Consider the following 144,179-nt stretch of genomic DNA (forward strand, 5'->3'; position numbering starts at 1 on the left):
ATCTAATGAATTTGCATTCTTCTTTTGTTTTGCATTGACTTTTTATTGTCATGTGGACATCAGCCAGCAATTTAACAATTTGATCTGTATTCATATCTATTTCTATAACTAGAGCCAAATTTTAATTAAAATAATCTTTATGGCTCATATTTTGAAATATGTCCAATTTAAAAGTAAATAAGAAACCGTTCAACTTGAGGACATATCCATTTTTGCTATTACTCTAGTTGACATGTATCTGAGATATATAAACACTTTCCATAAATATATGCCAATATTAATTTCATTCTACTTTCATAAACTGGTGTAAGTACAATATATATAGTAAAATAAAGAGAAGCAAATAATTATAAAATATATTTTTGGCTTCCATCTTCAAGAGCATTCAGATTTCATAAAAACAGGAAAACGCTGTGAAATAAATGTCTAAGTTGGATGCTTTTTATTATGTCTTTCAAAATTAAATGGTAATGGCTAGTGAATGGACTGCTTTTTATTATCTTTTGATAATTCTGCATTAAAAATGGAGTTCATTAACCTCTGAATAACAGTGTATTTGAGGAGGCATCTGTCACCACAAGAAATGTTGACATCTATGCCAAATCACACTAAGGCCCCTTCTACATTGCCATATTACGTATTTACATTATCTGCTTTGAACTGGATTATATAAGTTCACATTGCCATAAAATCCAGTTGAAAGCAGATAATCTGAATATTATATGGAAGGAGCCTAAGAGTAGCATGAGCATTAGAAATGACCTGGGATTATTCAGTTCCTTTATGTTCCTCCTTTGGGAGACCACAAGCAGATTAACAGATTTCACTTTCTACTAATACTGAATACGGTTATGTCAAAGAAAGGCTAACTGTGATGAGGTTAAAATTGTAATTGATTAACAAGCCAGGATTTGATAAACCAAGGTTTAATTTAGGGTGAACAACAAAAAGCCCACGGGCTCCATGCAGGATGTTCCTCAAGTATTGTGGCAGTTTATTGACAAAATGTGCTGTTGCCCAGATGAAACTACAATGGGAATGAATAATATTTCATCTGACTATGAAGTACACAGGAAGTGTGCACCTTGCTTTCAAGCTAAATTACTTGTCTACATACATTGTTGCTGCTGTACTTCCATTTCCAACCTTTGATAATATGTTGGCTTTTATCATGATATCAAGAGGAGCTCATGGTTTAAGAAATATTTTTTTTCATATCAGGAGCGACTTGAGACACTGCACGTCACTTCTAGTGTGAGAGAATTGGCCGTCTGTAAGGACATTGCCCAGGGGATGCCTGGATGTTTTGATGTTATACCATCCTTGTGGGAGGATTTTCTCATGTCCCCACATGGGGAGGTGGAGCTAACAGAGGGAGCTCATCTGCACTCTCCCTGGATTCGAACCTCCATTCCTGCTAGCACAAGGGTTTAACCCATTGAGCCACCAGGGGCTCCTATAAGAAAGATAATGGGAGTGAATATGGGCTATCTGCCTTTGAAAATACACACACCATACTTAGTTGCTTTTCAGGATAACATTATAAACTGTAGCTATTGTGAAAACTGCAATTAATGTTAATCTCAAATGTGTAACTTGTGGCAACACCAGAGGGAGAAAGAAAAAATAATGATGTATGCCAGAAACTGCTGTGGTTTCATGCTAGTGCTTTTTGGTTCACTTGGAATGCCCTGCAAAGGGATTTTCTAGTATCTGAGAGTTTAAGTAAGAAAACAAAGTTGTTAGCATAAGCTTTTGCTAGGTCTACTTCCTCTTGCATGATGGTGCAAGGTACTACAAGATCCCTTTACATACCAATACTTCAGAGTAACACAGCTTTGCCTTTGAATTCTAAACCCATTAGAGCCCCATCAAATGTGCATGTTGTGTTAGCTTATAAGAAGTTGCAGAAATAGTCCATTTGCAAAAAAGAAAAGAAATCCCACCTCCAATCACTTTGTTATGCAAAAAGTAGTGGATTTATCTTGCTCCTGAAAGTTCGAGCAATAGTTGATGTGATTGGCAACATCTAATTATTCCAATATCAAAAAGAAAGACTAAGTCTGAGGATGTGTAAAAAAAAACCCTTTATTTACCAAATAGCCAATTTTAAGAAATATTTTTAATAGCCCTTATATCTTGAAACTCAGAGGTGTAGTTATCTGAAAGAACTTCACCTCCAAGTAAGCCGGTTTAGATTTCAGGACAGTTCACATCTGCTCACCTATGCCTAGCGCTAAATCTGACTGAGTCCAGAGATCATGAAGAAGGAAGATCTTCTAAAGGTATGGCAGCTTGGAAATAAACTCCACTTTATTCCAGAGGCTATGGCATTCATTTTATTTGTGTGGCTTATTCCTATGAAAGAGTGTATACAACCTAAGGGTATTGTTGTGTTGTTTATTCGTTCAGTTGCTTCCAACTCTTCGTGACCTCATGGACCAGCCCACACCAGAGCTCCCTGTCTGCCGTCACCACCCCCAGCTCTTTCAGAGTCAAGCCAGTCACTTCAAGGATGATGTCGAGCAAGAATTTAGGGGTCTTTGCCAGGACTCAACAAGGAGAGTCCGGAGCCCTGGCGAGACAGGTGAAGCACCCCAGATTTTTCCCTAATTTTTCCCAAATAAAGTCTCACCAAGTTGAAGAAAAGCCACTGAATTGTCTTTATTTCATCCCAGCTGGTATGGATGTCAAACCGCAATCCCTTGCCAAAGTCGACATGTTTGGCAAGGGAGAAAAGGGTACATTTTATAGAAAGTACAGAGTTGTCAGATTCAAACTTCCTGCCTCCTGCCCCTCTGCCAGCTTTGCGCTGATTGGCTGGAGTCATCAGCTGGAGGGAGGTGCAGCTGGCTTAGGCGCGCCTCAGCCAGTGGGGAAGCCAGCGCTGCTTCGGCTCCTAAGCCAATGGGAGTCGAGGAGGTGGTACAAGCGGGAAAACAATGAACCGAGAGGAAAATGAGTGGATTAAATGGAACTCAATGGTTTGTCCGATGGCCGGTGATAATCCAGAGATTCCTCAAGATGGCCTGGTATTGTCCAGTAGTGATGAAATATACAAAAGTGGCTGGCAGGGCTGCCCAACCTTGATAATCTTCAGTTCAGGATACGGGATCAATTGATGCCATCTCTGTGTGCGTTTCAGCTGAAAGTGCAAGACAAAGAGTGAGGCGGATGGGACATCCTGATCTTCCCTGAAGGCAGGATGTCCCATTGTTGACAAGTGACCAGGTTCACCATGCGGTGCCTTCCTGGGCGGTCATGCTCCAAGACCCAGGATGCACCATTGTTATTATCATGCAATAAGTCTTTGTTGAAGTTCTTAAGTCAATGGGGAATTTATCTCAGGAAATAGGAAAGAATTTCCCAAGGGTTTGTCATGCTGGGGTCACGAAAAGGTGGCTTTCCATATTTTTATACATAGACTCATATATGGGTTTCATAAAGCATGCACAGGGGAAAAGGGGGAAAAGGAAATTCATATAAACCCATCCCACCCACCAAAGTTCATAGAGAGTCCAATATCGTGAAATCATATAGTCCCTAAGTCATGAAAGGGAGTCCATGGGGCTTGGGGAAAGAGTTCCAGAAAGTTCCCAAAAGTTCTTAAAAGTTGGCAAAGGTTTATAAAAGTTGCAAAATCCACAGGAGGCAAGTTGGAAAATGTGTCCCAGAGTCCATAGAGTTCTTATGAGGCGACTGCCAGCGTTGGAGATCAAGATCCATGGAGAGAACTACAGATTCCTGCTCACCAAGGACCCACCGACATCTTGGGGATCCTATGGGGTGACCGTGACAGTTTCCCAGGATCGGCAGACTCCCTGGGCACCCACAAAATGGTGGCAATGAGGCAGTATCTTCAGATAAACAGCTGGGCTCCAGTTTGAGGTTTTGGAGGCAAAAATGGTTATTCCCGGGGCAAAGGACAGCCATTAGTCTTAGAATTCTCTGCGGAGAAGAATGGCACCAACTTTGGAGCGATCCATTGACTTGCGGATATGGGGGCACAATGGGTTTCCCTATCCGTGGTTCAGAGGAGTGCAGTTTTGGCCTCCCTGGGACATGAAAATCGCATCCCGGGCAGGCCGGCAGCCATCTGCAGCCTGGGAGAGGAAAGGTTCATGCAGAGAAGAGTTTGGAGGCAGTAAAAGACACAAAGTAGCACTATTGAGAGGAAAAAAGTTACAAATGATTGATACTTTATTGGGGGGATTAGTTACAATGTTAGGAAGGGGAAGAAAGTGAAGTAATAAGAAGACTTCTGGGTTGCAGTTGCTGCTGTGGCCACCTTCATGGAGGTTGGCCCAAGTGGGACAATAGAGAACTGAGGAACTTGTTCCTGCAGGTCAGATCAGCTTGAAAGCAGGGAGTTCTGGGTTCGAACTCATTGATACCATCCATCCATCTTGTCCTTGGTCGGCCCCTCTTCCATTTTCCCCAGCATCATTGTCTTCTCCAAGCTTTCCTGTCTTCTCATTATGTGGCCAAAGTACTTCATCTTTGCCTCTAATATCTTTCCCTCCAGTGAGCAGCCAAGCATTATTTTCTGGACCTAAAGGTGAAGGCCTGGAAATACACAGTATCTTGATCTATATCTCCCAGCATCATCCAGTCACTATACTTACTGGCAATGCTTGCTGGGTAATTCTGGGTGTTGTCCATTGTTTCAAATCAGGTGGTGAAACAGGTTTAAAACTAGCTTTCACAAGTGTCTGAATTGCATTTAACTGCAGAAGCAGCATTTTCCTCCTTCCCAGCCAACCATGGTTTGGTGTCTCTGTGTTTTCTTTAAACTTTTCAATTTGGGAAAGATGGAGAACCTATTTGTTAACAGTGGAGAAAAAGAAATTAGTCACCATAGGGCCCTTCCAGACAGACTATATCCCTGGATCTGATCCCAGGTTTTCTGTTTATCCCAGATTATTTGGCAGTGCAGATTCATATAATCCTGTTTAAAGCAGAAAACCTGGGATCATATCCTAGGATACAGGGCCTGTCTGGAAGGGCCCATAGTGCTATTGGGTTGGTATATGGAAAGGGAATGTTACAAAAATATGAATGAGATTGAACAATCTGCAGGACTTCAAGGACTACTGACGTACACTCCTTAGGGGTGTAAAAAATAACCAACCCCAGGTGACAAATCCACTACGCACACAACTGCTGCACTTATGTGGAACCGTCCTTTCAATATTTAAAGACGGTTCTCCTTTCAGGTTCTCCATAACCATCTTCCCTGCATCCTTCATAGTACTTTACATATATGTAATATATATGCAATAATATCACTCTACTGCTCTTGGTCTTGTTCTATAAAGCAAATTTATTGGTCCTAGAGGAGTTTTAGAATCACCAGGAATGCACTGCAGAAATTTGAACTGAACTGTCCTACTTCTTTCTCCTTGGATTGTTTATTTCCAAATACCGTATTTATTCGGATCTAATGCTCAACATTTTTGGCTAAATTATCTTGACAAAATTCAGGTGTGCACCATACAGTAATCTTAGAGCTGAACCAAATCAAAAGAGGAAGGTGCTTCAGGAGCTGCATCTGGAGTTCCTCTTTGAGGGATGCCATCTCTAATTAAATGGCATGGGCTCAATGCTATGCAATTCTGGGATTTGTAGTTTGTTGAGGCATCCACATTCTTTGGCAGAGAAGGCTCAAGACCTTATAAAACAACAACCTCCATGACTCGATAGTTTTAAAACAAGGGAAATAAAATAAATGTGTGCATAGATGCACCCAAAGGTTTCCTTTCCATTGCTGGAAGCTTTGGTGTTCTAACACAATTGTTCATAATGAAGGAAGTCTAAGCAGGCAGAAACTGTAATGCGCACATTTTTTGGCCAAATTACAGAGTACACTTTTTACCGCTACACATTCCATTCAGCAGCAAAGCCTTTTTTTGTTTCAGGGTTTTGAAAATTGAGGTTTCATGGTGCATTAGGCTTGAGTAAATATGTGTATACAGGCAGTCCCCAAGTTACAAATAAGATAGGTTCTGTATGTTTGTTCTTAAGCTGAAATTATATATAAGTCAGAATAGGTACATTTTAAGTGTAACTTCAGCCAAACACACACACACACACAAGCTTTGGACAGCATAGGGAAGGGTTACCCCTGTGGTGCTTGTTTCGCTGTCTGTACCCCTGTTCAGAAGATTTCACCTCACTTTCTGTGCATGTGAGAATTGGAATTTGGCTTGTTGTGGAAACAAGGATTGGAGATACAGCTTCAGTGGAGACACCTTTCCCCATGAGAACACTTTCAGGCGTGGATTTCCCTTTTGAGGGGCAGATTTCTCTCACTTCTTGTTGTCTCATCCCCGTTCTTGGAAGCCCTGGTGGTGCAATGGACTGCTGTTGGCGGTTCGAATCCAGGGAGCGGGATGAGTTCCCACCTGTCAGCTCCAGCTTCTCATTCAGGGACATGAGAGACACCTCCTACAGGATGGTAAAACATCTGGGCATCTCCTGGGCAATGTCCTGCAGATGGCCAATTCTTTCACATCAGAAGCAACTTGCAGTTTCTCAAGTCACTCCTGATGTGGGAAAAATAACCCTGTTCTTAATTATGAGTTATTTGTAACTCAGATGTTTGTAAATTGGGGACTGGTGTTTTATGGAAATTGTTTGATTATTGCTGCTTTGTATTTCAGCATGGAAAAATAAAGTAATATGCAGTGTATCTAATGGAGTTGTTCCTCACTTTCTTAAAAGCAGAACAGATACTTCTACTCCCCCCTCCCTTCATCACTGTAGCCTTTTTTAAAAAAAAGACTTCATAGATGACATGCAGTTCTCCCAGAACACATCTTAAAGGAGATTATAAAATGCACACATGCATGCACAGACACAAACACAAGTTGCTATGGTTTCTTTCACTCACTTGTGAACCACAGGATATACATATGTGTGACAGCTCCCTCGAGGGGTTAGTCTTTCGTTCAGGAATTAGAAAAGCATACAAAGGATTTATATTGCAAATCCAATGCATAGATCCTCAGGAGAAAGTTCCATTGTATTCAAAAGTGATTCCTCTCGTTTGAAATATGCATAGGATATGACCAAATTTTAGTAACAGAAATGAATGAAACTGGCTGGGTGGGAAAGCAAAGAGAGGTGCAGTTAAGAAGAAGTAAGCTGCAATAATTTTAAAGATAAATGCTAATAGGTTTTGATGCACTGAAAACTATGCAGCAAAGCAAGAAACTCAGCAGTGTTGTTGCCTTCCATGTCAATGGGACTGTACATTTGCAGACTTCAGGACCAGGTTTTTCTCTGAAAAGAGTAATAGGTTCAGCAGCTAGGATACTTCTTTCAAAGTCTGGGCTAACGTTCAAAAAATCCAACTGAAACCAGAACTTTGTGATTATAGAACAAATGGAGAAATATGCACTATATATGAGAGAAATATGCACTATATAGGATGGCTGCCAGACTGCTGTATATGCAGAAATGGAAGGATGATCCTATTACATGAAGATTGGTTAATGACATCGTATGATCCTGCAGAGATGGATAAATTGTTCAGTAGTTTTAAAATGAGATGCCTTTTGAGGGATCATTGGGTGAAATGATCACCATTTTTTGGAAAATTGATATTCATAACCATTGGAAAATGGCATTCATAGCCATTTGGGAAGACCAGGAACCCAACAACCCAAGACCAAGAATCTTTTGGAAAGGTGTGACCTTGTTAGAGATCTTAACCTTTTGTAAACTTTGATCTTCCTGAGAAGAGTTAAAAACTCACTTGAGTCAACCTTCTCCTTAGTGGTAAATATCCACCAGTATTCATGCAAGGCAATTAGGTTTCTCAGTTGCTAGACTGATATACCCAGATGTCTCTTTGAACTGTTAGGAACAAAGATATGTCAATGTACAAAAAGAGTTATTTCAGAAGAGTTATTTCAGTTGCCCAAAAAACATCTACTCTCCCTTAAAACATCTTGGTTTAAATCATGCTCTCAAGGGACCAAAAATAAAGTAGCCTTTGTTAAAAGTAACATAGGAGGTTTACTCAACATACAGGTATATTGCATATCAATCCAGTTACAGATAGGTTTTGAAATAGTTTCTCTGTGCAGATAACACAGGGCATCATTCTTATAATCAACAGTCCAAAGTCTAAAGCATCTCTCCAGTCTGAGAGTCTAAGACCCGTCGCAAACTAGGCTCCTGCGGGAGCAAACTGTGCCAGCACGTCCCTGACGTCATGAGACTCCGCCTCTCTCCCCGCCCCTTTCGCTGCCTCTTTCTCCGTGCCAGAGTGGTTTTTCCTTTGCTAGGGCAGCATTGCCAGCGTACTCTTGTTGTTGAATTCTGTCAACAACGAGAGTACGCTGACAATGCTGCCCTAGCAAAGGAAAAACCACTGTGGCATGGAGAAAGAGGCGGAGAAAGGGGCGGAGAGAGAGGCGCAGTCTCATGACGTCAGGGACGTGCTGGCACAGTTTGCTCCCGCAGGAGCCTAGTTTGCAGCGGCTCTAATGCAGGCATGGGCAAACTAAGGCCCGGGGGGGCGGATGCTGCCTCCCGGGCACTTACCTCAGGCCCCCCTCATCTTTCCTATCCTCTTGGCATAAGGATGAGGTAGCCCACCACATCCTTATGCAGAAAGAATGGGGAAGGAAGGCATGCAGCAATTGAGAGCCCGCTGGAACTCTCTCAGATATCACCTGTCTCGTCCTACTCCTGGCATAATGCCAAGAGGACAGTCCAAAGAGCGAGGGGGAAGTACTGCAGAACAGGACTGAGGCAGTTGCTGCAAGTCTCGTTTTCCTCCTGGTATAAGGATGGGGTGAGCAGCCCCATCCTTATGCCAGGAGGACAACCTGAGGATGGCCTAGCCTTGGCCTCACCCCCTGCCCCAACCTCTTGTCTGCTTGAGGCAAGTGTGAATGTTGCAATTGGCCACCTTGATTAGCACTGAATGGCTTTGCAGCTTCAAAGCCTTGCTGCCACCAGCCTGGGGGAATCCTTTGTTAGGAGGTGTTAGCTGGCCCTGATTGTTTTACGTCTGGAATTCCCCAGTTTTCTGAGCATTGTTCATTATTTACTGTTCTGATTCTAGAGTTTTTTAAAATGCTAGTAGCCAGATTTTGTTCTTTTTCATGGTTTCTTCCTTTCTGTTGAAATTGTCTGTATGCCTGTGGATTTCAATCCTTCTCTGTGTAGTCTGACATGGTAGTTGTCGGAGTGGTCCAGCATTTCTATGTTCTCAAATGATAGTCTGTGTCCAGGTTGCTTAATCAAGTGTTCTTTCTCCCACCCTGGACATTCCACAGATATATAAATTTCACTTGCCTAGTTTACAACAGACCTCACAACCTCTGAGGATGCCTGCCATAGATATGGTCGAAATGTCAGGAGAGAATGCTTCTGGAACATGGCCATACAGTCTGGAAAACTCACAGCAACCTTGCCAAAACTTTGTTTTTGCGGGACTTCCTGCGGCACATTTTGCTATAATTTTGCAAGGAATATCTCATAGAGTTTCAACCAATTCAACATAGTCTGTGGCAGCCACAAAAATGAAGTTTCTGGAGTAGAACAACTACTTTCAAAGTAAGCACTGCACTGAAGGGGTCGGAAGGAAACTGAAATAACACAACCCAGGAACAAAAAATGTTTCAAATTTTGTTACATAGTGTCATTTATTTATTTATTTACAGCATTTATATTCCATCCTTCTCATCCCGAAAGGGACTCAGGGTGGATTATGATGTACATATACATAGCAAATATTCAATGCCATAGACCAGGGGTCCTCAAACTATGGCCTGAGGGCTGGATACGGCCCTCCAAGGTCATTTACCCGGCCCTCACTCAGGGTCAACCTAAGTCTAAAACGACTTGAAAGCACAGAGCAACAACAACAATCCTATCTCATCAGCCAAAGCAGGTCCACACTTCCCATTGAAATACTAATTATTTTATATTTGTTAAAATTGATCTTCATTTTAATTATTGTATTGGTTTTTTTAGTGTTTTTTGCACTAGAAATATGATATGTGCATAGGAATTTCATTACTTTTTTTCAAATTATAATCCGGCCCGCCAACAGTTTGAGAGACTGTGACCTGGCCCTTTGTTTAAAAAGTTTGAGGATGCCTGCCATAGGCACACAACATATATAGATAGACACACAGAGACTATCTAACTTTCCAGCTTTCATGAGGGTGTTCTGGCCACCAGGGGAGCTGTCGCTTCGCCGTCCATTGGAGACACTGATAGAATACTTCCTTATTCTTTGCTCGCTTGCTTGCTTGCTGGAGATTTTATGGTATCGTAAAATAGTTAAGTTAGCCTCCCCGCATAAGTGGTACCTAAATTTCCTACTTGACAGATGCAGCTATCTTTCGAGCTGCAAAGGTCGACAGCAAGCTACACAATAGTCGGAAGCTCACTCCGACCCGGGCTGGCTTTGAACTCATGACCTTTCAGTCAGTAGTGATCTTAATGGAGCTGAGTCCCAACCAGCTCTTCAACTGAGATGGCCCCGTGCGACAGAATGGTGGGAGTTGTAGTTTCCTGAGGCAACAGCACTCTTTACCATAGAAGACAAAAGACCTTGTGAAACTACAACGCCTCAGGATTCCATGTGCGGTTGATGTCAAGCTGCCTTAATTCTGCAGTGGAGATGCACACAACCCGATTTTAAACTATGAGTTTACACTGGCCTTTTACTTCTATGAATGAGTTTCATGTGTTTTGATGTTATGGGACTCCTGATCTTATGCGCTTTAATGGTTTGATATGGGTACCCCGCCTCGAGGCTTGAGGAAACGCGGGCAAGGAAGGCTACAACGTGCTCCTATGGATGACATCCCTGCCTTTGGGTTGTTATTCCCTTTGTTGTGATCCCCATCTCCCTCCCTGCCTGCCTGCCTGCCTCCCACCCACACACTCCTTGGCTCGCCTTGCCTTGCCTTGCCTTGGCCAGCCTCCTCCTCCTCCTCCTCTTTCTCTTTCTCCGCCTCTCTGGCTTCTCCTGCCGCCGCCTTCTGCGGCACTAGCCGGGTCCTTAGCCCGCGCTTCCCTTCCCCTCAAGAGGGGTCTCCCAAAAGCGGGACGAACGCGCTTTAACTCGCCAGCCCGCCCGGCAGCCCTTGGGGCTCTCTCTGCCTTTAGTCAACTCTGCCTGGGAGCTGGGCGCATTGAGGTAAGCGGGAGGGTTTGCTTCCCCAACTCCTTCTCTCTCTTTTTCTCCTCTCCTTTCTTTCTTGGGGTCGAGGCAAAGAGAAGGGGAAGACCTCTCTCTTTTCTTTCATCCACTGCCCTGGCTCCTTGCAGTGGGGATTCCCAGGAGTTGTAGTCTGACAACCCTTCTCTGCCAAACTACAGGATCCAGCCTTCCTCTTTCCTAAACTTAGGGTGCATATTCTACACTATGGGACTGATGCAGTTTTGAGGTCAATTCCACTGCTGTGGGGGTCCTGGGAGTTGTAGCTTGGCAAAGGTCTCCAGCCTCCTCTGCCCAAAAGTGTTGCTGCCTCCCCAAACTACAGCTCCCATGATTTGTATAGCAATTCAAAGAGGTATCCAAATGCATGCCTTTCCATTCCTAAACGTAGGGTGCATCTACACCAGGCATGGGCAAACTTGCGCTCTTCAATTATTTTGGACTTCAGTTCTCATCATTCCTAATGGCCTCAGGTCCCTTCCTTTTCCCCTCTCCTTTCTTCCTTGGGGTTGAGGCAAAGAGGGGGGAAAGACCTCTCTTTTCTTTGATCCACTTCCCTGGCTCCATGCAATGGGAATTCCCAGGACTTGTAGTTTGACAACCCTTCTTTGCCAAACTACAGCTCCTAGGATCTCTTAGCATAGATCCATCCTTCCCCTTCCTTTCCTAAACTTAGGGTGCATATTCTACACTGTGGTATTGATGCAGTTTTGAGATCAATTCCACTGCTGTGGGGGTCCTGGGAGTTGTAGCTTGGCAAAGGTCTCCAGCCTCCTCTGCCCAAAAGTGCTGCTGCCTCCCCAAACTACAGCTCCCATGATTTGTATTGCAATTCAATGAAGTATCTGAATGTATCCCTTTCGATTCCTAAACTTAGGGTGCATCTACACCAGGCATGGGCAAACCTAGGCCCTCCAGGTGCTTGGAGTTTCAACTCCCATCATTCCTAACAGCCTCAGGCCCTTTTCTCTCTCAGCTGCTTAAGTATCAATGCCATACTGTAGATCAGGCATGGGCAAGCTGGGTGTTTGGAACTTCAACTCCCAGCTTAAGCAGCTGAGGGAGAAAAGGACAGGGATGAAGGCTGTTAGGAATTATGGGAGTTGAAGTTCAAAACACCTGGAGGGCCCAGGTTTGCCCATGCCTGATGTACACTATGGGATTGATTGAGTTTTGACACCACTTTAACGCCCATGGGCCAAGGCTATGCAATTCCAGGAGTTGTAGTTTTACAAGGTGTTCCGCCTCCTCTGCCAAAGAGTGCTGGTGCCTCCCCAAACTACAGTGCTATTGATCCATCTTTTCTCTTTCCTTTTTAAAACATAAGGTGTGTCTACACTGTAGGGTTTATGCAGTTTTAACACTGCTTTGACATCAATGGCTCCATACTATGGGATCCTGGGAGCTTAAGTTTTACAAGATCCAGAGCCTTTTCTGCCATAGTGCCTCCCCAAACTACAGCTTCCATTCTTCTGTAGCACAAACCCATGAACCCATGACAGTTCAAATGGTGTCAGACTGCATTGCTTCCACAGTGTAGATGCACCTATGTTCTCTAGGCTGCAATAAAGAGAAGATGAATGGGACTGTGAAAGCTTCCCCTCAAAGGATTGCTGTGCATTTTCCGGGCTGTATGGCCATGTTCCAGAAGCATCCTCTCCTGACATTTTGCCAACATCTATGGCAGGCATCCTCAGAAGTTGAGAGGTTTGTTGGAAACTAGGAAAATTGGGTTTATATTATCTGTGGAATAATGTCCAGGGTGGGAGAAAGAACTCCTGTCTCTGGAGGCAAGTGTGAATGTTGCAATTGATCACCATGATTAGCATTTCCAACAAACCTCGCAACCTCTGGGGATGGCCGACATAGATGTGGGTGAAACGTCAGGAGAGAATGCTTCTGGAACGTGACTATATGCCAGAAAGCTCACAGCAACCCAGTGATTCTGGCCATGAAAGCCTTCAACAACACATCTTCTCTTCAGAGTTTGGCCTTACAATAGTTTCAGGTGCTGGATAAAAAGGGAATGGAGAGAAATACGAGGAGGGCAGAATTGCACCAGTAGGCTTCCTTGGGAAGCTTCTTTCTCTTCCCAGTTTTTAAGGCTCAGATCTGGAAATCCTTGTTCAGTTTTTCCATCAGTCTGATGATGGAATTAAAGGCAGAAAAAAAGAAATGGGAGCCTAGCCAGGAATCAGAAGCTACCAGTCGACACTTTAAACATCCAAACAAAACTCAACACTCTAAGCTAAATCTGCAAAGAGATCTGCTTTCGTTGTAGCTCTTTTGAAACTGACAAACCAAAGTTGGTGGCGTAGGTTTGCATAGATGCATCTGTGGAATGAGATGTGGATAAATAAAGCATAATATTTACACAAAATAATTCAATACAAACATATGGAAATAATAATATTAGGTAATAAAGGGAATAGATTGGGCTTGAAATAACTCAGGGTGCATCTGCACTGTAGAATTAATGTAGTTTAATTGGCACCACTACTCAATTCTGTAAAATCATGGGATTTGTAGTTTTGGGGAAGCACCAGCACTCAAATCAAGAAAAAGCTTCATGAGCACCATCACTCCTGTTTATGTCCCCCCAGCAACAGCAAGAGTATCCCGCTGGGCAGCTAAACCAGGGGATCCCAATTGAGTGGCCCCCCATGAGGGTCTTCCTCCAGGGGCAAACCAAGAATGGGCCACTTGGAAGTCCCCAAACAGACTCAAAGCAGAGTGGGCAGATCAAAAGACAACTTAGCAAAATGGCACTATCTGAAAGAATCCCCCACCTTGCGTGACTGTGGAGCAGAACAGACAACTCTGCATCTGTATGCTTGTCTGCTTTGCCCTGCCTCATGTACAGAGGAAGAATTGTTGGAGGCTACAGACAATGCCATTGCTGTTGCCCATTTTTGGTCAAAAGATAGTTAGCCACTTGTGCTCCTTCTATTTTTATCAGTTTTATGCTAATTTATGCAATGCTTTTGATACAAAATAAATAAATAATACCAGTACTCTTGGGCAGAGAGGCTAAATACCCTGTAAAACTAAAACTCTCATGGTTTCATAGCATTGCTTTATGATAATTAAAGTAGTGTTGTACAGCATTAATCCTACAGTGTATATCAGGCACGGGCAAACTTTAGCCCTCCAGGTGTCTTGGACTCCAACTCCCACCATTTCTAACAGGGTGTTAGGAATTGTGGGAGTTGAAGTCCAAAACACCTGAAGGGCCGAAGTTTCCCCATGCCTGATGTAGATCCACTCGTAATTTCAGGTGCTTCCCTTTGTATACTGGTGTTCCAGACTGTTAACAGGCTTATGAGGTTGAATTGTCCCACCAAAATAAATCAAGGAAAGGCAGCTCTGTCATGTAAATCTGATTAACAGGTGTAATGATTGTTTTCAGCCTACTAAAAAAAACCATTTGAGTAAGACATATCAGGAAATGGGATGCATGGTGCCCATTAGAAAGAATACTGTTGCCATCTTTGTAATTCCAATTTAATTTAATGCCTCACCTCTCTTTGCTCTTCAGAGATAATTGAACGTTTGTTTGGTGATTGTTGAAAGTATGGACTTTCCACTCTTCCGGAAATAAAGCCCAGAGGATTAGTGGATCTAATCTGTGTTACTGACTTTGATAGCATGCCAGATGAAATAAAAGGCGAATAAACAGAGTAACATTGATTTCTGCTTTCACATTACCACTTAACATCATGCCTCAAGAAGTCTAGAGATGATATATGCCTTCTTAGCAGTGTTTGCTAAACCTGGGTAAATACGTTCTGTGGTCTGGTGTAACCATTTGAAATAACTGGAAGTATTTTTTCACTGTGGATTCTAATAGGTCAGCTTGCACTCATTAAACATATTATATACATGGGCAACAATAGATGCTATAAATTTCAATGGGACACAATTAAACATATAAATATTGCAGTCCTAACCCCCTTTCTAGAAATTTAGTCTCCTAGAATTAATAAGCAGATCACTCTTCTACATCAGTGTGGACATACAGTACAAGTGCTTATTTTTGACAAGATTGAACCCTAATTTTTTAAAAAAATGCAGACAAACAAAACAAGAATACTTTCATGTTGATTTCAGTTAAGAGGGTGAGCTGTCATCTCCAATTGAAATGCATGAGACATACCATCTATTCTGTGCACCTTCGTGCAAGAATTAGTCCAGTATAATTTAGTAGATGTGTTTCCAGATATGGGTGCATAGCCAGGATGGGAATCAAGTAGCCTTCCAGATTTTGGATTGCAACTTCCATACTTTTCCACAATTAGTTATGCTGGCTTGGGCTACTGAGAGTATGAAACATCAGTTGGGCCCCACGATTACCACTCTACTTCTCTAAATATTAGGACAAGAATGTATAACACAGTGATACAGCAATGGTATTTTATCTTGAAACTTCCTAAGTACAGGTTGAGTATCCCTTATCCAAAATGCTTCAGACAAGACATTTTTTCAAATTTCAGATTGGTTCCAGATTTTGGAATACCAGTATTTGCATATACAGTAGAGTCTCACTTATCCAACCTTTGCTCATCCAATGTTCTGTATTATCCAACGCAGTCTGCCTCCCGCCCAGATCCACAGCTGTTTCAATACATTGCATTGTTTTGATGCTAAATTCGTAAATACAGTAATTACTACATAACATTACCATGCATTGAACTGCTTTTTCTGTTGATTTGTTGTAAAACATGATGTTTTGGTGCTTAATTTGTAAAATCATGATGTAATTTGACATTTATAAGGATTTTCCTTAATCCCTCCTTATTATCCAACATTTTCACTTATCTAACGTTCTGCTGGCCTGTTTATATTAGATACATGCATAATGAGTTCTCTTGAAAATTGTACCCAAGTCTAAACATGAAATTCATGGATATTTCATATACAAGTTATACACATAGCCTGAAGGAAATTTTATACAATATTTTAATATTTTTGTCCATGAAAAAAGTTTGTGTTCATTGAGCCACCCATCAGAAAGAGTTCCCTATGTCAGCAGCCCATATAGAAATTTTCAGATTTTGGAGTATTTCACATTTCGGAAGGGATGTTCAAACAGTATTGGCAAATGTGAGGTAGATAATGTTGAGCAAATCCATTGAATGAAATCCTGGTATTGAACATGTGATGTGGAAAGGTTTCTTTAACACCCTATGTTTCTGTAAGATAGAGGTCTTAAGAATACTTACATCATGGAGATCTATAATATTGAATTCTCAATGAGAAAGAGTGTTTATTATTATGTCTTGTATTTATAGGATATTTTCTCTCTCTTCTAAATAGGGCTGTGTCACGACATAGCAAGAATACTGGAATTGTCTATGATGGTTAAATCACAGACAATTCAAGTACTCAAATATAATGATATGACAACAAACTTAGCTTACAAGAAATTACATTTGGTGGCCATGGAGTGATGCCTGGTCCCAAGTTCTCTAAGGTATATATGGTGTATCTACTCTGTAGAATTAATTCCATTTGCCACCCCTTTAATTGCTCTGTCTCAATGCTATGGGGTCCTGAAATTCGTACCCTGGAAAGGTACCAGCAGAGAAGACTAAAGACCTTGTAAATATGCAACTGTCACAATACCATAACATTGAGTCCTGTCAGTTAAAGTGCTGTCAAACTGCATTAATTCTGTAGTGTAGATGCACCCTATGTAATGACCAGTGCTTTGAACTGAAACTGAAAATTGGTAACCACAGAAGAAGGTGTCATAACAGAGAAGTTGTTCTATCTTACTTCCTTTTAAGAAAATACTAGAAGTCTACTTACTTTCTACTGTTTATTCAGAAATAAGAAATCTCTGAATGGCTTATGTGCGCTTACCACAGGATGTCCGTGAAACCATGGCAGAAGGACTCATAATGTTAGTCTTTTAAAATTTTGAAGAAGTCACATTGCCAATTCTCAGTACACAAGTAGATAATAGGTAGAACTAGTAGTAAATAATATAGATAGCATGGGTGGAAAAACAGGTTTTTCAGTTTGTTTAAGGATAAGTTTCTCATTTTCATAAAATGTAACACAACTTCACTTCTTATGAAAGAAAAAGAAATGATATAATAGTAGAAAGAATGTAGGTACAACCCACATAGGTCGCACCTTAAAAGTAAAGTATTTTAAGCCTTTTAGCTTCATTGGGGCAGAAATAAATGCTTGACTCTATCATCAAAATACAGTACACCTTCCATATTTGCTAGGGATCTCTAGCTCTCCCAGCATGATTCTTTGGTGAACCTCCGGCAGAAGTTGACTATAGAGTCACAGTGGAGGATCTATAGATTCCTAGAAATAATAATAATAATAATAATAATAATAATAATAATAATAGCAGCAGCAGCAGCAGCAGAGGGAAATAGGGTTTTGGAAAGGATCTGGGAAGGGATCTGGGCTGCGAGGAAAGTGAAGAAAAGGGCTTTTCACTGCAAGAGGGGGAGGAGGAGGAGCAGGAAAGAGGAGGGAAAGCTTGGGGGTCAAGAGGGGGGAGGAAGGAACCATGGAGCCTCTTGGAGTGCTTTGGAGAGCCCCAAGGGCTCTACGGAGCACACTTTGAGAACTGCTGCTCTATCCAAGAAAATGTGGAAAGTGATAAATTTTGACTAAATGTGCCATATATGCTTAGAAAGTATATAGTACATGAAGTGCATGTATACAAAGCTGGAAAGAGATTAGCCATGCACATATAGAAATGTATTTATGATTTATTTTTACTATACAACATACCACACAGAAATACTGATACACAAGGTGGGAAAAAGCAAACAGAATGGCATAACTTGTTTTGGCATATTAAAATAAACACGGTCTATCAAGCTTAGCCCTATGGAAAAATGGAAGTAAATCCCGTATAGTTGGTAGAAAATGCTCTTTATTGGAGAAGGTAATACCATATTTACTTGAGTCTAAAGTGCCATTGAATCTAATGCGCACCTCAATTTTCAAAACCCTGGTACCCAAAAAAGTATTTGCCATATTATGCAAATCTAATGCACACATTAATTTTGGGAAGGAAATTAAGTAAAAAAAGGTGATCATTAGAATCAAGTAAATACAGTACTTGTATTTGAGCATGGTTGCTCCAAAACAAGTGTTGATCAAATCAGCGGGATTTTCATTAGTGTGGCTATGTACCACATATACTCATATATAAGTTAACCACATGTATAAATTGAGGAAAGGTTTGAGGGCCATTATGGATTTTTATATGACACATGGATAATAAGTCAAGGCTCATTTTGCAGAGAGGTAAAAGTGCCACTGCCATTTTTTTTGCTCAGGCATTCCAAGTCCTACTCAGAGAAGGGGTGGTTTCTTTTTCAGTTAGAGTTAAAATGCAGTATTGCCATTCCCTTCTCTAGTCAAAAGTAAAGAGCTTAATGTGTCCTGGAAGAACCTTTAAAAAGCATCAACCCTCTCTAGTCTCATCAGTGGCCTGATGCTGCTTTGAATGCTGGTGTGGGAAAATGGTGGCAGTGGCAGCTCTTTGGCACTTCCCCTCAAAGCAGTGCTGAGAGAGTAGAGGGGATTAGTAGTTCTCCAAGAATGGACTAAGCTCTCGTCTTTCATTACTCTGCACAGAGAAGGGGATGGTCCACTTATAAAATATGTATATAAGTGCTAACTTACAATATTTGCATTGGCCTCTGGATAAGTTCACTCAGGTTTTAGGGGTATATTTTTGACAAAAATTTCTAGAGTTACACATGAGTATTATACAGTAGTACCAAGAAAGAGACAGCAGGCTGAAATACACTATCAGAGCTCTACTGTAATATTTGTCATAGCAAGAAATACAATTCCTTCCACATCTGTTCTCTCCTAGCATCTTCTGTGCTAGAGTTTAATGGATCATGTGGACAAACAGATGCATTGTAAATAAGACAGAAGCTTATGTCTTTCAGCATGTTATGTTCATAGAAACATAGAGTTGGGACAGACCTCATGGACCATCCAGTCCAACCCCATGCCAAGAAGCAGGAAAATTGCATTTGAAGCAATCCCTCCAGATGGCCATCCAGCCTCTGTTTTAAAGCTTCCAAAGAAGGAGCCTCCACCATACTCCGGGGCAGAGAGTTCCACTGCTGAACAGCTCTCATAGTTAGAAAGTTTTCTAAGAAGGACTGAACATGGTTGAGCAAAGGCAGATCTGTTGATCTCAATGGGGGACTTAGGGTCAGCTTATTGCATATCTCTATTTAAGTTCTCAGCTTTAGCAGAATTATGTCCTGATTTGCCAGCTTATATTTGAGCCCTTCATGTCACGTCAAGCATTGAGTTGTCTTGTATGTGGTTTGGAATTGAATTTGACACAATGTGTCATCCGATCATTCCTTTTCATTTCTCTTAATATCTTGTATGTGGCTTGGGATTGAATTTGACACAGTGTGTCATCTGATCATTCCTTTTCATTTCTATTAATACTTACTGGAAATATGTATTTCCTTGGTCCAGCTTTATTGTATTTTTTTTTGTTTCTGCTGTATTACATCGCCAGCTGAAGCTGGAGTCATTGAGAGGCAGGTAGAAGACTTCTCTGTTGGACATGTCCATCGTTTTGGATCTGTGCAATGTTTGTCCAATTTATAAGTTTGGACTGTAGGAAAGAATTTCCTTCCAATGGTCTGGGACAGTGTTTCTCAGGTGCTGGTAAACAGGGAGGGATTTCTGGGAGTTGGAGTTCAAAGCACCTGAAGGAGCAACGTTTCAGAAACACTGGTCTGAGGTAATAGAGACTATTGCCCAACAAGATATGGAGGTCCAAAGGTTCCCCATCCCTGTGTTAGGCATGTCTGAAGTTTTTAAACAAAAGGTTGCTTTATGACATTTTAAAGGGGAGTTGAAGGGGGAAAGGGAGAGGTGGCATTATTCAAATTTCTAAGAGGTAGGTCAGCAAGGGAGAAAGATTGGACTTCTTTAAGGAAGGAGGAAATCTTATTGTGACTAAGGTGATCAACTTGGAGCTTGGGGTTATGGGGCAAAGTTCCTGGGCAGGGAAATATTATGCCGTAGAAGGCAATAAAGGTTACATGAGGTTAAGGTAAGGATAAAGAATTTTGTTGCACTCAGGATCATATAGAAAGTCAGTGTGGGGATTTAAGGAGTACCTAATTATATGGGGATGAGACAAATTTTAAATACACCTCTGCACATTTATAACATATGTGCAAACTGTGTCCATTCCCAGAGATGTCTGATCTGGCCACTGTGGTACATTCCTTAATTGCATCCCATCTGGATTACTGTAACACACTGTATGTGGGACTGCCTCTGAAGAGTGTTTGGAAACTTTGGCTGATCCAAAGAGCTGCAGATAGACTGCTAACTGGGACTAGCTAAGGGGAGGAGATAGCTTTGCAACAGCTCCACTGATTGGTAGTATGTTTCCAGGCACAATTCAAAGTGCTGGATGATGGTCCTCCAAGTGTAGTGTCTTGGTGGTGGGTCTGTAGGTGGCTGTGGAGCCCTATTCTTGATCTGCATGTTTTCCCATGGTGAAGCCATCAGTTTCCAGGTGGAAGACGGTCAGGGTTGGCTTAATGGGTTTTCCTCTTGGTATGTCTCTTTGAATTTTGCAGCACTGTTGGTCACAATCTGACCTCCAGTTAGAGCACTCAAGGGCCAGGGCTCTCCAGTTCTCAGGTCTCTATGCTATAGTTTTTAAGGTTGGCTGTAAGCCCATCTTTATATCACTTTTCCTGTCCATCAACATTAAGTTTCCTGTTCTTGAGTTGGGAGTATAGTAATTGCTTTGGGAGACTGTGATTGGGCATTTGGACAATGTGGCCAGTCCAGCGGAGTTGATAGCATAGAAGCATCACTTCAATGCTTGTGGTCTTTGTTTCTTCCAGCACGCAGACATTGAAGGAGCTTCTTTCCCACAGATTCTGCGGACTGAACTAAGCCTGTACCAGGGAGTGAAGCTTATGGTATTAAACAGGCTTTTTACTGAAAGTAATATTTTCTCAGTGATGTGACAGAAAAGAAATACACTTTTATCCTTATAGCACTATAGATTTCAAAATTAGCTGGCTTTGAGGTTATTGATTTATAAATTCTAGGAATTTCAATTATTTGTTTCAGGCTGGTTTTAGATGGCTTGCAATTGATTTCTGTGTTTTAATTTGTTATGATATTTTAAAAGGGTTTGCAAGTTTATGTGGTTAAACTATTTTGATGTTTATCCTTGTTGTCTTAAATTGTATCTCAAATTGAATTGAATTGTGGTTTTATGCTTGAATGTGTCTACAACTCATCGGGCAGTATCCAGCAACTTTGATAAGGGACTGAATATATTTCAAGAAAATAAATAATGTTTCAAATAGGTGAAGTATGAAATGCAGAGGAAACAAAGATAAAGCCATTGTAGCGTGTGTGAGGGAGAGAACTTGGGAGGAAACATGAAACATTTCTCTTCTTAATATACTCTTAATATATTGAGTATGAAATGATGATGAATTATTTAATGGGAAATATCAAAGAGAAAGCTGATGAAGTGGGATTCTATACAAAAAATTCAAATACAGTAGTAGGATGGATGTTATCAGTGCTTATGTGTCTGGATACTAAAAGCCAGAAGAATTTAGTGTATAATGGGCAAAACAACAAGAGGTCAGGAACAAAATTCAGTTGGATTTCACCAATGAATCACAGATCAAAATGGAAATGCAATAGACTGAACATAGAGACTGGAAACAGCTTGGCTTATCCAGTCTTCGCTATAACAAAGTCTGGCTTTGGTTGCTAGATAAGATCCCTTCTTAGCAATGTTTGGTGTCGAAACACTGAAGGATTTTCTAGCACTTTCATACTGGGAATCAGGGCTCCTAAGGCAAAGTGCCAGGACATTTTTGATTATTTAGGATGATGATATCACTTGCTTTGAGAGAAGTTCCTGGTTCAGGAGAAAAAGGGAAAGGTCAGGTGGAGGAGTCAAAATCAAGAGGGCTTGGAAGCTGCTTCATAAAAAGAGTTAATGAACAATTCTTTGCCTTGTTGCCAATCCGTCTGAACTATTAAAGGAATACACCCACAGCTTTGGGTAACTAAACTCACACCTGGCCTGCCATAATGGCATCCTGTTACCTTTAAGCAGAATTCCCAGTATACATATACATAAAAGGTAAAGGTTTCCCCTTGACATTAGGTCTAGTCACGTCCAACTCTGGGGGGTGGTGGGGGGTGGTGCTCATCTTCATTTCTAAGCCAAAGAGCTGGTGTTGTCCATAGATGCCTCCAAGGTCATGTGGCTGGCATGACTGCATGGAGCGCCGTTACCTTCCCACCAAAGCAGTACCTATTCATCTACTCACATTTACATGCTTTCTAACTGCTAGGTTGGCAGAAGCTGGGGCTAAAAGCGGGAGCTCACCCTGCTTTCTCAGCAATCACATATTTTGCAAGCTATGCCTCTTTGTGATATCTTGTAGAGACACAGTTTATGTTGTGTGTGTATCTGTGCACATAGCTATTCTGATTTGGCAAGGGCCATCCGAAGCCTTTGTTGTCCCAAATCACCCTTGATTTGCTTCAATTAATGCAGTTTGAGTTCAAATACAACAAGAAATGTATGCAGTTAACTTATGTGGGGAAGAGTAGAGTAAGGGAAGAGACCTGTCCTTCGTTGGTTCAGGCAAAATCAGCCTCTCTAACTTGTCTGCTCTTTCTCATGAGTAACTTTTGACATGTGCCCTACACCATGATGCTGTGCACATGTCATATTTTCTATGTCTGAAATGTTGAAGTGTGTGTGTGTGTGTGTGCGTGCGCGTGTGCATGCGGACTAGAGCATCATACAGATTCGGATTTGTAACAGCAGCTTGAATTTTATTTTTTTCCACGTCATAGTGAGTAATTCTGCTTTAGTATTTACCATTGTACTACAGGTTAGCAGAATGTGTGAGAGAAATTTGTGCATGTTTACCCAGTTGTAAATACCATTGTATTTATTTATTTATTTAGTACCCTGCCTTTTCCTATTATTGGACTCATATGATTGCATAAGACTGAAATCTTTTCTAATGTGTACCTGAGCTTCTAGGAACAAAAAATGCCTTTTTATAAGCAGTGGTTCAATCTGTTTCCCTTGACATTGCTTATTTAATAGCAGCCTCACTCACACATCTGATAGTACCTAGTAGACGGTTCTGGCCAACAAGCTTCAGAGAGTGAAAAATCCTGTTTCTAAAAGTAGGCAGCCGGTACAGCATTAAAACAAAATAATTCCCACGCAGGTGTTCAAAAATTGCTGAATAATTAATAAAAAAGGCTAAAAGCACATTAAGTTATAAAATTATATAAACAGAGTGGCCAAAATCCAATTGGAAGTTGGGACATGATATTAATCCCATGGGACTAGTTTAGCTGCAACTAATGAATGTTAGATGAAGAGCAAGTACCGTATATATACTTGAGTATAAGATCCGAATATAAGCTGAGGCACCAAATTTTACCACAAAAAACTGGGAAAACGTATTAACTGGGAAAACGTATAAGTCGAGGGTGAGAAATACAAAATAAAAATAGATACCTATAAAATTACATTAATTGAGGCATCAGGAGGTGAAATGTTTTTGAATATTTGCATAAAACTGTAATTTAAGATAAGACTGTCCAACTCTGAATAAATAATTATTCTAACCTTCAGTGTAAATGTACTTACGTATCCTTCTAATAATGATAGATAAAATAATAAATGTAATAAAAATAATAATAGAGTAAAATAATGGAAATGCAATAACGGTAATAATAGAGTAAAATAATAAATGTAATAAAATAATAATAGAATAAAAACTGTAAATGTAATAATAATAATAAGAATAATAGAGTAAAATAATAAATGTAATAAAATAATACTAATAACAGAGAAAAATAATAAATAACCTTGACTCGAGTATAAGCTGAGGAGGGCTTTTTCAACCTAAAAGAGGGCTGAAAAACTAGGCTTATACTCGAGTATATACAGTAAGTTTAAAAAAAGCAATAAAAAATAGCCAGGACCAAATAATAATAATTATTTATTATTATTAACTTTATTTGTACCCCGCTAGCATCTCCCGAAGGACTCGATGCGGCTTACAAAGGCCAAGGCCTCAAACACAACATAACAATACAAACCTAAAGCAAATTAAAACAATTAAAGCAATATTAAACAACAAAACAACAAGCAATAAACAATACACCAAAACACAAATAAGTTAGATTTCCCCTTCAATTGCAGACTAATGTTCTTGACAAAAGCCTGCTTGAATAAAAAAAGTGCTAGCCTGCTGGTGGAAAAAGAAGAGCTAGAGAGAATCCAGTTTTCCTTAGTCTTAAGGATGCTCATTAAGAGTCTATAATTTATTATAATAACCATCCACTTTTACTTACATTCCTTTCTTGGACAAGGTCCTAGAGTTGGCAGTGGTTATTCACAGTCTTGGAGAAAACTGATCTGAGACCATTTCACACTGGTTTTGGCACAGAATTGTTTTTTGTTTTTTTTAGCTTGATGATGGCTTGTGCCAGATTCTAATGAGAGCATGACTGCAATAGGTCATGTTTGTGTGTGTGTGTGTGTGTGGGGGGGGGGGGGTTGTTAGCATTACAGGACTCAGTGAAAACTAGAAAAAAGACACACATAAAAAGGAACACTATTGTATAAACTTCGCTGGAGAACCAAGGGATTCCTAGAGATAAAATATTAGTAAAAATCAGTAAATAATCAAATCTGAAAAAAGTTAAACTAGGAAACGTGGATGGCTCCTTGTATTCTAATAACAATTCAATTTCTTTTATAGTTTTTGTTTTCTCTGTTTTTAAGACCGTTATTTCCAATTCCATTCACTACCATGGATGTGCATTATAGAACAGAATTTTATGACTCATGTGTCAGAGACATCAACATTTTTGTTTGGAGCTTTGAAGTTTCAAAAGAAGCACCTTGTTTTGTCTTCCTGTTTGCTATAAATCTGCACAGCGTACTGCCAACAGCACGATAAGGCTATCATTTCCTTATTAAATGGGAGTAGAAGCAGTGCTCTTGACTTCAGTGGCATGAGGATTGCTTTCTTAGTGCCTCCTGGAAAAATCTACAAAAATTAGGACAACCTTTTATAAATAAGTTGTTTCTTCTTTTGCTGTTAAGTCAGTGCCAATTTTTCACAGTGACATAACACTTTCCAGTGTTTGTACCTTCTCCGTTCCATCCACTTTCTTGGGCCAAACTTTAAAAAAAAAAGTTTTATTATTTTTGTGTGCCAGGCTGGAAACATATAAGCAGATTCACTTTCTAATAAATATAGAAAGTAATGAGAAGAACAGACAGGCACTCTTACAGTTTAATATCAATTGTTGGATCAGTTCTTAGAATTTTTGTTTGTGCCTTGACTTAGATCTGAATAAGAAATGGCAGCTAGAACCCATTATTCTGCTATTTCTAGTGTCTTTCTCATGGAAGTAAATTGCAGTTGACAACATTGCGTATCCAAGCATATTTTGGACATCTCTTGTTTAATAACCCAATGAGTGTTTGAGGAAATTTATAGTAAAAACAAAGACAGTTTAAAAAGGATAATTCAGAATGACAGCAATCCTAAAATAAAAACTGGTAAAATATTTATAAAAGAAAATATGGTTTTTAACCAGTTAGATAGAATCATAGAGTTTGAAGAGACCACAGTCTCCTGTTCTTTGATGCCCAAAGATGAGTGTCAACATTGGACCTCAGTGAAAGCAGTTCTACAGTTACATGGAAACATACCTCCATTCACCATTAATCATACCTATCCAAGAGATGGAAGATGTAATGGAAGGTGAAGGTCTCTGTCTCCCTTTATGAATGCATTATAGCTGTAAGATCATCTGGAGAGGTGCTCTTATCTGTCCCATCACCTTCTCTGGTTTGCTTGGTGGGACCTTCTTGTTCCTTGCTCCAGGATTGGAATTCTTTCTTTGAGAAGACCAGAAAACCCCAATTGTTGCTGTCTTTCTGTCAGCAAATGAAGACATTTTTATGCCACCATTTTTTAAAAAACTAACTGAAGTGGATCCATACAGGAGAACATTGCTTCCCAAACACAAAGGATCCCAGTTCCTCTTTATCTCAAAGGAATGTCAAGATGAAGATCATGACAATTTTTATGTCTGGAAGCCTATCTTCTTCCAGGGAGCCCTATGGCATGACAGAAAAAACCAACCAATCTGGAGGTTGGTTGGTTGCTAGCTGGAGGTGGGACATCCCAGTGCAGATGTTAGAAGTCTTCATTCAGATCTCCCAGGGAACATAAATAAAATTGAGAGCCTTGTGCCTATTTCCCTGCTTCCATGCTTTGGGATTTTTGTTTGTGGATTTAGGGAGGCAGGTGAGGCAGTTGGGACAGGCTACATCGGAGGCATGTAATTATTGCGTAATCATCAAGTGGCTGTGGGAGTAGGTTCCACTTATAGATGTTTCCATGAAACCAAAGCTGGGTGTGTGCCATTTGATACTTGGATTCATATTCAATGACCCTTGTGATCTCTTCCAATTCTGTGATCCTATGCTGTAGGTAAAGGTAAAGGTAGTCCCCTGACATTAAGTCCAGTCATGTCTGACTCTGGGGTGTGGTGCTCATCTCCATTTCTAAGCCGAAGAGCCAGCGTTGTCCGTAGACACTTCCAAGATCATGTGGCCGGCATGACTGCATGGAGCGCCGTTATGCTGTACCTATTATGCTGTATCCTATGCTGTACCAAGACTCAAATAACTGTACCAATAAAAAGTACGGCCATTTCCATTTCAGCATTATATTTTATACGTGAGATATTTTTGTCTAAGTCTTCCTCTTCATTTTAGCTTGACAATGCAATATATTGTCAGACTATCCTGGGATAAATTTTAAGCAAACAGTATCCTTAGATTCTCCTTTTTAAAAAGCCATATTACTGGTATTCTAATTATGATAAATTTTCTCTTTCAATTCACAATAAAATTACAGAAAACAAACCATCCTACTCATCTTGTCTAGAAAATGTATGTGTCTCTGAATAGCACATGCTTGATACAAATCACACAAGAATGTTAATTACTCATGCTTCATGTCTTGTTCAAGAGCTTCCAAGAGATAGGTGATTGGCTACTGTTGAGACAGTGTGCTGGTTTGAACAGAACATGACTTGAGCTAGTGGGGGAAAGGTGTTTTTTGTTTTAGTTTTTAAACGTAAATGAAATCTTACAGAACAAAAGAGCTAAGTAAATAATTGAACCATGACTTCATTTTGCACATTAACCTTCTCTGTTAAACAAGTCAACCAATGTGCAATTCAGGCTTGGTAAAAATTGCCAAGTCTCATCCTGAGGGCTTGTTCTTTCCTTGCAGCAGTGAGGAAGGAAAGTGTTCCTGGAAACTATTTATCCAGCATTCTTGATGTAGTGATCTTTTCTTCCTGTCTTCCATTCATGATATCGGCTCTATTTTTCAGCAGGTGGGAAAGCAGACCGGTGTGTGTCTTTGTGTGCATGTGTATGGGGGGGTGGGGGGAGGTGTTTCTGCAGTATTTGTCTGTGCCAAAGTTGTTCAGTTGTGCAACTGTGAAGCAGGAGGAAAGGACCCAACACTTGTTTGTCCCCTGCTCACCTTCCTAAGATAACTGATGTTTCTGCAAAAGGATTTACATTGTCGGCCACATGGTACTTCTGAGCAAGATAGAAAAAAACATGGACTCTTTGGGGATTTTTTGTCCAAGACTTCTGTGTTGACATGTATTTGGGTTATTATCAGTATAGGTTTGATTTTAATTGGGTTATTTTCAGTTAAAAATGGAAAGAAGACAATTTAGAAATTAAGATCTACAGATGATTTGATGTGTATTTTCATGATGCTTCACTTAAGTTTCTTCGCATGATTTCTTCAGAGCACGGTTGCATTTACCTTCCTTTCTATATTATTATCTGAAATTAGGATAGAGTCTGAATGTCCACTAATGTAACTTAAGGAAGGAAGTGCAAAAAGTGGGAGTTGTAGCTGAAAATTATGAATTCAGAAACAATGACACAAGATTATTTGCATGACTGTAAAGTGGATTCTGAAGTCATCAAAACTATAAAATATGTTTATATCTTGGTTACATCATGAATCAAAATAGAAACTAGTTATGAAATCAGAAGTCTGAAGGCTCTTGAAGGTGGATCAGTAGCCCAGTAAATATTGGGCTATTATGTTTTTGGATTGCACAGTTTGTAGTGATTGTTTCCTCCCCTGAATCCAGTCAGGGGTCATTCTTGCTCAAAAATACCGTTTTTAAAATTTTTATTTACCTGAATTATGGTGTGGGTGGAGTTTCTTCCCTTCCTTGGAAATGAACCAAGGGAAGGAAGATCAACACGTCATCAGTCAGACGTTCCACAAGTAAAAGAGAAGCAAGAGTATGGAGCCAGATATGTTAATTAACTGTGTGTGTTACTGGTAATCTCTAAGGAATAATCTCCTCCCTCTTCTTCATTGAGTTTCAAAAAACATGACTCATTCTAGAAATTTACCAGAGATCAACAGGGGCAGGTAGTGCATTGTACAAATATTGCATAAAATTCAAAAATGTTCAGGAAGTACTAATTTCAAATATCTTGACTTCTTGACAATCAGTATGAGATGCAAGATCTGAAAGGACAGCAATGTATAAACAAGATTAGATCCTCAAATCCCCTTTGCTATGTGTGGATGTGCAAGCTGTACAGTGAAAAATGTTGGGGTGGGGAAAGACCTGGTTTGAAATGTGAAGATGGAGAAGAGTTTTATGAATACCATGAGATGCCAAAAAGACAAAGAATGGGTTCGAGAACTGGTACCTTGTCTATATCATAATATCACACAACACATTGGAAAACATCAGAACTCTTGGTAAAGTTGAAGGTAGTAAGAAGACCTTCATGTGTATCAAAATCTCGCCATATTTATAAGTCAACATGTATTGCTAGATAAAGATACACATACACTGTTCCTTTCTCTAGCAATATATGTTGATTTATAAATTCGGTAAGATTTGATACACAAGAAGGTAAATATTGGCTCCAAATATCATGACATAACTGCAAATAATTACATTCAGAGAACATTATAACTCTCCCCCCTTCCCGCCAATTGAATCACAGTTGTCCTCTCCCAGTCAGTGCCACAAACATCTTTTAAAGGTACCCTCAGTTTCAAAAGCAGATTTGCAACATGCTATAGTATGTGTGATGTGGAGGCCGTGACAGATTTTGTATTTCTAGGTGCAAAGATTACGGCAGATGCAGACTGTGGCCAGGAAATCAGAAGACGCTTACTTCTTGGGAGGAGAGCAATGTCCAGTTTCGATAAAATAGTAAAGAGTAGAGACATCACACTGGCAACAAAGATCCGCCTAGTCAAAGCCATGGTATTCCCTGTAGTAACCTACGGATGTGAGAGCTGGACCTTAGGGAAGGCCGAGCGAAGGAAGATCGATGCTTTTGAGCTGTGGTGTTGGAGGAAAGTGCTGAGAGTGCCTTGGACTGCGAGAAGATCCAACCAGTCCATCCTCCAGGAAATAAAGCCCGGCTGCTCATTGGAGGGAAGGATACTAGAGACAAAGTTGAAGTACTTTGGCCACATCATGAGACAGCAAAGCCTAGAGAAGACAATTATGCTGGGGAAAGTGGAAGGCAAAAGGAAGAGGGGCCGACCAATGGCAAGATGGATGGATGGCATCCTTGAAGTGACTGGACTGACCTTGAAGGAGCTGGGGGTGGTGACGGCCGACAGGGAGCTCTGGCGTGGGCTGGTCCATGAGGTCACGAAGAGTCGGAGACGACTGAACGAATGAACAACAACATAGTATGTGTGTATGTTTGGGAAAAATAATATCAAATGTCTTTTAGGTGTCTGATCCCTAATGCACAAACTGAATTGCTAGAGAATGATGCTGAATTCCAGCAAATAGGCATACGAAAGACTGAGATTATAAACAAATAATGACACGATTTAAAATTTCCCATGCAGCAAATAAAAAAGAATGGCAGTGGAGTACACAATTTATTTATTTATTTCGAGCATATGTACCCTGTCCTTCTCACCCCCAAAGGGGGACTCAGGGCAGCTTACAACAGGCAAACAATACATCCAAATACACAGTTACAATTAAAACAGCAACTAAAAACAATTTTCAACATTAAATTTAAAACAGTCAACCGGTCCAGAATCATAGTCCAGGACAGTCCATTGTTGGTCACTGAAAACATTCTCTTCCTAGTTGCTGCATCTACTGCTCAAATGCTTGACCCCACAGCCAGGTTTTAATTTTTTTATGAAAGTTCAGGAGGGAGGAGACTGACCTAATTTAATTGGGGAGGGAGTTCCACAGCTGAGGAGCCACCACGGAGAAGGCCCTGTCTCTTGTCCCCACCAGGCGCACCTGTGAAGGTGGTGGGACTGAGAACAGAGCCTCCCCAGATGGTCTTAACATCCTTGGTGGTTCGTAGAGGAAGATACCTTCAGGTAAACTGAGCCAAAACTGTTTTGAGCTTTATAGGCTAAAGCCAGCACTTTGAATTCTGCTCAGTAGCAGACAGGCAGCCACTGGAGCCGGCGTAACAGGGAGATTGTATGCTTCCTGTACCCAGCTCCAGTGAGCAATGTGACGGCGCGAGTGGCGCCACCTATGTATAGAACTGTTAGTTGTAAGATTTAAACTGTTGTATCATGCTTAATCCTGCCCCCTTTACCCTGTTTATGTATAGTTGTATGGATTGGTTGCTTGTAGCTGTCAATCAGTACTGTTTGGCTCCACCTCTTCCTGCAAGAGGGGAGAACTTCTTTTTTCTTTTCATTCTGCCATCAGAGTTCATACCAGATGGATGTGAGTAAGAGACCTGACTCTAAAGGACCCTGATTTAAGTTACCTCTTAGCATCAATTCTGAGGTTTTTTTACCCCTGGGACTCATGCTTTATGTCCAGATTGTCCTGGACAATTATTGAGGAGACCCAGGTGCCTTCAAGCCGGTTCTTTTGGCACCAAAGGAAGATCCTGAATCTTCAAAACATAGGCCATCTGAACTGGGGTTGTGGTTTGCTCCGGCATTCACAGCCATTGAGGAAGGAGGAAACTTGGTGAGGCTTCTCAGCTTCAAACTAATTGAGACTGTAACGCATGTTTTCCTTCACCCCTCTAAAGTTTTCCAGCTCATTGCTTTGAAGAAATGACTTTGTGATAAATAAATCTTATTTTGAGCTATTTACAGCATTTTGGGTTTTTGGGAGTTCCAGTTTCCTATAGGAGGGCAAGAAGCAATCCCCTGGGGGAAAGATGCCATGTCCATCCCTCCTTTATTGAGAATAATAGCCCCCAGGCGCGACGGCACAAGCAACCTGGCTGCCATTTATTGGAGTAACTGAAGCTTCCAAGCAGTCTTCAAAGGCAACCCCACATAGAGTGAATTACAGTAATCTATGTGGGATGTAACAAGAGTGTGGCCCACCGTGGCCAAGTCAGACTTCCCAAGATTTTATGCATTTCATGTTTAGTTTATTTAAAAGCACAGTAAAAGGGGCAGGCAGTTTTGATACGCTTCACTTGTTCTGGAACGGCTGTTCCAGGGGCTCCAATTTTGTGCTTTGCACTGCGTGTTTGTCCATAGTCCTAAGTTGCAGGGACTTTGCAGATAGGTGGTTTCCTTTGGCCGCATTCATAGGGCAAGCCACCTGTCTATTATAGTTAGGATCCCTGGTCCCGCCCCTCTCTGGGTTTTTTGGAGGGAAGGGGGCCATTTTTCAGTTAGTCTCAGCAAAGGAAGTCAATGCAGAGGATGTATACAGACGTCCTCCTGTACAAAGACTTCGTCCCTTAAGACATTCTGGGGGAGAATAGTCTTGAGAGCCTCTAAAGATTCCCAAAGGTTTCGGGAAAACAGCCTTACAGCCCTGAGAAATTCCAGAGGGAATAACAGCTCTAACCATCAAAGGAGCTAAGTGATTACAGGCCTGCTGGTTCATCTGCTCAGTTCTGAGATGCAGTTCAGCCGGTAGTGGATTCAAATCAGTCAGGTTTAGGTTCACAACAGCCTGGGAGGAGCTAGAAAGGGGAATTTTCCTTTAAACAAGGTTTTTTGAAGATAGTGCCTGTTCCCTGTGAACAAGATTGCAAGAGCCAAGAGACTGTTAAGAAAGTTTTACAATTCCTGTTTGTTCATCAATAAAAAAACTGTTATATTTAAGCTCAAGCCGCATAAAGACTGTTTAATAAGGGAAATTTCTCTAAAGGCTTCTTTTTGCCCCCCCATGGCTTCCCGCTGGCTCCAAACCATACATCCTCTCTTAAAGGCACTTCATTTCAGGTCCAGCGGCAACAGAACGAGAACATCACTTCTTCACTTTATTTCTTAATTAGTCGCTCTCCACCAAGGTGCTCTGAGCGACTTACAATTTAAAATAGCATTTCACAATATAAAAACATTCAACATAAAAACATATACGGTAAATTGGACGTTATTTGATAAGAGAAAATTATTTAACATTATTCAGATTAACACATACTAATGAATTAATGAAGCTTCATAATAAAATTTCATGCTAATTACTTTCCAAATGCAATTTAGAGATCAAGAGCTCAGGATTTTACTGCCTGTGCAAAAGTGGTTCTATCTTCTAGTAAATGGTGTACTCTATTAGGAAGTGATTGTTTTGTTGGTACTTCCTGGTGAATGAAACTATGTTTTTCCCTCTGCATCAAATGTTCAATGGTGTATACATCCAAACTGATGCAAGTTCTTGGTTATTGGGGTGTAGTGTGGTTTCAGGTATGGCCGTGTTCTAGCAGCATTTTTTCCTGACGGATCACCTGCATTTGTAGATGGCATCTTCAGTGGATCTTGATTACTTTTTATGCATATTTTAAAGCCATAAAAGGTTGAATCAGTGGATGCTGAAACTGTGGATATGGATGGCTGAATATAATATTTATGGTGTTTTGTGTTAATAGGATTAATTGTGTTTTTTTTTCTTGTAGCTGCTTTGGACTTCCTTTTGGAGGTATCAGCAGAATACAGAAATATGTTCAAAATTACAACAATAACTATACAAGTGAAATACGAAAAATCTGTCCAATTTATAAGGATTACTATTGACATTATTTAGTTTATTTAGATGTTTTCTTTTGTGTTCTAGGATGATTGCCAAGAGACTACATTCCACCTGTGCCAACAATATATGGAAAATCCTGCTAAAACATAAAGTTTCTGTCTCTCTCCTTTTGCTTCATTTGTGTCTGGGTCCTTCAAGTAGAGGTAGGATTTTATTTTCAATATGAAGTCAAATATTTTCACTCTCTATTACTTTTAGTTACATTTAAAATATATTTGCATTGAAATCAGTAGTTGTAACCATTGTACAGAATTGTTCAGATGTTTTATTTTGTCAGAAGAATAAATAAAATTGCAGAATGAATGCAGTTTCCCTCTAATTTAACTGCCATGGTTCAATGCTGTTGAATTATGGTATTTGAAGTTTGGTGAGGCACCAATCATAATACTGTGCAAATCTTGTAGTTTTAAGAATATTTGTTGTTTCTTTACAGCTGATGATGAATTCTTAGGGGACTACAGAGCTGTGTTTAATACTTCATGTGAAGATGCCTGGACTTTGTCACCTGAAACATATGTGCCAGCACTTACTAACTTCACAGTCTGTGTTTATCTCAAACTTTACAATCCCAAACAACATTGGACAGCCTTTGTCTACAATAAGATACCTGACGACAATGCATCAACATCAAACCGCTATGAACTTGGACTTGTAGGGGTGCGTGACAAATTGACAGTATGGATATTTGGTAAAGAAATAACCTGGACAGAAAAACTGGATAAGAATAAATGGTACCAAGTATGCATAAGATGGAAGAGCAAAGAGCAAGAAGTGAATGTATACATAAATGATGAACAAAAGAAATCTGAAAGAGTATCTAAAACTGGGCAACTCCTTGCACATGGGCAACTTTTACTTGGTTGTTCACAAATTCCTGGCAAGTCATCATCTCCTGAAAATGGGATGGTTGGTGAACTGTACATGTTCAGAATGTGGGCAAATGAAACTGTAAATTATACACAACATTGCCAAGATGGCACCATTATACGCTGGAGGAGAGATTTCTGGGTTTTTAATAGGACAGAAGAATACAACATATCTTTGCCTTGTGGTAAGTAATGCTGCACCCTTATTTATGATCCTGGGATTCTTTTGGATTGATACTGATAGAAAACAAATTCCTCTAAACAACCTATTAAATGTTTTGTTGTTTTCTGGAAGGCTTCTCTTGTAACTCAACATACACAAGCCAGGTGGAGCCCCTTCCACATATGAATAAAATCCCATATTTTCTGCTTTGAACTGGAATATAGATTCCGATAGATTCAGTATAGATTCAGATAACCCAGTTCAAAGCAGATATTGTGGGATTTTCTGCCTTGATATTCTTGGTTGTGCCACTGTGTGGAAGGAATTTACAGTCCTGCTATCAAATATATGATATTTCTGCATTTCTTAGTTGTGCTTGCACTTGTAGTATCAATAGGGGCTGAGGTTTAGCACAGCAGATTAATCACCAAGCTGCAATAAATCTTGCCAACCAGAAGGTTGACAGTTTGAAGCCCAGGTCAGGGTGAGCTCCTAAGCTTTAGCCCAGCTTTTGCCTACCTAGGAGTTAAAATACAAATGTGAGTAGATAAATAGGAACTGCATTAAAGTGTGGAGGTATTTAGGCACTGCATCAATCAGAAAAAGGAGGAAGTTTATGAACAAAGATAGCTCTTTGGCAAGGAGATGGAGCGACAGCATCCCCACCCCCGTGGCCAGAACCGAGCACAGCCCCCAAAGATGCCGAAAGATGGGAAAGCTTATATATACCTCTATCTGTTGTCTGTCTTGTCATTGTATAATCGGCATTGAATGTTTGCCGTATATGTGTCCTGTGATCTGCCCTGAGTCCCCATCGGGGTGAGAAGGGCGGAATATAAATAAGGGAAATAAATAAATAAATAAATATTTTAAACTAAGATCAATCAGGTGTCAAGAGAGAGTTATAGGAAATTGTAAATATAACCATTCCCACACATTTGCATGTTTCACTTTTGTGGATTTCATTATTCACAGATTTAATTAATAGGCTCTATTTAGATATCTCAAGGTCCCCCAGTGTGATTCTATGATCAGCTTCCACCACAGAATTGGAGTGGAGATTCCTAGAGAAGTATTCTCTCAGGTTAAAAAAAAAATCTTTTTATTTGTGGTGTTCCCACTTTTGTAGGAGTCCTTTGCCCCTGACCCCAGCAAAAGTAGTAATGTTTGGTGCTTAGGCAGATGGACAAGAAATAAATAAGAAATTGGATATAGTAATGGCAGATGTGGAAGCTGCCCACTCTCTGGACCCATTAGTTGACCATTGTGGAACATATGTGATTGGTTTTCAAATACATTTTTGCAAGCATGAAAGCTAAAATAATTCCTTCAGAAAAGAAATAATGAGATTATCAGAATGCTGTAACGTTCCTCAGAATTCCATGCTCCCAGGCATTTATTATTATTATTATTTTACTGACAGTACAGTATGTCACAGCAAATGAGATCTATATGCTGGATTTCATATCACAAAATCACAAGTCAAACACTTCCCAAGCGTCTAGGATTGTGTGATGTATTTTTGAATGATGCGCACAGATCCAAGTAAGGTGGCCTTTTGCAGTTGACAGATCTTGATTTTGTCAATGTTTATTGTTTCCAAATGCCGGCAGAGATCTTTTGGCATGGCACCCAGTTCACCAATGACCACTGGGACCACCTGTACTGGTTTATGCCAGAGTCGTCGTCGTCGTCGTCTTCGTCTTCTTCTTCTTCTTCTTCTTCTTCTTCTTCTTCTTCTTCTTCTTCTTCATACCCCACTTGTTCTCTTCAAAAAGTGGCTTGCAGTAAAACTGATACAATTATTAATTAAATTATTAATGGTATTAAAAACGAATAGTTAAAACCCTTAAAACTGATTAAAAACATATTCATAGTGACAGCCACAGCACTCCTTGACTTGATCTTAAAAATCTCCTTTTTTAAAAGCCTGGATGAATAAAAAGGTTTTAGCCTGCTGCTGGAATGGCAATGATTTGCTATATACAGCTGCAGAAAAGTTTAGAATGGATAGGGTAGTAGGAAATTTGAACTTATTTTGGTGACATTACTATTTTTTTTCTTAAAGAATTCTCTTTAAGCTTCTATGAAAAGGCATGACATGCATTATATGTACAACCAGAAGAGTATGTAAAAGCTAGTACCTCTATTTAAAGGGAGTTGGCAAGCATTGTATTGCTTCCTATGACATCCCATTCAGCTGTGTAAATGGGTGTGTCACCAGCACAGTTTAAAATCCTCCACCCATGGAAACAGTTTTAGAGAAGTTGGAAACTCTTCCATTCTTTGAAAATTTGCTACAGGAGATTAGTGTGATGGGTCACACATTGCAACCTCTTTATTTATGTCTAGGAAGGGTGCCTGGAATTACACCTAAAAATAAAGCTTTCCAAGTGCTTCTAGGATATTTTGATCCAGTTGAAAAAATGTCCATGTTGCTGATGGGAATAAAAATTCCTTCAAACCACAGAGAAACAAATGCCACGAACACTCTAGTGCCAAAGACGAAGTCATATAGGTTGAGAGTCAAGTTGCAGGTCCCATCTACACTAACCATTTAATGCAGTGGCCAGATAACAAAGTCCACAAAAGTGTATGTAAGAAAGCCCTTAATGTGCATCAATGCTCTGTGGTTTGTATAATCTGCCTGGAACCCACATTGCATATGAGGGCGGGGTTGGATTCACTTATCTCCCATACTGAAATCATGATCCAGGTTGTATCTTTCATGCTTGATTTCAAAAAGAAGAAAGTTAACAGGAGTGTGAAGTGTGAGCAAATGAATGTGTACCATATGCAGATCTCTAAATATTAGGTACAAAGCTTGGTTGGTGTGTTCAGTATTGCAGTTATGCATTCATATCCAGAGGTAAAAATCTATAACTGATCTTTATTCCGCTAGACTATGGATACATCTGCACTGACCACTTAGGTCAGTTTTAAACCAGCATAGAAAAAGCAGGTTTGGTGTGAGGATGATTCCATTGGAAATCCTGAAACTGGTTTGATGGTGATTACACAAACAGAAGCCTTGAATCAGTTCCAACATCCAAAGTATCTGTGGCTTGACAGCTGCAGAGAATGCATTTTTAAACTCCTCCTGCTAGAAAGTGCATGTGCGAATTGTGCAGGTGTCCATGGTTTGCATTGCAATGGAGTGCACTGGTGCACATTAAGGGCTCTGTTTTGGACTATTTCCTGATTTTACTTGTCTTAGTTTAAAGCCCTTAAAGTGCTCTGCAGCATGCTTTCACAGCATACATTATATAGCCTCCACACTTTTGAACTGATTTCAAGCAGCTTTAAATGGGCAGTATATATGTGTCTTACTGGAAGCTCTTAAGGTGGGAGAGTTGGGCCTGGATATATCACTTAGCTACATTTCTGTAGCCAATCGTGGATATAAGGACTCAATTATAGGAGCAGACATTGAAAGTGGCAGAGACTAGAACTTGGGTAGTTGTATATATGTGTGTGATTTCATTTCTTTGTGATCTGTTTATTCTGTGGGTAGTTCTGAAGCTTAAGCAGAATCTCCTTGGCATATGGCAAGTAGAGAGTAATGGCAGTAGGCATATTTGGCATCATTACGATCTATATGTGGCAAGTGATTTCTGGTATTGATTCATGGTAGAAGCAGCTATATGGTTTGCAAACAATAAATCAGATGTACTCTACACCATCCCCACCAGTGCTCCTGAATATTAAAATTCAGAACTTTGTATGATTTCAAAGGATGACTAACATGGGAAAAATGCTGCAGCACTAGAAACCATTCTCGCCAATTCACATACCTACTTCTTTGTCAACTCTAAAAAGAAAAAGCACAAATGATTAGACCTTTCTCTTTTTCCTTTTCTTTGTCTGGTTATGTTTGTGTGAGGGATTTGCTGCCTAAAAGCTTTTCTGCCAGAGAGTGAGCTGTAGGGTGAAGAACTTCACCCTCTTGTATCTGTGGTTCATGCAAATGGGCCTCCTTCACATAATTACCCCGTCCAAGCCCAGTAAAGACTTTTTTGTCATGAAAGGTACATGGAGCTCTTGCTTGTTTATCATTTTACTGTTTGCAAGATATTTCTGTCTGAAAAAAAAAACCATTTGTACGTTTTGTACGTACAAATACCTTTTGTACGTTTCTTCATCTCAACAGTTCTATGATAAAGCCAAGAGCAACAAAGAAATAGAGAGAGTAGGCATGGGGAAATCTTTGAATATCTCCTATTCTATTTTTCATTCCAGACTGTTTATCTGAAATGCTAAACTTGTGGCTAATGCAATTGTGTTCTCTTCCATTATACGTTGTGGTTCAATGTTATGAAGATGACCCCATGCAGCAAACAAACATACACACTATTTTCATCTCTTCTGCTGTATTTTGAGGAGGAAGCTCAGAAGTCTAGTCTTCTTGAAACTGGTAGCACCCAGGCATTTACAATTCAGGCATATGGGGACAACAGATCTGAGCTGGAGAACTCTGCACTACAGCATGATTTCTCATTAGGTCCAAAGTGGCTTGCGAATTATGTAACTGTCCATATAGTAGATTTTAACTGAAAATTTAGGATTGTTGAAGTTTTTTTATTATTTGGTCTTTCACTAGCAAATCAGGTCTGTTTCAAATATAGTATATTCTCCATATAGTCAGAACTGTTGTATCTATGACAACTCTTTACTGTTCTGCACACTAAAGAAACTGAAACTTTCAATGGAGAGCATGTAGAACAGCAGAGCCTTTTTTGATTTGTCCAACGGTTATGAGAACATGTGTGCTCCCACAATAACTATGAAGTTTTCCAACATATGTAATCTTAATCAGCAGATTGTCAACATAGCCCTTCCTTCATAATTTTGCGGAGGTCTAGACAAGTTTGAATGATTTATGCTTCCCTGGGTTAAGTTTTAAGGCCTAGAGTATTCAAGGCTTAGAAACAAAGATATACTATGTTCATGTATTGTTGAAGGCTTTTACGGTCAGAATCACTGGAGTTTTGTGTGGTTTCCGGGCTTTATGGCCATGTTCCAGCAGCATTTTCTCCTGACATTTTGCCTGCATCTGTGGCTGGCATGTTCAGAGGATCTTCTGAAGATGCTAGCCACAGATGCAGGCAAAACGTCAGGAGAAAATGCTGCTGGAATATGGTCATACAACTTGGAAACCACACAACAATCCATACTATTTTAGCTAATAAATTAATAAAACAATACATCAATAAAATACAAAACCTGTCAGTTGTCCCAAAACCTGAGATCTTGGGATGACCTACAGGTGACACATCCTGTTGATACCTCAATGATGACCTTAAGTTGTCTTTGGGGATGTCACTATCACACCAGAAGTAACTTGCAGTTTCTCAAGTTGCTCCTGACATGAAGAAAAAATATATATGCATGATATCTGTAACATCAGCCACAGTTGCACAGAGTATGCCATTCAAATAAAAATAGTTGGCATAAACATGCACAGTTTCCACACACACACACATGGGGGGGGGGGGGGAGAGAGTCAGCCCTCTGTGTCGATGGATTCTTGATGCATGGATTTAATTATCCATGGCTTGAATGTATGTGTGTGTGTGTGTGTATACATACAACTTGCACAGAGTTGCACAACTTGCACACCCCCCCCCCAAAAGTCATGCAAGGGACACCAGTTCACTACACACTTGAATATAATGAAACTATGGACTTTGGTATCCATGAGGGGTGCTATAACTAAACTCCAGTGGACACTAAAAGCTGACTCGAAAACATGCTGATATCCCTGTCTCTTGTTCTGGGGGCTGGAGAAGAAAGGTCAGGATGTGAGATCTATGGAGAGGTGTTAGACTTAGAGTAGCTTTTCTAAATTCCCTCCGCTTTCTGAAATGAGGCAGGAGGTAACTGGAGACAAGACCTTGCATGCTGCATTTTTTCCTGTGTGAAATGCTGCCCTGAGAGTCATTAATTTTAAACATGTCTTGATGATGAAATTGTTGTTGTTTTATGGAGATTGTGTTATTTTTTAAATTATTCATGAATCTTTTCTGTTTTTGCAATATAAATGGCTCTAAAAGTCCTTGGATTCAAGACTGTCAATGCAGAGCCTAGGTCAGGGGTCCTCAAATGTTTAAACAGAGGGCCACGTTACAGTCCCTCAAACTGCTGGTGGGCCGGATTATAATTTGAAAAAAAAAAAAAGAATTCCACTGCACATATCTTATCTGTAGTGCAAAAAACACTTAAAACAATAAAATAATTAAAATGAAGAACAATTTTAACAAATATAAACTTATTAGTATTTCAGTGGGAAGTGTGGGCCTGCTTTTGGCTGATGAGATAGGATTGTTATTGTTGTTGTGTGCTTTCAAGTTATTTCAGACTTAGTTGACCCTCAGCGAGGGCCAGATAAATGACCTTGGAGGGCTGTATCCGGCCCTCGGGCCTTAGTTTGAGGACCCCTGGCCTAGGTGATAGAAGAGAGGATGGGATAGGACCAGAGTCCCCTTGCAGATAGTTCACTCCATCACCACCCTTGCAACTTTGTCATCAATGAATGGAAACACCCATTTCACATTTACTCAGCCCTAAAAATGCCCTTTCGTCTTTCTCTGTCTTCATCAATATTGTTTTCTGGTACTACCGCTGTTTTAAAAAACTATCTGGAATATATCAAAATAATATTCAGTGATACAAGAGAGTGTCAGGAGTTGTAACCCAGAAAGTATTTTAAAGCACAAGGTCCCAGGATCAACCATTGTTATCTTTGAATATGACTGGGAAGGACCTTTGGCCAAATCCTTGGAAAATGCTATTCAGTATAGAAAATGCCAAACTAGAAGATTGGTGGTCTGACATGCTAACAAAGCTTCTTGTGAACATTGCATATCATCCACATGCTTGTCACCTGTCGTTCCCAAGAGAAGACTGGCACCTGCTACATTTCTATACATTAATCAGCTGTTAAAGTGAGAAATGCCTTGCCATGAAATAATATGTAATTTTGAAAATTATGTGTGGTGGCTGCACACTTAGTTTTATGTCCAGTGATGCAGAATTATGGTTTTAATCCATATTATCCACACTGCTGATATCAATGTTGCACTTATGTATTATTTAAATTCCATTAATTAAGTCTCATGGAGTAAAATGAAACAAATACAAATACTTTGTCCTGGATCATGGCAACAATAATTACTGTATTGATTTTTAAAGGCCTCGTCCCCATGGTTTTGTAATAATTTTAGGCATTGGAATTAACTGGAAAATATAATTATATTACTAATCTTTATTTCTAAAACTATAATTATATCCTTACTATTTAGTGTGCATTTGAACTTGAGTTTGACTTTGGTTTTGGTTTTTGGTTGCCCTTTATACATCAACAGATTCTGTCTAGAACTGGAAAGACATTCCTCTTCCTGCATTTGCTGCGCTCAAGGGTGGGATCCTGCAAGGTGCTGAGTTGTCTTGGATGAAATACACAAGTCCTTTGGAATGTGTAGGATTTGGGCTTTCATCGGTAACCACAGGAAACAGTGTCTCCTCTTGGAGCTTCTGCGATGTTATATGCAAAAACATCAGTTAAAGCAGACCCCCTCCCCACATAACATTGCACTGTGTGTTGTGTTTAAATGCCTTGGTGATGAGCACGACAAGAAAATGGATTTTATCCACAGAGTATTCAGTTTTACAGCAAGTACAAAAGTAATCCCCTTTTATTAAAAAGATTATCTCTGTATCCATAACTTGACGTACAATACAGTCTTCTTTCCACTAATGGCAGTAGATAAACTGAACTATATTTGTGAGATACCCTGGTGGGAAAATTCAATATTTAAATTGGTGAGACTTATTTTTTTTAAAAAAATTACAGCCCTCTGCAACTTACAGTACACTAAATTGGACATATATTTTGTAGCCTAATCATGCTTGGCAGCACTCCTCCCTGTCCATAAAACAGTTTTACATGCCAGGTGAACAGAACAGGTTTAATGAGTTACTGGTAGGATGGCATTAGTTAGGTGACTGTTGATCAGTGTGTGACTGTCGATCACTGCTTAGCCGGTATTGCACCACCTGACATCCGCCGGGAAGTTGCAGCCAGTAGTGAAAGGACCAAGGCACAGACATCTCCAGCTCATCCCGTTTGGGTATCAGCCAGCACGTCAACGACTTAAATCAAGAAATAGTTTTCTTAGATCTACAGAGACACTCGCTGGAACACCTCAGCAAGCGAGAGTTCAAAAGTGGCAGGCTCAAATCCAGCACCTCAATCCATGGGTGATACCAGATGAGAGACTCCCTCCTGGGCACACGGAAGACTGGGCGACTTGGAAAGCGCTGAACAGACTGCGCTCTGGCACCATGAGATGCAGAGACAACCTTCAGAAATGGGACTACAAAGTTGAATCCACGACATGTGAGTGTGGAGAAGAGCAAACCACTGACCACCTGCTGCAATGCAATCTGGGCCCTGCCACATGCACGATGGAGGACCTTCTTGCGGCAACACCAGAGGCACTCCAAGTGGCCAGATACTGGTCAAAGGACATTTAATCAGCTACCAAGTTTGCAAAATTTGTGTTGTTGTTTTTTTATCTGTTTGTTTGTTTTGTTCTGTTAGAAATGTAATACAATGTTCTGGTTGCGGATGACACGATCAATAGTGTGTGAGGTGTAAAAATCTGAAATTCTTCATCATTGCTGGCTATGTGTTTTCTTGGAGTAGTACAATTGGCATGTTTATGTAGGCTGGATTTTTTGACATGCAAATGATGAGTGTTGGGTCAGATGCTTAGTTTTCTCCTGAATTTACCATTAATATATTTCTGTGTACATGAGTTAGCAATAATTTCCCTTCATAAATAAGAAGTAAACATTTTCCTAGCAAAGTATTTCAAATCTCAAGTGTGTGTGTGTGTGTGTGTGTGTGAGAGAGAGAGAGAGAGAGTTGTGTTGCTGTGGGATGTGTGCATGGGCAGTCTCAACAATGGAAATGGGAAGAGGAAGAGTCAGATGGATGATTACTAGTCATGGAACCAAAATTTGTCTCATCCATTTCATTCAAGTTTCCGATTTGTTCCGTCCATTCAAATGGTACAAAACGGGAAGGCCCCTCCTGGAACGAAAATAAAATCGGTACGAAAGGCAGGCAGGAGCGGGTACCAGCCCGAACCAAAGTGCCAGGACCTGGCGCTCCTTACTCAGTGCTCGGCTGCAGGCCCTGCCAGGGCCGGACATGTAGGTCCAAACCCTGCACCCGTAGGTCCAGGCACTTTGGGCCAATGTGTCAAGTCTCTTTCCTCCCTCCTCCAAAATTGGCTGAAAGAAAACAAATCTGTCAGCACTGAAAACAGAAAACAAATATCTGACCTCCCGATTTCGGGAGGCTTAGTCGAAATGTATCGCAGCCCTGACCAAAAGCTGGGACATGAAACGGATCAAAATTTACCCTGAATACACATGACTAATGATTACCTTGTGCTGAATCATGAGAGATTGCTTTGTAATGAATTTTGCATTTTTCTCAGAATTTCTGTGACACAGTATTTGAACTGGCCTTTTGTGAGAACCAATATATTACTATTATGCCTTTGAGGTTTTTTTTTTTACAGAGGCATAATAGTAATAGACTATTATAAAACTAGCTGATAACTAGGAACTTGGCTAGTAAACTTTCTGGACTGCAGTAACAATTTATTACATGTTGGAAGGTCAGATCAAAGAGTCAAGTGGTTATCTTTTTAAAAAAGTAAGCTGTGTTTCCATTTCTGCAATGTCACATTTGTTTCTTCCACTGTCGTCACTAAAATCAAGCCATAGTTGCAGAAATGCCATGTGTCATGTAGAACAATGAATCTTTGGAAGAAGAAAAAAGTAACAATGAAAGACTGATAAGAATTCCTTAATTGCTCCAAGAGCCTTAAAAAAGTGCCCTGCTGAGTAGTTTATGTTATCATGCTCTTTAACAATGAGGGAAAACTTGAACTGGCCTTTTCAGCTTGTTCAAACAGAGCAAGATAAAACCTTCTTTGAGTATTTCCTCCTCTAGAATTTCCGCTCAAGTATTTATTTGCCAACTTATCTGACTTTGGTCCTGACATTTTGGATTTGCATATTTTTATCATGTGAAAGGAGCCATTTGGAAAATAAATTAAATCAATTTGTCAATTAAAAATAAAATAGGCGGGTAGATTTGATTAAAGTAATAGGATGAAATAAATGCTGTTAGATAAGGTAGTAATGATTTTCCAAGGGTTTTGTTTTTTGTTTTTTGTTGTTTTTTTCTTTTTGCATGCTTCTGCTACATGGAACATTTGGAGCTCACAAAGGAACGATCACTGTCTGGTTCAAATTGGACAGTTGTGTATAATAAAGGACTAGAGCTCTGAACTCCCCCACCAATCATTTCTCTGTTCCATAAAGTGGAAGACTAAAAGGTGATGACCTGTTAATACAATACCCTGAAAAAAAGCATAGAGATCATGGGTGGGTGATTAATTTTTATTGTGAAAGATTTTTTACCATGTGTTTCTTCATTGCATGATGGTTTAATGATAGTGAATGTACTTAATGTCTCACAGTCAGTCGGGGCATGCAGGTAAAAACAGATGAAAACATTATTTTAAAACATTTTAAATACAATTTAAAAATCAGTTTCAGCAACAATACACAACTAAAATGGTCCTAAAAGTCAATCCTGCTTGAAGGCAAAAGACTCCGCAGTCTTGTTTGCTAATAGGAAACCCAGTAGAGGACTGTTTTGATGTTTCTTGGGGAAGGAGTTTCATAAGTAAGTTGAAGCTACTGAGAAAGATATCTCTATGAAACAGGGGTATCCGTCTGTCCATCTATCATCTATTGATCGATCTATTGTATTTGTATCCCACTCTCTCTCACACAAAGAGACTCAAAGTGGCTGTCTTATCAATTTATTTAATTTTTTATTCCACCTTTCTCCAGATACAGGGACTCAAAATGGCCAACAATCAACACAACAAATTCCAGATTAAAAATAGAGCCAATACATAAAAAATATGAATATAACTTTAAAAAAATTGTGTCATAAAGTCCAAAAATTAAAATACATTAGAGTCTCGCTTATCCAAACTTCGCTCATCCAATGTTCTGTAATATCAAATGCAGTCTTCCTCCAGCCTGGATCCACAGTTGTTTCAATACATTGTGATGTTTTGGTGCTAAATTCATAAATACAGTAATTACTACATAGCACTACCATGTATTGAACTGCTTTTTCTGATGATTTGTTGTAAAACATGATATTTTGGTGCTTAATGTGTAAAATCATAATGTAATTTGAAGTTTAATAGGCTTTTCTTTAAACCCTCCTTATTATTCAACATTTTGCTTATCCAACATTCTGCTGGCCCGTTTATCTTGGAGAAGCGAGACTCTACTGTACAGTTAAAATTACACACACACCCCTCACCCTGAATTACACCTACAGCATTCTCATTGTTGAATTTTGCCGGAGTTGTAAGCCGCCTTGAGTCCCCTGCGGGGTGAGAAAGGCGGGGTAGAAATGAATGAATGAATGAATACATAAATAAATAAATCAGCCTTCCTCTCATCATTCCATAGGTGCCTGATGCAGATTTTGCCTGTGGCGGAAGGCCACCAGGAAAGAGGCCACTCTGGTCTCTTTTGGGAGAGAGTTCCAGCGTCTTGGAGCAGGCCCTCTTTCCAGTCCCTCTAAACGGGTTTGAGATTGTGATGGCAGAGAGGAAATTTATTCACCTTTTGGGGCGGTGGGTTATGTAACACAGCCTCCCCTGAAGACATCAAATTATGGGCAAGCTCATATAGGGCATGGGAAAGGTCTACTAGGTATCCTGGTCCAGAGTCATTTAAGGCAGTGGTTCGCAATCTGTGGGTCCCCAGGTGTTTTGGCCCCCAACTCCCAGAAATCTTGGCCAGTTTACCAGCTGTTAGGATTTCTGGGAGTTGAAGGCCAAAACAACTGGGGATCCAAGGTTGAAAACCATTGATTTAAGCCTTTAAGTGCGAGATAGTGGTTTTAGAGTTGGACAAGTAGTGGTTCTACAGAAATACATGTGGGCCGGAAACGGGGTGAAACATGCTGATTCTGGCCTGCATAGTGGTCTGGTGGGGACACCTTGAACTGCCTTGACAGGGGATATCTCATATTTTCTTGAGTTCTGTGTATGCAAAAGTGGCATTTGTTTGTGAGGAGTGGAGGAGATACCTGGCTATTAAAGTATAAAGCTCTTCAAACAATTTTCCTGTAGCCCTTCACAGCCCAGCTTTAAGTTCAAGACCAAATTTTATTAGTTACTTATGCATTCTTTCACAATGTGTTTTCTGTCATTAGGGTTTCCCTGAACATTGTGTGTGTATGCTCTTCCAAGTAGTTTTTGTAGAACTTTTTATTATGGAATCGATTTTAAAGTTTTGTGGTGCCCTCTTGTGGTAGATAATGTAAATTGAAAACTGCTGGACAAGAAAATAAATTTAAAAAACAAAATGTTATGTTGCAGCTAATGTTTCTGGTGTTTCATCAGGAATGAGAGATACCCCAGGCACAGAAGGTATGTCAATAGCTATTTTTTATTTTTATTTGAGAAAAGTTAATATAATATAATATTCACCATGAAATGTGTAGAAGAAACAAATTACAGTAGTTGTTTTGAAGAATAATGTAAGGTTGTAGAGATATATAGTCATAGGGTTGGGGAAGAACTCATGGGTTTCTAAATCCAAATCGCTGTTCAGTGTAGGATCTCCAGGTAGAGTAGCTGCCCAGCATCTTTTTAAAAAGATATTCAGAGAAGGAGACTACAAAATCTATCTAAGCAATTGCTTCCATTGTCAAACCTCCTTACCGGTAAGAAATTCCTTCTAATGTTCAGTGTAATGACATGCTGAAGAGATTTGTAACTGAGCAGTGCGCGGATGATGGTTTGCATCACAGAGCATCCTCCTCCTCCAGACTGAGCATCCTCCATCCAGAATTCCAAAGTCCAAAATCTCAAAATTTGAAATTGGGTGGCTGAGAGAGTGAGAAGTTTGCTTTCTGATTGTTCCTTGTTCACAAACTTTGCTTCATGCACAAAATTATTAACTGCACTGTACCTAATAACTTCTGGCTATGCATATAAGGTACAATGCATTGTACCTAATAACTTCTGGCTATGCATGCAATATTTTCATGTTTAGATGCAAGTCCCATTATGTACTTATATACAAATGCAGTTATTCAAAAATATATAATCCAACATCCTACAAGCATTTTGAATCAGGAGTTCTCAGTCCTTATCATGAATTCAGTCATTACTAGCTTCAGTTTGTTGTTGTATTTGTTCTTCTTAAAGTTATTTTCCAGATCCTTGGTTCGAGTCTGATGTATCAATTATAATTCCAGGTATCAATGGAATGGATGCACACATGAATGTGGGCAATATACATTTAACATTAGCAGTCTACATAAGCAAAATATACCTTTAGGAATAATTCATCATGGATCTGGAGTTAATCTTCAGCACGTGCTACTGAAAGATATAAGAAAATAAAAGAAGCAAAGTCTAAAACGGGTTGGCATTTGCTGTGAGGTCAAAAGTTATTTTTCAGGTTGGCAAGCTACTCAAAGAGTAATTTCCTTTATTTGTAAGCATTTTAAACAGTTAAAATACAGAAAAACTATCTACATAAGTGTAAAATGGCTTAAATATATTTAATATGAATTAATCTTTAAATATTAATAATTTCATTAAAATTAACTTCTCATGATTAAGAAATTATTAATTGTATATTTCTGCTTAAACAACATTTTATTGTTATGAAAGTGACTTTATGTAATATTGATTATCCATTATAATGCATCTAACATGTTTCTTGTTTACTTACTTGATAATTTTTATTATCAAATACTTGTCACTATTAGGGAATTCATCCTATTGCTTAGGCAAAATCTGGCAATAGATTTGCTTCCTAAAGAAAGAGTGGACAAACTCCTGAGGTCAAGGGCCATTCTTGCAACCTCAGCAACTATAGTAGCCAACCCCTTTCATGTCAACCACTTCAGTTTAGGGGAATAAATGGGTTTTCCACTCAAACAAACAAAGAATAAACAAGTATGTGTCTGTGTGTGTGTGTGTGTAGGGTGGTTGAGTTAGAAGAGAATTGTGCCTTCTGGAAATAAACATTGGCCTGGAAAATAGGGAAGTGGGGCTTTATGGGAGCCCAGGTGGTCCACTTGCCAGTTACATCATACTCACTTCAACTACAGGGCAATAGAGACTTGTCTACCTTTAATTTGCATTTTTGAAATAATCATTTTTTAAATTTGCAGCAGACTCATCCATTGTCACTTTTGTCACCTACCCTAATGGCGCTTCAGGCAAGACATCATTGATATTTTTACTCTAGAGTAGGTTTAGTCAGTTTAGATAGGAAATCACTTTTACTCTGCAATTTTGACATTTGTGCTTTTGTGTTCTCAGACTCATCTTCAGTTGAAATCCCGAATCTTACAGGTAGGGATTGCATTCACATAGCATCTATTTTTTTAAGAGATTTCCAATGATAAAACTGAATGGCTGCCACTCGCTTAGGCCCCTTCTACACAGCTGTATAAAATCCACATTATCTGCTTTGAACTGAATTATGTGGCAGTGTGGACTTGTATAATCCAGTTCAAATCAGATAGTGATTTCCCCTTGATATTAAGTCTAGTCATACCTGACTCTGGGGGGTGGTGCTCATCTCCACTTCTAAGCCAAAGAGCCGACGTTGTCCGTAGGTGTCTCCTAGGTCATATGGCCAACATGACCACATGGAGCACTGCTACCTTCCTGCTGGAGTGGTAGCAGAAGCTGGGACTAACAGTGGGAGCTCATCCCGCTCCCTGGATGTGAACCGCCGACCTTTTGGTCAGCAAGTTCTGCAGGTCAGTGGTTTAAATGCACTGTGCCACCGGGAGCTCCAAATGCTTACAAGGCAAAATAAATGACCTTGTTAAAAAAAAACCCTATAGATTTTAAAGAAACATGGGGTAATACTTGCCGTATCCTAAACAATAGAGGGATATATATTGTGTGATAAAAAAAAGCAATGACACAGATTATTAAGATAATTTTATAAGCTTCAGATCTGTATAGATACATTCAGCATATATTATGATTAAATTTATAATTTATTTTTCTTTAGAAAGAGCTAGAGGGATGCCATACTTTTCAACATCAGTTAGTTTGTCTTTTTCTCACTTTGTAACTCAGGCTGGATCCAGACAGGCCCTTGTCCCAGAAACAACCGTGCTTTTTTAACGTGATGTTTCTGGGGGCCTGTCCATACCCACCACAGAAAGTGTGTGCTTTCTGGGGTGGGTTGTCGAAACGTTCTCTTGGGACTATATAAAGTTTTTCTTCCTTGTCATTCTTATAGAGATGTAACAGCTCATTTGATTTTTTTCTTTGTTTATTGCTAGGAAAATTTAATGAGTGTGTATTTTTCACAAATATTTAGTATACAATCACTGAAAATGTAGCAATTTGTTTACTGCAAATAAAAAATGTACAAAGTTGAATCATTTCAAGTCTCTTGTCTTGTCTTGTTTTACTACACTATATTATTTAGTTATTCTATGGAATTAATAATGACACTAGCAAGATTCACTATATAATATTATTCTTAATTTTATAATTTGATTTTTTTTTAGGAACAACTAATCAACAGGATTTTTTCTCAACAACTAGAATGGAACATTTCTCAGGTACATCTTTATATAATTGCTTGGACTGAATGAGAAACCTTTTGCATCTAAAGAACCTGATTTATTAGTTTCGACTATGACAAAGAACATTGCCAGCCAGAAGCATAACTCATTCACCTTTTTCATTTTCTGTCTATCTCTCTGGATTAAGAAATCTGGCTAATATTATGGATAAAATGGTTTTATACATGATAGCAGAGATTTAGCATCTTATCTTGGTGAAATCTCAGCCAGTGACAATTGAAAGTAGCATTATTTGTTGGTATAACAAACATTAAGTCTAGTTCTCTGAAAATAAATGTATAAGCATGGAAGAACATATGTGTTTCATATAGAGCAACTGGTTAATAGTTCAAAATGATTTATGGTCATTTAAAAATAGTTTTAAAAACACTAACAGCTTACATATATACAAAAAGAAAAGAAAAGAAAAAAGGTTTTGAAAAGCTAAAGCATTATCTTATATTAGAGTTTAAATGGTATATGGCGCTCAAATTATTTCAGGCCTCCACAAATAATATTCTTCTTCCAAGCCTTTATTTTATCCCCGTCCCTCACATATTTAGCATCAATATCATTATGTTTTTATCTTTTTATCAAATATATGAGCTGTTAAATCCTATTACTAGGCCTGGGTAACAACGCAAAAATTTGTTTCTAAAATCGATTTGTATTTGGGGGGTTTTTTTGTTTCGATATTTAAAATAATTACAAAACTTTCCTTTTAAAAAGTTCGATATTTACGAAATTTCGTAAATGGTAAAAAATTAACGAATCGATTTCCGAAACAATAACGAATCGATTCGTTAATGGCGGACGCGACCGCGAAATACGCTAAAAAACCTCCAAAAACTTCTGAAGCTTCCCTCTCCCTCTGTTCTTGACTGTTGGTGTGATATTATAATTTTTTTTCACTAATTAAACCATAAAACTGGCCCAGACATGCAGAAATAATAACGAAACAACCTCAGAACAATAACAAAACGAATACAATAACGAAATACGAAGCATTTACAAAACGTGTTTAAAAATTCGTTTTTTTAAATGATTGCTCCAGAATGGTTCGTTATCGTTTTGTAATTGGAAAAAATTAACGAATTATTAACGAATTACGAATTAACGAAACGAAACCGCCCAGGCCTACCTATTACATCATGAAGAGTAATATTTCATCTTCTGATCTTGATATGGAAAGTTAGTAACTTAATTATGTAGTATTTATCCTCACTTCTTAGAACAATAGATACTTTCCATTTTATATATTGTTGATGCATCGTGCTAAATCCAAATATTTTTATCACCTATCATATTATAAAATCTATTTCAAAGTAATTATCCAAGCCATTACCTGTTTTAAACTTCATTTTAAATTTAACTCTTGCCCCACTCCTTGATCTCTTCCCAGTAATCTTAGGGCACTTCCAGACAGTGTCAAAATGCAGGACAAATAAGTGGGGCAAAAAATCACGGAATGGATAGCAAGTCCAAACACAGACCTGTCAATCCCAGTAAATCCTCCACTGCTGTCCTGACACATTTGTTTGTAGTGGTTTGTTTGCTTTAACAGAACCAGTGGAGAAACAACACTTATCCAGAGATTCATTAGGCATGGAAGCACCACCCCCTTGGCCACCTGCTTCAGAAAAGGAGATAAAGTGTATAATTCAAGGATTAAAGAGTGACAAAGCACCTGGGGAAGATTTCTTACCAGCCGAATTATTTAAAAAAGATCCTGATTGGTGGGCTCCTCTTTTGGCAGGCCTGTTTACACATATAAACAATACTTGCCAGATCCCAGTTGGATGGAAGCTGACAATAGTGGTTCCCATATATAAAAAAGGGAATAAAAAGGATCCCAGTAATTACAGGCCCATTAGTTTAATAGATATTGTTGCCAAAATTTATGCTAGGTTCCTACTGAGCAGAACTGAAAGCTGGGTAAACAAAAAAGGTATCCTTGCAGAAGAACAAGCAGGGTTTAGACAAAACAGATCTACCACTGATAACTGTTTTATCCTGAATCATTTGATTGCCAAATACACCTGTAAGGGAAGACACTTGTATGCTGCCTTTATTGACTTCTCTGCAGCATTTGATACTGTTAACAGAGAAGCATTATGGAATAAGTTGTGCAATCTCAAAATTGAATCTAGGCTGCTGCTACTGATAAAGCCTTATACACAAACACCTGCTTGAGAGTACGGTTTGGGGTAAATAGAGCTATGACAAGCAGGATCAACACATACAAAGGGGTGAGACAAGGGTGTATTTTAGCACCAATATTATTTAATCTTTATATCACTGACCTACCTAGAGTAATGAAAGACCCTGTAACTCATCTGCCTAAAGTCCTAAACACATATTGTAATACTTTGCTGTATGCTGATGATATGATATTACTATCACACTCGCAAGTTGGACTTCGTAGGTTGTTAAGAAGACTCAGTTCCTATTGCCAGAATAACTCTCTAATCATCAATAAGACAAAATAAAAAAATAATGGTATTTGGAAAAAGGCAGCAGAGACACAGATGGCAATTGGATGGTGAGGTAATAGAACAAGTAAACACCTTCCCTTACCTTGGAGTAACTTTCTCTGAGACTGGTTCTTGGACTTCTCATCACCAAAGGAGTGTCCTCAGGGCAAAGGCTAGCCTGAATCTAATACTTAAACTAAAAACACATAGCTACCCAGGTACCCTAATCCCAATAATTAAAGTGTATAAAGCTAAGGTTACACCTATGCTTTTATATGCAGCAGAAGTATGGGGTTTAAGTTCCATCTCAGTAATAGAACAAGCACAATCCCAGCACTTGAGAAGTATACTGGGAGTAGATAAAAGGACCTCTGCTGCTGCAGTGAGAGCAGAACTGGAAATCTACACAATCAATGTACAGTCTAAACTTAGAGCGTACAATTACTGGTGTAAAATCACTGTAATGGAGCCTGATAGACTCCCAAAATTGTGCCTACTAGAACAGATAAAATCCCAACTACCGACCTCCTGGATTACACAACTGACAAATTATATAAGAAGTTGTGGGCTTCCTGTCTCCTGCGCCTCAAATGACCAAGTAAGAAAGGGTGCTATACAAATAATTTTGGATATAGAAGCACAAAAAGATATAGCCACCCTCAGTAAGACTGCTAACCTAAAATGGCTGAGTCAATATAAATGTACCTTTCAAACTGCTAACTACCTAAAAATGCAAATACCAAAACATCTCAGGGAGGTATTCACTCGAGCCAGATTTGACCAGCTCGAGACAATGGTTAGATACGGGAGATTTAACAGCATCCCTTATAATGAACGGAGTTGTATCTGCGGGGCACCTGAAATTGAGGATATAGCACACATATTGTTTGATTGCAAATTGTATCAAAAGGTGAGAGACTTCCACCTTGGTCCATATATCAAACGAACAATGTATTGGGATTCTCACATCAGAACAACATATTTTATGTGTGGCCAAGACCCAAAAATAACATATAAAACAGCTCTGTACTTAAGCAAAACAATATGTCTGAGAACCACATATGTAGGGCTGATTGGGGTAAATTGTAGGGGTGATAATGAAATATGATGTATATACTCAGCTTGATCAGTTTATCAGTTTTATCATGTCTTATCATATGTATTTACTGTATTATTATAAGTGTCTTATTTTAACTTTCTACATGGAGTGTGATCGGGTCTTGTCAGGCCTTGTTGTTCTGTTTCTTATTGTGATATGGCCTAAAGGCTAATCAAGAAAATTACTACTACTAAATTTGTTTGTAGTGGATTTCAGAAATGTGCAAAATGCACCAGGGACATCCGGTGGAAGTTTAACTTTAAAAAAAAATGACACTCCGAGATACACTGGACCTCATATGCACTCATACAGATGTACACACAAGCCGATTTCTTATTATCTCTTCTCACCCTACTGTAAATTCAAACTCTGCTTAATTTCATAAAGACCAAGACAAAGGAATGGTTGCAGAGAGTTCTCGTTGTAATTGCTTTTCATTTGTTCTTCCATTTAGCCACCTGTGCATCTGTGGCTCTATTTGTTTAAAGTCCAAATCTGCTGTTTCTGGCTTTTAAAATGCACACATGTGCTGTAGCAGTCCGCACCAGGGTATATGAATGAAAGCACATGCTTTCCTTGAGTGCAGGGATACACAGTTATGCAAATATGCAAATTTTTCAGCCAAAATCGGGTTTTAGGTGCACCCTTTTAACGTGTTTTTCAGCTGTTAATATCAGTACACATTTTTGGGTTTTATCCTGGTTTCTTCTGTGTTTTAGGACATGTGTAGAAGGGCCCTTAGATTCAATTCATTTATTCTTACTAATATTTTCTTCCCAGATATTGTTTTGAAACATTTATCCTGAGGCAGAGCACTTCCTTTTTCATCTTTTAAAAATTTCTTGCAATTGTGTTTCCAAATGTTAAACAGTCGTTTATTTGTGGAATCAAAATGTGTAACACAAACTTCACACACCTACATTGAAAAATTGACACACTGTTATACTAATAGTTATATCACTAAAATTCAGTGGTACTTCTTCTTCGTAGGCTAGTATGCAGATGTCTATGTTAAATTATTTATGGATGCACATATGCTTTCTGTACAATTGTGAACTGATGCTTATGTATTGTACATTGTAGATGTACTTGTACAGTTAGGTTGAGCATCCAGTTGTGCAACCTCATGATTTACTAAGAATATAACATTACACAACCCCTGTGTAACTCTGTGACTCTGTCCTGTATAACTTTGTGACCCTAAAGTAAGTCTCTGTCAGCTCAATGTAGGCATTCAGCAAACAATAAGAAACAATTATAATCAAAAAATGATTGAATAGTGAAGTTGTGGCAAGAGTGTTGGTAGCACATAGGCAAGAGATGCATTCAGCTTTCTGTACTCATTAATTCTCAGTTTGTCAAAGTGTCTGCTGCTACTGCCCAGTTTATTATCAGATGTCTGTTAGCATCTTTTCCAAGTAGGGCATTTTTCTATCTCAACTGTGTCAGGAAATATTCAGTGCTATACTTTTTGTATCCCTATGTAGGCATGGGACGTAAACTTCTGGATGTTCTGCACATCCTTTTCTTTTGGTGAAAGCATATTACAAATCCATGATATTTCTCTCCGTATGAACAGAAATTTCTAGTTGTGAACACAGATCAGTTTCATTTGTCGAAGCCAACACTGCATTTCATTTATGCTTGCGGGCAAAATGAAAACATTTTAAAGCCCTGCTATTAGGGACCAACAATGAAAGTGATAGGACTTTCCTGACTATAGTAAAGACACTCTAGAGAAAAACGTTATCATTCTTGTTTTCATATTGTGTGTGTGTGTGTGTGTTTTTTTTTTAGTCCCAGTGAGTGGGATACAACAGCTCACATCAGCATCTGGTAGGTCTTTTTATCACTGCGGAAACCAGATTGTACACTTCTCTGACTGTTTCAGTGTTTATAATATTGTTGCCATTCAGCAGTGTGTTTGTGTGTTTTCAAGTTGTCTGTCAGCGTATGGTGACCCCATGAATTTCATAGAGCCTTCTTAGGCAAGGAGTATTCAGACTTGTTTTTGCCATTACCTTCCTCTGAACTATAGCCTTTAATACCTAGTATTTATTGGTCACCTTCCATTCAGGTACTAACCAGGGGTTACCCTATTTGGCTTCCAATACCAGGTGGGATCTGGTGCCCTTAGAGTATTTAGTACAACTGGGATGTAATGAAGGCATAATGTCACTCTGAGGACATCAAATATCTAAGAATGGGCATGGCTGCCTTAACAGAAAAAAATTGAATCAAAAGCTCACACAAACTGCAAGCCTGTGTCTTTAGGTGAGATATAACTCCATGCACCATAGGCTGAATCCCTGTTCTCTGAACTGCTTTCAGATGATTAGAAGCAGTTTTGTGTTGTTTGGATTAAGCTTTACTTAATCCTGTGTATTATAGATGACAGGCATGAGTTTAGAACTGAAACTGCTTTCTTGAGGTTTAGTGAAAAGAAATAATAGAGTTGAGTGTCATCTGTGTACAGATAAAAAGGGGACTTCGAAACTCCAGTCAGTTTTCTTCCAGAAGTTTTGTGGTTATGATAAATAGCACGAACAAATTCAAGCCCAAATTCAAGAGGCCTATGGTCAAGGGGTCAAATGGAGTCCCTCATCACCATTTCTGAACTGTCCTTCAAAAACAAACAGAGCTACTATAAAAACACAAAGTTTACCCAGAAGGCTACCATGCTTAATAGCATCAAAAGATGCTGATAGATCCAGCAGAAACAATGCAAACATACTTCCCTAATTCAGTTCCTGATATCGGGGGTCCTTTAAGGAACCAAAATATATCTCTCCTTTCACCAAGCCTAAAACTAGACTGAAATGTGTCTGGACAATCTATCTCATCCAGAAACTGGAAAATCCCACATGCTCCAAAACCTTACAAAGAAAAGGGTCAGGTAAAATAGTAATCCAGAACTGCGGCATCTGCAGTAGGCTTTCTTAATAGTAGGTTTAATAATAGCCTCCTTTAGGTGGGAGATTTTTTAAAAATATGTTCATGTTAATTACTTTCCCATTAGCAGCCATGAAAAACTTACTTAAAATTTGGCTTGACTCTTGAGAGTTTATCCATGTGGAAATGGTGCATTTGAGACATTACGCCATTTTTTTCTGTATTGTGAATTTAACACCCTTTGATTTCCATATTGTTTATTCATGCCCAGGAAGAAATCTATATATTTGTATTAATATCAGAAACTGACTGAATGGCTGCTGACAAAGAAACCAGATTTGTTGCTGCAGCTGTCTTATATCCTATTTGAAACTTATTTTGTTTCAGTTTAACAAAGTGCATAAAACAAACCCACGCTAAGCCAATATTGTGTGAATGTGCTACATTATATGGGTATGCTTTTATTTCAGTTTTAATTTTATATCTATCTTGTAAATAGATGACAACAGTGTATTATTATATGTAACTGTAATTTCCTAATTTTTCTATAGGAACATCTACTGACTCAGTACCTATATCAATAACAGAAGGTAATTTTTTATCACTGGGAAATGGAAAAAGTTCTGTGTTTCTTCACTTGTTTTCAATATTGATGTCACCTTGCTAGTATTCAGATATTTGTATTTAGGTATTAATTTTGTGTTAATTATTTGTTTTTCTTCAGATACATTTAGTGGGACCAAACATTTCTCAGACACAACTGGGACAAAAAAAACTTTCCCAAAAATTACTGGTATGCTAATTTTTCTTTTTATTAAATCAGTGTAAGTTTGAAAAATGTTTTGCAATTGTTATGTTAGATTGACTTTCAATTAATTTGTAACTTTATAACTTTCACTTTTTAGTGCCATTAAATTACATCAGCTTAGCCTGATGAATCAGTTGCTGGGCTACATTCCTTATTTGCTGTCTTAGGAAAATATTTTGATTGTCCTCAGGATTTGTATTTTGAGTACAATAAACAGAATCCAAAGCATTTTAGTCAACTACATTAAAACATGAATTTAAACAAAGCCACACTGATGCCAATTGTGACGTCCACATAATATTTTTGGATAAACTCTACCAAATTTACATTCCTTGCAACAGTGACACTCTGTGGGAGCTGGTGCCCACTGTGTCAGAGGAATAATGCATCCACTGCAAGTTTTAATCTGAACTCTGAGGGATTCATGCAAGGTGATCAACCTATTTGAGAGATGGTTAGGTAGTTGCTTTAAATTTTAAATCTTCAGTAGATCTGCAGATATTAAACTCATCAGCTACTACTGGTGATACAGCCACAGGGCACACATGTATCTAGTTGTCTTTTCACAGCAAGTACTTGCAAGTATCCATGATTTCTAAGCTAAAAGTGTGAATGCCAAGATTTCAAACTGAACGTTTTAGCCCTTTCAAAAATGCTATTATACACGAGACCACAATGAAAACATTTCCTTTGGAATATCAGCTATAGGCACCGTAATGAATACCAGAGAAGATCCCTTGTCAGCTTCCACAGATCTGATTGGTAAGATATGAAATTTAAACTTTATATGAATTTTATTCTACTTACTGTATATATTTGTGGACATATACGGTGTCAGAATTTTGTTGTGACCTGTGAATAAGTTGACAGTCATTCTATGGAGAGAGGAAATATCAGGAGTCGAGCCATCTCCGGCCACCTCCTATTTCCTGCCCAGACATTCATAAAGGCCAGAAATGGTAGCATGATAGAGAGTAGAGACTTTTGGTTTTTCTCTTAGGTACTCCTGGGGCAAACTCATTTTGAGCTTGTTACTCTCCTTAGAGAAGGGGATGGTTCTTTTTTTGATTAGAGTTAAGACATGATACTTACATTGACTCATGGATAAATCAGTTCAGGGGTTTTATACCAATTTTTGACTAAAATTTCAAGTTATGCATGGATATAAACAGTGTATAGTTCTTGATTGGCTTGGGCACCTATTTGAAGGATTGTTATTGTTGTCTACTGTCATCAAGTTGACTTTTGCTAACTTCATGAATGAGAGACCTCCAGGTCTAGCTGTCGGAAACAGTGGCTTATTTCACTGTTGCCATCCATGTGGAAGGCGGTATTCCTCTTTTTTACTATCTTTCATCTTACTAAGTTTTATCTAGTGGGTAAATTACTGAGAATGGTATTCTCAGTAATTTAATCATTGATTCTTGAGAGAGTTCAAGCTTGATTTACCCTAGGACTTATTTATTAGGTTTGTGCATTTTGGCTGAACCTCAATCCATTTCTGCTGACCAAATTTCAGGAGATCCTCGAATCTGTTTTTGTGCACCTCCCAAAAACGGGTGGGTAGCAGAATAGCCGTTTTCAGTCCCCAGCTGAAAAATGCAGCTAGATCCGGCCCATTGGCAGCAATGGGGGGAGGGGCTACCCGGGTTCCCCTTCCCATCATTTTTAGGGCTACTGGGATAAAAATAACCACACTCAGAGGACACATCAACCACTATTCACCCACCAAGTTTCATTATTTTTAGGAATTTCTTTTCTTTTTAGAAATAAAATCTCCTTTTAAAAATTCCCCAAAATCAGGAGCAAGAGCAGGGCACCATTCCTTCCTGCCAAATGTCAAAGATGTGTTTCTACATCACACAGCCCAGTGCTGATAGAGGCAGACAAGAAATAATGATGATGGTGGTGGTGGTGGTGGTGATTCATAAAAACCTCCAAATGTAGTAAAATATAGATACTCAATTTCTAAAGTGTGCCATTCTCATTTTTATTCTACAGTAGATAGTGTCATAAAATTAAGTATGAGGAAGTCATTGGTTTAACATAAAAACTTATTTTATCCACCCTTATAACTTATTTTTACTGGGTTTTTTTTTTTGCAGGGACAAAAGGTTTTGAGAATATTGTTTGTAACTTATCAGCCCTCTGTCATGACACAGGTTAGTAACATTTTTTAAAATTTTCAATTTAGATTTTATAAAGACATTTTGAGTTCAAACTATGCTGTTTGTTATAAACCTAATTATGTGTTTCTTTTCATTTTATTTCCTTTCAGTCTTCTACATAGGAACTATAAACTTTCAGACCAGTGAGAACAGCTCTGATACATCATACAACCTCACATTAGTAAGACTACTGTGATAATTTGCTATTCTATACTTGCTATTTGTTAGGCAATATTTTGAAAGAAAATGTTTTTATTCTGAAAAGGAACTACTGGATGTGTTCTTATCTGATTGAAGGAGTAATGGTTAATATTGAAGTAGCATAAAAAGTTAGTGAATGGTAGGAAAAATGAACTACCTCTGATTGTTTCAGTTTGGTACAAGAAAAACTAAGTTACTACTAAAGTAAATAGCTTAATTAATTGCTTTACTTTAAATAACAGTATAGTTGGGTTGTTGTAGGTTTTTCGGGCTGTATGGCCATGTACTAGAAGCATTCTCTCTTGACGTTTCGCCCGCATCTATGGCAGGCATCACAACCTCTGAGGATGCCTGCCATAGATGCAGGTGAAACATCAGGAGTGAATGCTTCTAGAGCATGGCCATACAGCCCGAAAAACCTACAACAATCCAGTGATTCCGACCATGAAAGCCTTCAACAATAAACAGTATAGTTGCATCACGTTTTCATTCACAGTATTTGCTTTATTTCTATTATACTGATCCATAATATGTTTGGTTATAACTGTGTGTCTTTACTATGAACTTCAAATACATTGAGGGTTGGGCTTACACATCCTTGCCTGCAACTATGTTATATTTGGAATAGTTTCCCCTTAACATTGCACCAGTTGTTTTTTTTTAGATTTTTGTAAAATCTTCTGAGGAAAGGAATTATCCAAACTCTTGCACACTACACATTTGTAGCACTAAATGTGTTGTGTGAAATAAGTTTTTATGTTTGCATTCACTTGAATGTGAGTGGGACATTCCAATCAACATAGGCCCCATTTACACTGCCATATAATGCAGTTTCAAAATGCAGATTGAACTGTATTATATGGCAGTTTAGATTCATATAATCCATTTCAGTACAGTTAAACTGCATTCCGAAACTGCATTATATGGCTGTGTAGATAGGACCTTGACAAAGGATGGCCTCCACTCACACTGTACTTCAAGTGAACGCTGCAAGAAGGACACTCTTTCAACCATACACTGTTCAAAGGGGGATGATAGAGAATGCAAGGACATGGAAATAAATTATTCCCTCTGCCATTTATATTGCAAATCCCTTTATTCAAATGGCTGAACAGGAATACATCACTATTATGACAACAGTCTGATATACATTGTTCTAATGCTGAATCTAAACTGCCCTATAGCCCAGGATCTGACCCCAGATTATTTGCTTTGAATTGGATTATATGAATCTACACTGCCAAATAATCTGGGATAAGCAGATAATATGGGATCAGATACTGGGATATAGGGCGGTGTAGATCCAGCCTAAATGTCCATTCTCTTAGGATGCTGGGAATGTATCAAGATGCAATACATTTATTGATGGTTCAATTTTCTAGCACTATGGTGACACCAATCAATACCAATTAAAAGCCGCTTCGGTTGCTCTGCTAGAAATGAAGTAAGTCATTTGTTTTATTTTAACAGAAGATAGATCTTTGTCCTGACTTTGTCGTGCATTCAGATCACATTTCAGTTTGAATATTGTTTTACTATCATTCATTCTATAACAAAAAGTTACACTTCAGCACTATTTTAGATTTGTTATAGAGCAATGTAAACCTTTACATGCTTACTCAGAAGTAAATTTTATTGGGTTCAGTGGGTCTTTTTGTCAGATAATTGAGTAAAAGTGTTAAAGCCTAGATGTGCCAGAACCTGAGTTGGAGCCAGCAGGATGTTGTTACATCCACATTTAGCTCCATAATAAAGCAACTTGGAACACATTTAGATACATTCATTATTTTCATTGTCATGTGTGTGTGTGTAGGCAGTCCCTGAGTTACAAACATCCGAATTACAAATGACTCATAGTTACAAATGGGGGTGAGACAACAGAAAGTGAGAAAAATCTATTTCAAGGAAGGGCAATTCACTCCTGAAAGAGTTATCAGGGGGAAAGAGGGTTTCTACTGTAGCTTTATCACCAATTCTTATTTCTACAACAACCCACATTTTTCAAATTCCAATTCTCACAGGGACAGAAAGTGAGGTGAAAATTTCTGAACAGCATCACAGACAGCAAAGCAAACACCATAAGAGTGTTAACCTTTTCCTATGCTATCCAAAGCTAAAAAAATGTATATATTTAGCTGAGGTTATACTGAAAAAATGTACCTATTCTGACTTACAAACAAATTTAACTTAAGAACAAACCTATAGAATCTATCTTGTTCATAACTTGTGTACTGCCTGTATGGAGATATATATGTGTGTATATGTATGTGTATCTCAAAATTCAGATAAATATCAGTTACTATAGACAAATGGCAATAAAGTTATAGGTTTACCTGTTTCCTCCTAAAGCTTTTTGTCATTCATAAACACAATACCCATTGGCTTGGAGTCTTCCAATTGAAACTGAAAAGCCACTTTAGAAAAATGGGGATCTGTCTGGAGTGGCATGGCTGTGGTACGTTGTGTCAAGTTGTAGCATTGTAGGTATGGGGATTGGTGGCATTCCCACTCACCACCCTCTAATTCACTGCATTCTCACCACACCAAAATTGCCCCCAGAGTGGGGATTGACGATAGTCTATTAGCAAGACATGATTCCTAAAATTGGTGATTAAACTATGGATATTTTATTTTAGAATTTCAGATTTCAACAAAACACTTCAAAATTTAAGTCAGGTAAGTAAGAAATCCAATAATTAAAATAATTGATTATTGGGGAATGAAGCCCAATTTTTGGATGCATATATATTGGCTAGCTTAGGTACCCAGAGATGCTCAGGTTAGGTATTTTGAAGTGCTATTTGTTAGAAATAATTGTTGGTTTTGGATTTTATGAATGGTCCCATTAGAGATTATATACGGTTGTGGGTGGGTTGCAACTCCCATTGTCATCTGTCATTACCCCCAAACCCTGACAGTACTGAAAGTTGGTCATGGTGGGTCTGTGCGCTAAGTTTGGTCCAGATCCATCACTGGTGGGGTTCCCAGTGCTCTCTGGATTTGGGAGCCATCTTGGAAAAAACATACAAACATAGATACATATATATTGGCTTTATTTATCCAGATAATAATAACTGTAATATTTATTTTAATTTTCTTCTCTTGTAGTCATATCTCCTGCGATGTGAAAAAGTGAACCAGAGGTGTGCTATTTTATATAACTGTTTCATTATTTATGATTGTGCCAACGAATACACAAGTCCCATAAGTACTAACACTTTCAAATGCAGCATATCTCCAGTACAGTAATAGAATGTTAACTATGCAGTTCTATGAATGTCTACTCAGAATTAAATTAATTTCATGTTTAGACTTAGGTCCCATACACCAAGATCACATTATTTACATATATATATAAAAAATCCAGGGTAAGGAAAGGCAGGAGCGCCCCTCCCCCCAATATCTGGATTAAAGCATTTTGTATAAGGCTACTCAATTTATATAGTGTGGTACCAGAAAAGTATTGTAGCTTAAAGCTGTTACTGCTGTTAAAGGAGTGTAGAAATGCCTGGAATAAAGGATGTTTTTAAACAATGGGGATGCTTTTGACAAACTGTTCAAGGAAATAATGCCATCTAATCTAAACTGGAGCCCCTGATGGTGCATCAGGTTAAACTGCTGAGCTGCTGAACTTGCTGACCAAAAGGTCAGTGGTTTGAATCCGGGGAGCAGGGTGAGCTCCCACTGTTAGCTCCTGCTTCTTCCAACCTAGCAATTTGAAAACATGCAAATATGAGTAGATTAATGGGTACTGCGTCGACTGCGTATGCAGTCATTCCAACCACATGACCTTGGAGACGTTTACAGACAACGGCGGCTCTTCAGCTTAGAAATGAAAATGAGCACTACCCCCCCAATGTCGGACATGACTAAACTTAATGTCAAGGGGGAACCTTTACCTTTATCTATAGTGGAAGATCTCTTGATTACAGGACTAAACTCCAGAACAGACTACCACACCTTCAAAAATCCCAGTAGATATTGAAATTGCCGGTTGGGTAGGAGTTGGAAGCCACCTGAATTCATGATTTTAAGCAGAGATTTAATTTGATTTAAGTTGCGTCAGATCCAGCAACTAACAGCAAATCTCCAATGACATATTAAGCCAAAGCTACTGATAGTATATACTTTTAGTTGAAAGGAAAGTGAAAATGCAAAATTACTTCACTATTTCTAAATTTATACACACACACATATATATACATACATACATACACACACACACACACACACACACACACAGTTAGTGTTGTAGACTTTACTTTTAATTTTCTTCCATTTTCCACCAGTACATCCGAATGCAGTTTCATAATAAAGCTGCGGAAAGAAATGAATATAAACAGTACATTGTCCCTTTTGAAAGAAAAAGCAGAAATTGGCCCAGCTGGTAAGTAGTCACAGATATTTCATTCTAGATGGTAGGTAACCAAGGCCACAATGTTTTCCAGTGTCAATATTTTTGAAGGATATTTGCATCGAAGTACATTCAACCAATATATTTGGGATGGTGGGATGTTCATTTTACTGCCAGGGGATTATGCTATGTAACACTTGTGCAGTATGGAAACATTAGCAGAATGCATAGAGAATGGTAGCTATCATCCGGAATAGGGCAATTGTGGAGTTGGTTACCAAAAACTACCACATCTAAAAACAATTGAAACATGAGTTGTAGGTGGCAGCACATCGTTGGCTAGAAGTAGAATATTATGTACAGATCAAAACTCTCAAAATGTATCACATCACTTTGGTACAGGGCTTGGAAAATGGCTCTTTATAGTAAAAGAATGCATGTCTTTAGCACCTTTTTAAAGTAAAATTTGTTCATATTGATTTGGTACCTTTTGGAAACAAGCTCAACAATTGTATCATTAGATCATAATGACTTAATTCTTTGTACAGTGTTCATTTTGAATGGTCTACATATTGACAAACAGTAGAAAAATTCACTACTAATTAATAAAGTGATGCATATTTTAATTTTTTTTTTAATTTCAGAGTCATGCTGTTGTTCACCTTCGGGTCTCCACTTTTGTCCTTCAACCGTTGAAGAGCTGCAACTACTGCAATGGCAAGTGTGACTTATAATTATACTAGCTTCATTCAGGGGATTTGGATGCATTGATCAGATAGCCAAATAATTTCCCATATTGGTTTGCATGGTGTTTCTCAGTAGTGAAGACCAGGAGTAAAGTAGAATGCAGCCTGACATCCTAAAATATCTCAAGTAGCAGTTTGGAAATGAGTTTTCTGAACCAGTCTCTGTTTTCCCCACTTAGCTTAGCCCCTCTCCAAATGTCTCATTCTGAGCCTGGATTGGCCCTCCCTAATTGATATTTAGTATTTAAAAAATTGAAAAATGCAAGAACCAATTGCACATTTTATGTCCTTAATAGCCATGTAAATTCATAGACAGCATAATGACAGATTTGTATCTTACAATGTTTTGCAAGTTGTGGCATTCTACCACCTGAACAAAAGGTAAGGCATAAACAAATAGGAATAGCAAAATATATTGTGCAGGCAGAACTAAATGCGAAAATGCGTTGTCGAAGGTTTTCATGGCCAGAATCACTGGGTCGCTGTGAGTTTTCCAGGAACATGTTCTGGAACATGGCCATATAGCCTGGAAAACTCACAGCAACTCAAAATATGAAAAATTCACAAAGGAAAAATCTATCATAGTGTGGTGGAGGACATGGAGCTTTTCTTTCCTTCTCCCTCCTAACTTTGAATATACACATGGGCTAAAGCAAAAGAATTAGAGCAGGGGTCCTCAAACTAAGGCCCGGGGGCTGGATGCAGTCCTCCAAGGTTATTTACCCGGCCCTCGCTCAGGGTCAACCTAAATATGAAACTATTTGAAAGCACACAATAACAACAATCCTATCTCATCAGCCAAAAGCAGACCCACACTTCTCATTGAAATACTAATAAGTTTATATTTGTTAAAATTGTTCTTAATTTTAATTATTGTATTGTTTTAAAATGTTTTTTGCACTATAAATAAGATATGTGCAGTGTGCATAGGAATTCATTTGTGTTTTTTTCGAATTATAATCTGGCCCGCCAACAGTTTGAGGGACTGTGACATGGCCCTCTGTTTAAAAAGTTTGTGGACCCCTGAATTAGAGACTGAAAAAGCAGAGTATGGTTCTCTTATTGTGACTGACACATCAGGATGATCTGATAGGATAAAACGTGTGAATAGACCCATGAGGAATGTATATGTTCTAAATAGTTCTAAATAGTTGTATCTTACGTATAACTCATTCTTACTGCAAATTTTATTGATAAACATGTTATCAGGTATATCTAGATTTATTATTATATCTAGTAAAGAATATTCCAGGATTGTTGTAGGTTTTTTCGGGCTCTATGGCCATGTTTTAGAGGCATTTTCTCCTGACGTTTCGCCTGCATCTATGGCAAGCATCCTCAGAGGTACCTCTGAGAATGCTTGCCATAGATGCAGGTGAAACGTCATATTCCAGGAGCCACAACAGAAATTAGTAAAAATAGATCTGATTTTTATTACAGTGTGGCCCCTTTATCCATGGGATTGGCATATGCGGTGTTATTTATCCATTAATGTCATAACCATCAGTCATTTTGAACCATAACTCCTTTGTTTGGTTGTGGCATTTGCTTGGACAGATGGACACCTGGCAGACCAAACAGCATTTCCACTGACAATTAGAGTCATGGTAGACCAAACAGCAGGAACTCTGCAAAGTTTTATTGGCATACAATAAAGGGTAATTGCCCCTATTTTTAAGTAGCAAAATTTTCCTTGCAATGGAGATCAAGGGATTGGTGGGTTTTATGACCCTAGGTTAAATTAATGAATATGTTATACATATGTAAGGCATTTCAGAACCATTTTTAGTCTCGAAAAAATAAATATTTGGTATTAGCATTGCTTCTGTCTGGCTATGATGATCCTTTTAAATAAAACCTCTCTCTGTAGTGCCACAGGAGGAGCATAAGGGAACTTTGTAAATTCTAACAAAACATACAGCTCTAAGCCTTCCATTTCTGTGGCATTTTGGGGCCAGAAGTCCTTCATTTAAATAGGTTTTGTGATTATCTGAAGTTTTGTGTATCCACATGAAGTTTGGGAACATATTTCTCATTGATACAAGGATTGTGCTGTATTATAATAATAAACATGTATAAGTTATCATTTCTTTAAAGCACTGTGTACCTTTTTTCACTTCAAGTTGCTGCTCAGCCATCACCAACACTTCATGTATTTTTTCTCAACAGTGGAATGCATGAAACACTTGCCTGCAATGGTCCAAGTACTCATGTCTCCCCAGTTTCATCGGTGGCTCCTTCCGCTGTTGTAACTCACTATAAAGCCTCTTCCTCTGAACCAGCTGTTGTCTCTCATATTCCACAGTCAGAGCTGACAAAAGGAACTTTTTCTAAAGGTCGTCCTCCTCAGATAACAATCACTCAGATACCAACCACTCAAATACCAAACACTCAGACATCAAACACTCATTCTACTGAAAATAAAACTACACCTACCCTGCCTGCAAAGACTGTAGTTACTCCAGTCCCTTCTTTTGAAACATCTAACTCATTTACTTCAGCAATGTCACCGATCAGTTCTACCACTACTTCAGCAGAGAATTCTACCACACCATTCACTGTAGTACCTACCATGAACATTTCTGCTGAGATGACTTCAGGCCCTGGCAATACTGGAAGTCCTAATCAACCCAGCACAGGTAAAGGGCTTTGTAAATTCTCTTGATAAGAGATCTGGTGCATGCTAGCAGTCTGAAGTGTTATGTGAGACTGGAAATGTGGAACTTGCTCCATGTGGAAAGCTACAATCTGAAGGTCTTAGCATTCTGTAACGACCATTCAGGTCATTTACTTCATGAGCCATTGCATAGTGATCAAGATCCCACTGTTATCTGCAGATTGAGTAGTATGGTGCACAATGTAAAGTAATGAGAGGGCAGCTTTGTAGTCAACAGTTATGGTTTCACCACCAATCCTCTCAAATTACCACATGGTGGAAGTGGGATTTTCCCTTCCCACTCTCTTAATGAAAGTAATAGAGGAAGCCATCAATAGATTTCTCTAGGAAGCTACCTCACCAGCCACATGTTCCCCTATCTTGGTCTACATAAATGGACCAGACCCTGATGTGGACCAAGGGAGGAATTCAAAGAGTTATCATAAATGAGGCAGAAATATATTTTTGGGGAGAACGTTTTTTACGCTTTTTGATGCACTTATCTAGTAATGCCAATTCATTGCAATAAGACATGTTACACCCTGAACTGCATGATCTTGCTACTGAACAATAGGTTAGAAAGCAAGAGACATGAGAAACATAGCCCAACCAAGGGTGCATCTACAAACTGTAGAGTTAATGCAGTTTGACACCATTTTAACTGCAATGGCTCAATGTTATGTTAAAGTGGTGACAAACTGCATTCATTCTACAGTGTAAATAATACCCCATTAGAAAGGTCCTAGGAAATACATGCAGCTAACATGCCATATTTTGTGTGTTCCTATTTTAGAGTATGGAACTGGAGAAAGCGCTTTGCAGATGTGTGCTGAAGTTGCTACCATTAGATCTTTTAATTCACTATTTATTTGCAGTTCTTATATTCCGCCCTTCTCACCCCTCAGGGGACTCAGGGCGGATTACAGTCAACACATATATGGCAAACATTCAATGCCAGTTTTGACAAACAACGTTTAACACACAAATACACCAAGGCTATTTAACTTTTTTCTGGCCGCCAGGGGAGCTGCTGCTTTTCATCGTCCATCAGCGACACCGATGAAGTTCTTCCGCATTCCACATTCCCCGGAGTCTTTTTTCTTTATGGCCTCATAAATTAGTTAAATTTAGCCTCCCACACAAGGTGGTGCCTTATTTTCCTACTTGACAGATGCAACTGTCTTTCGGGTTGCAAAGGTCGACAACGGGCTACACAATGGCTGGACACCCACTCCAGCCCGGGCTGGCTTCGAACTCATGACCTTTTGGTCAGAGTGATCTTAATGCAGCTGACACTCAGCCAGCTGCGCCACAATCCCGGTGAACTAAATCTAGAACTAAATCAGCTCCTTCTTAAAGCACCTCCCCTATCAAACAATATATACATCTTTGTTTCCTGTTTGTGTATTGTTCACTTTTGTGCTTAGAAACATACTTTTTGTTTTCCCTTCCATCTATTTTAGATAACAAACCACCAAATCCCCCTAATCATACTGTTAGTAATAATGCCACAGATTTTGAGAAAATAGTTTCCCAGCTGGAGTTTAATTTGACTGCTGAAACTATAGAACCATCTCTTGCGAAATCGATGATGGAAAGTGTTAGTTATCTTCTACATAAAATTCCAGCACAGATATCGCCAATGTCCAAAAGGTATGTCCTTTTATAATTTGAAGAACTTTTGTAATTGTAGCATGATGCAACCTTTATCTGTTTACATGTGTTTTTAACACTATTGACCATAATTTCATGCTTCATCTCTCTAAAAAGAATCGCTTTACCAAGCCAAACATGTTGTACTTAGATTAACAGAAGCTATCTTATATTATACTAATGGCTAAAATAGTCAATTTCACATGGAATCAAGCCTACTATGCCATTCTATTTTGAATGGATTGGGAGGAACCAGCCTTCCGTGGTGTGATGAGTCCAAGCACAGTATTTTCAATCATAAGAAATATGTGATACATACTGATATAAATGGATTATATCCCAATGTGATAAGGTACTAAGAACCTCACCAAACTACATTCCAAAGACTCCTAAGAATCTCCATCCTAAAATAGCTCTGGAAAAAATGGTATAAATGTGATATAAGTGTGTGTGGCCTTACTGTCTTGAAATTTGGGGCTCTAGTACACTTATATTGGAGATATGGTTGGCATACAAGTAAAACCCAGCTAACTGCACAATATGACAACTGTACCTTCCACTCTTTTTTTCCGTTCTGCCCTTTCTCTTCCTTCAACTCTGTGACTCATTCACTGCTTCCTTGATCTCTGTCCACATATAAAACACCAGAAATCGAAATGGTCTCTTTTGGTACAGATAAGGTTTGCCAAGTAGTGGAATACCTAAAAGTAAAATGTATTGTTTCAGCGACAGTTGGCCAGAAGTGTAACTTCATCCTCTAGCACCATCTAAACCAGCTCCAAAATGCTGAACTTTAAGATAACCTCCCGAATCTCAAATGAGTGGATATAACAGGCCAGAGACAAAACATCTTTTTTGTTGGAGCCTATGAGATCCTCATTTTTAATGATACATTTTTACTGGTATTTCTACATTGTCCTCAATATTCAGTTATCATAAAGTATTTATAATTTACATTAATGAGTTACAGGTGGAACAGTGAATGTTATGTATTTTTCCTGAATAGATTAATACATATAGTCGATGCAATTGGCTTAAAATTGGACTTCCCGACAGAATCCTTTAATCTGACTGCCCCTTCCTTGGCGCTGGCAGTCCTGAAAGTCAACAGCAGCTCCTTTAAAAGTGTTTCTTTTGCTGTAGAAGATCCCTCAGATCTTCAGGTATGATCATTTTATTTCCACAGTCCGGGTTTTGTGTGGTTGTTGTTGCCTATTATGATAAAAATATCTGAAATGGGGATTCAAAGACATGGAATGTTGGTTGTTTTCCAAGCGGAGTTAAACAAGTAGGATCTTCAAATTCAAATTAATTTCTTAATTTGTTTTTAATTAATTTAGTTTAGATACCAACACAAAATGGCAACACACTACGGCAAAACAAACAAACAAACAAACAAAAAACCCTGACAGTACAACCACCATATCCACAGGGGATACATTCCTGAACCTATCGTGAAACCGGATAATAGCAAATCCTATTTAATAAATTACTTATTCTGAAAGTTGCTATAAAGTTGTGCTGGAGCACCCAGAAAATTCATTGAGAGCTTCTCCAGTGCTATTTTATAGTAATTTCTGATAGAAGCATACCATAGAATTGCCTGGAGAACATAGAAAATTCCTAAAGAGGACATACTAGTTGGATGTGGGTAGATAAAACCGCGGTATGGGAATCATAGAATAGGTTTTCCAGTATATGAGAGGAAAACAAACTTAACAAATCATCTAATACAGAGAGAAGAGGAAAACAAATCAGAAGGACATTTCATAAATTCTAGCTCAGTGAACACAGCCAACTGACGGACAAATATAACAGAAAATTAATAGTATGAGTTCAGTTAAGTAATATCATTTATATAAATCAGGGATATGTCATTTCTAGAGGGAATGCTTTTCTTCAAATAACACTTAATGCCCCAATTGTCGCCAAAATGGCCAGCAGTCATTTTAAGTCCCAAAAGCAGAGTCACCTAGTATTGGTCTCTCTCCACCCATTTTCATGGGAGCATGTTCCTTCTATTCCTTCCAGGTCCAAATGAATGGAAAGATTTTGACCTGAGTAAGTGGAGATGTGGAGTGTAGAGATGGAGCTCTGCCAAGGGATAGATTTCCCCAGTCTCCAGTTGTTTTACATCAGGGCACTCAATCCACTCACAAAGAGTGGGGGAAGAGCTTATCTGGTCCTTTGTGGGCACTACATAATTTTGTGGGTACAGTGACACTAGTTGGTGCTGCATCAGGAATCCCATTAATAAACTCTATTTATGTATTATTTATTTAGAGTAGTTCTACTCCACCCTTCAGCTAAAAAGGCTCTCTATGTCAGTGTTCCCAACCTTTGGGCCTCTAGGTGTTTTGGATTTCAGCTCCCACAGTTCCTAACAGCTGGTAAGCTGGCTGAGATTTCTTAAAGTTGAAGTTCAAAACACCTGGAGGTCCAAAGATTGGGAACCACAGCTCTATATGGTCCAAGCAAGAGCCCAACTGCCTTTTTTTGTTCTTTACAAAAGTATCCTCCCGCTCTCTCTTTTTCGGTCTAGGTTGCTCTTGGAACTCAAATACCTAAAAACAGTATTGGAACCATAACACTTCCATCTTCAGTGATGGCAAATCTGCCACCTGCAGAAAAGCATCAAGCTTCTAGAATTATATTTAACTTCTTTGAGAAGACAACCCTCTTCCAGGTAATTTCTTAGCGTACAAAATATGCACACATTGTTTACTTTAGTGTCTTTCCCCCCTAACAATACATAACATTAATATGTGTGTGTTTTCTAGGATCCTTCACTGCAAAATGTGTCACTAATCAGCCAAGTTATATCATCAAGTGTTGCTAACCTTTCAATTACCAACTTGGAGAAAAATGTTACAGTCATTCTGCAAAATGCTGCATCTACTCAGGTGTGTCTCTCTGTGCCTTCAAGTTGATTTTCAAAGAGTTTTCTTAGGCAAGCAGGTACAAAGCATATATTAGAAAAGCATTTAGACTAAATGCACATCACTGTATTATTGCTTCCCTTATACTTTGCTATTTTCTTTGTGTAATCTACTTGTATGTTCTTATTGTAGTGCTAATGGTGGGAATGTAATGCAGTGCCAAAAGGGGACACAGAAAAAACACACGTGAAGATGTAAAAATAATAATGCCATAACCTTTACATGGGCCCACTGTGGTGGCACAGTGGGTTAAACCACATAGCTGCTGAACTTGCTGACCAAAACATCAGCGGTTCGAATCTGGGGAGTGGGGTGAGCTCCTGTTGTTAGCTGCAGCTTTGCCAACCTCGCAGTTCGAAAACATGCAAATATGAGCAGATCAATAGGTACCATTTCTGTGCGCCATGCAGTCATGCTGGCCACATGATCTAGGAGGTGTCTATGGACAACTCCGGCTCTTCGGCTTAGAAAAGGAGATAAGCACCACCCCCCAGAGTCAGACATGACTAGACTTAATATGTCAAGGGGAAACCTTTACCTTTACCTAAACTTTACATGTTGGGCAGCCATGAGGTATAGATTTAGTGAAACAATTCCTTGATCTAGAATCATAGAGTTGAAGAGAACACAAGGGCCATCCAGTCCAACCCATTCTGCCTTTCAAGAGCACACAAGCAAAGCTCTCCCATAAGATGGCCATCCAGTCTCTGCTTAAAAACCTCCAGAGAAGGTGACTCCGCTGTACTCTGAGGCATAGTATCCCACTGTTGAACTGTTCTTCTGTGTCCAGAGGAGGGCGACTAAAATGATCAAGGGTCTGGAGAACAAGCCCTATGAGGAGCGGCTTAAGGAGCTGGGCATGTTTAGCCTGAAGAAGAGAAGGCTGAGAGGAGATATGATAGCCATGTATAAATATGTGAGAGGAAGCCACAGGGAGGAGGGAGCAAGCTTGTTTTCTGCTTCCTTGGAGACTAGGATGGGGAACAATGGCTTCAAAATGCAAGAGAGGAGATTCCATCTGAACATGAGGAAGAACTTCCTGACTGTGAGAGCCATTCAGCAATGGAACTCTCTGCCCCAGAGTGTGGTGGAGGGTCCTTCTTTGGAAGCTTTTAAACAGAGGCTGGATGGCCATCTGTCAGGGGTGATTTGAATGCAATATTCCTGCTTCTTGGCAGGGGGTTGGACTGGATGGCCCATGAGGTCTCTTCCAACTCTTTGATTCTATGATTCTATGATTATCAGGAACTTCATAATGTTTAGGTGGAATATCTTTTCTTACAATTGGCTTTGTTTTCCATTCTCTAGAACAGCAGAAAACAGGCCTGCATCCCTCCCCAATGTGGAATCCTTTCAAATATTTAAACATAACTATCATGTCTTCTCTTAACACTCTAATTACTTGCCTGTCATTTAATCACAACCTAGCTGGCTGATCCTATATCAGTAGACACCAGTGGGATGATAGAAGAGGAAGCCATATGTATCCATTGCTTGTGTGTGATTCCCTGCAACTTTGGGTGAAGCAGATCCATGCACCTGAACGGGGTTTAACTCGGATACTTTGACCCCTGCATCCCCTGATAAGGATTCCTCCAGATACTGATTTTCCTCCAAAACTAGATCGTGACTCATACCATACTCCTCCTAAGTTATAATAAATAATTCAACTGGTAACAAAGGGAGACGGATGAGAAGACATATCAAGCTTGGCTGGCTGCAGAGCCCTGTGCATGGACCAGGAGGGAAATGTCCACCTTTACATCAGCTTCTGTGAAGACTTTGCTCTACCAAGCCACAGATTGCTTGCTTCCCCAGAACCTGCGAAAACACATAGAAGCTCTTGGGAAGACAGCAGTGTATCATGGGGGGAAAAAAATTGGGAGCCCTTGTTGCCTTGTTCTAGTCACCACAGGACATATGATCTCCCTGCAAGGCTGACACTTTTAACTTTTATGAACAATTTCACTTTGCAATTATGGTATAATTGCTTAAGGATGATACCATTAAATGTGACCATTGAAGATACCTTTTGAATTTCTGCACCAAGTAAAATTAATACCATCTCTCCATTATTAACAAGAGGAAACTTATTCAGGAGTTGGAGTGTACCCCTGCATTTGCTATAGAAGCAGATTGATGCTTTGGATGCACTCCCAATTTAAATGTGCCCATAGGACCAATGTTTTGCAAGTATTGGTATGAGTACATGCATACAATGTTAATGAGTGCTTAGCTGCTCACTGCTACTTCATTTTGGCTTCTCCGGGAACTCCCTATTTACTCCCAAGTGGTAAAAGTTGAAAAGTGGCTCATTTGAGTTTCCTTTCTCTTAGAAAAACATGGGACTTCATGTCCCAGACAGGAAAGTGACATTCTTTGTGCGACTTTCTGCTGATAGAGGTTTCCAATGTGGTATCTTTGGGGACAATAACCATAGTGTGTGTGTGTCTCAGTTTTCTTCAGTCCTCTGCGATGGTAGGTGTGTAGTCAAAGTGAATGACAGGCATGTGTACTTGGTGATTTTTGGAATTGGCTATTGTTGTTCAACCCAATTTTGGTGCTTGGCACACTAAAGGATAGACACCAGCCTTGTGCATTATAAAGATATAATCTATATTGATACATGGTGATTGGGGGAAAAGTTGTGGGATTGTATAGGGAAAAAAAGTTGATGATAGTACGGTAACAGACAAGGAAAGGAAATGTTGTGTATAATATATAAGGAACAGATTCATCCAGAATTTTGAATAAAGTCTTAATCTATGAAGGTTTTGAGTTATTTTGAAAGGTGAATAAATTATTGTATTTATCTCCAAACAGGAGAATTCAACTATTAGATGCGCCTACTGGAATTTCAATAAAAATGGTATGTTTGTGCAGCCATGGCTTTGTATTTACACTCATGTTATAGTGTTTCAAAACTGTACCACGTCTATTTTGATAATGGAAGCTCCTAATTTTTGACAGATGGGAGTGGAGGCTGGGCTTATGATGGATGCACAGTTATAGAGAGAAGAACAAACGAAACTGTCTGTAGCTGCAACCACCTCACCAGTTTTGGAGTTCTACTGGTAAGGCCTACGCCACATAATCAGAAGCTGCATGCAAATGTTGTATTTCTATTCTATAGTGTTGATTGTTTCAGAACATATAAAATATAGAATCTCACATGTATACAAATATTTCTTTCTCATTTTCAGGATTTATCAAGAAGTGGCCAACCACCTCCTATCCAAGTGTTAATTTTAACCTTCATCACATACATAGGTTGTGGCCTTTCAGCAATTTTTCTTTCTGTCACCCTTGTTACATATATTGCATTTGAGTAAGTACCATCACAGTCCAAATTATATTATGGATCTTCCTTTATGTACATATGGAGCAGTATTGAAAAAAAGCCTAATATTTGATTTATGGAAGAGCTTGTTTCCAAGAGGTACCAAATCCACCCGAACAAACTTTACCGGAATAGGAAAAAAATGTGCTGAGGCTATGCATTTCTTTGGTATATAATGCAGTTTTCTGAGACCTATACCAAAATGATTTGATACATTTTATTAGTTTTTTATCCATACATATCAAACAATGCACTGCCACCTATGACTCATTGTTCAATTTATTTGGATTTGGTACCTTTTGGAAACTAACTCCACAGGTTTCATCACATTGAAGCAGGGAAATGTTTGGTAGAATAGAGCTCAGTCTGACTCAGTTTTGAAATGAAATGGATTATTTCCCTACCTTCGTCACACTGTTAAATGTATCCAAATTACTCAGTGGTACTCAGCATTCATTCAGAAGATTTCCCATCACTCTGCAACCACTAGGCGCCTCCCACCATCCCTCCCCCATGTTCGTTGTGGGGGAGGGGGAAACCTCCTCTCTTTGAAATGTCAGCTGTTACATGTCTTCAATTCTGGAAACAAGGAAGCAATTAAGAGCATTCATTCCATAGTGTAAATGCACCCAGAGAAGAGTAGGGACCTTGGAAAACTATAACTCTCTGGACTGCACAACATGAGGACATGGCAAAACAACAACAACAACAACAACAACAACAACAACAACAACAACTATCCTTGCCCAGCTTTCCCATGCAACACAAGGCAGAGACATATCATTGAAGGAAGGGAAGGAAATTACCTGGAAAGGCTGTTTTTAAAAAGGAAATTATCTGGCAAAGTAAAAACTCAGTAATGCTTTCCCTAAGAAGGGTACTTTTGGCTCCTCCCACAACAATTTCCCCACAAATTGGGGAAAGGTTCCATTTTAAACCTGGGAGCAACAAATGCAATCACATCATAGAATTGGCCAACCATCCGGATTATTATCAAAAATCCACTTCCCCACCACCTCCTGAAACATTCGAAAAGAATACTGGCCTCCATGCCTAAAATACTTAGAATGCTTATCCTACACCTGAACCCAAATGTGATGAACACAGTGGCTTTCTCTGTTTTAAGTGTAGCACTCATTGGAATTTAGTAAATGTGATGAAGTGGTTAGAGAAATATCTGAGGAGCAGAGCAAAACAGCAAGGCTCTTTGTTTATATAGAAGATAACTGCACGAAGAGCTAGATGCCTGAAAATATAATATCTGTTGACTGATGCCTAAGATGCAGTGGTAAACTTCACATGGAAATTCAAAAACTAGGGAATGACAGATGTAACTCAACAGAAAATTTACCACGATGGTTGTGTAGTCTACTGTATCTGAAGAGCATCAGCTTGAGGAAAGCTGCCTTATGGCTTGCCTTTTTTATTTGATTTGCTTACTTTTACAAGCAATTTTCAGTAAACAACTTGTCATCTTGACTCCTTGTCCATTTAACACTGGACGCACATCCTACTTCTCTCTTTTGAATTATGGTATTCATTATCTTTCTATTTAATCTGACTTTAAAGATAAAATTGGGTGTTCATAATGCCATGGAAGGCAGAGACATAACATAATAATTACATATCTTTTTCCTTTTGAATAGTTTTGCATGACCATAAGTGAGAGTGTCTGTGTCTATGTTTCAACATTTTTTCTAATTTATTAATAATAAAAGTTATTATTTATTTTATAATCTTCCTCATAATTGTTACTGAAAGTCAAACTCTTAATACATTAAAGGACCGTATAATTTTAAAATTTGCATATTATATATGATATTCATATGATTTTAGAACGTTCACATCAGTTCTTTGAAACTAAAAAAAGCATTTACTGATAAAGTAAATAATTTTTTTAAATAATTTTTTTATTAAGTTTTATACGATTACAACGAAAGAGGGGGAATAATATAAGAGAATAGAAAAGTAGGAAAAAATAGAAAGAAAAGAGAAAAAAAATGAAAAATTCCAAAAAAAACAAAAAGATTAAAAAAAAGGGATGTCGACTCCCTTCTGATAAAGTAAATAATTTAATATTGTCTTTTATGACTTGGCAGTGTTCTGTTTAAAATTCAGTTTTAATAATGTGTTAAATTTATAATTGGAAAAAAAACACATTAGTGCAGATTAGTAGCTTAGATAAAAACTAAAATAATAGTAAAAATAGACATGTTTATTAATTGCTATTTCATAATTTGATTTCTGCTGCACATGTGGTCTTTGGACTCTTATGGAATCATGTGCAATTGGTGTCTCAAATTGCTCTTTGATCAATAAATAAGTTCATAATTATTGCTTGTGTGACATGTAACTTTTCAAAGATATATTAAATAAATCTGATAGTTTATCGAATTATTATTAATAATAATAACACTTTATTTGTACCCCACTACCATTTCCCCAAGGGACTCGGTGTGGCTGACATGAGGCAAAACAAGTAAAACAACAACACTACAAGGAATTAAAATAAAAACATAGACAATAAAATATGCAACATTATCAATAAGACAACATGCAATTAAAAACAGTGGGAATGCCAAATGTAAAGTTAAAATGGAAATAATGAATTTTATTTCTTTTCTTCCACAGGAAAATCAGAAGAGATTATCCTTCTAAAATCCTTATTCAGCTGTGTGTTGCATTACTTTTACTTAACCTAGTTTTTCTCCTGGATTCCTGGCTTGCTCTATATAAAATCAAAGGACTGTGTATCTCAGTTGCTGTGTTTCTTCATTATTTCCTTTTGGTTTCTTTCACCTGGATGGGCCTTGAGGCTTTCCACATGTATCTTGCCCTTGTTAAAGTATTCAACACTTATGTCAGAAAATACATCCTAAAGTTCTGCATTGTTGGCTGGGGTATGTCTATTTTTTATTTCTGTTTGGAATATATTTTATCTATGTGTAATTTATTTAGTGGCCACATTTATAGTAGACTCGCTGAAATGGGTAGTACAAGGTAGACTTAATTTCTGTTGTTTTCAGTAGATCAGTAGTATTTATTTATTTATTTTATATCCCACTTATGGAAGGCGGCCAACAATCACACACTTTGATCAATTTAAAACAAAGCAAGTACAAATATTTTAAAATATTAAACAGTCTTACGTGTGTTAGGTTAAAAATACAGTTAAAATGCAATAAATACGATTAGAATGCATTTTAAAACACCCAGTCCCACCTCCAGTCCCACCAACAACCTTCCCAGCAGTACACCCCTTATTATTTCCGGTATTTCTACCTCGTCTCTTCTCTACCCCTGAAGGGGGACTCAGGATGGCTTACATTAGGCAACGATTCAATGCCTCTTCATATAAAAAATTACAATAATACAACACATCCTCCTCCAAATGCCTCCTTGCAGAAGAAGATCTTGACCTACCTGTATTAGTCCATCCTGGTCTCACTTGGGAGGGAGTTCCACAGTCTGAGAGCAGCCACCAGAAAGGCCCTGTCCTATATTCCCAGCAAACACGGTTGAGCGGGTGATGTGACAGAGAGAAGGTCTTCCTCAGCAATTTTGGTTTAGTATTTTGTTAAATTTCATTTGAAATCCATGATGTGTTCTGAACATTCTAAATATACTAAAAATAGCTCCTGATTATAGGGGTTGTTATATGAATCTTTTGTTGCAACAGTTCTGTCTGTTGGTCTTTTTTCTGGGCTCAATTCAAAGTGCTGGTTATGATCTGTAAAGCCCAGGTTATCTAAAGCAAGGCTTCTTAAATGTTTTCCACTCATGACCCTTTTGTGGCTGTGAAATTTTTACGTGACCCTAGGTATCTATACAGACATAAAACATAGCTGTAAAAATCAAACATTCAGTATTTGCAAGGCTTGCTAAACAGGCTGATTTTCCTTTTTATGAAATACAGGTGAAGCATTTTTGGCAGAGTCCATTGTAAGCCCTGCAGACTGCTGCTAACAGATTTGTATAAATGTCCAAGGTAGCCACTAGGTTCCGTAACCTTTTACTGTTGCCAGTTTCTTCGTGGCCCCATTATTGCGCTAACAGGATTCAATTTGGAGTCAGAAGCCTTAGTTTAATTAGCAGTGATGTGAAGGATCACATTTTCCCATAAGAGCCTGCCCATAGTATAAGATATTCCAAGAAGGCCCTTCTTTCTGTATCATCCATCGTAGATACATCTAGTGGTAACACAAGACAGAGCCTTCATGGCGGCTGATCCTGGAATTCCCTTCCTAGGGAGGTAGGACAGGGGTCTTCCTTGCTACCCTTCGATAGGCAGATGAAGACTTATTTTGTTTTAAGAGACCCCCACAGACTGATTGTTAAAGGGGGACTTTCATAATGTGCTGCATTACTTAATATCTGCTGTTGTCCTTCTTAATGGTGATGCTTTTGACCACTTTTTACTTTACTGGTATTTAATTATATTTTTAAGTTTTGGGGATTTGGACATTTCAGTTGTATCTGTTAAAGTTTGTAAACCTCTATGAGTCCTGGACTGGGACAAATGCAGGATATAAAGAAATTTCCACATCCTCCATCATAATGGGGTGGCTCCCGTTATCAGAACAAAACTGTATTTCTACATGTGTACTTGTGTAGCAGGATTCAGGAAACTAGAGGAATTCTAGTTTCCTGGGGAGTTGGCAAGGACCAACAATCCAAACAACAAGCGAAACAGAAACTAAGATATTGGGTTCAGACTGCGGCATGGAGGAGGGGAGGTGTTCCACTAGCCGTGGGGCCCCATAGAGGTCGTGGTGGGGAGGGGGAGATGCGGAAAAAGGAGACCTCAAATTCGGCCTAATTCGGACCACTTATCTACATTAATAACTCCCAACCGGTCTCCTAAGGTAAATTGGTGTAACCAGGTGAGCGGGCCCTCTGGATTGAAGGTGGTGCTGTTGAACGCCAGATCTGTCAACGGAAAAACGACCTGGATCCAGGACTTAATCCTGGATGAGCGGGCAGATCTGGCGTGCATCACGGAGACCTGGTTGGATGAAGCTGGAGGTGTAAATCTTACCCAGCTTTGTCCTCCAGGCTTCTCCGTACAGCACCAACCGAGATCTGGAGGACGGGGAGGCGGGGTCGCAGTGGTCTATAGAGATTCCATCCATCTGATCAGGAGTCCCATCCCGCAGACCACAAACTTTGAATGCGTTCACCTGAGGGTGGGTGACCGGGACAGAATAGGGATTCTGCTAGTGTACCGTCCACCTCGCTGCACTACACTCCCTACCTGAGCTAGCGGGGGTAGTCTCGAGCCTGGCGTTGGAGTCTCAACGGCTTCTTGTGCTGGGGGACTTCAACATCCATGCCGAGGCGACCCTCACAGGAGCGGCTCAGGACTTCATGTCTGCCATGGCAACCATGGGGCTGTCCCAACAAATATCTGGCCCCACCCACTGTGCTGGACATACATTGGACTTGGTTTTCTGCCAGGGATGGGAGCAAGGTGGCGGTGTGGAGGAGCTGTCCATCTCTCCGTTGCCATGGACCGACCACTTCCTGATCAGATTTAGACTCACGGCGCCCCCTAACCTCCGCAAAGGTGGAGGACCCATTAAGATGGTCCGCCCCAGGAGGCTTATGGATCCAAATGGATTCCTGACGGCTCTTGGGGATTTTCCCGCCACCTCGGTAGGTGACCATGTCAAGGCCTTGGTCGCTCTCTGGAATGGGGAGATGACCAGGGCAATTGACATGATCGCTCCGGAACGTCCCCTCTCAAGTAGCCGAGCTAAACCAGCTCCTTGGTTTACTGAGGAGCTGGCAGTGATGAAGCGAAGGAAGAGGGAACTAGAGAGCGTGTGGCGCTCGGACCCAAGCGAGCCAAATCGAGCACGGTTTGTGTCCTTCCTAAGGGCATATGCCGCGGCAATAAAAGCCGCAAAGAAAACTTTCTTTGCGGCCACTATTGCGTCTGCAAAAAACCGTCCGGCGGAGTTGTTTCGGATTGTCAGAGGTCTTTTAACTCCCGCCACCTCAGGGGGGAGCCCTGACAATTCGGTCACGCGCTGTGAAGCCTTTACCGTTCTGGGCTTTGATCCGTTCTGGGCTGGACACCACGTTAAATGCAGTCTCCGAGGATGTGACACGAGCACCTGCTTGTCCTATTTTGATGGATTCTTTTCAGTTTGTGAAGCCCGAGGATGTGGACAAGATACTTGGAGGAATGAGGCCCACCACGTCCATCCTAGACCCCTGCCCATCCTGGCTTCTGAAGGAGGCCAGAGGGGGATTGGCTGAGTGGGTAACGGTGGTGGTTAATGCCTCCCTTCGGGAAGGCAAGATTCCAGTGAGCCTAAAACAGGCTATTATAAAGCCGCTGTTGAAGAAACCATCATTGGACCCCACTAAATTTGACAACTTTCGGCCTGTTTCCAATCTTCCCTTCTTGGGCGAAGTCATGGAAAGCGTGGTGGCCTCACAACTCCAGGTATTCTTGAGAGACATGGATTATCTGGATTCGGCACAGTCTGGTTTCAGACCGGGACATGGTACCGAGACGGTCTTGGTCGCCTTAGTGGATGATCTGCGCCGGGAGCTAGACAGGGGGAGTGTGTCCCTGTTGGTGCTCCTGGACCTCTCAGTGGCCTTCGATACCGTCGACCACGGTATTCTTCTGGGGCGCCTTGCAGAGATGGGTCTTGGGGGCACTGCTTTGCAGTGGCTCCAGTCATTTCTGGAGGGCCGTACCCAGAAGGTGTTACTGGGGGACTCCTGTTCAACACCACAGCCTTTGACCTGTGGGGTTCCTCAGGGCTCTATACTGTCCCTCATGCTGTTTAACATCTACATGAAGCCGCTGGGTGAGATCATCCGGAGTTTCGGGGTGCGGTGTCATCTGTACGCAGATGATGTCCAACTCTGTCACTCCTTCCCACCTGCTACTAAGGAGGCTGTCGAGGTCCTGAACCGGTGCCTGGCCGCTGTAATGGTCTGGATGAGGGCGAACAAACTGAAACTAAATCCAGACAAGACGGAGGTACTCCTGGTCAGTCGCAAGGCCGAGCAGGGTATAGGGTTACAGCCTGTGCTGGATGGGGTCGCACTCCCCTTGAAGGCGCAGGTTCGCAGCTTGGGTGTGATCCTGGATTCATCGTTGAGCCTGGATCCCCAGGTTTCAGCGGTGACCAGGGGAGCATTTGCACAGCTTAGGCTCGTGCGCCAGCTGCGCCCGTACCTTGGGAAGTCTGACTTGGCCACGGTGGTACACGCTCTGGTCACATCCCGCCTCGACTACTGCAACGCTCTCTACGTGGGGCTGCCCTTGAAGACGGCCCGGAAGCTTCAGCTAGTCCAGCGCGCGGCAGCCATGTTACTAACAGGAGCAGGACGCAGGGAGCATACAACGCCCTTGTTGTTCCAGCTCCACTGGCTGCCAATTTGCTACCGGGCCCAATTTAAGGTGCTGGTGTTATCCTACAAAGCCCTAAACGGTTCCGGCCCAAAATACCTTTCGGACCGCATCTCGGCCTATGAGCCCACGAGGACCTTGAGATCGTCTGGGGAGGCCCTTCTCTCGATCCCGCCTGCCTCACAGGCACGCCTGGCGGGGACGAGGGAGAAGGCCTTCTCAGTGGTGGCCCCCCGGCTGTGGAACACCCTCTCTGTTGACATCAGACAGGCGCCCTCCCTTATGTCCTTCCGAAAGAGCCTGAAAACATGGCTATTCGAGAAGGCATTTAATTAAATGCTACAGTAACTGGAAATGACAACTGGAACGGAATGTAGACTACGAGACTGGTTATGATTCTATGATAAGACGAAGCGGATTATTTTTAGTGTAATTAGATAATAATGTATTAGTGATTTGTTGTTTTTGTAGTTGTAGTTTATTGTGAAGTATGTTTTTTATATGTTGTACACCGCCGCGAGTCGCCCTAGGGCTGAGAGCGGCGGTTAATAAATGCACCAAATAAATAAATAAATAAATAAATAAATAAAATAAATTCCTCAAATTAAAGTACTATTCTGCTGGCATGAAATAGTTCTGGATACCACCCTGTTTCCTGTTGTCTGAATGCTTAGTTATGCATTTCCAGTATTCTTTCCAATTTGCATCCTTGTTTTTTTTTTAAATCTTTCAGGGCTACCAGCTATAATCATAGCTATTGTCTTGGCAATATCTCCAGATAACTATGGACTTGGGTCCTATGGAAAGCTTCCCGATGGCTCAGCAGATGAATTGTAAGTCAAAATCAGGCAATGGTGAAGAATATTAATTTAACTATGCACTTAATTATAGTTATGAAAAGGCAGGAAATTAAAGCAAGAGAAAATCTCATCAAGCAAGGAAGCAATTTTTAAATCAGCAAATGCTTAGTTTTTGCTTAGTTACTAACTGCAGTGAACAAAGGTAGAAATATATTAAATTACAGTTGAAGATTATGATTTAAGATACTGTTATAAAATGAGTTTTTGCCATGTTGCATGGAGATACATATAGTATTTAATAGCAGAAAGTTATGTGGCTTTCTGAATTTGATTCTCAGTCTTACCATTTCAAAATGTATCTAACACTAACTAGTACTTTCTTTTGCATTTCTTCTTTCTGCATTTTTAGCTGCTGGATTAACAATAATACTGTCTTTTACATCACTGTTGTGGGATACTTCTGCATGATATTCTTGCTGAATATCAGCATGTTCATAGTTGTGCTCATTCAGCTCTGTCGAATCAAAAAGAAGAAGCAGCTCGGTGCCCAGCGAAAGACCAGCATTCAAGACCTCAGGAGTGTTGCTGGCCTCACTTTCCTGTTGGGAATTACTTGGGGATTTGCCTTTTTCGCATGGGGCCCTGTAAATCTTGTATTTATGTATCTGTTTTCCATCTTTAACACATTACAAGGTATGTACTGGGCTTTTTTCTATATAGAAAATACTGTGTGTATATGTATATTTCCCTGTGTGTGTATCGATCATATTATATCAAATAGACTCCCACTTAAATACTCACACAAGAAAATAACACTATGTAACAAAATTTGAAAAATGGTCTGTTCCTGGTTATAAAATATTATTTCCTGTTTAATTGTGCAGTACTTACTTTGAAAGTAGTTGATATATTCCAAAAACTTCATTTTTGTGGCTGCCACAAACTACGTTGAATTGGTTGACACTCTGAGATATTCATTGAAAGACTATCACAAAATATGCTGCAGGGTGTCCCGAAAAACAAAGTTTTTGCAGTTTAATAAACATTTCCCATGTTTTTATGATAGATCCAATTAGGAAATGGCATTTCTAAGCAAGGAACAAAAATTGTCTTGCATAGTGTAATAGCTTTTTGTCACTATTTTTAAAAAGTATCTCATATTGATCCTTAATGAGTAGAATAGGCCTAACAATATAGTGAAAGACGCTAAATATCAAACTAATATAATGAATATATTCAAAGCACCACATACTTTAATTCCATGATTTTATTATTGAACACATTTACATAACATAGATTTAAGTGAAAACAGCGCTGTATGGATGTTGAGGCTAGCACTTGTAATTCGTTTGTCATCATAGTAAAGCAGTGGTTCCCAACCTGTGGTCCAAGGACCACCAGTGGTCCACGAGAACTAAAATATGGTCCGCAGTCTCACTGTTACTACATCATTGCAACAAGAGTGACTGGTCTCTCAAAACCCTCTTGTAGTGCCAAGGCAACAGTGATCTCAGGAGGGGAGAAGCTTACTACCCACAAAAGATAACTAGTATCACATCAGCTCTAGATTATTAAATACAGTTTTCTGTGGGTGAGCAGATGGCAACTACTGGATGGCATCTGTTCTGTATCAGAAACTAGAGCTGATGTGATCTTTCGAATGCAATTTTCTGAATCAGCACCCCAAATAACCAAACTGAATCTAAAGTTGACCAAAAACTGATTCGTAATCCTTTTGGTTCTAATGTTAGAGAGTGGTCCCTGGTCAAAAAAAAAAAAAAAAAAAAAAAAAAAAAAGGTTGGGAACCACTGTAGCAAAACAAAATATCTCATGCATTCTTATGGGAGGCTTTTCACTAGAAGAATGTGGTCTTATCACTGAGGAGAACAATTAGCCATAGGTTGATTTTGGCGATGGGGGGCTGGAATAATATAGCGGTTTTATTTAAGACAGAACAGAATTTGATGCCCTTAAACTTCTAATGCATTATTTTGCAGGATTCTTCATTTTCATTTTCTACTGTGTAGCCAAAGAGAATGTTCGTAAACAGTGGAGAAGGTATTTGTGTTGCGGAAAATACAGGCTGGCTGAAAACTCTGGTAAATACAACATCATTGTTATTTGAAATCGTGCAGATATAGCTACAGAGTTGGATCCTAAAGTGGATGGCTTGTGTGAGAGAGTAATTTAATTTTGCCAATCCGCCCTCTGACTATGTTTCTCTATGACCAGATATGAAGACATTCCTGGATCTCCTTTTCAGATTTTCAGTAGTGAAAGCGGGGATGAGGGGCTTCAGACCAAATATTTGTACAAATAGAATTTTACTCATCTTGATTCTAGTCTGTTTACATTATTTCTTGTCACTAAATTTTCCAAAAGATATTGATATCTGGTTTTTGTGACTACATGTACTATTTATAATTAAAATGTGTTTTAAAAAAAATCTGAAATTGAGCTCTTTGGAGAAAGGAAGAAGGAAGGAATGGAGAATTAGCCCCAACAGCTCTGTGACTATTATGCGAGGAACACAAAAATACCAATTTTGCCACCACCCCCCCCCCAAAAAAGGGTGTGACTATTATCTGTATTTTCTGATTTGCCTATAGACAGGGACAGGCTATCTTCAAAAGCATTTGAAATGCCGATAATAATTAATGCTGTAAATTTACAAAACTGACAAAAATGTAAAAGATGAAATCTCATAAAAATAAGGGTTAGTAGCAGTAATAACACTTTCCTTGTGTGAAGCTTTAACATTCATCCTTGTTTCTGTTATCTTTTTTACCTGTAGACTGGAGTAGAACAGCTACAAATGGCTTAAAAAAACAGAATGTTAACCAAGGTGTTTCCAGTTCTTCTCACTCTATTCAGTCAAACAGTAACTCCACAAATTCCACTTCGATGCTAGTGAATAATGATTATTCAGTGCATGCAAATGGGAATGGTAAGTATGCCTAAAATATTCAGTCATCCATTATTTGTGTTATTTTACTGACACAAAAGCACAGTATGTCACAGCAAACGAGAGCTATATGCTGGATTTCATATCAAAAAATCACAAGTCGAACACTTCCCAAGCATCTAGGACTGTGTTATTATTATTATAACTTTATTTGTACCCCGCTAGCATCTCCCAAAGGACTCGATGCGGCTTACATAGGCCAAGGCATCAAAACACAATACAACAATACAATACCTAAAGCAAATTAAAAACAGTTAAGCAGTATAAACAACAAACAATAAACAATACATCAAGACACTATAAAATTGGGCCAGGCCAGAGTAAAGGCTACAAGATTAAAAGTGCTGATGTGGCAGGAGGTATGTAGGACTATAAAGTAAGTGCAGTGTGTGGTGTGCAGCAATCTTAGTTCTACTAAAGTGCTTCTAGGACTTGGTATTGCAGGTTCCTAATCTGAGAAGGCACATCGGAACAGCCAGATATTCAAGTTCTGTCTGAAGACTGCCAATGTAGGGGCCTGTCTAAGATCTTTTGGGAGGGCGTTCCAGAGTCGGGGGGCCACCACAGAAAAGACCCTGTCTCGAGTCCCCACCAAGCGCGCTTGCGATGCAGGCAGGATCATGAGCAGCGCCTCTCCAGATGACCGAAGTGAACGCGTGGGTTCATAGACGGAGATGCGGTCACGCAGGTAGGGTGGTCCCAAACCGTTCAGGGCTTTATAGGTAAGCACCTGCACCTTAAATTGGGCTCGGAAAATAAACGGCAGCCAGTGGAGCTCCTTGAACAGGAGGGTTGACTTCTCTCTGTAAGGAGCCCTGGTTAACATCCTGGCTGCTGCCCGTTGGACCAGTTGGAATTTCCGAGCCGTTTTCAAGGGCTGCCCCACGTAGAGCGCATTGCAGTAGTCCAATCTAGAGGTGACCAAGGCATGGACCACCCCGGCCAGATCAGCCTTTGCAAGGTACGTTCGCAGCTGGCTCACAAGTCTCAATTTTGCAAAAGCCCTCCCGGACACCGGCGACGCCTGAGCCTCAAGCGTGAGCGATGAATCCAAGAGGACTCCCAAACTGCGGACCTGTGGCTTCAGGGGGAGTGTAACCCCGTCCAACACAGGTTGCCACCCTATACCCCGATCCAGTTTGCGATCAACCAGGAGGACCTCTGTCTTGTTGGGATTGATCTTCAGCTTGTTCCTCCTCATCCAGATAGACACAGCGGCCAGGCACTCGTCCAGCACCCGAGAGGCCTCCTTGGAATTAGGTGGAAAAGAGAAGTAGAGTTGTGTGTCATCTGCGTAGAGATGGCACCCAATTCCAAAACTCTGGATGACCTCTCCCAGCGGTTTCATGTAGATGTTAAAAAGCATGGGAGACAGAATAGAGCCTTGCGGGACCCCACAGGTCAAAGGCCAGGGATCCGAGCAGGTGTCTCCCAGCTTCACCATCTGGGTTTGTCCCTCCAGGAAGGACTGGAGCCATGACAAAACCGTGCCCCCGAGACCCATCCCAGAGAGACAACCCAGAAGGATACCATGATCGATGGAATCGAAAGCCGCTGAGATGTCCAAGAGAACCAACAGGGTCACACTCCCCCTGTCCAGCTCTCTACAGAGGTCATCCACCAAGGCGACCAAGGCTGTCTCGGTGCCGTGACCGGGCCTGAAACCAGACTGTGACTGATCTAGGTAGTTGATGTCATCCAAAAAACCCTGGAGCTGGGAGGTGACCACCTGCTCCAGCACCTTACCCAGAAAAGGGAGGTTGGAGATCCGTCTGTAATTGTTCAGCACTGTGGAGTCAAGGGAAGCCTTTTTGAGGAGTGGACGAACCACAACCTGTTTCAAATTAGATGGAAAAATCCCTTGCTCCAACAATGCATTAATGATCAACACAAACCAATCAACCAACCCCTCCCTGGCCGATTTAATTAGCCAAGATGGGCAAGGGTCTAGAGCCAAAGTGGTCTCCCTCACAGCTCCAAGGACCTCTTCCACGGTCTCAGGAAGAACAAGCCTAAAAGAATCCCACAAAATTGGACAAGCAGATACCTCCTTTGGCACTGCGATGAAATTGGAGTCGAGCTCGAGGCGTATCTGAGCAACTTTGCCTGCGAAATGGTGTGCGAAATCGCAACACCGAGCTGCTAGGTCGTCAGAGATCTCCTCCACCACAGGTGGGTGAAGGAGCTCCCCGACAACCCGAAACAGCTCCGATGATCTATTTGCTGCAGACGCTATACGGGTGGTCGTGAAAGATTCCCTGGCCACCCGTATACCCACGGAGTATGCCTTAAGAGAGGCTTTAGCCCGTGCTTGGTCAGACACGTCCCGAGATCTCCTCCACTTGCGCTCTAGCCCCCTTCTCGTGTGCTTCATCACAGCCAGCTCCCCAGTAAACAAGGGAGATTGCCTGTCACGACGCAACGTGATGGGGCGTTCAGGAGTGATCGTATCTATTGCCCTGGACATCTCCCTATTGTAGAGATCCACCAAGGGTGGGCGGTACACCAGCAGAAACCCCACACTGTCACGGTTCCCCACCTTCAGGTGGACACACTCAAACCCAGGTGCTTGTGGAACAGCGCATCTGACCACGGCGCTGTTCTCCACCCCCCCCCCCCGGTCTGGCCTGCTGATGTACCCCGAAACCCGGTGGACACAGCTGAGTGAGATTTACTCCCCCCAGCTCATCCAACCAGGTCTCAGTAATCCATGCCAGATCCGCCCTCTCATCCAGGATCAAGTCCTGAATGGCAGCGGTCTTACCATTGACAGATCTAGCATTAATCAGCAGGACCTTAAGACCGAAGGGACTGCCATGGGGCCTACCACTTCCTACCTTCTCCAGGGTCGCAAGAACTCTGTTGCGCTTCTCCCTGGGGCGTTGGTGACCAGCAAATCTCCTCCCCCACACAACCTGAATGGCGCCCCCCTCCTCTGGACCCCCCTCCCCCCCTACATGGTTGGAATCTGTGGCTAGTCAGCTCTCAGAAGAAGTAAGGCTGGAGTATAAGTCTCCCTTGGGTTTCAGGTAGGGATGCTTCCGAAGTTAAGGTGGACAGAGAAACAGCGAGGGAACTGAGTGGGCTGAACAGGGGGAGTGTTCTTGGGTGGGAAAGTGTGGCTGATTGTGTGGGGACAACTGGAGCAGATGGCGTCTCAAATTGGTACAAACCAGGAGGGGGGGCCCTAACCGGGGAGCTATCTGTGTCATGTATTTTCGAATGATGCGCGCAGATCCAAGTAAGGTGGCCTTTTGTAGTTGCCATATGTTTTGTCGATGTTTATTGTTTCCAAATGCTGGCTGAGATCTTTTGGCACGGCACCCAGTGCACCAATGACCACTGGGACCATCTGCACTGGTTTATGCCAGAGCCTTTGCCGTTCGATTTTGAGGTCTTGATAGAGGTTGAGTTTTTCCAGTTGTTTTTCCTCAATGCGGCTGTCACCTGGTATGGCGACATCAATAATCCAGACTTTTTATTGTTGTTGTTATTGTTGTTAATTATTATTATTATTATTAGTAGTAGTAGTAGTATTTTAAAGTGACTGTATACAAGAGGAGATATAAAGCAATGCATCGATGTTTACATTATCGGACAATGTATTTATTCACACCAGCTCACCATTTTATGTCATATGTTCAAATGCAACATTGTTGTATGCCCCATTTTACTATCCTAACAATTCTGTGGTTCAGATTAGGTCAAAAGATAACGATGGGCTTAAAGGTCACCCTGTTTGCATCAGAGACATGAGATTGAACCCAGATATCTTCAATTCTAGCTCAAAATATCCTAGCCCACTGTAAAGCGCTGGCTATGCTGTGATGTCATCATGACTATATAGCTAAACAATACAGGATGTTAAAAAATGTGATCTGTTAATCTGATACATCATGTCACATGATTTCCTTTAGTTTACACACACATCTTTTTAGTTTACGCACTAGATCGAAGCAAACAAAATAATTATGTGTTTTATATGACTTGAATCCATTTGTATCAAAGAGTAGGAATTATTGATACATTACTCTGAGTTTTGAGGATGTTATATCCAGTGGGGGTAGTTGCTAAAGATAGGAAGTTGTTTACATACAACACACCCCTCATCTACAAGAGGTTTGCTACTGTGGTTCAAACTGACATACTCATGTGGAACCATTTCTCAGGATGCATTTATTTGATGGGCTTGGAAATGCTTCTAGGTGGTGGCGTTCCACGTGGCTATGGGCCAATAACAATTAGATACAGCATTATCCTTATTATTCCATTTTTGGCCGAATATTTATTTATTTACCATATATGTACCCTGCCCTTCTCACCCCAAAGGGGGCAACAATTTGATCCCTTATCAAACAAACAATAATAAAATACATATTCATTAAAACTTAATTATTAAAAGAGCAATATAAACATTAAAAAAATATTAAAACCACACAGTCCGAAATCATAGTCACGGTTGTTCCAGTCACGTTGCACATATTCCATTTTCTTTTATTGTGGTGTTTTAAAATTATTGTGTATGAACCCCTTGTTGTAAACCGGCCTGAGTGAGAAGACCGGTATATAAAAGTTCTAAATAAATAAATAAATAATTATTGCACTGCGCTCCTACCCAAAAGCTTGGCCCCAGAGACATGTCTTCAGTTTCTTTCTGATTTTACTGGGGAGGGAGTTCCATGCTGAGGGGCCACCACTGAGAAGGCTCTGTCTCTCATCCCCACCACCTGCACCTGTGAAGGAGGTGGGACTGAGAGCAGGGCCTCCCCAGACGATCTTAATATCTGATGTATTGTATTTCTTCAGTTCTAAGACACACTTTCCTCCCTTATATAGATATCTCTAAAATGGGGTACACATTAGAATTCAGGTTTATATTATATATGTTTGATGGTGGTATTGAAATTAGGGTGCGTCTTACAAACAATAGCGTCTTGCAATTGAAGAAATACATTAATATTGGTCCTGATTCTTTGGTTATGGGGTGGGATGTATGGGGAGATGATCCCATGGTGCAGAGTTTTGCCATGAAGGAATCCTAACTAACTTCTTAAAAACATTTCAGGCAATGTGCCCAGTGAAAAGAACGGTGTTTCTTTCAACATGCAAAATGGTGATGTGCGACTGGCTGACTTCTCAACAAAACAGATTGTTTTCCAAGAGAACAATGACACAGGACACAAGAAATCTTGCATTTCATGGCGAAGGACTTCAAAGAGAGGGAGCCTGCACTTCATTGAACCTATGTGATATTTTTTTAAAAGCCTTTCCATGGCATGCAGGTTTCTTTTAACATAATGTGAGAAGACCAAATTGTGAGAAGACCAAAAAAAAAAAAAAAAGGGGGGGGGGGGACATTATTTAATATACAATAGCAAAGCTTTTAGGCAATATCAGTTTGTCAAAGAGTTTGCATTATCCTTTCTTTTAATGCCATTGGTATTGAGAAGGTACTTTAGACATAGCATTATGGCTGGAAAAAAATGACCGGCATAATATGTGTTGTTGTTTTTTTTTTTAAATGATGGATTTTAGAAGATCCTTTTACAATTTCAGCTTACAGTTGAAAGGTTATGCAATAATGTATTAATATAGAAAACTACAAGCTAAATGTTGAAAGAGATGTTAAATTGTCTTTCAAAGTTATGTGATGCCTATACCTTTTAATGAGGTACAGTAACAGACATCATAGTATTGTATATAGCCTCAATAACATCTACCCTTGATTATCCTATAATTTTATATTTATTGCTTGTAAATTAAATTTAATATTCCTTTGTATAGAAAAAAATAGTTGTGCAGAGTCTTGAAGTTTTATTTTAATTATACATATCTACAAAGTTAATGGTTATCTCATTGACATTGCCATAGAAAGCATGCTATGTACACAAAATGACTTTAAACAGTCCTCTATGATTTGGGAAGAAGATCAACATGTAAATATAAATTCTGTCACCAGAGATGTTCTAACTCCCTGGCAGTTAATTAAGTTTTTTTTTTTCCAACAATCAAGAATTTCATAGCATATGAAAGGTTGATAGGAAAATAATGATAAACACAATTTTAAGCCTTCTCGTGGTCTAGGAGTCATGGTGGAGCAATGGGTTAAATCCTTGTGCCAGCTGAACTGCTGACCTGAAGGTTGTGGTTTGAAACCGTGAGACGGGATGAGCTCCCATCTGTCAGCTCCAGCTTCTTGTGCGGGAACATGAGAGAAGTCTCCCACAGGATGGGAACACATCCAGGCATCCTCTGGGCAACGTCCTTGTAGATGGCCAATTCTTTCAAATTCCTTCTGACAGGATAAAAAAGCTGCTACTGGTGAAATCCACTTTTTTATTTGGACTAATAGTATAGAGACATGCATATGCATATGAGCCATTCACAACTGGAATCAGGACACAGGGGGGGGGGGGGGATGAAGGATCATTTTGACAACCAATAATCCACCCATTTCCCACATTGGCTTTCAGTTCATCTGTATACAGTGCAGGAAAAAAGTATTTAATCAGATACCAAGTGTATAAGTTCTCCCACTGTCTGATTTGTAAAAAATTTATTTGCAAGGAAGGGAAGGAGGGAGGAAAAAGGGAAGGAAGAATGAAAAGGTGGAAGGGAAGGAAGGAGGAAGGGAGAAAGAGGGAGATAAGGAAAGAAGGGGAGGAGGAAAGAAAGAGGGAAGGAAGGAAGAAAGGAAAGATAGGATGGTGTGGGAGAGGAGGGCCTGAGAAAAGAGCTAAAAGACTGTACATCTGTGAAATGAACAATTTGTACATTTGTGATGTGTTCGGATTAATGCCTTATGCATCTCTGTTGAGCTTTTCTGTTGTCTCCTGGGGTGGCTCTGAAGCTATGGGATGGCTTACAAATTTTTAAAAATACATATGTGGATGGCAGAAGGCACTGCTGGGTTTTGGTCTAGAAATGGTATATCATAGTACTATTTCATTAAGATACAATATTAGAAGAGATAGTTGCTCAAACCAATGGCGTTCTGGGATTTGGTCCTAGCTCCCCTGCTCCCTTGCTCCTGTGGATATCAAAACCCATGGGTGCTCAAGTCACAATATATATAATGCAATAGTAAAATAGTATTTCTTGTATATATGATAAAATCAAGTTTTGTTTTCCTTGGGAATTTTTTTGGAGGGTAGTGGTAAATCCATAAACACAGTGGACCAACTGTATTGTTTCTTGCTGCACTGAAATAGCAATAAGTTTGTAGATTTGGAATGCCACATCTTTACACCATTTAGAAACATTTGTAACAGTCCAACCTAATATTAAAATAGTGAAAAAATTGAAATGGGGAGTTCAAAATAATGGAGGAAATGCAGAGGAAAAAAGAAAAGAAGGAAACAAAGAAGAAAAAGAAGAAAATATATCTGATCTGTAGATTGAAACATGCATGTCAGGTTGAAATCTGAGGCCAGGTTGGGTTGATGGCTATTATGTTACGATTACTGCAATAAGTGATAATTTTGACTTGATTGTGGGGAAGACTGACATGAAGAAAAATCCCACATCTACCAACAGTACAAGAAAGAGTAGGAACACCAGTTAGCAGAAACAGCAATATTACAACTAGAATGGAAACCGGAATTTGCAAAAGAATATAATTTTTGAATAGTTTTACAATAGGAACACTAAGGCACTGCAATAGGAACACTAAGGCACTGCATTGCACTGCAATAGAAAAGACAGACTATCTGCTTTGAATTAGATTATATGAGTCTACACTGCCATATAATACAGTTTAAAGCAAATAATCTGGATTTTATATAGCAGTGTAGATGGGGCCTAAATATCTTCACCCTTGTGAATTATTATAGTGGAACAAAGCTTTACGGCAGAGGGGCCAGATTATTGTATGAAAACACCCATTTCTAAAACAGTTCTGGTTCCAGAAACAAATGGGACCAGCAGCATTCTATTATGTGTATCTGTCTTCCAGCCTCACCACAATTTGCACTTGGATCTATTGGGTGGATGGCCAGGACAAGTAAATCTCATATTTCTATTGTTTCATCGCATACAAAGCTCAAAAATCATTAAAATTCTGCATATCATCAAGGTAGTAATAAAGCATGACTCTTTTTAAAGCATCAACATCAGAATGTAATAATGGAAGGTTTTAAGGTGAACCATGCACCCATTTCCTCTCATGCATTGCGGATATTGAGTGTCAACTGACTCCTCTGGTCTGCCAAATCATATCACTATCATCATATGGACTCCAGGACTTGGGCCGATAGTCTCATCATAGCTTGTGTGTGTAAAAAGACATTTCAGAAGGGTTCCCCCCCCCCCCCCCTTCTGCTAGGAATGATCAGAAGTGCCGCTTGACTTTGTCACTGAAAGATTGTCCTGCAATGATACACATAAACACAAGTGTTCTTGTCCAGTCACTCTTTGGCACCTTTAATGTATCCTAAAAGAGAAGGTCCTGAGATGTGGGACACCCTTGTCTTCCAGAAGCATACAATCCACCATGGATGAAAGGGTGATGTGGAAATCAGGTGCCTTTATCTACATTGCGTCTGATTTATGGCAAACCCATTGCGAACGCATTACGAAGCTTTCTTGGCAATATTTGTTCAGATGAGGGCTTTCCTTTGTCTTCTTTTGAGGCATAAATAGGGACAATGACTTTGATCCATTGCTTGCCTCCAGTAGAGCCAATAAATTGAGTTAATTTATTTCAGGGTTGATTTTCTAAGTTATCATTTTTTCAATGGGTTTAACTCTATATGACATTAATATCCCCCCCCCCCCCGGTGGTGCAGCAGGTTAAACCGCTGAGCTGCTGAACTTGCTGACTGAAAGACTGGCGATTCGAATCCAGGGAGCAAGGTAAGCTCCTGCTGTTAGGCCCAGCTTCTGCCAACCTAGCAGTTCAAAAACATGCAAATGTGAGTAGATCAATAGTTACCACATATGCAGGAGGGTAATGGTACTCCATGCAGTCATGCTGGCCACATGATCTTGGAGGTGTCTACGGACAATGCCAGCTCTTTGGTTTAGAAATTGAGATGAGCACCACCCCCCAGTGTCGGACCACGACTAGATTTAACATCAGGGGGGAGTTTATCTTTACCTATGTGCATTTAAGCCATTAAACAGAGCCAACAATGAACATTTTTTAATCGCGTTGGAAGCGACTCGAGAACATACTGCAAGTCACTTATGGAAGTGAGAGAATTGGCAGTCTACAGAGACGCTGCCCAGGGACGCCCAGACGTATTACCATCCTGCTCGGAGGCTTCCCTCAAGCTAGAGATGACAGATGGGAGCTCACCCTGGCAACCTTCGGGTCAGCAACCCAACCTTCAGGTCAGCAGTTCAGCTGGCACAAGGATTTAACTCACGAAGCCATCGCAGCTCCACACTGAGCAGTTGACACCACTTCAACTGCCATGGTTCAATGCTGTGGAAACATGGGAGATGTAGTTTTGCAAAATCTTTAGCTGTCTTTGCCAAATAACAAACTTGCAGCTCCCAGGATCCCATGGCAGTCAAAGTGGTGTCAAACTGCATTAATTCTGCACTGTAGAACACCACTGCACAAACTGGATGGGGATATTAAAATATTAGTTATGATGCATTTAAAAATGGTCCAATTTTCAAATCTTGTTTGTTTTGGCAGCAGACAGAGAGAGGACACAGTGCACAAACCCCATCCCCATTCTGCCCTTGCCAAGGAAGGGAGGCTGGCAAGCAACCAGGTCCTGGCAGCTACATAAAAACGGCTAGTTAATTAATAATGCAAGGAGCGGGCATGAAGTGCATCCATTAATGCACTTCCTTGTAACGCATGGAGCACACCATAAAGGGAACTCAGCTTTTTTTCTTCTCTATCCTCGCACGCCTCTATGGAGAATACATATCCCAGTAGCCTTTTAGGACCCGCCGTAGAGGCAGGACACAAAAGAAGGGGGCGGGCGGCTGAGGGCATTTACGGCGCCGTAAACACCCTAATAGAGCGGAAGAGGCATTCCTGGGCCCCAAGGGCGCTGCTGTCCGCTTGAAAACACCGACCTGGAGGGGATAGACAGCTCCTCCGGACGAGTTGGAGCAGTTTTTCAAGGAATCGGGTTTCTATGCAGTGGGAAGGGAGCTTCTTCCTTCTGGTTTGCTTTGTGGAGTAACATCACTCACTCACAGCCTATGCAGGTAAGGGAATTCCTCATTTTTTGGTCTTTCCCAGCATTTCTTTTGCTGGCAAACTTGGGGGCGCATCCTATTGATGGAAGGCAATGTTTTAAGGGGGGGGGGGGATCGGATAGATGACCTTGGGGGGACCCCTTAGTTCCTGGCCCCAAGTCCCCATCTACACTGCCCTATGGTGAAACTCATATGATGCAGTTCAGTGGAGGAGAACTGCTTATGGGTGTCTACTGCACTGACCCTTTCAAATTGCATTATATGGCACTGCATTATGTGGCACCCCAGGTTTTGTAAAAGGAGGTGAATTGCTTTAAGTGGCATTCTGTAAAAGCAAGACTCCCCAAGATATATTCTGATCCAGATTCCCCTGGATCTAGCCCAGGCCAAGGAAACAAAATCCCAAATCCAGAAAAGTGGCGTACCTTTCTTGGCCAACCAAAATGCCCCAAAAACATGGTGCAAATCTTTCAAAGTGCTCCTAGCAGCCGAGGGGGGAAAGGAAGGGGTATGAGGCGGTTAGGAATGGTGGGAGTTGAAGTCCAAAACACCTGGAGAGCCCAAGTTTGCCCAGGCCTGCTTTACATGATAGAATCATAGAGCTCTTCTTGCCATTGTGTGGAAATCACAAAGTAACCAGCAATTGTGGGAAATTACATAGGCAAGTAGGTCATGTGGCGACAAAAAAAAGCCAATGGGATTTTGGCCTGCATCAGTAGGAGCATAGTGTCTAGATATAGGGAAGTAATGCTACTCCTCTGTTGTGCCTTGGTTTGACCACACCTGGAATATTGTATCCAATTCTGGGCACCACAATTGAAGAGAGATATTGACAAGCTGGAATGTGTCCAGAGGAGGGTGACTAAAATGATCAAGGGTCTGGAGAACAAGCCCTATGAAGAGCGGCTTAAGGAGCTGGGCATGTTTAGCCTGAAAAAGAGAAGGCTGAGAGGAGACATGATAGTAATGTATAAATATGTGAGAGGAAGCCACAGGGAGGAGGGAGCAAGCTTGTTTTCTGCTTCCCTGGAGACTAGGACGCAGAACAATGGCTTCAAACTACAAGAAAGAGAATAAAATAGAAAAAGTCAGTGCAAACTGTCCTAACTTTTGTCATCAAACTTCCTTAGGCAAGATCCATACAGGATAACGAATGAGCAAATTTCTTAGGATTTGGAATGATTTATTAATTCCACTGTCAATATACGTACTCAATGCAGTTTATTAACCATACTGTAAAGTCATGATAAACCAGTTATATAGGAATTGTTAAACATGTAGAATAGCACACAGAAGAGCATTCTTGCATGACGGGGAAACTCCCAAATGCGTTTTTGTTGACATCTGTTTTGTTTATTTTGGAACAAGGATGCCCGCTGTCTTCAAGAGTTACAGTCTGGTGGGCTGATGGAGGAATGAGCTGGCAATGCCAAAGCCTGCTGCAACCAGTCACACCTTTTCTCCTGAACAAGTTTGAGCACCTTTGAGATGAGGAGCAGAAGCAACTCTGGAGTCCGCTTAGATGGCTATGCGAGGCTTGTTCAGCAGACTATTTTGAACCTCCAGGTCAGTGTAGGTCATACAGATGGATGGGCCATTCCCCTTAATAAAAAGCTATATTTATATATACATGCAAATCCTCTCTCTCTTTCTCTCTCTTTTTCTCTCTTTCATCTATCTATGTGTGTGTGTATAGTATGTATAATATATATAGATATAGATATAATGTTAGTCCCTGGTGGTGCAATTGGTTAAACTGTTGAGCTGCTGAATTTGCTGACCAAAAGATCTGTGGTTTGAATCTGGGGAGTGAAGTGAACTCTCACGTTTAGCCCCAGCTTCTGCCAACCTAGCAGTTAGAAAACATGCAAATGTGAGTAGATCAATAGGTACCATTCTGGCAGGAAAGTAATGGTACTCCATTCAGTCATGCTGGCCACATGACCTTGGAGACATCTATGGACAACGCCAGCTCTTCGGCTTAGATGAGCACCCCCCCCCCAAAGTCAGACATGACTAGACTTAATGTCAAGGGGAAACCTTTACCTTTTATAATGTTAGCAAACATTGTTTATTTATATCTGTCTGTGAGGTTCTTAAATTAACTAAATGTATAGAGCAGGGGTCCTCAAACTAAGGCCCGAGGGCTGGATACGGCCCTCCAAGGTAATTTACCTGGCCCTCGCTCAGGGTCAACCAAAGTCTGAAATGACTTGAAAGCACACAACAACAACAACAACAACAACAACAACAACAACAACAATCCTATCTCATCAGCCAAAAGCAGACCCACACTTCCCATTGATATACTAATAAGTTTATATTCGTTAAAATTGTTCTTCATTTTAATGATTGTATTGTTTTAAAGTGTTTTTTACACTACAAATAAGATATGTGCAGTGTGCATAGGAATTCATCATCCTTTTTTCAAATTATAATCCGGCCCTCCAGCAGTTTGAGAGACTGTGATCTGGCCCTCTGTTTAAAAAGTTTGAGGACCCCTGGTTATAGAGTATTCCAAGTCATTTAATGAAATACTTTTATTTCTGTGGGAACAGGTATTTAGTAGTGTCTGTCAACTTTAGGCAGAGAAATATAATGTCCATCGTGTGTTTAAAAAGATATATTGTATGTATTCCCTTTAGTATCCTCTGGGGTTTGATTCCAAAACACACTGCCCTTTGTGGATACCAAAATCTGTGGATGCTCAAGTTTCATTATGTACAATGGCACAGTTAAATGTGACTCTTTATATAAAAAGACAAAGTCAAGGTTTGGTCTTGGGGAAGATATAGATACACATATATAGAGAGAGCTGTGGATGGTTGAATCAATGGATGCAGAATCTGTGGCTATTGGGGGTGAGTCTTCCAAAATGCCTATGGCATGGAAGAAAATTGGACTGCCTAGGATACCTTGCTAGCTGGGGATTTTTGTAGCTGTCTTTAAAACAGATAATGTTTCTGAGCTTCAGAAGTTTGACACCCCTGGTCTAGAGTGTGTTAAGTTTCCATTACCTAGGCTGTAAATATTGTAGATGATATACTGAGATAGTACCAGTCCAAAAGAAGAGGGAGATATGACCATATTTGAGGGAACACCAAGACTCGAAGACCTATTAAAGCAAACAACAAGGAAGTCTTATTTGTAGGAGACCCCTTGGATAGCCTAATGACAATGAAGCTTGCCCAGAAATTATGCCCGATTTTTGAGAGAGTGAGAATGGAGAATGGAATGGCATAGCTTTGATCCTGACTAGCAGAATTAAGTTTTGTTACATTCATATTGCAGGTGACACTTGTGTGAGTGTAATTGATAGCATTGTTTATTTATTTATTATTTTCTGCATTTATAACCTGCCCTTCTCATCCCTGAAAGGGGACTCAGGGTGGCCTCACACCAAACACGATCGGTGCTTTCACATAAGCATCTACTGTATTAAAGATAGTTGTTGCTGCTCACCTATACCAATTTTGATGGTTGCGGAAGCCACATATCCTGTCCTAAATGCCAAACACACATGATTGTTCACTCTGTGAACCTGCAAAAAAAGAGTATGGTATTGACACAAGCAAATGTACATAGGGTATACTCTTCCCTCTATGTAGATCTATAGATTTATAATTGAAGGGGCCTCTAGAGGAGACGCTAAACTCAGTAATTTTACTATAAACATTGGTTTGCCTTTTTTATTTTAATAGCTGGCTGTTAAGATTTCTTAGATTGATGTAAAAAAATTCAGACAATGTCAAAATTGAAAAGTGCTAGATAAACATAATTGTCTATAGCTGATCATCTTTATCTTAATTAGCTGAGGGAATTAGAGCACTGGCCTAAATTCAATTGTTAGTCCTAATTTGAATAGACATACTGAATCAATGAAAATTTGTTAAGTCGACACAATAAATTCGATTCATTCAGTTGATCCATTCTAACAGTTGGATTTAGGCCAATGCACGAAGTCTATCAATTCATTAATTTAAAGGTATTTTACTGTTGCAAACTGTACTGTCCTTTGACTTAGTCTTCAATTAAAATAGTCTGATCTTGTAGTAATGGGAACAAGGGATTTTGCTTTTTGTTAGTCACTTTCTTTCTCAGTTCTTGTGGGTTTTTTCGGGCTATATGGCCATGTTCTAGAGGCATTTCTCCTGACATTTCGCCTGCATCTATGGCAAGCATCCTCAGAGGTGAGGTCTTTCTTTCTGTTAGTCACTTTTGAAGTCAATAGGGCTTCATGAAAAGTTTGTTTGGCCTAATACCCCAAAGGCACTAGATCCTATCTGATCCAGGAAGCTAAGCAGGGTCAGTCCTTGCGTGGGAGGTTCAATGAATTTCAAGTAGTAAAAGCTAAAAGTTTTTCCTTGACATTAAGTCTAGTCGTGTTCATAGCCGCCTCTGAGGCTGGGATGACTGGATGGAACACTTTACCTATTGATCTACTCACATTTGCATGTTTTCAAACTGCTAGGTTGGCAGACCCTTTGAAATTCTTGCGGTTATCATATACAACTTAAAATACACACACATGTGCAAGTTTATACTTGAAAGAGTTGTCTTTTCTCTCTTTCCTTTGATCTCATTTTAACTGTTTCATTAATACCTTCCCCTTCTTTTCTCCCCCCCCCCCCACTTGAGTAAACATCAGTGCAACAGGATGTTCAGGATAAGAGGGTGTTTATGTGCCTGTCCAGTATTTCTGCCTATCCTGGCATTGCTGTGACTTGGAAATTGAGGAACTTGCAGCTGGAGAGGGGAGCTCATTGCAGACAGGCTACACCATTTTAATCTTTAAATATGTTTTAATATGTGTTTATTGTAGAAATATATTTTTATAAAAAATTTACATATGGAATCTTTACAATGATTATGTACAAAGAAAGGTGGGATAATAATAATAATAATAATAATAATAATAATAATAATAATAATAGTAATTTGTCCCTTGTGCTGCCTGAATGTACAGTTGAAGGCAGGGGGAGGGGGGAGAAGAGATAAATATGTGTGTATATTTAAAGATGTTCAGTATTTGTTTCTGTATTCGTTTCAAGTGGGGGAAAAAACCAGTAATGCATTCTTGATTTCAGCGTGGAAGTAGCTGTAACATTACTGCAGTCCTAGGAGAATCTGATATTATGTAAGCTCTTGTGTTTACCAGAATGGCACAGCAGGGCTGGACTCTGACTCCAGCACAATCCGTTTATTTAGTCTTTAATGGCTCCACCAAAGGCAACAGAAATGTGGAATCTTCACACAGGTTAACTGCGAGTCAAATCCATCCATTAGTGCTTTTGTAATGTGGTGACTGTCTTTTGAATTTGAAAGGGAAGTCATTCAATGGAGAGCAAAAATGCTCAGTGTTTTGGTTTGTGATTTTCTCTTTCTGTGTATATGTGTGGATAGATTTTGGCTGCTTCCTTCACAATATAGCAGTGGGGGCACACTTTTAATAAGCCTTGCTGACACACAGTCTCGGTAACATCACTGCAAGAAGAAAAGTCCTAAGGCTTTTGTTAGGATTGCCTTTGAAGCAAAACCCACTGATTACAAATTCAGATTCAGTGCAGAAACTAAATGCGGGTTTTGTGACCTCGCTTCATTGCCTAACCGGTCAATCAGACATATGGGTGAATTGGCATTTTTGGACAGCTTTGCACCCATCTGTTCTGGCCTGGCTGCCTTGGCATTGCATTTCAGCTCACCTTAAAAGGCTCCAGTTCAATATCACAGCCATGTGGTCAGCAGACTGCCGTGATTGTATTGACACCTGAGACTTCACAGGATGAGAGAGCTGTCCTTTCATGACTTTCCAGATTCACTCAGCAGCTTGTGAGGTCATGTTGTTCCCAGTAAGAGATAGCTTTTTGTGTATGGGCACGTTGAGAACAGCCTCTCGGTTACTGTCCAGCTACAATGCCCGTGTTCGGCTAAAGCCAGGCAGTTGTTTTGGTGTCAGTAGGTATGCTGTTTAGAGGCTTAATGTTGCCTGCATTGGTACATGCTGGGAGCAAGGGCTGGTCCAAGACATTTTGTTGTCAACTCCAGGCCACTTCCTCAAGTAGAAGATTCAGGGTATCATAATGAAATGTCAACTGCTTTATTATTTTATTACTTTATGTTTAGCTTGGAGGCAGAGAGAGGTTCTTGCGGTATTTTCTGTTCCATGTACCAAAATAAACAGATCGCTGTGGTTGCTATGTGCATCTTGACGTTTACTGCTCTCCTTTAGGCAGCTAAATGTCTTGGGATGGCACTCATAGTTGTGTGTTATATCTGTGAGCTAGGATTCCACTGCTGATTTTTCTTTTTCTATTGATGTTTGGCGTGATGTATTGGAATTTAGTCAAAATCCTTTCTTCCACTGAATATGTTTTTTTGATTTCAATGAGAACATTATCATACTTTTCTTTAAATTTGTGTTACTATTTAAGCTTTGAATAGCAATGAAACGTCATCATAATAATTTTCATTAGTATAGTACCATTCCCACCAGGATGGTGGGATTTAGGGATACTGTATGCTTAGCCAGCATGGTGTAATGATTTCAGTGTTGGAGTAAGACTCTGGAGACAAGGGTTTGAATCTACACTTGGCTATGAAAAACCCACTGGGTGACTTTGGAAGAGCCCTACACTCTCAGCTTAAAAGAAGGCAAAGATAAAACCCCATTTAAACAAACATTGCCAAGAAAACCCAATGGTAGGTTCATATTAGGGTTGCCATAAATTGGAAATGACTTCAAGGCACATTAGAACAACAATGTCCATTTATGTGAGTTTTGTACTTTATTCACTTTATGAGGTTTTCAGCTCCCGGACTATGGCCTGTCATTAGTAATAAAGTCGCTTATTGAAAATCCAAATAAGCCATGTATTTTAACACCAAGTAAGAAAGGCAGATAAAGTTCACCATACCTTTTAAAAAATTCAAGCAGTGTTAGGACATTTAATGGCCACTGAGGCTTTAATAGAAAAAAATGTTTAACTTGTTCTTAAATTTAGCTATTGCTTTAATAAATACACACAGTCATTTTGAACATTTAAATGCAAGGTTTTGTTCTATGATGTGGTCAATTACCCTTGTTTTAAATATGTCTTGTTAAAGCAGTCCCGTAATAACAGTTTGGGAGGTAAAAACCAAAATCCATTGTAACCCCCAGTGTCCTTGATGCAGTGGAACAGTTCCTAATAGTAGTTGTGGCTCTGTAAGATTTCACAACATGCCTCTCTTTAAACCTTGATGCCTGTCCAGAGGTGATTCCCCAGAATGTGCTTAAAATGTTCCGTTGCTTCTCTGGCACCAAGCCCAGGCAAAAGCTGCTAGAACAAAACAGCAGCCAATCTCCTTCTCTTTCCTCCCACAGCAAGAAAAGGGTGCCGTATTTGTGCTGCACCTACACATATTGTTGCACTTGGGCATTATATAAAGCATGTTCCATCTTTTCTTTGAGGTTGTGTTCTGCCTGATGATCTTTCCAAACTTGGATGTTCTTCACAATGGGAGAAGCAGTGGGGTTGGAGTGGTTATTTCTAGGAATCATAGTCCAGAAAGTGTGTTTTCCATGCTCTAAATATAACACAGAGGCCCAGCGCAGTCCTTATAGTTCAAAAGAAAGACTTTTGCTTGAGATCCTGCAAAGAAACTGTAAGTGATCTGGTCCTGTGTAAGTTCATACTCACATCAACAGAAAAAGTGGGCAGATTTCTATATCTGTCCACTTTTTTTTGCTAATGCAAATATGGCTTTGTTTCCCCGCCCCCTAAGTGTCTTAATTTTATCATATTTATATAGTAAAAAAAACATTGTGTCAGCATCCTTAGGATCAAAGAGAACAGAACAGAAGAGTTGTATAAATAGATTTATACAGTACTGACAATTGGGGTTAGTCGTGACATTTGGCAAAGTGAGGTAGTTGTCTCAGGCCCCTTCTATCAAAAGCTGCCGAGAGGACCAGGAAAGTTAATTAAGTCACAGTTCCCTGGCAAGCTCTCTACATGGATCATCCACCAAGACGACCAAAGCTGTTTCTGTTCCATGTCTCAGTCTGAAGTCAGATTGGAATGGATCCAGATAATCAACCTCATCCAGAAATCCCTGGAGTTTTTTTATCCACCACCCTATCCAGGATCTTACTAATAAATGGTAAATCAGATACTGTCTATAATTATCTAAGATTTTAGGGTCTAGGGACTGTTTTTTAGGAGTCTAACCACTATATCCTTTAAAGCAGTGGAGTCCAGGCCTTGATCTAGTGAGGCATTAATTAATTCCCTGATCCAGATTGTACTTCCCTTGGCTTGTTTGACCAGCCATGAAGGGCAAGGGTCTAGGATGCAGGTGGTAGCTTTTACTTCTCCAAGGATTCTGTCAACATCCTCTTGGCTGTTTGTTGGAGGCAACCTATCCTTTGCCTTTTGTGTTGGTCTGTGGTGGAGAATTCTGTCCCATAATACAATAGTAAAATAAGATCCGAGTGCCAGGTGTACTCATAGTATGGGAAAAGGCACCATCTTGATATTTGGAATGGACAGTAACATGTTTTGGTTTGAACTGCTTAGAACGGTCAATGTGTTCACATATACATGTTGAATATCTCTTATCCAAAATGCTTGGGACCAGAAATGTTTGAGATTTTGGATTTTTTTAATACCTGTAGTTACCTGTAGTCCTTGGAGCTGGGACTAAAGCCTAAATACAAAATTTAATTACATTTCATACAAAATTACGTTACACAATAGCCTGAAAGCAATTTTACACATAATATTTTAAATGATTTTATGCATGAAACAAAAATTTGTGTGCATGGAACCATCAGAGCAAGATGTCACTATCTCAGCCACTCATGTGGACAGCTTCCTATTTTGGATTTGGGTGTTACAGGTAATGGATGCTCAACCTGCACTAAAAGTCTTTACATATACTCTCTCAATTATGTCCAGTATTAACTCCATATAAAGATACTGAAGGACAGCAGGAATGGTAAAGCTATCTAATTCATTGTGGGAAAGAGATTTGAAAAAAGGATTACTTTCTCATTTTTGTGTGAATTATTTGTGCTTTTTGTTCTGCTCCTTAGAAATATGTTTGTTTTTAAGAACCCAGTTACAGGGCTGCTGTCTGCCAGCACAGAACAAAAGGATGCCTGGGTGCGAGATAACATCTATAGTATTTTGGCCGTGTGGGGCCTGGGAATGGCCTATAGGAAGAATGCAGATCGGGATGAAGATAAAGCCAAAGCATATGAATTGGAGCAAGTATGTCTATATTCTTATTATTTACTTTCTTGTATATAACCTACAGCTGAGATTTGATGTCAGATAATTGAGTTAATTTATGTCTTTGTTGATTTACGCAGTTCCCATTCATAGAGGGCATAAAAGTAATTAAATGCAGTCTAGAGGTTCATCTATACCAGTGGTTCTTAACCTGTGGGCCACAGACCACCAGGGGGCCACAAGGATGAAAATCTGGTCCATGGGCCTCCTTCCTCTTAGTTATTTTATTTTATTTTATTTTCGCTCCTTTTGCACCTGCTGCCATTCCTTTTCTGTCCTGACCATGGCACATGTTCTGTATCAGAAACTATAGCTAATGTGGTATATCTAATGCAATTTTCTGAATCAGCACCCCAAATTGAACCTAAAGTTGACCAAAAACTGATTCGTAACCCTTTTGGTACCAATGTTGAGTGGTTTCTGGTCAAAATGGTTTCTGGTCAAGTAGTCCCTGGTCAAATGGTCCTTGGTCAAAAAAAGGTTGGGAACTACTGATCTACACTGTAGACTTAATGCAGTTTGGGAACACTTTTATTGCCATGGCTCAATGCTATAGAATCATATGAGTTGTAGTTTGGTGAGACAACAGCACTTTTGGGCTAAAGAAGTGGTTAAAAAAATGACTGTACTGTAGCCTTGAATCATTGAAGGGCAAAACATTATGCTTGTACTTAAATCTTCTAGGTTTTAGCAGCATCTTTTCATACAGTGTTTCCCCTGTGAAAGAGAAAGAGTGCATGACTATTCTAGTTATTTATTTGGAGGGAAAAGACATCTCAAGTTGGACAATGTGATAATTTTAACATCTAAATATTGTGTAGTTCTATAACAATACATCACTTTGAGGACTCATGTGAAGTGGTTTTAATGTGTTTCTTTATGCGTCAAAATATCAGGGTCCTCAAACTATGGACTAAATGATTTTTTATGTACAAAGAATTCCAGTTCCACAAATTCCCAAGTAATATTTTAGATATTGTCTTCAGAAGGCTGGTTCAGGTACAAAGATGAATGATCACTGACATTTCCCTCTTTTCTTATGTTCCCACAGAATGTTGTAAAACTGATGCGAGGGCTTCTGCAGTGTATGATGAGACAGGTAATAATACGCAGAATGTCTTCATTTTTCTGTCACATGAACACTACAATTTATATGGTTATGTTTAAGATGAATCAGGCTAGATTCAAATAGTTCTTCTGGTTGTAATATTCTTTCTTAGCAATTCCTTTGAAACCATTTCAGTTTAAAAGGAAGTGCATTTGGACTTTAATTATAATAAATAATGAGCCTCATTAAAATTATTCCAAATGCAGACTGTTATAAATGTCTGTTGATGCTGAAACTATTTGAAATGTGAGATTTCCTATGTAGACTGTATTGCAGTAGTCTAATTGGGATGTTTCTAATGCGAGGTCTACTGTGACTAAGCTATTCCTGTCTAAGAAAGGTCAAAACTAGCAGACTTGCGAAAAGTAGCCGCAGATACTTGAAGCTATAGAGTCCAGTTGAGACACCAGAAACAAAGATGGATATAAGAGTATTTCCACGTATACATCTATTCTCCTGTGGAAAGTGCAGACCCATACAAGGCACGAAGCTGACCCACACCATGGACCTGTGAATCTCTAATTCTCATAGCTACCTAGACGAAATATCAAGGAGTTCAGAATGTAAAGTTTAAAAAGTCATATTTCCAAGAATGACGGATGTTCCAGTGTGGGTTAGGGGCCAGTTTTCTCATTCTAAGGTTGCCAAAAATGCCTCTTCCAAATTCTGGAAGTAGCTGAAAATACACATCCGGTATATATCTGGTTTTGAAAAAATGTTCAGAGAACATTGCAAGGTACCTAAAAGTGAATTGCTTTCATGAAAGACACACATCTGTTCTTCTTTTGCACAGAAAAGTTTTGGTCTTGAGGATAATTCATTATTTATTTATTTATTTAGCAGTTTTGTATACCGGTCTTCTCACCTCTGTTGCTGCAAAGAAAGCTTAGGGGGCACATACAACTCTTTGGACATACTTTGCTTGTAGTTGAGTTGCTTTCACTTGTTCAAATTAATTTGAGATAAATATTTGATTCCACATTAAATTTGAAGACTCCTTGCTCAATCAAACTTGTATGTTGTAAGGGCAAGCACATTATTTTGATAGATTAAGAACCCTGACATTTAAGTGAATCTGAAACAGGACATTTCAGCAGAATCATTTTATTTCAATGTCCAGGCTTCAGAGATCACTCTCAAAACATTGTGTATTTTTCTTAGGTAGATAAGGTTGAAAAGTTCAAGCACACGCAGAGTACCAAGGACTGCCTGCATGCCAAGTATAACACAGCGACTTGTGGGACAGTAGTTGGTGATAATGAATGGGGACATCTGCAAGTAGATGCCACTTCCCTTTACCTCCTCTTCCTGGCTCAGATGACAGCATCAGGTAAGTCACAGGAGTCATTATTCTCAAAGAACCGTTTGACATTGTGCTTTTTCCTGCATGGCAAGGTTTTGGATTGGGTGGCCCTGGTGGTCTCTTCCAACGCTATGATTCAATGATTGTTATAACTGGTCAATTATAAAAGGTCATAATTAGAAATATAATAATGGTCTGCACTGATGGTGCCAATATGGTGTAGTGGTTTGACTACAACTCTGGAGATTAGAGTTCTAGTCCTTGTTCAGCCGTGGAAACCCACGGTCTTGGACAAATCACACTCTCTCAGCCTCAGAAGAAGGTAAAGTCAACCTCCCTCTGTAAATGACTTGAAAGCACACAACAATCTGATTGTGAGTGGGCAAGCTACTACAAAACAGTCATGCTGCTATGTCAACCATGTTATTTTTAGGATATTTGGGAGTTATTGTCCAAAGCACTAACCTGTTTCAAGACCGGAGCCTCCTGTAGTTATCTAAAGGGCTTGATCTTCTCCAGAATTACAGGAAAGCACACACTCATGAATTTGTTGTTGCCTTTTTACACTGTCTGCACGTGAGTATGCCAGCACATATTTTCCATGTATTACGTAAGACATTCATCCTGCAGATGATTGACTCACTACCCACAAAGCAGATGGTCATTTCATCACTTCACCATCTGCCCTTTTAAAAAAAAATACTCAGCGGCTTCAGCATATTGCCTTAGGTACATCCTTATCTGGCCTGTGACCAAATACAGAGGGAAGGGAGAGTGTCTGGTATACAGGTGGAATATCCCTTGCCTGAAATGTTTGGTAGCAGAAGTGTTTTATATTACAGATTTTGAAACATTGTTCCTGCTATATGCATAATAAGGTATTGTGGAAATGGGTCCACCATAAGATATCTTAGAAATAGGTCCAAGTCTAAATTTATTTATGTTTCAAATACATCTTCTACACATAGTCTAATTCTATTTATTATTTTAAACAATTTTGTGCATAAAACAAAGTTTAAATGCTCGGAAAGCAAAAAAAAAGTGAAGACCTGGCTGTTTGTGCAGGCGTTCGAATAATTAGTGCAATGATTGGTAAATGAACATAGGAATGGAACAATGGATGACGAATCTGGATTATGTTTCTGTTGATGATATGATAGTGATTGGTTATTGTAGTAATTGTTTATTAATTGTGTAATGTGTTAAGTTGTTAACTGTTTTTACTCTGTTGCATTGAATTTTTGCTGTCCTTATTGGTTGTGAACCGCTGTGAGTCGCCTTCGGGCTGAGAACAGCGGTATAGAAGTAAAGTAAATAAATAAATAAAATAAATAAAAATGTTACTATTTCAGCCACTCATATGGACAGTTTTAGATTTTGGAGTATTTTGGAATTTCAGATTTATTTATTTATTTATTTATTTGATGCATTTATTAACCGCCATTCTCAGCCCTTTAGGGCGACTCATGGCGGTGTACACACATATAAAAGACAATTTACAAATAGGCAATTACAACAACATATAAACTACATAACAATTACAAAGCTACACTAAAAATCCGCTTCGTCTCATAGTGGAATCATAACCAATCTCATATTCCTTGTTCCATTCCAGTCATCTTTACCACATTGTTATAGCACTTAGCAGATGAGGGATGTTCAATCTAAATGTCATGGAGCACTCATTTACCAGGATGTGAAGTTAACAGAATAGAGCTGTGGGCAAAAGAAACAGACATGCATTTTATTTGCAATGTTCTCAACATAAAAGAAGCCCCCCGTGGCACAGTGGGTTAAACCACTGAGCTGCTGAACTTGCTGGCCAAAAGGATGGTGGTTTGAATCTGAGGGCGGGGTGAGCTCCCGCTGTTAGCCTTAGCTTCTGCCAACCTAGCAGTTTGAAAACATGCAAATGTGAGTAGATTAAAAGGTACCAATTTAGTGGGAAGGTAACGGCGCTCCATCAGTAATACCAGCCACATGACCTTGGAAGTGTCTATGGACTACCCCCCAGAGTCGGACATGACTGAACTTAATACCAAGGGGATACTTTTCCTTTACAATGTAAAAAGGAAATTTGTGCTAGAATCATAGAATCATAGAATCAAAGAGTTGGAAGAAACCTCATGGGCCATCCAGTCCAACCCCCTGCCAAGAAGCAGGAATATTGCATTCAAATCACCCCTGACAAATGGCCATCCAGCCTCTGCTTAAAAGCTTCCAAAGAAGGAGCCTCCACCACACTCCGAATCTTTCTTCTTTTAGAAATGTAGGAATGCTGGTGAAGAGGCATGGTGAAATAAAGAGTTTGTTTCTAAGAATCATTAAATATGATATGTTTTTATATTGTGCTATATGAGACAAAAAAGACACCAATTGCAGGTGTAATTTCAGGATGGAATCCCGATGGTGTACTAGGATAAAATCCTTTAGAAGTCACAAGGCTTACCAGCTGGCGATAGCCAGTAAAATCAGTCTCCTCCTTGCAGTCTGTGTCTGCAAAACCTTATTTCCTTCTCTTTGCTGTGCTTGTAACTTTTCTCTAAACCAATGTAGATGCACTGTCACTTTGCACCTTTAAAATTTCAATCTTAGAGTCTAGTATGTATGTGTAATTTAGGCATTTGCAATCGATAAGAAAATGTTTCAATGGTCATTACAAAATTAGGGGGTGCTGGTATTTTGTTTCCAAGGTTTTTCTAAAGTATAGTTAGTGAAAATTTTGTTACTATAAGGAGAGTAACGAAATGTCATTACTTTTATGTTGTAGTAATTGCATATAATTACTATAATTGGGGAAACTTCAGGGGCTCCTTTCTCCCTCATTTTACAGCTATTGGGTTGAAACTTGCTACAATGGTAGAACACATTTACCACTGTCAGCCCATCAAGTTTCAGAACATTTCACTTATCCATGGATTTTTGGGGAATTTCCAAAGTTTTTATAAACAATATTTTTAAAAAAACACGAGCTATTTCTTTGTATTAAGTACATTCCGATTCTTAAGTTTTTGGCTCAGGCCACGTCCACGTGTCGGGTATTGCCTTGTAAGTACAACTTTGATATGATTTACAAGGACTAACAAAAAAAATGCACACCTCTAATGTGTAGAGCATAAAGTTTCTCCAACTACATCTCCAGATGTTTTGGACTTCTCACAGTTCTTAATAGCTGGTAAACTGGTAGCTAAAGTCCAAAACATCTGGAGGAGTACAATTTGAGAAACACTGGTATAACATGAACACACACACATGAGATAGCCAGCACTTTTATCAGTATGAACTTTCTGGTGTAATAGAAACTGCATGCAAATGTTTCCTTAAGTTATTTCCCTCTGCTTGACTCAACCAGGAATGTAGACCTGTTCAATTGATTCTCATATGGTTGTAATTACAATTGCTGTGCTTCAGTTTAATCATGTTTCTCTTTTTAATTAGGATTACGCATTATTTTCACTCTTGATGAGGTTGCTTTTATACAGAATCTTGTGTTTTACATCGAGGCAGCATACAAAGTTGCTGTAAGTATGTTTAATTTATATCCATAAACCCATGTTTTGGATCTACAACACTTCCAAGAAAATACTGTCGGGTGGCATAGTCTCCTCCAGTCCCTACATTGAGAGGAAGGCTGGTAAAAATAAAGATGAGGATGATAATAATAGTTTGAGCATTGGACTATGATTCTGGTGATCAGGGTTTGAATCATTGCTTGGCCATGAAACCCACTGAGGCCCCTTCCACACAGCTGAATAAAATCCTACATTTTCTGCTTTGACCTGGAACATATGGCAGTGTGGACTCAGATAACACAGTTCAAAGCTTATATTGTGGGATTTTCTGCCTTGATATTCTGGGTTATACAGCTATGTGGAAGAACCCTAAGTGACCTTGGGCAAGTCACACACCCACCAGCCTCAAAGGAATTCAAAGCTAAACCCCCTCTGAACAATTTTTTTTACCAAGAAATCCCCATGATGGGGTCACCATGAGTTGAAAATGACTTAAAGGCACAAAACAATAATAATTTTTTGTATCTGGCATTTTATTTATTTTCCTTTATATAAATAGGTATCTTTGGCAATAATCTGTGTGGTAATTTTTACAACTATGAAAAAGGTTTTAAAATAGCTTGCTTTTTATTTTTGAGGTTGTAAAAACTGATCAAAATGAAGATATGACTACTTGACATATCTTAATTTGCCAAAGAATGTGTAATTCAATTTAATGATCTGTTTAGATTGCTGTACTACCCTTCAGTGGAAGTTCCATGATGGCTTTTTGAAATAAAACAATGCCTACATTAATAAGATAGAATAAAAACAAAAAAAAAATAAATTTGTAAAAGTCTAAGGGATTAATAACATAATTATCTGCTATCCAGTGAAGTGAAATAGTACAACATCTGAAGTTCACGTTCATTAATCACAGTTTTCAAAATGAAGATACTTATTGGAAAATATATTACTGGAAATAGCAGTATTTATTTATTTATTTACCATATTTATATACCGCCTTTCTCAGCCCAGAGGCGATTCAGGGCAGTTTACAATTGGCAAAATTCAATTCCCCTAACAACATAAAATATAATTAAAACAGTACTTTTGTTGTCGATATACATATACCATTTGGGAAATATATATACTGACTTATTAAGGCAAGTTGTGTGGTAACATACTCCTTCTTAGTGCTGCAGCTTCCCCACTCAGCACACCGTGATTCAGTTTCTCAATAATTTCCTATTATATCTGAACCAAGAAACTATAGGAATCTAAAGCATAAAAAGTCGTGATCTTAAACCATTTCAAACTGGTTTAAGATCTTGGATTGTTCTACTCCTGGTAACTGGTTTGGATTTAATAGAGAACTGCAGTTAATTGATCCTGGAAGCGTTGATTAATGATGCATCAAGCAGGGAAGGTACAGCATGAGGAAGAACGATACTAGCGTTACGCATTTTTTCTTAAGAAGCTGAGAAATGTCTCCAGATTTAGCCATCAAATCAAATTTGATACTGCTTGCATAGCTTTTTATTTTTGCTAGTAATAGGGCATTGATATATTGCTGTTGTTGATACATGTCTAAGGATCTCTCTTCTCAAAATCCTTTTGCTTTCCTTTTTTGTTTCAGGATTATGGCATGTGGGAACGTGGTGACAAGACCAACCAGGGCATCCCTGAACTGAATGCAAGCTCTGTAGGAATGGCCAAAGTGAGGGCTGCTTTGTTTCTATATATTGATTATTAATAGCTTGTACGTCTACTAAAATGTCACACGATTCTGTGAAATTTAGGCTGTCATCCCATACATGTATACCAGAGAGCAAATCCCATTAAACCCAGTGTATCCACTGTTGATTCTAGTTCACTGTGTGGCAGTAAACATTTGATTTGCTATGGATTATCTTTATTTTCTCTGTCATAAAGTATACAAAAAATTCAATGCTTGCACAGTGCATTTTTTATTTTATTTTTTTGTGTCAAGAGCGACCTGAGAAACTTCAAGTCGCTTCTGGTGTGAAAGGATTGGTCATCCTGGATGTTACCCAGGGGACGCCTAGGTGTTTTGATGTTTTACTATCCTTGTGGGAGGCTTCTCTCATGTCCCCGCATGGGGAGGTGGAACTGACAAAGGGAGCACATTCATGCTCTCCTCAGATTCGAACCTCTGACCTATTGGTCTTCAATCCTGTTGGCTCCTATTTTACTTTATATATATGTGTTTGTGTTACTTTATTATTCTTATATAAACTGCAAACTCTCAAAGTATCAACTTGCACCTTGAGATGGGATGCTAGTGCCTTCCATTTAAAACACTGACCATTGTATCTCTACAAAAATAGTTGGAAAATGGTATCAAAGTTTTCTCTTTATTATTGATTTCATATTTTTTTCATTTTAGGTAAAATTCTGGAAATGGGACATATATAGTAGTCAAAAAAACAAGTTTTGTTAAGAAATTAAATATTCCATATATGAGATTACCTTTGCTGAACTATCATTTCATTTTTTGTCCTTTTTTTTCCTTTATTGGATAAGAAAAGATACACATTTAAATAAAAACATACAAGAGCAAGATGTATGAGCTGATATAAAAAGTCTAAGAGCTTTTATGCTCTGCAGTTCTATATAGTTATTTTAATATTAAAATAGTTAAAAGTTTCATTGATTCTTGAGGATCCTTGACAAGTTGGTTCTACTTTTATGTGTATTTCTGAAGGCTGCATTGGAAGCCATTGATGAACTGGACCTTTTTGGAGCTGGAGGAGGACACAAGTCAGTGATTCATGTCCTTCCAGATGAAGTTGAACACTGTCAGGTAAACCTCACATTCCTATAGGGCAGTGGATCTCAACCTGTGGGTCCCTAGATGTTTTGGCCTTCCAACTCCCAGAAATCCAAACAGCTGGTAAACTGGCTGGGATTTCTGGAAGTTTTAGGTCAAAACATCTGAGGACCCACAGGTTGAGAACCACTGCTCTAGGGAATCTCAAGGAAATTGTAAGACATTACCCACTGTTCTTAAAGCTGAAATTCAGATGTCTCCACCCACATTTGTTGGACTGCAGCTACCATGGCTCCCAGAGTGAAGGGATGGTAGAGGTTGCCCATCAATTTCTGGAAGATACTAGGTTTGAGAAGGCTACTGTGATTACACAGCCTATCTATTTTATCGTATGTATCAAATTTTGCTTCTACTCCATCTGATCGACTAGAGCAGATTCAAGCAGATGCTATATTTGTCTATGGAATACAAAGATCAGTGCATATCAGTGCTTCATATCTAACAATGGGAAATTCCTGGCAGGGCTCATAGTTGCTAGATAATTTTGTGATAATAGACTCCATGGATTAGACAACGCACAATCTGGGTCACCCTGTTGTGATCTGGTCATTGACCGTAATAAAGTTTACGTACTTACATGATAGTAGATTATTTTAATGGATCCAGTAGATATCTGTGAATAGCAAATGCATTATCCTTTTCATGTAAATTAATTATAGATACATCTGATGAAATATCTTGGAATGAAAGTCATCTTTATTTTATCTTTGTTCTGTCTTGTTTCTCATTTATGCTCATATATTTCATTTTCAGTCTATTTTATACTCCATGTTACCAAGGGCCTCTACGTCAAAAGAGATTGATGCTGGACTCTTGTCCATTATCTCTTATCCAGCCTTTGCTGTAGAGGATATGGCTCTCGTAAATGCAACCAAAAATGAAATTATCACCAAATTACAAGTAAGGATTTAATTTTGGATTGTCAAAATGTCTTGAGTTAATTTATCTGTATCTAATAAGTTGGGCTTCATTGGTTAATAGAGAAGGATGTTTGTGTAATTAAGAGGAAACAATTATATAAAATTATTCTTGTTCACCTTTACAGGGACGATATGGCTGCTGTCGCTTTATTCGAGATGGCTACAAAACACCAAGAGAGGTCTGAAATTATCACAATCTTACAATTTTTGAATGTAGTTCTCTCATTTTATCTACAATTTCCCCACAGTTGACTGTAATAAACTGGTTTGCATTCAGCGCAAGGCATTAATATGTTGCATCAGAGAAACATTTTGTTTCTGAAATTTATTGAAGTAAAAACAGAATGACATCAGGAGACCAGATCTGAAGTCACAGTGAAATGATACAACAGAACATAAAAGCAAAACCAAAACGAAATGATACAAAAAAAAACAAACACAAAAAACAACAACAACAACTCACTTGTGGCTAGTGCTGGCTTGTCTTGTCTTCACAAAGCATCCACAATATTTCAGGGCCCTTTCACACAGCCATTTAACCCAAGGCAGAAAATTTCACAATATCTGCTTTGAACTGGGTTATCTGAGTCCACACTCCCATATATTCCAGTTCAAAGCAGAAAATGTGGGATTCAGCTGTGTGGAAGGGGCCTTAGTTTTTAGTAATGTTCAGAAAACTGTTGCCACAAATGAATAGACCTTCTCTCTTTTACCACCCTTACTATGCACTGCTGATTCATAGAATCATAGAATCATAGAATCATAGAATCAAAGAGTTGGAAGAGACCTCATGGGCCATCCAGTCCAACCCCCTGCCAAGAAGCAGGAACATCGCATTCAAATCACCCCCGACAGATGGCCATCCAGCCTCTGTTTAAAAGTTTCCAAAGAAGGAGTCTCCACCACACTCCGGGGCAGAGTTCCACTGCTGAACGGCTCTCACAGTCAGGAAGTTCTTCCTCATGTTCAGATGGAATCTCCTCTCTTGTAGTTTGAAGCCATTGTTCCGCGTCCTAGTCTCCAGGGAAGCAGAAAACAAGCTTGCTCCCTCCTCCCTGTGGCTTCCTCTCATATATTTATACATGGCTATCATATCCCCTCTCAGCCTTCTCTTCTTCAGGCTAAACATGCCCAGCTCCTTAAGCCGCTCCTCATAGGGCTTGTTCTCCAGACCTTTTATCATTTTAGTCGCTCTCCTCTGGACACATTCCAGCTTGTCAATATCTCTCTTCAATTGTGGGGCCCAGAATTGGACACAATATTCCAGGTGTGGTCTAACCAAAGCGGAATAGAGGGGTAGCATTACTTCCTTAGATCTAGACACTATGCTCCTATTGATGCAGGCCAAAATCCCATTGGCTTTTTTTGCTGCCACATCACATTGTTGGCTCATGTTTAACTTGTTGTCCACAAGGACTCCAAGATCTTTTTCACACGTACTGCTCTCGAGCCAGGCATCCCCCATTCTGTATCTTTGCATTTCGTTTTTCCTACCAAAGTGGAGTATCTTGCATTTGTCACTGTTGAACTTCATTTTGTTAGTTTTGGCCCATCTCTCTAATCTGTCAAGATCGTTTTGAATCCTGCTCCTGTCCTCTGGAGTATTGGCTATCCCTCCCAATTTGGTGTCGTCTGCAAACTTGATGATCCTGCCTTCTAACCCTTCATCTAAGTCATTAATAAAGATGTTGAACAGGACCGGGCCCAGGACGGAACCCTGCGGCACTCCGCTCGTCACTTCTTTCCAGGATGAAGAGGAAGCATTGGTGAGCACCCTCTGGGTTCGTCCATTTAACCAATTCCAGATCCACCTCACCGTAGTTTTGCCTAGCCCACATTGGACTAGTTTCCTTGCCAGAAGGTCATGGGGGATCTTGTCGAAGGCCTTACTGAAATCCAGGTACGCTACATCCACGGCATTCCCCGCATCTACCCAGCTTGTAACTCTATCGAAAAAAGAGATCAGATTAGTCTGGCATGACTTGTTTTTGATAAATCCATGTTGACTATTAGCAATGACCGCTTTTGTTTCTAAGTGTTTGCAGACCACTTCCTTAACAATATTTTCCAGAATCTTGCCTGGTATTGACGTGAGGCTGACCGGACGGTAGTTGTTTGGGTCATCCTTTTTTCCCTTCTTGAAGATTGGGACCACGTTGGCCCTCTTCCAATCTGCTGGAACTTCTCCTGTTCTCCAAGAACTCTCAAAGATGGTTGCCAATGGTTCCAAAATGACTTCTGCTAGTTCCTTCAATACTCTTGGGTGTAGTTGATCTGGCCCTGGGGACTTGAACTCATTTAGAGCAGCCAGGTATTCCTGGATGACTTGTTTCCCAATTTGGGGTTGGATGTCCTCAAATCCCTCATCAACTCCGTCTTGCTGAGGTTGAAGATGACTTTCTTTTTGTGAGAAGACTGAGGCAAAGAAGGTATTAAGTAATTCTGCTTTTTCCCTATCCCCTGTCAGCATTGCCCCATCTTCTCCTCGAAGAGGCCCTATCGCCTCCTTGTTTTTCCTTTTTCTACTGACATAAGAAAAGAATCCCTTTTTATTGTTTTTAATGTCCCTGGCAAGCCTGAGCTCATTTTGTGCTTTAGCCTTGCGGACCTTTTCCCTACAGGTGTTGGCTATTTGTTTGAATTCTTCTTTGGTGATTTCTCCCTTTTTCCACTTCTTGTGCATGTCTCTTTTGTGTCTCAGCACAGTTAGAAGTTCTTTGGACATCCATTCTGGCTTCTTTGCACTTGTCCTATTTTTCTTTTTGTTGGCACGGTTTGCAATTGTGCCTTGAGTATTTCACTATTGAGAAACTCCCATCCATCCGTAACCCCCTTGTCTTTTAGTATCTGTGTGCACAAAATTCGAATTGGACACTCCTATAACTGCTTTTAAAACTGACCATATTAATTACAAATGAATTAATATCATATCCAAGTGTCCTAAGTGCATGTTTTTTTTAGATTTATTTCATATTGTGAACTAATGTATTTATTTTTTTATTTACAGTATTTATATTCCACCCTTCTCATCCTGCAGGGGACTCAGGGCAGATTACAATGCACATTCAGTGCCATTTAGACATACAACACATATAGACAGACACAGAGGAAATTTAACATTCAAGCTTTTCCGGCTTCATTAGGGTATGCTTGATTCCAGCCACAGGGGGACCTGCCACTTCACCATCCACTTGTGACAAGGAGGCCTTTGATGGAGTACTTTCTCATTCTTTTGCACACTATTGGGAGGTTTTATGGTGTCGCAAATTAGATAAATTAGCCTCCCCGCATAAAGCGGTAACTAAATTTCCTACTTGACAGATGCAGTTGTCTTTCAGGCTGCATAGGTCAACAGCAAGCTGGACTATTAATGGCTGGGAATTCACTCTACTCGGGCTGGTTCGAATTCGTGACCTCTCGGTCAGTAGTGATTTAATGCAACTGGCTCCTAACTAGCTGCGCCACAGCCCGGTAATCATTTAAATTCTTGGTGCTGAACATGTCAAAACTGTGGTTTATGGTATATCTTCTAGGCTATATAGTTTTAGTTTTAATTGTTATGTTATTGTCTGAATCTGACATTTAATTATTGCCATATTTTGTAAGCTGCCCTGAGTCCCCCTCCGGGGGTGAGAAGGGTGGAGTATAAGTACAGTAAATAAATAAAATGTTTTAATATTTGTTAGGATATTTTAACAGGGCAATATGGTGGAATAGTAATAATATTCTGTATAATATAATACTTTGTGTGCTATGTGAAAAAGCAATAATAAAACATGCAATAAACACTTGTATTTCTAGGATCCAAACAGATTGCATTATGATCCTGCTGAGCTCAAATTGTTTGAGAATATAGAATGTGAGTGGCCTGTATTCTGGACCTATTTCTTAATTGATGGTGTGTTCAATGGAGATAGAATTCAGGTAAGGGAAATGATATAAATAAGGCTGAAATATAAGGGGAATAATGTAAATAAGACTGTTATGAATTTATGACTGTTAATCACAAATCAAGTTAATTGTAGCAAGTGGTGGATAATTTCTGCACCCATTGAGTTGAGGAATTCCTTACATCTCTACTTAATGGCATCATCATTCATACATACCTTCTTATTCCATATATTCAATTGAAGCTTGTTCCCAGAAAACTGTACATGGTATTGTGTCTTAAAAGAATCTGTGTATTGAAGTTTGGGACAAAAATGTTGTTCAAGACTTTGGCGAGTTGCTGCTATTTAACATAGTTAAGAATTTGACTAGGTTGGTTCGTCGTCTCATGCAGTTAGAACTTTGAAAAGTTAGAAAAATTTCCTTTTCAGACTACAGTGACTATTCAAACTTTTAAAAGTTCTGTCCTTTGTCTAATGCATTTTCATGTGTTTTCTTACAGTCAGGTTGTACTGTAACACCAAGCTTAGCATCACCGGTGCAGTAAGGACAGAATCAAACTAGATTGCTTTGACTTATTTGTGTTTAAAAGCTCTGACAGCAGTTACAAATTGTGGAGCTGGCTCTCAACTTTCATAACCAAGAACTGGTCTTAAAGCTGGAATGGAGATATTACTCTATTGCAACTTCAATGAGCTGTAGCAAACACAGTCAAGAGAGAGGGATGTTGCTGAGGGAAATGGCTCAATATCATATTGAACGGTTGTCAGCGGGACTTGAGACTGGGCAGATTGTGTGAAGGAGGAGACACAATTCAAATGCTCTTGTTTGTTAAAAAAAAAAAAAAAACAGATCCATGTAACCAACAGCAAGAATCTGCTACATATGAGGTAAAAGGATTTAACTTAGGGCCTTTCCACGGAGCACTATATCCAGAATATCAAGACAGAAAATCCCACATTATCTGAGTGTGAACTCAGATATCCCAATTCAAAGGAGATAATGTGGGATTTTCTGCCTTGATATTCTGGGATATAGGGCTGTGTGGAAGAGCCCTTAGGTCCCTTCAACACAGCTGAATAAAATCCAACATTTTCTGCCTTGAACTGGAATATATAGCAGTGTGGACTCAGGGCCCTTCCATACAGCCCTAAATCCCAGAATATCAACCAGAAAATCCCACATTATCTGCTTTGAACTGGGTTATCTGAGTCCAGAGCTCAGATAATGTGGGATTTTCTGCCTTGATATTCTAGGTTATATGGCTGTGTGGATGGGCCCTTAGCTGCCTGACTGCTGTGATAGGGTTTTTTTGATAAACTTACAGTGAGCTGTCGAAGGCTTTCATGGCCAGAATCACTCAGTTCTTGTGGGTTTTTTCGGGCTATATGGCCATGTTCTAGAGGCATTTCTCCTGACGTTTCGCCTGCATCTATGGCAAGCTTCCTCAGAGGAAGCTTGCCATAGATGCAGGCGAAACGTCAGGAGAAATGCCTCTAGAACATGGCCATATAGCCCGAAAAAACCCACAAGAACTGAGTTACAGTGAGCTGTTTATATAGGGAAGCATTCAAATGTTCCTCCCATTTGTACTTTTGAACAATGCAGTTCTTCCTGCTATCTCCCTTTGCTGAAAAATCATGCTTCAAAGTTACTAGTAGTTCATTGTAGTTGTTTAATTCACTATGTATTTATGTACCATCATGGAGCTTTATTATGCCTTGTTTAACAAAGGAGGAGATTGTTAAGATTCAGCTCTTGTTTAAACAGTCATATTTACACCTTTAATAGATTCTCCCATTTCAAACACAAACATTGATTTTAAGCCCTTGTTTTCCATCCTTCAGGTGCAAGAGTACAGAGAGGCCTTGGAGGGGATACTCATTCGAAAAAAGAATGGGATTCTTCTCATGCCAGAACTGTATGCTGTTCCTCCAGATAAGGTAAAGTAAAACACCCCTGAAGTTTCTTCCATAATGTGTCTTTGGCTAAATATATCGCAAAAGTATCCCCCCCCTTTCTTTTTTTGATAGCGTATGATGGTGCAACAGGTTAAAGCACTGGGCTGCTAAACTTGCTGACCGAAAGGTTGATGGTTTGAATCCGGGGAGCGGGGTAAGTTCCCGCTGTTAGCCTTAGCTTCTGCCAACCTAGCAGTTCGAAAACATGCAAATGTGAGTAGATAAGTAAGTAACACTTCAGTGGGAAGGTAATGGTGCTCCAATGGTGCCGGCCACATGACCTAGGAGGTGTCAATGGACGACACCGGCTCTTTGGCTTAGAAATGGAGATGAGCACCACCTCCCAGAGTCAGACACAACTAGACTTAATGTCAAGGGGAAATTCTTACCTTTACCTATGATTGTTAGATAGTATTGGTTTTGGGTTTTGACTTTTCAGAAATGAAATAGCTTGATATTTTCGTTGGACTGTTTGAACAAACAATTGAAGCTGGAATATTTAACAAATAATTCACTGACTGCCACACTCACTTCTGTTGTTGGAAATATTTTCACATGTCTTGGTCGTCTGATTTGTCGAAGGAAATTTGAGAAGTAACATAGTTATGAGTGAATGTATTTCCCCATGAAAGTGAACTGTGTGGATAAACAAAGCGAATGCACCCTCTCCCCATTCTCTCTTGTTTCAGTCAGGGTTTGTTTCAGTAAGTATTTCCATACCAGAAATGACTCTAGCTGGGAAAAAATTGCTTTTAGTAGTGATTTTACAAACTTAATTTTATAATTTAACTAATTATTAGTTCACATAGAGTAAACCAATTAAATCAAGGTGAATGTACCTAGGTTGTTGACTTACTGATCTGCAGCTGATTCTATTAGTCTACTTTAGTTGAGACTAGATCATAGAATCATAGAATCAAAGAGTTGGAAGAGACCTCATGGACCATCTAGTCCAACCCCCTGCCAAGAAGCAGGAATATAGCATTCAAATCACCCCTGACAGATGGCCATCCAGCCTCTGTTTAAAAGCTTCCAAAGAAGGAGCCTCCACCATACTCTGGGGCAGAGAGATGATGGATTTCTATGACTGAGCATGGATTTGAACCCTGGTCTCTCAGAGTCCTAGTCTAACACTCAACTTAATATACTATAATGGTTCTCACATAGTGTAGTGGAGATGGATTTTGAAGCCAGGTCTTATATATTTTTTCTCACCTAGGTAAATGAAGAGTATGAAAATCCTCACACAGTGGATCGTGTCCCAGCTGGAAAACTTCCTCACCTCTGGGGCCAGTCGTTATACATTCTGAGTGCCCTCTTAGCAGAGGTATTTCTAGCCTTTATATGACTGCTGACCATCTTTTAACCAGGCATGGGCAAACTTTGGCCTTCTGGGGGTATTTAGGACTTCAATTCCCACAATTCCTAACAGCTGGTAATACACAAACATGTGGACAATTTCAACAGAAAGGAAGAAACCATGAAAATGAACAAGATCTGGCTACCAGTATTAAAAAATTCTAAAATTGCAACAGCAAAAACAGCAGAGAGGAAACAGGCAGGGACATCTAATTACCTTTCAAGAAGAGTTTGCTCCAGGCACAGTCAGCCCATTGTATGCTAATCAAGGTGGTCAGTTGAAATATTCACACCTAGCCCAACTGACAAAAGTCCTTTGTCTGACCCTGGTCATTGCACAGATATATAAACCCTTCTTTCCCAGTTCCAACAGACCTCACCTCTGAGGATGTTTGCCATAGATGCAGGCGAAACGTCAGGAGAAATGCCTCTAGAACATGGCCATATAGCCCCAAAAAACCCAGAAGAACTTAGCTGGTAATCTGTCTGGGATTTCTGGGAGTTGAAGTCCAAAGCACCTAGAGGGCAAAGTTTGCCCATGCCTGTTTTAATCAGTGTATTTGCCATTGTCCTAACTTTCAATTATATTGAAGATTAAAGTAATTTATGGAAAGGACCTTCTTCATCCATATAGCAGTCAAATTTCCCACTATGTGCTACAGTTGGCCCTCCATACTCATGGGTTCTTGGTCTATCAATTCAACCAACAATGTCTCAAAAATATTTAGAAAACAAACCCCAAAAAGTAAGCCTTGATTTTGTTGCATGTCGAGCACTACTCTAATGTTTAGGCATATCCTGCTTCAGTCTCCTGCCATTTCAGAGATCCTCAGGCTCTTTCCATTTGAGTAGTTCACTATTTTATATAAATTGCACGATTTACTGAAACATCATATACAGTGGAACTTGGCAGAACTTGAAACCAGATTCCAGTGGATACCAAAGTCCCACGGTACTCAACAGGGTGCAAGATTGTAGGCCATGAAATCTGTCCTGATTTTTCTTTGTCTTTTCTTCCTTCTTACATCACAGGGGTTTCTGGCAACTGGTGAAATTGATCCCTTAAATAGAAGGTTTTCAACTGCTTTTAAACCTGATGTAGTTGTTCAAGGTAGGTAGCGACTGTTATGTACTCTGTCCCTCCCTTAAGTGAAAGAGTATCATTGGAATTGGAACAGAACTGGTCAAAAAGACTTGGGCCCTTTCTACACTGCCATATAGGATCCAGATTATCTGTTTTGAACTGAATTATATGGCAGTGTAAATTCATATAATCCAGTTCAAATCAAATAATGTGGATTATCTGATTTGATAATCTGGATTATATGGTAAAATACAAGGGGCCTTCGTCAGTCTTAAATCAGTGACTTGTTCACGTCTGTGTAATTGACTGACACTGCTATTTAGAAAAATGCCAGTTGTAAATTTTGCTGAATCCAACTCTAATACATCTGCAAGTCATTCCATATCCACAAGGCCTGCTTATTCACAGGTGTCAGTGTCAGAGTCTTTCTACTTGCTCAGTGTTGAAACATTAGGGAGGAAAAGCATCTGCAAGATTTTTGAATTACATGCAGGCATTGACACTGGACCTACTGAGATGAAGCAAAGAGAAAGTAAAACAGTTGCTGCAGTTGGTGACAAGGGCACCCAGTCCTAACTGGTATTAGCTGCGGAGTATGTGTGGTAAGATATATTTGGAAAGAAAAATACCAGAAGGGTAGCTTTACAAAAGCCCCTTATATCTCAGGATCTGATTCCAAATATCTGCTTATCCAGGACTATATGGCAGTGGAGAATCATATAATCCAGTTCAAAACAGATAATCTGGGATCAGATCCTGGGATATAAGAACAGTGTAGAAGGGGTCTTAGTCCCCTTCTTAATTGCCATATAATCCACATTATCAAAGCAGATAACTCACATTATTTGCTTTGAACTGGATTATATAAGTCTACACTGCCACATAATCCAGATCAAAGCAGATAATTTGGATTTATATGGCAGTGTAAAAGGGGTCTAACTCTCAACTGCTATGTATAATTTAGGGTGTTACATCATATGACTACTCTGTGTTTCCTAGCCATACATCTTTTTTAGTCCTTTTCATTGCAAAATGTTCAAGAATGTTAATGTTATATATAATTTGCTGGTCTTACGCAGTTATGTGTCTAATCAGAAGTTGAATATGAAGGTGATTATGTGTACTAAATGTGTGTTTATTCCCAGTAAGAAATTCTATTCAAAGTAATAATTGCTCTTTTTTTGTTTTGTTTTCATACAGTACATGTTTTAGCTGAGACCAATGAAATTAAGAAACTTCTGAAACGTCATGGAATCCATGTCCAGAGCATTGCTGACATTAATCCTATCAGAGTGCAGCCAGCACGGATCCTGAGTAACCTTTATGCCAAGCTTGGTAGGAGCGGCAACAACTTACTTGCTTCTCCAGCATATCTTTTCATCTTACTCTTTTGTTTGTATTATTAAGTTTCAAGTCAAGCTTGAGTAGAAATTGTGAAAATGAAAGAATATGTTGATGGTAGTCCTGGAAAAGAGCTTGGTTTTTTTGGCTCACGGTTCTGAGTTATCTTCCCAAAAATAACCTTTCTAATACAAATTGAATTGTATGTTCCTTCCATTGCCTGTGGTGAGAAATGGTTCACTTTTGCACCATGTTGGAAACACATAGTTATTGGCTTCATTGTCTTTAATGCTTTATACATGTGAAGGGTTTGTCCTCCTAGCACCAGCTTCTTTATTCTCTGCACATTGAGCAAAAACCTCAAAGGGAAATTGGCATTTACTTGCTTGAAGAAACTTTGGGTTTTAATGTCCTCTCTTTTTTTTAGTACCAGCATAAGTCACTTTAAAAGAAAATAACAAAGGAAAGACAGTTGAGGGGTGTTATTGTTATTATGCTTCTAATTTACGACAATCCTAAAACGGCAATCCTAAAATGGTCCTATTATGGGGTTTTCTTTGCAATATTTATTCAAAGAAGATGTGTTATTGCATACCACTAAACCTGAAAGGGTACAGCTGTTTTCATTACTGAGCATAGATTTGAACCCTGGTCTCCTGCAGTTCTGATAAAACAGACCACTATTCCATGCTGGCTCTACGCATCAGATATGCTAGCTAAATAGTAGACTTGTTCACTGATTTGTTTTGGCCATTTTCCTTCGGCTTCTTTGGACGCCCATAATGGCAAGGGCTCCGCAGCCATCGTTTTTTAAACAGAGCCGGACAACATGGCTGCTCCTTCTACTCTGTTCAAGAGCACGTGGCACACGAAAGGCTGCCATGTGCTCGCATGGGGTTTCCCTGTGAGCCCTGCCTGTTGGACCTATCGGAATAGAAGAAAGACATGATGTGCCTTACACAATCTGTGTCTACTTAAAGGGGGAAGCACCTCCTCCGTTGCTCAGTTATGTCCTGGCTCTAGAGAGAGGTGCTTCAATCTGATTGCCTTGCTGCTTGCTCTGAGCTTTAGCTTTTGGTTTGGCTTGGCCTCTCTCTAGCATTGAATCTTTTTGATTTTCCTTTGTTTTCTTGAGTTTTTATTTAGTGAGACTGGGAGTTGGAAAGTGCGGGTGGTTTGGGGACTTGTGAGTGGGTGTGCTTTTCTTTTAAGATGGCTCTGAGCTTTGAGTCACCCTTTAGCCTTTACTAAAGCCTTTAGCATCTTCTCTTATCTCTCCTCCCTCCTTTCTTTCAGAAAGTACTTTTAAAGATTATAGTTATTATTAATTATAGAAATTCCAGCAAACAGCAAAGCCTCATTTTCAGAAAAACTACCTATCTACCTAAACTTACCACCAATACCTAATAATTTTTGTATCATACAGGAGTGTTTCTCTAATAAGGGGACCTGCTGCTTGCTTGCTTGCTTGCTTGTAGATGGTGAGCTGCTGGCCTCCTCCAGTATGTTGTGGTAAAAAGAAATTAAAATGTTTTGGAAGAAGTTGCTGTTGTTTTTTTTTATTAGTAAAGAAAGTGTAATAGTGGGCTGTATAATGTGCAAGTGCATCATTTGGCAGGAAGAAATGGTGCCGTGCTGCTACTCCTGGAGAAGTTGCAGGGCGGAGTCAGCAGGGGATACCTTTTTGGAATTTTTTTAAAGGAGATTTAATTTCTAGAAAGAAAATAAATTCCTAAAAATCAGGGGATGACCCAAACATTATGAAACTTGGTGGGCCAGCAGATCTAAAAGTGATGTTGGAGCTGTTGCTGATACATCTTATATATTTGTTTATTACAATTAGCTAGAGGAAGGAGACTGTAACAGGAAAACAGAGAAAGTTGTAGCCAAAAGAAACGTGTTGGAAGTATATTGAAAACAATCTAAATACTGACTGTTACTTTGTTCCCTTAGGACGCAACAAAAGTCTGAAACTGAGTGGAAGACCCTATAGACATATTGGTGTCTTGGGAACATCCAAACTATATGTAATAAGAAATCAAACATATACATTTACTCCTCAGGTGAGTGTAGAAAGCTTCTCCTATATCATTTCTTGATTGAGATGATTAAAAAATGTGCATTTTGCTTTTTATTGTACACAGAACTAGCTAGTTACAGGGGGAGGTCAACCCCCCCCCCCCCGATCAATCAGCTCCATTGGCTGCCAATAATTTTCCAGTCTCAATACAAAGTTCAGGTGATCACCTACAAAGCCCTAAACAGTTCGAGACCTGCCTATCTTTGCGATTGCATCTTCCCCTACGAACCAGCACGTACTCTAAGATCCTCTGGGTAGGCTCTTCTCTCACTCCCACAGCCATCTCAGTTCCGGTTGGTGGGGATGAGTTAGAGAGCCTTCTCTGTGGTGGCCCCTCTCCTCTGGAACTCTTTTCCTGGGGAGATCGGACAGGCCCCTACTCTCTCCATTTTCTGCAAGGAATTAAAAACTTGGTTGTTCTGTTGTGCCTTTGACTAGATTGTTCACTTGAGAATCATCCTGGCCTTATTTAAGGTCTGGCACTTTAGTTGCCCGCTTTCCTGTACTTATGACACTTTAATGGCCAAGGGCACTACCCTGGCAACCCAGCCCTCTGACTATTGCATTTTCCCTCTGCACTCTCAAGGAATCATTTCACTTACTCTGAGCCCGAATCCAGTTTCAAATTGGCCAGACTGGGTATTGTTTTTATGATGTTTAATGTATTTTAATGTTTTTATTATTTGTTGTTATTGATTGTTTTTGCTGTGTCTTTATTTGTAATTCATGGAGTTGTACCTCTGTAAGCCACCCTGAGTCCCTTCAGGGAAATGCAGGTGGGGTATAAAAAAAGTTATTATTTATTATACATATTATACATAAGAATACTGATTCTTATGCTATCTTATGATATGTCCAAAGTACAGTATCTTCCTTTAGCAGTTTTGGCATCTAGCTTAAGCTTGCTTTAAGGCCCATTTAGATGTCATTCTAGTAAGTCCATAGTATTCATAAACTTTTCTTCCACCACTACATGTCAAATGTACTGATTTTTCACCTCTCTAAACTTTCTTCACTGTTCACCTTTCACATCCATACATAGAAATTAGACATGGAAGATCCCTATTCTGGTATTCAGTGGTATACCTTTACACTAGATCCCTCATCACTTCCTTTCCAACTCTTATCTCCTTTTTGTTAATTATAATCTCCATTCGTATTCATGATGGGACCATGAATGTTTTTTAACAGTCTTAGGGGTGTCATCGCTAACTTTAAAGTTAGTAAATATCCCATGATCATTATTTTGTTTAATATTTAGCTGTGACTCCAATTTTATACTTTCTTTAACTTTCATCAGCATCATTTGTTCTGTGTACAACAAAAAGTACAACAAAAAAGCAAAAACTTTAAGGCTTTGCTATTTTATACAGCTAATAGAAAAAGGCTTTGAGACTGTGAAAATGGGGTTTAAGGAAAACCCCATTTGCAAAACATAGTCCAGACTTCGACCACCCCTGAATTAGGTTATATGTTTAAGCTCATTATGTCTGAGTTTTTGTCGAGAAAGGCATTTTGTAATGTCTACCTTCTGACTTCCAGTTCACAGATCAGCATCACTTCTACCTGGCATTAGACAATCGTATGATTGTGGAGATGCTGCGAACTGAATTGGCTTATCTCACTTCTTGCTGGAGGATGACTGGAAGACCAACCCTCAGTTTCCCAATCACTAACACAATGCTTGGTCAGTAACATCTTGCCTTCTTCTACCACAGAATTGGCCTCCCTTCTATGAATTCATGTGATTGACAAGAACTGCTTTTCCTCTTTTTTATGCTATATGCCTTGCTGGATTCAGAAATGAGAGGACAGAGGAACAAGTTACTATTTTTGCACAGGCTTTTGATAACTTTTTGAAATGTATTTTACTTGACCACAGCTGAGAGTTCCCTTCATCTTTCTGTTCTCCCACACAGGGACACTACAGCCAAATCATTTGTGTATCCACAAATTAATTTTCTGGTCCTTTAATGAACTAGTGCTACAAAGTAAAGATAGCTCTAAAATTGAAATAATAAGGCATATCGATACAAAGTAGAACACCCGAGTCAAAATGCTATGTGATTGGGCTATTAAAATTATTTTTCCATCTTTATCTTACTTAGGATGGAAAATCCGTTTTCATAAATAAAATTAGGAGTTTATAGTCCATGTATTTGTTATTGTATCATATGAAAACAGCTGGATGAATTTCAACCCAATTCGGAAGATAGGGTTGGTCTGACTTATATTAGCTTAGGTGGCTTACATCTAATCCATTTTGGAGGGTTTCTGACAGAATATCCCATAAAGTTATTCAAAAGCAGCTGGGGCATATGGGAAATTCTAATTTACATACAGGGTTTGTGGCATATGCAGAATCCAGTTTTGGTGAGTCCTTGCTGAGGCACCCCACTAATTTCGTCCAAGACAACTAAATGGACTAATACCAAATTTGTAGAGTATGTTTGGGATGAAATGACTTAGAAGGCACTTCCTTTAGAAAAGTGTCTGTTGGAGTTTCCAAGAAATTAAAACAGGTAAAACATGTCAAATATTTTAGTCAACAATATATTTTAAGCCTTTCTGATTGGTTTGGGTTGAATGTACATTTTTCATATTTTCTCACCCACAATGTTGTAGGAGAGTTCTTAAATTGTTTTAAAAACCTTTTGTTAAAATGCATTTTTATTTCCTTTTTAAAAAGTTGATGACGGCTCTGATATTGATCCAGCAATTCTTGCTACTGTGAGAAAACTTGGGGATGGATACTTTGGAGGAGCCAGGTTAGCATTATTACCTGCTGGGCTTTTTAAAAACAGGGATTTGTTTTTAACTGGAAATGATGGTTATTATAATTACAGGTTGAATATTCCCCCTGAAGACACAGGTCCGCAGTCTGGGGGTGATCCTGGACTCATCACTGACCCTGGAACCCCGGGTGTCAGCGGTGGCCAGGAACGCCTTCGCACAGTTAAAACTTGTGTGCCAACTGCGCCCATACCTTGAGATGCTTGACTTGGCCATAGTTGTCCATGCCTTAGTCACATCCTGCTTGGACTACTGCAAGGCTCTCTACATAGGACTGCCTTTGAAGATAGTCCAGAAGCTTCAAATTGCCCCCAGATCGGCAGCCAGATTATTAAATGGAGCACCGTTCAGGGAGAGAACCACTCCCATGTTGCGGCAGCTCCACTGGCTGCAAGTCTGCTTCCGAGCTAAATACAAAGTGCTAGTTCTTACCTTTAAAGCCCTAAATGGTGTGGGTCCAGACTGTTTGACAAACCCCATCTTCCACTATAGACCAACTTGGACACTGTGGTCATGGGAGGAGGCCCTCCTCTCAGTTCCTCCCCGATCCCAAGAGAGGCTGGTGAGAATGAGAGAAAGGGCCTTCTCTGTGGCTGCCCCCCCCCCCCCCCGGAACTCCCTTCCTAAGGAATTATAGATGGCCCTCTCCCTCCCCGCTTTCAAGAAACAACTGGAGATGAACCTCTGCTCACTGGCTTACGAGGAGGAGGAATAGTAATTGGCAATACTACAATTATACCTCTGATTAATAGTTACCATCCATGTCCATGACCTGCTCACCCCACCAACTCGATATACATCTTTAGCATGATCAATTTATTTGCCCCCAAAAACTGGGAAATTGTGGTTTCTATTTGATGTCTGATGTTTTGTCTTATGTCTGTTATAATAGGCTGTTTCTTATTTAATTTTAGTTATTAAGTCATAACTCATGTTTATTTGTTGGATTGTTTAAATTTTGTTAATATGGATGTATTGCTGTTGTATTCAGGCATTGAATGTTTGCCTTTTATGTTTGGAAACAAAAAAAAAAAAGCAAAGGTGTCACTATCTCAACCACTCAGGAGGATTATTTTGGATTTAAGATTAAGAATTAAAAATAAAATAATCACCCCTCCCACTATTCTCCTTCCATGTTCTCTTCAGAGTGAAACTGGGCAAACTCTCAGACTTTCTGACTACTTCGTTCTACACCAACTTGAGCTTTCTAGATCCTGATTGTGATGGGAAACTATTTGATGACGATAGTGAAGGTTATTCTAGCCCGGAAAGTGGCTACGAACTAGATTATGCAGACTTTTGTGACAAAGGTATGTGTGTGTCTTTGTTAGTGAAGTGTTTCAATTGACATACTTGATTGCCTGAGTAAATACATTTCAAGACCTCAGCAGAATAACATACCTTGAATTACATGGTGACATAATTATAATGTCTCATTTTTTGGAGAGCTCCATGCTATTCTTGAAATGTCACTTAGGAGTCTGAGTGCCTTAATGAGGAGGTATTACCGAAGTTTAAATTGAAAAATGGAATCCTTGGGAAAGTGAAGTGAGTGTGCTACTTTTGAATCACTCACACCAAATATACCTTCAACTTTCCTGCATGAAATTTAACTCTAGATGTCAGTAGATGGAAAAGTTGCTTTTTGGACTGCAGGTGCCAACATTTTCCTGCCTGCATTGTGATACTCTATAAGGGTGCATCTACATTGTAGAATCAGTGCAGTGTGACACCACTTTAACTGTCTATGGAATCATGGGAGTTATAGTTTTACAAGGTCTTTAGCCTTCTCTGTCAAATAGGGCTGGTATCTAACCAAACTATAAATCCCAGGATTCCATAGCATTGAACCATGACAGTTAAAGTAGTACTCAACTGCATTATTTTTGGTACAGTTAGAGAACAGTAACACATACCAATATATTGCATTATTTTGTCAGCTGTTCAGAGACACACAATAACTAATTTTAGATTTGTGTTTATGCGTGTCAGGAGTGACTTGAGAAACTGCAAGTGGCTTCTGATATAAGATAATTGGCTGTCTGCAAGGATGTTGCCCAGAGGGGCCCCGGATGTTTTGATGTGGGAGGCTTCTCTCATGTCCCCACATGGGAAGCTGGAACTGACAGACAGGAGCTCACTCTGCTTCCCAGAATTGAACCTTCTTTTGGCAGCAGTTCAGCCAGCACCACAGAGACTCCAATTTTAGAATGTGTGTGTGTTACTGTGTGAACATTAATTCAGTAATTTGGATTACTATACGGTGGCAAACTTCTTTTGGATTGCCATAGGTCAGAAACAATGCAGTGTTGTGTTTACCTGCCCAGGTTTTTTAAATGATATGGCTTTCATATTGCTAAAGTCATATGATATAATACTCTTACATGGTCTGATCAAATCATCCTTATCATTGTCTATACTTAGTGATCTGATGAGTATTGCCATCTAACAACAGCTAGAAGGCCACAGTTTCAGGTTTCTTGTAAAATTACCCTTTATCCTTCACAGAGAACCTTGCAACTATTAGTTATTAGTTATCATTTTACATTTTACTGTGATCTTCTAATACTGAAAGGTAACAGGGACTGGTAGAAACCACAGGTTTGATCTCTTTCACAAGCCTTTTCCCTTTCCTTCACATGTGCCTTGACAGAAAGCCAAGATGAACTGGACCAGTATATACACAATTTGTTACAGAGCACTGCTCTCAAATGCTACCTGCCTCCTATCACGAAAGCTTCTGGCTCATCCTGCGTGTTTAGTGCTGCTCATTCCACTAGAGAAATTCTGTCCATCATGGCCAAGACAAAGGGACTGGATGTTCCAAGTAAGTTTCTGCCATAGTTTAAACCAGTGGTTCCCAACCTTTTTTTTTTTTTTTTTTTTTTACCAGGGACCACTTTGACCCAGGACCACTCTCCAACATTAGTATCAAAAGGGTTGCAAATCTGTTTTTGGTCAACTTTAGACTCAGTTTGGTTATTTGGGGTGCTGATTCAAAAACTGCTTTGGATAGACCACATCAGCTCTAGTTTTTGATGCAGAAGATATGCCATCTGTAGTTGTCATCTGCTCACCCACAGAAAACTGTATTTAATAAGCCTTGGCACTATAAGAGGGTTTCGTGAGACCAGGCACTCCCGTTGCAACGGTGTAGTAACGGTGAAGCTGCAGACCATATTTTACTTCTTGTAGACCACTGGTGGTCCATGGACCACAGGTTGGGAACCATTGTTTAAACTGACATTTTCCCCACAAATGGAACATTTATAAATACTGAACACTATTGTGTCCAAAAATAAGTTATGCCACACTACTTGTAATTGAGAGCCAGGATTTTGTAGTAGTTTCAGCATTAGACTATGACAATGGTTTGTTCCCCTACCTGGCCATGGAAACCTCTGGGGTACTTTAGGTGAGTCACGTATTCTCAACCACAGAAAACTTTAATAAGTTCATCTTAGGGTCACCATAAGTGGAAATGAATTGAAGGCCCACAGCAATAACAGCATATTGAAAGTACCAAAAAGTCTGTGTCAGTGTTATTATGGCATCATTCCCACAGTTCCATTTTCCCACATGTACAAGGGTTCTGTGCTCAGAGTTGATAGCATGGAATATATACAAACTAGGCAATTTATGTTTTGGTAAATCCATAGTTGGTAATGAGCATGACATGCCATGGGTAATATCATGCAAAATTTGTCTTTATGTATTTATTTATTATTAGATTTTTTATGGAGTGTAAGCTAGTGACCTGATTTTAAGTGGAAAAAAGCAATGATTTTCTTAATTTCATGTTTCACAGGAATATGGGATTAAGAGCAGACTTGAAAGTGATATGCGATTGTCCCCGCACCTCCTGTTTCCATATTTTAAATCATTCTTGAGGAGAAGTTTAGTGGCATTTGGTTACACAGATTTTAACTGTACCATTTGATTAGATATTCAATATAATGTAATGTTTTGACTTATGGAAGATTTTGTATTCTTACTGTAGTTCTTCTATAGAGAAAGTATGCCCCTTTTTGTCTCCTTTTCAGATGTTTCAATGTCTTTGCCTACAAAGGTTTTAAACACCCATCGGAAATCTCTGAATCTTGTTGACTCTCCACATCCAGTGGTGGGTAAGGTGAGTTGTTATAAAATTTAGATTTGGAAATTTATAGAAAGCTTTAGTCTTGAAAGAAAAGAAATAACTAAAATGTGTTAAGTTGTATTCAGCAAATATACTGTGTAGATGCAAAAGCCTTGGGTTGACTTTTCCATGGGTCAGTGTAAGTACTGTATTTTAATTTTTGTTGAATAAGAGTATTAAAAAGGAACAATTACTTTCTCTGAATAGAGCGGCTTAGACTAAGCATGAGTTTGGTCTGGTTTGGGAAAATCTTAAAAGAAGCACTGATTCTACCCACTGTGTGCAGCATTATTGCTTTTGGCCTTTTTTAATGTAAGGAAAATCCCTGCCTTTTTGGTGCTTCGAATCCAAAGAGTGTGAAAACAGTAGGTTCGCCAAGGACTAAGCTCTTGCTTTTCACTGTACTACAATTAAGATAAAGTACTAACTCATATCAAAAAGGGGAACACCCCCTTCTCTGAGTAGTGTGGGGAATGTATTGTCAAAGGCTTTCATGGCCACAATCACTGGGTTTCTGAATACCTGGGCAGTAAAATGGTGTCAGCATCCAGGGAAGGATGGCCCTTGTGGTGGCCTCTCCCCTCTCTGCGGAACAATCCTTACCTTATCCATGGGCCACATCAAAATCCATATTTCTGGCCCCCAAGCCTGCCCCTTACTTAAGGTAAAAGGTAAAGGTTTTCCCCTGACATTAAGTCCAGTCGTGTCCGACTCTGGGGGTTGGTCCTCATCTCCATTTCAAAGCCGAAGAGCCGGCGTTGTCTGTAGACACCTCCAAAATCATGTGGCCGGCATGACTATATGGAGCGCCATTACCTTCCCGCCGGAGCGGTAACTATTGATCTACTCACATTTGCATGTTTTCAAACTGCTAAGTTGGCAGAAGCTGGGGCTGACAGTGGAAGCTCATGCCACTCCCCAGATTCGAACCTGTGACCTTTCGGTCAAGAAGCTCAGCAGCTCAGCTCTTTAACCCACTGTGCCACTGAGGGCTCAATTTAAATAAGGGGGCCCCTTATTTATATGAAGTCAAATTATGTAATTATTGCACTTCATTTAACTGTGCAAGGAATAGACTTATTACTGCATTAAAATTGCTGTTGCCAAAATATGAGCATATGAGGGCTAATATTGGTAAGCAGAGTAAGACAATTACTGTTAATCAATTGGTGGGATTATAGACCAGGAAAAATCATTCCCAAGACATGTTTCTGGTTGCATGGGAATCGAAGGGTTAAAATCACTCAGTGCCTAGAGAGGCCAGACCAAGAATGTCATATCTGGCCAGGCAACTGTGACCAACTCATATGTCATATCCATGGGTGGCACCAGAGATAATCAGATAATGGTAGTGGTGAAAAAGCAGCGACAATGTGCTTGATTGTTCTCTTCCATCGTGACTGCCTCTGTAAGTGTCTGTAAATAGTTGGAACTAGAAATAAAGCATTTGCTGCCAAAGGTTCTCTTGACAGAAATACAGAGTTCCAGTATGCTTGCTTGATTTAAGAAGCACGGAGGCAGGGCAAGAGCAGAGATAAGATGCAGCACAGCTGTTTTTGGAAGTGCATGTCTCAGATCAAACTACTCAGGATTTGGAGGCTGCTGATTCCAGGGGAAGGGAGAACCCAAGCTGCTTTTTGGGGACCCTTGACAATTACCTCAGGCAGCAGATGAGATGAGAGCAGTAGCAGCTTCCCATCATTTCTCATAAACTCTAGATATTCTTTGAAAAATCCTATGATGTTCAAGCTGGCTTGGGCCCCATCTACAGTGACTGTTTAATGCAGTTGAAAGCTAGCTTCAAACTGCAGCGGCCAGATAACCAAGTCTAATAAAAGAGTGAAATAACTTTCTTCAATACTGGTTTGAAAGTGCATTAAACTGTCAGTGTAGATGGCCCTCTAGACCGCCCAATCAAACCATCTGCCTCAGACCTGGTTGATTGCATTTTCGTTTCCCAGTGTTGAAATACTGTTCTGCATCCAGTCCAGTAATGTTCTTTGAACTAGGAAGATGGCACCATCTTGCTCTCTGCTTCGGGCAGGAAAATGTCTCAATATAGGTTAGGATGTTAGGCACAGAAAAAAAGACAGAACTTTTATTGGCAAGTTCTTTTGTGAAAAGATAGTAGTCAATTGCTAAAAATCTAATCCATTAATCAGTTCATAGAGCAATGACAGCTTTCAGAATACTTCTTCCTTCGTGACAAAAAGGTGGGCCAAGGCATGTACAAGCTATTAATTCCTTGCTTTCAGGCAAGTCAGATACTTCAATCCTAAGAACTTTGGTGAAGATCTATAATGATTCCCTAAGGCCAGAAAGACGTCATTCTTGTTTCTGTGTATAGTTGACATACAGTTCATTTTGGGGGGTAGAAGAGCAGGTCTTTGATTCAAAGAAACATGCCCTCAACCTGGTAACCTTTTCTTCTAAGATATCATCTTTCCCCCTCATTATATCTTCACTCTGTTCTGTTTCTTTTCTAATTGAGAGCACAGCGGTAAACCTGTGCTTATCATTCTTTTATATTTAACTGTCCATCCTCCTGTAGGCAATGTGAATGGCTGTTATTCAGGGAAAAAAGTATGGAGACCATGCTACATATGTGCAACTCTGTCCAAATACAAAGGCCCACATATGTTTAAATCCCAAAGGAGTTTTAAAAGTCATAAGTAAAACTAACTTTTCATTTAGTAGAGGCTGGTTTTATCAAGGTAAGTGCTGCACTTAGGTGAATTAAAAAACCAAGGGGCATCAAAGGTCAGTTAAAGGATTCACAATTTAACTGTTTTTCTTTAGTAATGTAGCATTAGAATAATTACAATATCTCATATACTGTATATATATTTAGGGAAATAGTATTTTGCTCAGATTTGTTTTGAGTGGAAAAGCGATTTTTAATTTGATTTAAACAATATTCTATATAGGTTGTTGTAGTTTTTCGGGCTTTATGGCCATGTTCTAGAAGCATTCTCTCCTGACGTTTTGCCTGCATCTGTGGCAAGCATCCTCAGAGGTTGTGAGGAAGCTTGCCACAGATGTAGGTGAAACGTCAGGAGAGAATGCTTCTCGAACATGGCCATACAACTCAATCCAGTGATTCCAGCCATGAAAGCCTTCGACAAAACATTCTATATCATTTTTCTTAATTATGAAATTATTCCTTAATACTTTATCCTTATAGTTAGTCTTGTCTTAGTCATCACAAAAAATGAATGAAATACATTATGACCCCTGTCATCATAGACATCTTGGTATTCGTCCCTATGAGCGTCCTGATCCTTGAACATTCCATGCTTCATTCAAAAAAAAAAATGCTGCGCTTGCAGAGCTCAGACGGTGCTGACCCCTTTCTCTGCAGGACCATTAACCACACTTTTATGTACTTATATCTAATAATAAAATATCTCCTCTCTAAGTATTTAATAGGTTCTCTAGACAATTCTATGGTATGCTTTCATTAAAAGTTGACTGTACAGTCAGTAGCAACCTAGTGATTCCTAGGAAGTTGCCCTTTCTAAGCATTTTCTAGGTCCTCCAGTGTGAGTCTCTACCAGTGGTTCCCAACCTTTTTTTGACCAGGGATCACTTGACCAGGGACCACTTTGACCAGGGACCACTCTCAAACATTAGTATCAAAAGTGTTACGAATCAGTTTTTGGTCCACTTTAGATTTGGTTTGGTTACTTGGGTGCTGGTTCAGAAAATTGCATTAGATAGATCACATCAGCTCTGGTTTTTCATACATAACATATATCAGTAGTCGCTATCTGCTCACCCACAGTAAACCATATTTAATAATCTAGAGCTGATATGGTAGTAGTAATATTTCATGGGTAGCTTCTCTCCTCCTGACATCCCCATTGCCTCCGCACTATAAGAGGGTTTGGTGAAACCAGTTGGTCTTGTTTCTGTGTGGTTTTGAGGCAACAGTGTAGTAATGGTGAAGCCGCGGACCATATTTTCATTTTTGTGGACCACTGGTGGTCCACAGACCACAAGTTGGGAACCACTGGTCTATACTATGCTTCCTCTGGGGGTTGTTTGTTCAATGGATTTCACTTTTTCCACAGTTTTGTGTATCTGTGCAAAGTCGTGGGATAGATCCCCTCGTATACAGGGGTTGTCCTATACAAGTAACTAGTTGTAGAAAGAACTAGTATAAAAATGGGGTCAGTCATCATTCTCTTGAGAAAATATATGTGAATTTTATGCTTATTTATTCCAGAGATGCATCTGGCTTCCTTTAATTTTTATGGAAATGGCATTTTGTAGATTTTTGGGGTAGTTAATGCATCAATCTTTAAAATATATTACATATTCTAATTTGACTATGGAAAGAAGGAGGAAGATCTTAAGGATTAGTGTGTGAGCAAAAAAATGAGTTTTAGAACAGTCTCTCATGATCAGACCCTTTTGACTTTTGGCCATTTTTGATGTTTGTCTTTGATTAACAGGAGCCAGAGACAAGTGTTCCTCAGCGTTCTCCAGATGTTCTTCATTTGCCCAAAGATGCTCATGGAGATTTGGACTGCGAGAAATTAGTTGAGCAGTTAAAGGAATGTCCCACTTTGCATGACCAGGCAGATATATTATACATCTTGTGTCTATTAAAGTATGTTTCAGTTTACATTTTATAAACAAATCTGCATTTATTTTAAAACAGTGATGTTTTCTGGAAGAAAAAGCACCATGCTATGCTAATTTTATGTGAGAATGCTTCTATCCGTGAGTCTGAAAGCTGGAATCACATTGCTTTTCTCCTCTTTTTAGTGGGTAGGAGCAGATATGTGCCTGCAATGGCTCTGTGAAGGTCTTTCTATTCTTATCAGCCAGTACAAAAGTATTGTGCCCTGCTGGTCCTTCAGGTTATAGCCTTCAGGTTAATTTACTTATTAATAATGCTTTAAAACCTTTGCTTTTAATGCCAGCACAAAATAATTTGCAGTGCCACCTGGTTTTTATTCAAATAGTCCATGTTAATTTTGTGGAGCTGACCATTCCACCTGCCAGAGCACAATCGAGACATTGTAGCTGTTTGCTGTTCCCGTGCGTTGCTATTTTTGGACCTAGGGCTACATTCATGTCAAGATCTTTTGAACATGAATGGATGAAGTGCTCAAGTACTTGTTCAACACCGAGGCAATGAGTAATGCTCTCGACCTCATTGAAAACCTCAGCAAGCAATTCTTGATTAAGCATAGGAACAATTCAAGGGGACTGTGGGAGGTTAAATGTCAGAAACCTATTAATTTTTAATCTGATTTGATTTGTCAAGTGATTTTAAAAATTACAGTTTTTGCACATTTCAAGAGGGAGCTTTCAGCTATTTCTCTCTGCAGTCTTTCTGAAGAAAATATCTCAATGTAGCTATAGCTTTTCTGTAAAACACATCTAACCACTAATATCATCACTCTCTTTTTCTCTCTAAGAGGTCTTGACTGGGAAACACAGCTCCATGGTCAATGTGGAGTCACCGTTCATTGCCTCCTCAATGAGCTCTACAGCAAAGCAGGCCTGAACCAAGAATGGGGATTGATCCGCTATATTTCTGGCATACTCCAAAAAAGAGTGGAGGTCCTAGCTGAGGTACAAACCATAGGATATGCTAGATGCGACAATGACATCTTGAGAGCCACCTATAGTAAGCCCACAATACATGAGTTCACTGAACATGGTTTCATTTACACACAAAGAGCTTCAAATACCATAAAACTGATTGGGAGGACCTAGAAAATTCCCAGAGGACTGTTATCTATAGGCTGCCATTGTGGTTCTGTGGGCAACTTCCCTAAGTATTTTCCAGGTCCTCCAGAGTGATTCCATGGTATACCATTGTTCATTTTAGGTAAGAAAAATAAGGTTCTAAATTAGGCGAAAAACATACTACATGAAGGATCTTAGAATGGATCCGTTGTGTAATACACAGGCCTACCTCTTCCTGGCCAAGGTAGTGGTGATATTCCGGGAATTGTAGTCCAATAAACTAATTTTCCAAGACTTTCCAAACAGAGGAAATGGGTAACTTTCACCTTGCTGTGGTTTTCCCCTTTCCGCTCTAGAGAAATACAAGAAGTTCTTCCTTTCCTTCTTGTTGGCCTTAGCAGTGGCAGGTAGTGCCAAGAAACACAACAATGGAATTACTATAGAGGTGTTGTCTTGGAAACTTGGAAAAGTACAGCATCATAGGCTATGCCTTCTGGAATGCTTTAGGAGTTAAAGCCTGATAAAAATAATTTTCCAAAGCTTTGACTTTTTAAAAATAGTTTTGAAAATTCTATTAAAATGTAATTTAATATAACATACTGTTTTGTCTAGTGTATAGTGAACCTACTGCCCTTACTTTCTCTTTTCTTTATGCTAGGCTTGCACAGACCTCCTGTCACATCAGAAGCAACTGACTGTTGGCTTGCCTCCTGAACCTCGTGAAAAAACAATCACAGCGTAAGAGGGCATGTTATTCTCAAACTATGGCCTTGCTTCTCCCAGTTCATAGAATCATAGAATCAAAGAGTTGGAAGAGACCTCATGGGCCATCCAGTCCAACCCCCTGCCAAGAAGCAGGAATATTGCATTCAAATCACCCCTGACAAATGGCCATCCAGCCTCTGCTTAAAAGCTTCCAATGAAGGAGCCTCCACCACACTCCGGGGCAGAGAGTTCCACTGCTGAACGGCTCTCACAGTCAGGAAGTTCTTCCTAATGTTCAGATGGAATCTCCTCTCTTGTAGCTTGAAGCCATTGTTCCGCGTCCTAGTCTCCAAGGAAGCAGAAAACAAGCTTGCTCCCTCCTCCCTGTGGCTTCCTCTCACATATTTGTACATGGCTATCATATCTCCTCTCAGCCTTCTCTTCTTCAGGCTAAACATGCCCAGTTCCCTTAGCCGCTCCTCATAGGGCTTGTTCTCCAGACCCTTGATCATTTTAGTCGCCCTCCTCTGGACACATTCCAGCTTGTCAATATCTCTCTTGAATTGTGGTGCCCAGAATTGGACACAATATTCCAGATATGGTCTAACCAAAGCAGAATAGAGGGGTAGCATTACTTCCTTAGATCTAGACACTATGCTCCTATTGATGCAGGCCAAAATCCCATTGGCTTTTTTTGCCGCCACATCACATTGTTGGCTCATGTTTAACTTGTTGTCCACGAGGACTCCAAGATCTTTTTCACACGTACTGCTCTCGAGCCAGGCATCCCCCATTCTGTATCTTTGCATTTCATTTTTTCTGCCAAAGTGGAGTATCTTACATTTGTCACTGTTGACAAATGTTCTTCTAGTTTGTCTTTATTTTATTTCCTCCTGCTTTTTTTCTTCTCAAAAATTATGCTGAAACATTACATTTTTAATATGTGACATGGCGCTACCTTGCAAGATATTTTTAGGCAGAAATACTTGTAGGATTCAATGAAATAAAAAAAAATAGAAGTGTAGTAAAAGTAGTTCATCAGATTGTCTCTGCAACACTAGAAGAAAGTCATATGTTAAAGTTCAAAAAGTTATTTAGGAACATAGGGAAGCAAAATCAGTGCAATGGAAGGCTTACTAGCAAGAGCAAGGTTGTCATTTATTGCTCAAGGAATAACATGGATCCAATGGGTCCCATTCTTTCGAGGTCTGAATAACATGGCCCATTATTGCACCCTATTATATTCTAGAAGCCAGTATGCTGAGCACTTTTGGGACATTGTCTTTGAAAGCATTATCTGACTATACTTTGAATCATGGAGTGGTGTTTGTGTTGGAGGAGAATACATATGGGATTACACTATGTAACATGGTTTTTGTTCCTTGGTTATAAATGTCCTTTCCTAATTTTTTCGATCATAAAACTGTGGCAAAAGTTTATTAAACTGCAAAACAAAAAACAACGTTTTGGTGGTCTACACAAAAGATTAACAGTGGCATATGGCTTTGAATGCTTGCCATATGTGTTGGAAACTGCCTTGAGACCCTTCAAGGAGATAGGGTGGTCTACAAATAAATTATTATTATTATTATTATTATTATTATTAAAAATGGCAGCCACAAAAACAAAGTTTCTGGAATATAACCACTACTTTCAAAGTAAGTACCACACAATTAAACAGGAAATAACACTTTCAAATCAAGAACATTTTTTTTCAAATTTTGTTGCATAGTTTTATTTACTCTCATTGAAAAAAAATTAAATTAAAAGAAACATTCTCGTTGGACTTTGGTCTTGGGTGCCAAAAGCATTTTCCCTTGCAGTCCTTAATCACGGGTTCATTTTCTTTTAGGCCTTTGCCACCTGAGGAACTTACCAAACTCATCTATGAAGCCAGTGGCCATGACATCAGCATCGCAGTCCTTACACAGGTAACACGGAAAACAGCCTTTCTGCACATTTCAGGTTGCACTTTGCGTTTTTCTCATTGTGCTGCACTTTATGTATAAACCAGTGTTTCTTCTTTCCATTCCACTTTCCTTGATAGGAAATCATGGTCTACTTGGCAATGTACGTCCGGTCACAGCCCAGTCTCTTTGCAGAGATGCTCAGGCTCCGCATTGGGCTCATTATTCAAGTGATGGCCACAGAACTTGCTCGCAGCTTGAATTGTTCAGGTCAGGCTATTCTCTTTGCTATAATAATTCAGCCATAGAAAATGTACAGCAGACTTTCAATTCACAGGGATTAGGGCCTCAGGATTTTGGGAAATGCGCCTGTTGCTGCTGAAACACATTTTTAAAAAGTGTAATCTTGAAATGATTTACACTAGGAAGTCTTAAAATTGAGATAAAATGTGTTTTCTGTCGATCACACAGATGCCCCTTTTTACAAGTATTCTTTTCCTATTTGTTCCTGCATTGGGTTGCTGTAGGTTTTTTCGGGCTATATGGCCATGTTCTAGAGTCATTCTCTCCTGACGTTTTGCCTGCATCTATGGCAAGCATCCTCAGAGGTAGTGATTCTGGCCATGAAAGCCTTCGACAATACATTGTTCCTGCATTGTTTATGTTCTTCACAAAGTCTGCTGCATATTTCATACTAGCTTGGGGACCCGGCAGTGCCCAGGTTATTTGAAGAAGGCATTGTTTGTTTTGGGGTGTTAAGTCATATCAGTTTTAGTCAGTCTTTCCTGTTTTTTTATGAATGTTCCCATTAGAAAATGCATATGGATGTGGGTGAACTAGAATTCCCAAAACTGTGTGTCAGTCCTCCACAAACCAGATCTTTGTGCACAGTTGGCCATGCTGGGCCTGAGTGCCATGTTTGGTCCAGATCTGACATTGGCTGGGTTCTCCTTGGCAAATGTGATCCAGATCCATCATTGATTGGGTTCACAGTGCTCTCTGGGTGTAGGTGAACTACAACTCCTATAAATCAAGGTCTGTTTTCCCCAAAACCTCTTGTTCAGTAGCTGATCAATTCCAGTTTGCTGTGTTCCATAGGATGGGATAGGAAAGGGTTAAGGGAAAGGCAGTAGGCAGGGTTATGCAAATTCCACAGCAATTCAAAAAGTAAGGAACTCTGGGATATCCATTCTGGAGGAAGAAATTGTCCTCTAATAAAGCCTTCACTTGGGTGGTGGGCAATATGGTGTTTGGGGAGTACATTGGCAGAGGTTAGGAGACATGTTCATGGTGCATGCTATAACCTGCAGTGTCATTGGAGGGAGAGCTTTTGGTGGCTCTTGAGCACTGTGGGTTATAGCTGTTTGTGGAGGCAACAGGTTGTCTGTGTGAGTAGACACCTCCGCCACATACACGTTTTCACTTTTATTATGTGTATAAATAGATGTTTAATGTTTAACAAATGGAAAACCCAGAAAAATAAGCATGTTAAAGCATTTCAGTTTATTTAACAGCAAGTGGCACTTGTCCAA

At 39.6% G+C, this 144,179-nt stretch overlaps 2 protein-coding genes across 6 annotated transcripts in view; both read left to right on the forward strand.

The window, feature by feature from the left end:
* The first annotated feature begins 10,995 nt into the window (after positions 1-10,995).
* On the forward strand, positions 10,996-91,912 carry ADGRG2 (adhesion G protein-coupled receptor G2). Of its 2 annotated transcripts, XM_067466782.1 has the most exons (31): positions 10,996-11,170; positions 33,365-33,483; positions 33,774-34,391; positions 46,867-46,917; positions 48,829-48,861; positions 50,043-50,096; positions 55,470-55,508; positions 57,116-57,154; positions 57,289-57,357; positions 58,075-58,134; positions 59,478-59,534; positions 59,651-59,721; positions 61,124-61,185; positions 62,378-62,417; positions 62,850-62,884; positions 64,031-64,128; positions 64,740-64,812; positions 67,011-67,480; positions 68,961-69,150; positions 70,157-70,313; positions 71,693-71,836; positions 71,931-72,053; positions 74,913-74,958; positions 75,060-75,163; positions 75,293-75,417; positions 78,061-78,329; positions 83,538-83,637; positions 84,014-84,297; positions 85,603-85,704; positions 86,400-86,552; positions 91,636-91,912. In XM_067466782.1, the coding sequence occupies exons 2-31, from the start codon at positions 33,366-33,368 to the stop codon at positions 91,818-91,820; spliced, it is 3,969 nt and encodes a 1,322-aa protein (XP_067322883.1). In that variant the 5' UTR covers positions 10,996-11,170; position 33,365; the 3' UTR covers positions 91,821-91,912. The 2 variants fall into 2 exon arrangements, with proteins under 2 accessions (XP_067322883.1, XP_067322884.1); XM_067466783.1 differs by lacking the exon at positions 55,470-55,508.
* Positions 91,913-96,500: 4,588 nt separating this feature from the next.
* The window catches only part of PHKA2 (phosphorylase kinase regulatory subunit alpha 2), a 66,897-nt gene continuing 19,218 nt past the window's right edge, over positions 96,501-144,179 (forward strand). For all 4 annotated transcript variants that reach the window (XM_060770060.2, XM_060770063.2, XM_060770061.2 and 1 more), the window contains exons 1-26: positions 96,501-96,743; positions 98,103-98,300; positions 105,830-105,988; positions 107,061-107,108; positions 108,279-108,447; positions 111,859-111,941; positions 113,551-113,631; positions 114,640-114,738; positions 115,519-115,665; positions 115,811-115,864; positions 119,487-119,609; positions 121,421-121,516; positions 122,754-122,861; positions 123,926-124,004; positions 125,178-125,312; positions 127,272-127,381; positions 128,941-129,085; positions 130,088-130,166; positions 131,338-131,501; positions 132,845-133,018; positions 134,235-134,323; positions 138,787-138,944; positions 139,762-139,918; positions 140,694-140,773; positions 142,593-142,671; positions 142,788-142,917. In XM_060770060.2, coding sequence (XP_060626043.1) covers positions 98,223-98,300; positions 105,830-105,988; positions 107,061-107,108; positions 108,279-108,447; positions 111,859-111,941; positions 113,551-113,631; positions 114,640-114,738; positions 115,519-115,665; positions 115,811-115,864; positions 119,487-119,609; positions 121,421-121,516; positions 122,754-122,861; positions 123,926-124,004; positions 125,178-125,312; positions 127,272-127,381; positions 128,941-129,085; positions 130,088-130,166; positions 131,338-131,501; positions 132,845-133,018; positions 134,235-134,323; positions 138,787-138,944; positions 139,762-139,918; positions 140,694-140,773; positions 142,593-142,671; positions 142,788-142,917 — 2,824 coding nt within the window. In that variant the 5' untranslated portion in view covers positions 96,501-96,743; positions 98,103-98,222. The remainder of the gene's footprint in view (positions 96,744-98,102; positions 98,301-105,829; positions 105,989-107,060; positions 107,109-108,278; positions 108,448-111,858; positions 111,942-113,550; positions 113,632-114,639; positions 114,739-115,518; positions 115,666-115,810; positions 115,865-119,486; positions 119,610-121,420; positions 121,517-122,753; positions 122,862-123,925; positions 124,005-125,177; positions 125,313-127,271; positions 127,382-128,940; positions 129,086-130,087; positions 130,167-131,337; positions 131,502-132,844; positions 133,019-134,234; positions 134,324-138,786; positions 138,945-139,761; positions 139,919-140,693; positions 140,774-142,592; positions 142,672-142,787; positions 142,918-144,179) is intronic.

This window comes from Anolis sagrei, chromosome 3, assembly GCF_037176765.1.
Source record: "Anolis sagrei isolate rAnoSag1 chromosome 3, rAnoSag1.mat, whole genome shotgun sequence".
Taxonomy (NCBI): domain Eukaryota; kingdom Metazoa; phylum Chordata; class Lepidosauria; order Squamata; family Dactyloidae; genus Anolis; species Anolis sagrei.

Coding starts and splice junctions, on each gene's coding strand:
- ADGRG2 (XM_067466782.1), top strand. CDS start 33,366: ATGATTGCCAAGAGACTACATTCCACCTGTGCCAACAATATATGGAAA. Junction 62,418..62,849: donor CACTTCAAAATTTAAGTCAG/GTAAGTAAGAAA, acceptor CTTCTCTTGTAG/TCATATCTCCTGCGATGTGA. Junction 70,314..71,692: donor AAGATCCCTCAGATCTTCAG/GTATGATCATTT, acceptor TTTTCGGTCTAG/GTTGCTCTTGGAACTCAAAT.